At 40.7% G+C, this 144,179-nt stretch overlaps 8 protein-coding genes across 14 annotated transcripts; 6 read left to right on the top strand and 2 right to left on the bottom strand.

Moving 5' to 3' along the window:
• The first annotated feature begins 39,142 nt into the window (after positions 1-39,142).
• soul4 (heme-binding protein soul4) lies at positions 39,143-46,168 on the top strand. The gene is made up of 6 exons (XM_030149197.1): positions 39,143-39,251; positions 42,569-42,749; positions 43,103-43,188; positions 43,478-43,619; positions 43,695-43,878; positions 43,975-46,168. Exons 2-6 carry the CDS (start codon positions 42,590-42,592, stop codon positions 44,147-44,149), a joined length of 747 nt encoding a protein of 248 aa, XP_030005057.1. The 5' UTR covers positions 39,143-39,251; positions 42,569-42,589; the 3' UTR covers positions 44,150-46,168.
• A 14,119-nt stretch (positions 46,169-60,287) lies between these two features.
• Positions 60,288-89,025, top strand: LOC115427147 (son of sevenless homolog 1-like). 2 transcript variants are annotated; one of them, XM_030145613.1, is made up of 23 exons: positions 60,288-61,187; positions 62,897-63,022; positions 64,742-64,873; positions 65,014-65,178; positions 65,299-65,508; positions 66,218-66,361; positions 66,441-66,551; positions 66,966-67,064; positions 67,809-67,936; positions 73,016-73,677; positions 74,616-74,697; positions 75,465-75,581; positions 77,402-77,505; positions 79,162-79,384; positions 79,585-79,704; positions 80,765-80,927; positions 81,843-81,960; positions 83,398-83,570; positions 84,744-84,860; positions 85,132-85,405; positions 86,481-86,525; positions 86,858-86,976; positions 88,113-89,025. In XM_030145613.1, exons 1-23 carry the CDS (start codon positions 61,101-61,103, stop codon positions 88,527-88,529), a joined length of 3,936 nt encoding a protein of 1,311 aa, XP_030001473.1. In that variant the 5' UTR covers positions 60,288-61,100; the 3' UTR covers positions 88,530-89,025. The 2 variants fall into 2 exon arrangements, with proteins under 2 accessions (XP_030001473.1, XP_030001561.1); XM_030145701.1 differs by lacking the exon at positions 86,481-86,525.
• LOC115424551 (son of sevenless homolog 1-like) lies at positions 72,981-88,529 on the top strand. Its single transcript, XM_030141933.1, has 13 exons — positions 72,981-73,677; positions 74,616-74,697; positions 75,465-75,581; positions 77,402-77,505; positions 79,162-79,384; positions 79,585-79,704; positions 80,765-80,927; positions 81,843-81,960; positions 83,398-83,570; positions 84,744-84,860; positions 85,132-85,405; positions 86,858-86,976; positions 88,113-88,529. The coding sequence occupies exons 1-13, from the start codon at positions 72,981-72,983 to the stop codon at positions 88,527-88,529; spliced, it is 2,724 nt and encodes a 907-aa protein (XP_029997793.1).
• An 853-nt stretch (positions 89,026-89,878) lies between the features above and the next one.
• Positions 89,879-91,540, bottom strand: gemin6 (gem (nuclear organelle) associated protein 6). The gene is made up of 2 exons (XM_030149997.1): positions 91,323-91,540; positions 89,879-90,627 (listed from the first exon to the last, which is right to left on the bottom strand). The coding sequence occupies exons 1-2, from the start codon at positions 91,457-91,459 to the stop codon at positions 90,267-90,269; spliced, it is 498 nt and encodes a 165-aa protein (XP_030005857.1). The 5' UTR covers positions 91,460-91,540; the 3' UTR covers positions 89,879-90,266.
• Positions 91,541-92,209: 669 nt separating this feature from the next.
• Positions 92,210-97,994, top strand: srsf7b (serine and arginine rich splicing factor 7b). Of its 4 annotated transcripts, none has more exons than XM_030149737.1 (8): positions 92,210-92,320; positions 93,361-93,541; positions 94,572-94,745; positions 96,342-96,416; positions 96,784-96,819; positions 96,903-96,956; positions 97,033-97,077; positions 97,795-97,994. In XM_030149737.1, exons 1-8 carry the CDS (start codon positions 92,293-92,295, stop codon positions 97,841-97,843), a joined length of 642 nt encoding a protein of 213 aa, XP_030005597.1. In that variant the 5' UTR covers positions 92,210-92,292; the 3' UTR covers positions 97,844-97,994. The 4 variants fall into 4 exon arrangements, with proteins under 4 accessions (XP_030005597.1, XP_030005675.1, XP_030005517.1 ...); XM_030149815.1 differs by having other exon boundaries at positions 96,336-96,416; positions 96,784-96,795; XM_030149657.1 differs by having other exon boundaries at positions 96,336-96,416.
• Positions 96,765-104,508, top strand: LOC115424118 (reticulon-3-B-like). Its single transcript, XM_030141253.1, has 11 exons — positions 96,765-96,819; positions 96,903-96,956; positions 97,033-97,077; positions 98,336-98,560; positions 101,138-101,288; positions 101,391-101,447; positions 102,870-103,008; positions 103,134-103,203; positions 103,320-103,366; positions 104,133-104,191; positions 104,460-104,508. Exons 1-11 carry the CDS (start codon positions 96,765-96,767, stop codon positions 104,506-104,508), a joined length of 951 nt encoding a protein of 316 aa, XP_029997113.1.
• Positions 98,234-104,722, top strand: LOC115429470 (reticulon-3-B-like). 2 transcript variants are annotated; one of them, XM_030148986.1, is made up of 8 exons: positions 98,234-98,560; positions 101,138-101,288; positions 101,391-101,447; positions 102,870-103,008; positions 103,134-103,203; positions 103,320-103,366; positions 104,133-104,191; positions 104,460-104,722. In XM_030148986.1, the coding sequence occupies exons 1-8, from the start codon at positions 98,269-98,271 to the stop codon at positions 104,506-104,508; spliced, it is 864 nt and encodes a 287-aa protein (XP_030004846.1). In that variant the 5' UTR covers positions 98,234-98,268; the 3' UTR covers positions 104,509-104,722. The 2 variants fall into 2 exon arrangements, with proteins under 2 accessions (XP_030004846.1, XP_030004936.1); XM_030149076.1 differs by lacking the exons at positions 104,133-104,191; positions 104,460-104,722 and adding an exon at positions 104,076-104,124 and having other exon boundaries at positions 98,254-98,560; positions 103,320-103,425.
• An 876-nt stretch (positions 104,723-105,598) lies between these two features.
• LOC115430552 (acylphosphatase-2-like) lies at positions 105,599-136,204 on the bottom strand. 2 transcript variants are annotated; one of them, XM_030150746.1, is made up of 5 exons: positions 136,021-136,204; positions 135,926-135,942; positions 134,376-134,485; positions 134,159-134,290; positions 105,599-105,753 (listed from the first exon to the last, which is right to left on the bottom strand). In XM_030150746.1, the coding sequence occupies exons 1-4, from the start codon at positions 136,118-136,120 to the stop codon at positions 134,176-134,178; spliced, it is 342 nt and encodes a 113-aa protein (XP_030006606.1). In that variant the 5' UTR covers positions 136,121-136,204; the 3' UTR covers positions 105,599-105,753; positions 134,159-134,175. The 2 variants fall into 2 exon arrangements, with proteins under 2 accessions (XP_030006606.1, XP_030006526.1); XM_030150666.1 differs by lacking the exon at positions 105,599-105,753 and having other exon boundaries at positions 134,101-134,290.
• Positions 136,205-144,179: the final 7,975 nt, after the last annotated feature.

Below are 144,179 nucleotides of genomic sequence, written 5' to 3'. Positions count from 1 at the left end.
AATAGCGCCAAAAGATAGAGTGAACCCTCCTTAATACAACGATTTCACACCTTTTCCATAACTGTCTTAGTTTCTTTTTTACAAGCCTGCAAAGTTGCGATGTTTGGAACTCATTTTTCACTTTGGAGTTTTTCCCCACATGTGACATATCTACGCGTTCACGGGACTCAGCACAACTCTCACATCCAAAACTTTTTGAGATAGGATGTACGGTTATTGATTTATAACAATTTGTTTCTTTTCATACTTTTTCCTCTTTAGACTGCCATTTGACCCCCTTAACATGCTCCAAAACTCACCAAATTTGCCATGTATGTCATGACTGGTGAACACTTTCATACAATATCAAAATTAACCCCTTGCATGCTAAAATGGACTCTGTAGCGCCACCTATGTACTAAAAAACACACAAAATCGGCCCTAGCGGCCAGTAAGAATGTCACAGAAACATGAAACAAATGCCAAAATGTTGGTCTGATTGAGCCCGACAAATCATACACTGACACTCATGAGCTAACTCCAACAGGAAGTTGGCAGTCTGCCTTTGAAAGTTACTCTACGTTTCTGCAATTACTGCTTATTCATTTCAGATTTTTGAATAAAAAGTTATACCTCATTAAATTCCCACAAGTCTACAGAATCCAAAAGTGAAAGAATTTTTCAGATACGACCTACGGTTATGGAATTATGGCGATTTTTTTGAAGACTAAGTTTAGTTTCACTTTTCCCAATGACAAAATCCCTATTTAAAGCACACTACTGCCATCTGGTGGGTGTCTGACAATATACCAGTGGTTACAGAAGTGTTCTGTTATACAGGAGTCCTGGATTTAAACCCTCGGCAGGGAAATAGCTTTTTTTTTGTTTTGTTTTATTATTCTTCCCTCCATCACATTTTAAAACAGGTTTTGCTGCATAATATTGTGGATATTGGACATTTTGCACGCATTACAGAGTATACACAGTACATTTTTTTCTAAATAAAACCCTTATTAAACATGATACATACTGTCTGTTACATAACTTCTTTTCATTTTTCTGACCAAACGCTCAACTGTTTGTACAATGTTTCTTCATTCAAAAGTACTCTTTCTCACAGACACACATGCTCACACAATAGGGTTTTTCCAAAATAATAGCCTTAAATGTGGTAAATCATCACTTTTATACTCACTTAGTCAGACGATTTCTATTCATTTTTCAAACTGATTCTTTCTCTCACATACAAAACAAATGCACATACACACAGTAGGGTTTCCAAAATCAAAGTCTGATTTAAAGATGATGGTGGTTTCAGCAGAGGGTCGCTGGTGTTCTGTACAGATGTAAGGAGGACAGACACTAAAGGGTGGGAACTGGTATGGGGACGGAGAGGTGTGAGTGGAGCTGAGGTGTCGAAGGTCACGGGAGGCGGATCGCGGGGGAGGCGGAACTCCTGGTGCAAGGTCCCGCTCAATGCTGCTTGTTTTTTTTCTTCTTTTATATTCATAAATAGCAGTTTATTGCATTTTATTGTGGGTATGTGACAATTTGCAGACAGAGAAAAAAGTACATACAGTATGTTTTTTTACTAAATAAAAGCCTATTAAAAAATAATAAATAATGTCTATTAAATAAGTACTTTTTATTTTTCTGACCAAACGCTCAACTGTTTGTACAATGTCTCTACATGAAAAATTATGCAGGTACTTTTTATTCCCTTCCCCCCTGCACATTTTTTAACGGGTTTTGTTGCATGGCATTGTGAGTATTTCACAGTTTACACACATTACAGAGTACACACGCTGTGGTTTTTCAAACAAAGCCTTATTAAAAATACTAAATGAGTATTAATTAACTTCTCTACATTTTTATGACCACACGCTCCACTGTTGGCAATTTGCGTTTCAATTTATTTTAACACTGATGATGGAAGAAAACAACCCAGAGAAAGGAGAAAATTTCCTATACATTTTTTTTTTAACCCAAGTATGTGATATGTGTATGGATAGTGTAGTGGTCTGTGAATGAAATAAGTAAGTAAAGTCTTTTAAGTTCAATTCCCGGAGCAGGCTGATTTTGATCCCTGCTTACCAGTTTCAGAGGTTTTTTTTTTTTTTTTTTCAACTTATTATATACACAACACATGACACTACACTTCCCACACACCTCCTGTCTAAGAATTTTTAAGATTGTATTTATGGTTATTGATTAATTGCAGTTTTTCACAAGTTCATTCTGACACTGTCTCTCCTCTCCACTCCTCTGCTCTGCTCTGCTCTTTCATCCTCCCACAGCACCGCAGCAGCGCAGCTCCGCCTTATTTGGTTAAATGCACAGCCCCTGTGTCCTGATTGGCTCAGAGGTGCATGTTTGAACTGTGTATATAATAGAGAAGGACGCGGTACCTGTAGACTCTTTGTCATTTTGCTTGTGCTGGTTCTGCCTTTACAAGTGCGATACAAAAGCGATATAAATTCATCTGTGGACTTTTCATCTGCTGTTTTTGGACTTCCTTGGAGTTTTGGATTTCCTGACCGGCCAAACGGTGAGTATTATCGACTAAAAACGGACTTTTAAGTGAGTTTCTTGCAAGCAGTAAGTGTGCACGTAGCTTGATCTTAGCTCTTTGTGTACTGATTCTGTACCAAGCTGAAGTGATAAGGGGTTGTATTTAAAGCTTTTTAAAGTTAACATTTAAGAGATTAAATGTGTTTGCGCCTGTGCTGGTTTGTAGCCTTTTGACTTGGTCCTGGTCTTGACTGAAATTTTGCTAAACGTTAGCCTGTTGTTTTAAGTTGGTGGCTTTTCAGTTAATTTGCTGTCTGTTCACTTGACATTTATGCTATATTTTACTTACACTATTATCATTGCTATGTATTATTAAAACCTATGGTGATTAAAAACCAGTATTTAGTATAAAAAAACGGAGTTTTTCCTCTTCAATGTGGTTCATTTTGAAGCAATGGGGTTTTGTTTTTCTCAAGTGTGTGCCTGATAGAGAAGACATTAACATGTAGCTTGATCTCAGCTCTTTGTGTGCTGATTCTGTACCAAGCTGAAGTGATAAGGGGTTGTATTTAAAGCTTTTTAAAGTTAACATTTAAGACATTAAATGTGTTTGTGCCTGTGCTGGTTTGTGGCCTTTTGACTTGGTCCTGGTCTTGACTGAAATTTTGCTAAATGTTAGCCTGTTGTTTTAAGTTGGTGGCTTTTCAGTTAATTTGCTGTCTGTTCACTTGACATTTATGCTATATTTTATTTACACTGTTATCATTGCTATGTATTATTAAAACCTATGGTGATTAAAAACCAGTATTTAGTATAAAAACATTTAAGAGATTAAATGTGTTTGCGCCTGTGCTGGTTTGTGGCCTTTTGACTTTGTCCCGGTCTAAACAATTAAGTAGTTTGAGTGGACAAAATGAACATTCACATTCTTCATATATTTTAACATTTCTTTTAAACATAGTGTTGTACAGTTTTTGAACTTAGGATTTAACTTGTTTGAAACATTTCCTCCAACACACAGACTTCATATTTGTTCTAACCGAAGGTTTATTGAACACATGACGTCCTTTGAAATTAGAAATAATTCCCCATATTTTAATCAAACTCTGAATATGAACAGGCAACAGATTTTTTTTTTTTTTTTAACATAAGTTAGGTTGTTTTTAAGTGGACTAAGTCACTAAACATTACATTTTTACATTTAACCATAAACTGATGTGTGTGTGTGTGTTCCCTATAGGACACTTGATTGATTATCTTTTTTGAATCATGCTGATTGGATTTGTATTAGTTCAGTCAGTATTCCCCCACACCTCCGTGCACTACAACATACAACAACTTCACTTCTGTTGTATAGCTATTACAAGGAATTGGATTACATTGACCCTTTCAGTCTCTGTATTATTTATACTTGGGTAACTGATCGTTCCCCATAGACTATATATGTCATATAAATATGCATACACAGAGTAACATTAAGTTCCTTTAATGAATAAGGATCAATCACAGCATGTAAAACCATCAGCTCCTTTAAAACTGAAGTCACAAAGAGACTGTACAAGATAGAAAGAACAGAACCAAAACATATGATACAACAGAAGAATAAATACACATTCAAAGGTAGAATGCAGCCCACTTGTCTCTGCACTGAAAGAAATATACATGTCTGGACACTGAAAGAAATGCAGGACAAATCCATATGTAACAAATGAATGGATGCCGTAGCCTCCCTGTAACACAGTATGTACAGTATACACACAGTATACAATTTGATTTGAATTTCATTTACATTGCTGATCTAATCTAGCAATTTTCCAGCCTGGGATTGTTAAAGTACATCTTGAGTGCGAGTCTGATTGTAATATTATGCCTCTGTTCTATATTTAATTCCATGCTGGTATGGTCATGGTTTATGCTAGTGTCATTCATTGTTTATGTTTATGCTAGTATTATTACATTAGAGAAGGTGTTAGCCACTTCTGCCTGTTCTGTTTTTCAGCCTATGTGGACACACTGTTTAATGTCATGTTGTCCATTTTCTTCCTAATGTGTAAATACTTAATGAGGATGCTTGTTCACTGGTTAGCCTAGTCTTTTAATGGGAATGGTACTTTTTGTTCATGTCAGTAAAAGTAAAAAAAAAAGACTTATTACAGCTTTACATCAGATTTTCTTTACTATTTCTCCAGTATATGATTTGTTGCACAGATTTTAACAATCATAGATTATGGGTTATTGTTGAAGTAAAATGTATGTGCAGCTAATGTTTAGTAGCAGTGCTCAAGTCATGTCATGCTGATATAAGATGATGTCTCTGAAGTAACTTGCTTGTTAGTAACCTGTGTCACTTATCTAGGAAGGGATTTTTACTTTTTTTTTTTTGCATTGAGTGAATCTGTTTATATTTCCTTCATATTGACAGGTTAGGCTGTCCGTTTTCTATCATTAGTTAACAAATAAGGATTGTAGTTAACTCACTAAAGATTTGTGACTGTTTTCATTGTTTAGCAAAAATATGTATTCTTTAATTCCAGGTTGAAGATTTGCCTCTGACCTGAGATTTTTCGACGCTTGGATTCCTCCACACTAGGATTTGTAAACACATTCACAGAAACAAACATACATATACTTAAGAGACACATAAAACACACCTAGAGACAGACAGACAGACAGACAGACAGACAGACAGACACACACACACACACACACTTGAGTTCATATTCCTGCAAAGGTGAGTTTGAACATTTATTGAAATGCAGAGATCAAAAGCTGGCTATAGCTTTTTTTGTGAGTATGTATGGAACATTTCCTTTAATCTGTGTTTTCCCTGTGATAATTGAATTTTTTTGTCTCCTTTTAGATGCCAAGGGCCACAGGCGGGCCCTGGCCATGAAGAAGAGGAGGGCGGAGCAGCTGGACTGGACCCCCCAGCCACCTGTCCCTGAGTTCGTTCCCCGTATGTGTCAAACAGTTTATTAAATTCCTTATTCGTATTTAAAATGTTAATTTTTAAACATTTTTATTCATACTCATTCTATATAGTTTAAGTACATTTACACTCCAGTCTTTCATGTTAATTATACAGGGCGTGGCACTGGCACCCGCAATTTTGTGAGGAAGTGGCCAATTTCCCACCTGACAGGCCGTCAGGTGAAGTTTGTCCCTCCAGGACACCCGGAGAAGAAGGTATCATGTTTTCTATTTTCTAAAGACAGTGCTTTTTGTTATGAGTCATGGTTGGTGTGTGTGTTCTAAAGTGCCGTGTCTGTTGTTTCAGATCGTGTTCGTTGTTGGAGACTCCCACCTGAGGGCCATGCTTGATGAGGACGTCGCCATCCCGGAGCTGCCTTTTTGTTTTTCTTTTCTGTGTGTTCCAGGTGGAGTAGCAGCTGACCTGAGGATGGAGGTGAGGCACCTGACCGTCCCCTGGACCCCTGACCTCGTCTGTGTTTGCGCGCCAAGCAACAACCTCACAGGGAGTCGTACAATCGGTGAGGCAGCAGTGGACTTCGACGCGCTCCTGAGAACGGTCCGCAGCCGCTGGCCCAAGGTGTGTGTTTTACAAGTTCTCTTATATTTGTTTGAAGCAGTCATTGTGTGCTGTGTGGGTTTTTTTTTTTTTTTTTTAATGCCAAAATGTCTTTCTGTAGGTCTTTGTTCTTGACTTTCCGCCACGCCTGACCATCCCCCTGGACCTGCAGGAGCTGCTGCGGAACGAATACCACCGGGTGGCAGCACGCATGGGTATGTTGAAGCTTTGGCCCCATTCACAGGCATATTTTTTGGAATGTTTAATTCAACATAAATATTTATTGTGTGTAAATAGAAGCACAACTCATGACTTTTTTCTTATGTGTGTTAGGTGTCCCATACGTGGCTGTGGCAGACCACCTGTCGCTCAACCAGCTGAACCTTTGGTGCCCTGATGGCGTGAGTACAGAGTCTCTCTTTATTACACTGATTTGTTTTTTCTGTGGTGTCTCATACTTGTATAGAGTCAGTGTGTGCTGTGTTTGACTGTTTTCCAGGTTCACCTCAGTGACACCGATGGCATGCCCATCCTGGTCGACCTGTTGTGTGATGCTGCCTTCAGTCAGCTTGCACTCCCTCCACCAGAGCCTACCGCCTCTACTCAGATGCCCCCCCGTCCCTGGACGCCACCCAGTCCCCGGGTGGCTCCCAGGGTGGTTGCGACAGGACCAGAGCCCCTTCCTCGTCGGAGGCACCCCCGGGGGTGGACTGTGGTTGGACAGGAGGGAAAGGTAATAATTGCCTCTGAATCACTTCCTGGTTGTCATTTTGAATGTGTAAAATAAAACTCCAGCATATAACTAACTCCTTTTTTTTTTTTTTTTTTTTTTCTGTTGTTTGAAGGCTGGAACACCACTGGTGCGACAGTCTGATCCGATCCCATCCAACGCGGTGTGGTTCAGCAGTGCTATGTTGGATGCCATGGAGGACTTCGCTCCTTCCACTGGGTCTGACAGCATTGCTGTTCCACCATCCGGCCAGGTAACTTAAAAAATTTTTCCCTCTTATTTACTATTATTATTATTATGTGTAAGTATGTGAGTGTTTGTCTCCCCCTGCTAATTTAACTTTTTGCCTCTCACCTTCATGTTTGTAGTCTATAACATACTTTTTTGTGCTATTGGTGCTTTGATTAGGTTTGTATGTTTGAAAAAAGTTAAACAATGCATTGAACTGAGTTATTGTTTGTTTGTGTTATTGAACGTTTTAATATAAAAAACAAGACAGCCACTAGAAATGTCCCTCTTTTATTTCTTTAGGCTTCCCCTGGGAAGCGTCAAGTGAGAGGTGTTGCCACCAACCGCGTAGGACGAAAGCGGCAGGTATATATTTTGATTTTTATGCTGGTGTAGAATTTGTAAAAACAAGTCAAACATGTATTGTATTCATTTGAAAGGATTGTACGAATGCACACCATTGTTAAAATGCAAAATTGCGTGCATTTGTATGTCTATTTTTTTTTTTATATTCCAATAACACAAACTGCAAATAAATGACGCAGTGTTGATTTAACATTGTTCTGTACCTCTATTTTATAGGTGCCGGCAACACCTTCACCTGTCCACGTGGTTGCCACCCAGCCCAGGACAGCGTTGGTCCAGGTGTGTACTTATTGACTATTGGTAGCAGCATTATTTCTTCTCCTGATGACTTAAGTAGGTAAAATGCCATTTCTACATTGTGTCAGGGGGAGGTGGAGATGCCAAAGGTCGGGGTGGTGCCAGAGGCTGTGAGAGACCAGTTCGCTGTCCAGGAGGGTGCTCAGATGCCACAGAAGATCAGCAAAGGTAAGTGTGGTTCTGTTCCTTGTGTTAGTGTTCCTCATCTTAGTGCAGCTCAGTCAGACTGTGATCATGTGGCAGCAACCTGGAGGGATCATGGAGGGATTAGGTTGGTAAAGGTTGTGCGTGGGTCTTTTCACCAGGGAGATCGTAGGTTTTTGTATAGAGGAGTGCAGTGTATGGCCATTGCCTTAGTCAGCTTAGCTAAACACATGGTGAAAAGTGTGTTCTCGTGGGAGAGGCTTGATCTGGATCGCGTGTTGGTTGAAGGAGATAACTTGTATTGCGATTTGCGTACAAAAAAACTCTTTAGCCATGTGTCTGGTTTGTTATCTGTTCCAGATCTTCCCAAGGTTTTTCCAATAGATAGGCCAGAGTTCAGCGTACATTGTGGTGACACATGGTCAGGTGAGGTAGGCGTTACATCAGGTGAATGGATTAACATCGGTGTGTATGTTAGTCTGCAGAATGGTCTGGAGAGGATTTTTAGTCAGTACAGCACTTGTCTGCTGACGCTTTGTGGAAATACATCTGCCATCATCTGTGAGGATGGACAGTTCGCTGTGGTCGACAGTCACTCGCGCAGTAGCTGTGGCCTGGTACATGGTGACGGTACCAGTGTAGTTCTGTATTTTTCATGTCTCTGTGATCTGTATGACTACATCTGTTGTTTGGCTGACAGTCTCACCTCGGGGGAGAAGCCATTTGAGCTGTCTGCCATTAGTATTAGTAGCATTGTGTGTCCAGGGCCGTCTGGTGTTTCTGTAGAGAGTTGTATCTCTGAGATGAGCACTGCTGCAGCACCAGGGTTTAGTGAGGTCTTTGATGATTGTGCAGCCCCCTTTGTGTCTGAGAGTGGGGCTGGTGTAGAGGTGATCCCAGCGCTGCCCACCTTTTCTGGTGAGGTTAGCAGTGGCTCAGAAGCAGAATACAAAGCTACTGTTGGTAGAAAGCGCAAGATTTCTTCGCGCACTTGTCTATCTAAGAAATCAAAGCATTGTGATAGGGCTACAGTCAACTCTGATGTAGAGTTTGTCAATGCAGTTACGAATGAAGAGCTGGTCTTCCGTCCCCTCGGTGTAGATGTGTGTCAGGCTCTGTGTAGCCAGTTGAATATAGAGTTTATGAAAGTCAGTGGTCTGGTGTGTAGAGAGGTCGGGTATTTAGGTGTTCCTTGTAGAAACGAGAAGATAGTTCCAGACGGGAACTGCTTCTTCAGAGCCGTGTCTCAGGCTGTTAGTGGTTCACAGAAGAACCATCGTAGGATTAGGTTGGTCATTTGTAGAGAGTTGGAGTCTAATGCTGATAGATATCAGAGTCTTTTGAGGACGGGTTATTCTTCTGTGTCAGAGTACGTTAAGCAGTCCAGAATGAAGTATGTCAACACTTGGGCCACAGAGGTGGAAATCCAGGCCACTGCAGATTGGTTAGGTGTTAGTGTGTGTACGTTTCTTGATGGACGTTGGATAAAGTACACTTCTAGCAATAAGTGTTTGTCAGCAGACTGCATTTATTTAGAAAATGTCAGTGGGGACCATTTTGAGTGTGTTGTTTGTGTGCGTAACCCTGGACAGCAGTGTTGTTATGGTTACTGTAGTGTTAGTGAGGAGACAGGTTATAATACCAGGTCAACAGTGATAGATGTTGACAGTATATACTCAGATAGAGAAATTGTTGAGGTGATAGAGGGTGTTAGTGTGAGTAATAGTAGTAGTGTGAGGTCTAAGTATTTGAGGCAGAAGAAAAGTTTGCGTGACAAATGTGTTTCACATAGAGAGACACACAAGTTGCAGTGGAGGAAGATGTATAGGGAGAATGTGGTGGTCAGGGAGAGGATTAAATTAAAGACAATCAGGAAATACAGAGATGATGTTCAGCATAGGGACAGGGCAAAAGATGCAAGTCTTAGGAAGTACAGAGATGATGTGCAGCATAGGGACAGGGTAAAAGATGCAAGTGTAAGGAAGTACAGAGATGATGTGCAGCATAGGGACAGGGTAAAAGATGCAAGTGTCAGGAAATACAAAGATGATGTTCAGCATAGGGACAGGGTAAAAGATGCAAGTGTTAGGAAATACATAGATGATGTTAAGCATAGGAACAGGGTTAAAACTGCAAGTGTCAGGAAATTCAGAGATGACCTTCAGCATAGAGATAAGGTTAAGCAAAATGTTAAAAGGCATTATCGCAGTAATTATAAATATAGGGAGCAGGTTATTGCTCGTGTGAGGTTGAGTCGGAAGCAGAGGCTCGAGAGGTCGGTAGATTTTGGTTTGGTTATGGGGCACTTTTTAGACAAGGTCAGGGATGGACCAGATTTTGTGTGCTGTGTTTGTCATAGGCTGATGTTTAAATCTCAGGTGCTGACATGTGACAGGGAAGTTTATGCCGCGAGTGTAGCAACAGCTGGCATTGCAGATAATTGCATTAGTGAGCGTTATTTGCATAGTTGTAATGAGGGTTGTGTTGAGCCCTGTCACTTAGCTGCGTGTAGAGGTCAGCTGTGGATCTGTTATACGTGTCATAATAAGATTAGTAAAGGTGAAGTCCCAGCTGAATCATGGAGAAATAACCTCGATCTAGACCCCATTCCTTCAGAACTGGGATGTCTAAATAGCTTAGAACAGCACCTGATAGCTTTACACATCCCATTTATGAAGATGTTAACGTTGCCTAAAGGTGGTCAGAATGGTGTACATGGGCCTGTAACATGTGTTCCGGCCAACATTGTACAGACCACCAATGTGTTGCCGCGGTCCAGTATGGAGGGGTCTCTGCTTCAGGTTAAGTTGAAACGTAAACTGACCTATAAAGGTCACTACGAGTATCAGTTTGTTGATACAATGCGTGTAAGGCGGGCGCTAGAATATTTGAAGAGGACAAATGTGTTATATAAAGACATTGAGTTCAATGAAGAGTGGATCAATGAGTTTTGTAGGCAGGAAGATGGTGAGCAAGAAGAGCTTGAACCTGAGGACGAGGATGTTCTGGTTCAGTCTTCTCAGGTTGAGCAGGTTGTTGGAGAGGGTGAGGTTAGCCAGGCTGAGGAAGTTGCAGCAAATGTTGATAGTGTAGATGAGGAATCAGCAGACATAGTGCAAGATGAACTGTTACATGATAGACAACAGCACTGCATGTTTCAGGACACTTGCTTATTTCCTGTTGACATCGGGCAAGAAAGTTTAGACCAGTATTTTCAGGACATTGTGAGTATAGCGCCTGCAGAGGGAAACAGTCCAGTTAGGATGCTTTCTGATCATTTGAATGAAGCAAAGTGTTTCCCGGTGTTGTTTCCTCTGAGTACTAAGACCTTCCATGATAGTCGCATGCATCATTTAACATTGTCGCGTTATTTTAATAATAGGATCATGCATGCCGACGGCCGTTTTGCACGGAATGTTGAGTATATTTTTTATAGTCAGTATATGTCTGAAATGGATCAGGTTGTGTCGAGTGTTTCTGTTGCGATGCGTAAAGGTAAAGGAGGTCAGAAGTCTCAGAGGATCAGTATGAGCATGCTTCAAGATGAGAAGTCTTTGAAGCAGTTTTTGGAGTTTGACGACGGTTATTGGTTCCTTCGGCCCATACGCGGGACGCCAGCCTTTTGGTCTTCTGTGCAAAAGGATCTCATTGCGTCCGTGAGACAGTTAGGGATTCCTACGTTTTTTGCGTCGTTTTCGTCTGCAGATTTGCGCTGGCAAAATCTCCTTGCCAGCATCCTGAAACAGGAAGGCAGAAGGCAGACGGTAGAGGATTTAGAGTGGGCCGATAGGTGTGAGTTGTTGCGTCGCAACCCGGTTACAGCTGCGCGGATGTTCGATTACAGATGGCACTGTTTTTTGAATGAAGTTCTCATGTCTCCTGCTCAACCAATTGGCAAGATTGTTGATTACTTTTATAGGATAGAATTCCAGCAGCGGGGGTCTCCCCATGTTCATGCGCTGTTTTGGATCGAGGGAGCTCCCCAAATTTACAAAAACACAGACGAAGAGGTTGCAGAGTTCATTGACCAGTATATCACATGTGAGCTACCCTCAGACGATGACACGCTATTGGACATTGTGTCATCAGTTCAGACACATTCGAAGAGACATTCAAAGTCGTGTAAGAAAAACAAAACGAAATGTCGTTTTAATTTTCCAAAACCAGTTTCTGCACGCACATTTATCTGCAAAATCGAGGAATGCCGTTGTGCACAGAAGGCAAAGGAGACAGGGGAGCCTTCAGATTCAAATGACAAGCCATTGTGCACGTGTCGGGAGGATTTAGATAAGAAAATGCCTAAGGAGCTAGCTCAGTCCATTCTGACTAGAGTTAAAAATGCCATGGAGAGGGATGAGCCTTTTGCTAGTGTAGAACAGTTGTTTGCCAGTGTGGGCATTAACCAGGCAATCTTTGAGATGGCTTATAGGCGGTTGGAGAAAAAGAATAGGGTGGTTTATCGACGAGGGGTAAATGAAACATGGGTTAATCAGTATAACAAGAATTTGCTTAAGTGCTGGAATGCTAACATGGACATTAGCTTTGTCACCGACGCCTATGCAGTCATCATATACATCGTATCGTATATTACGAAAGCAGAGAGAGAAATTGGCCTGTTATTGAGCAATGCCCAAAAAGAAGCATCAAAACAAGGAAATCTCTCTGCTAGAGATGCTATGAAAAGCTCGGCAGTGTATATTTACACAACAGAGATGTCTGTGCTCAGGAGGCGGTGTATAGGCTAACGAACATGCATTTGAAGGAGTGTTCCAGGAAGGTTGTGTTCGTTCCAACAGGGAACAACATTGTGAAAATGAGTTTGCCCCTCGGTGTTTTGTTGCAAAGGGCATCCTCTCATGGTATTGGGTCAGAGGATATGTGGATGACTAGCATCGTAGATAGATACAGGAATAGGCCTGACGGTGATGTGTTTGACGACATGTGCATTTGTACGTTTGTCTCAGAGTATCGTGTTCTCAGCAAGAATGAAAAATCTCCAAACCAAATTCAATTGAAAGGTGGTTTGGGATTCATCTTGAGGAGAACACGAACACAGTTTGCGGTTGTGCGGTACATGCGTTTTGACTTAGAAAAACAGGAGGAAGCCCACTTTCAGAGTCTGTTGCAGTTGTTCCTTCCTTATAGAGCTGATTCAGAGCTCAAGCCTGAAGGCTTTGCGCTCTTCAAACAGTTCTATGAGGAAGGGGAGGTGACGTTGGCTGACGGCTCCGTGCGTTTGGTTCAGGACGTCGTCGATGAGAATAGGGCAAAGTTTGAAGTGGACTGTCCTCATTTAGAGCGCGCTCAGGAAATTGTTGAGAAGTTAAATGGTGTTGATGAAGATGCGTGGGGGGAGCTTTGTCCTGAGCAGGAAGTCGAACGCTTAGAATGTTTAGAGGATAGACAGCAGCAGGCAGAGGTACAGGATGAGCAGTTGGTAGAGTCTGAAGAAAATGTCCCCGATTTGTTTGTTGGTGGTAGACAGGTAGCTCAGTTTGAGAAAAACACCACCATTTTGTCTAGGACTGAGGGTTTAGCCTTGATTCATTCTCTGAATGATACGCAGAAGGCTGTTTTGATAGGATTAGGAAGTGGTGTTTGGATAAGGTGATGGGTAAAAACCCTGAGCCTTTGCATGTGTTCGTGACAGGTGGCGCAGGGACGGGGAAAAGTCATTTAATTAGAGCTATCCAATATGAGGCAGGGAGACTGCTGTCAACACTTTGTGATCGACCAGATGCTATTTCTGTTTTGTTAACTGCTCCCACAGGCGTAGCTGCATATAATTTAAATGCAGTAACAATCCATCACGCATTGAGTATTGGTAAACAGGTTAGCTTACCTTACATTCCTTTGGGTGAAGATAAGTTAAACTCTTTGAGAGCTCAATTGAGTCACCTCCAAATTCTAATCATCGACGAGATCAGCATGGTAGATCACAATCTGTTGGCTTATGTGCATTGCCGGTTGAGGCAGATTAAGCAGTCAGGCGACTTTTCCCCTTTTGGTAAAGTTAGTGTGATAGCTGTGGGGGACTTTTATCAGTTGCCACCCGTTAAAGGGAGGCCTCTGTACACCAGTCAGGTGGGTGTGGACCTGTGGTGTAATTTTACTAAGGTGGAGCTGACAACAGTCGTTAGGCAGAAGGATAGTGTTTTTGCTGAGCTGCTGAATAGATTGAGAGTGCGTTCAAAGAAAACCCCCTTATTGAATAGCGACGTTGTGCTTTTAAAGTCCCGTGAGACAGGGGAAGAGACCTCGGCTTTGCATATCTTTCCAACTAATATGCAAACCAGTGAGCATAATCTGAAACGGTTGTTTGCAATTTGTCCAGATTATACCACTATTGAGGCTCAAGATTTTATGAACAGTAAGAAAACGGGCAAATTAGAGGAGATGGTAGGGCATCACAGCAGAGCATCGTACACGTGTTTACCCGAGAAATTGTGTTTGGCTCGGAATGCACGTGTAATGCTTTGCAGAAACATTGACGTTGTAGACGGTCTGGTCAATGGAGCATGTGGAACCGTTACTCATATTGAGTTCGGAGAGGACAAAAGCTTCCCTCTCACAGTTTATGTTAAATTTGATGATGAAAAAATTGGCTCACAGAGGAGAAAGCAACGTTCACATGCTGCAGTAGAATGCCGTAATTCTACTGCCATTGATCCCGTTCAGGAGTCCGCCACTGCACGGGGTGGTCTGCGTCGTCAGTTTCCTCTTAGGCTAGCGTGGGCGTGTACTGTACATAAAGTGCAGGGATTGACTGTAGATGAGGCCGTTGTTTCGTTTGATAAGGTGTTTGCACCTGGGCAGGCGTATGTAGCACTTAGTCGTGTCAGGGCTTTGTCTGGACTCGTCATCAGGGATTTTAAAGAGAAGGCCATTTACTGCAAGGACACCATAAAGGAGGCCTTGGATAGCATGCCTCCATTTCTGATTGAGCAGCCACAGCCTTCATTAAATACACACAGTTTCTCTGTGTATTTAATGAACGTTCAAAATTTAAGTCGCCACCTGTCCCATTTGGTGTCTTGCACGCAGCATTTACAGCCTAACTGTATTGCTGTGACAGAGACGTGGCTCAGTGCACAATCCTCAACAGACAGTGTTCACATTGACGGTTACATTTTCCACAGTCGTCCTCGAGCCTTGTGTTACAGCAGCAGTAACCCCAAATTGTCTGAGCTTAGGGACCTAGAACATGGTGGAGTAGGCTTGTATACAGCAGGTGATTTGGACTGTGAGATTCTGCAGGTGCCCGATTTGAATCTGGAGTGTTTGGTGTGCCTGTTTAGCAAATTGAACATCTTGATGGCAGTAATTTATCGTCCACCATGTAATCCAAATTCATTATTCAAACAGAATCTGGGGAAGTTACTAGATTGGTTGAATCCAATCAGTAACACAATTGTTATAATGGGGGATTTTAATGAGGACATTTTGAAAAGACCATCAATTTGTAAATTTATGGGTCAAAAAGGATATATTCAGCATGTAACGCAAGAGACAACAGAGAAGGGGACACTGATTGACCATGTTTATGTCAAAACAACACGGTATGATGTGGATTGTACAGTGATGTCTGCGTACTTTAGTGATCACGAAGCCATCTGGTGTGGTTTTCGTGTTAAAGATCAGGATTTATTAGAAGATGTAGATTTGCTGTTTGCAGAGGAGTTTGAAGATTTAGAGGGTTTTTTCGATGACGAGTCCGATGTAGAGTAGATTAGGTTTGATGGTTGTTATGGTTGATGTTTTTACAGTTTGAGTAGGCGTAATTGATTATTTTTACAGGTTGTAAGAGGAAACTGACTTTTAGCATGTGTATATATTTATTTGTTGCATTTTAAATGTGTGTAAATCTGTCCAGCCAGGTTGTGTGGTTTGTGTTTGTGTAGGGACAGTATATTTATTGATGGTTTTTTATATCTGGTATTTATCGGTATTTATTCTGGCAAAGTGTTGCCAATCTCTTGTTAATTAATGAGCTTGATGCAAACAAGAGACATAAAGTTAGATCTGGTTGTTGTTATTGTTGCAGTCGTTTGAGTAGGTGTAGTTGTTTTTTTATATATATATGGTTTTAAGAATAAAATGACTATGTACATATTGCTTTGTTGTTCCTTAAATGTGTAAATCTGTCCAACTAGGTTGTGTAGATGTTTTTGTGGTTTTATTGTATGCGTGCTGGGACAGTATATTTATTGATGGTCATTGATATTGGGTATTTATTGGTATTCATTCTGGCAAAATGTTGCCAGTCTCTTGTTAAATAATGTGCATGATGATTGTTGCAGTCGTTTGAGTAGGTTTAGTTGTTTTTTTTACATGTAGGGTTTTAAGGCACAAATGACTATGTACATATTGCTTTGTTTCTTAAATGTGTAAATCTGTCCAACTAGGTTGTGTAGTTGTTTTTGTGGTTTATTGTATGCGTGTATGGACAGTATATTTATTGATGGTTATTTATGTCAGGTATTTATGTATATTTATTATCTTGTTAAATAGTGTGCATTATGCAGGACATAGATTTAGTCATGGTGCATAGATATGCTTGTATTGATAATCATGTGTCACCACTGTAAGTAGTTGTGTTTTTGGGTTCATCCATATGTGAACGGTTGGTCTGTGCTGTAACTGTTAAGTTTGTATGTATTCTTTGAATGTGTTGTTTGTATGTGTATGTGTTTTTTTTTCTCAGGTTGAAGTTCATTGTTAACGGTGCACTTTCTGATTTAAGATTGATGTGCTGTTCATGAACTAAGAGCAAATCTGTTGTGGCACCAAAAGGTACACACACCTCTCGTTGTGTGTACCAGTGGTGTTGAACAGGACAAAATTGCATTACAAAAACATGTATCTCCTCCTGTGTGCCAGAACTAATTGTTTTTTCTCTCTGAGGTTTGTTCCTGTATATGACGTCTCAACTCTGTGATCCGCAAGTATTTTTGATATGTGTTTTTTATGGTAGTTAAACTAATTAGTACTCCCTGGTAAAATGTCCAAATAAAAGGATACACAAGCAAAGGTGTTAGAAAAATGGGCAATGATGACTGGGAGTACACTTGGTGTCAGCTGCTGCCTTATTGGTACAGACAGCTGCCTGTCAGCCAGCTGAGCCCATAAAGAAGAAAAAAATAATTTATTAATTAATTAGAAATAAATGCTTGTTAACTCTAAAGTGTTGTCTGTGATATGTTTAAAGTGATTTTTTTTTTTTTACTTGATATTTTTTTCTGTGTAATATTATATAGCAGCAGTTAGCAGTAGTTTAGATGAACCCTATTCACAGTAATTTGTGTTCAGAACATTACATGTTTACAGTGAATGTTGGAATTTTTAACCTTCCCTACTGCACAGAAAAGACATTAATTTAATACAAATTTAGCATTTGTAAATGTAGTGTTTGGCGCTTCAACAAAATGCAAAATTCTAAAAGATGTTTTGTCAGGTTTTTTTTTTGTTAAAGTAATACAACTACATATATGTAAAATGATATATATATATGACTTAATTCTGAATAAATTTTTATTAACTATAAAGTGGTGTTTGTGATATTTTGGTTAAGGTGGTACTGTAGTTTGTGTAGTAAGCAAAGATAGTTTACTGGGTAACACTGTGTTGTCTAAAAATGAGGCTATATGTACAAATGTAATACATCCAACATGTCAATCAAACCTTAACCAGGCCACATGCCACACAAATTTTGATCATCACATCCTTCATATACAGGGAGTGCTTATGGGGTTTGATATGTTGCTGAGTGGGGCTTGGCTTGGACTTTAGGGGTCGGCGGAGCTGAGGTGTCGACGGTGAGGGGAGGCGGATCGCCCGGTGCGAGGTCCCGCCCAATGCTGCTTGCAGCTTTAATATTATTAGGGACCGAGCCGAAAGGTAAGGCCCTCTCACACAGTGAGAGGCCTTGCCTGCAAGCAAGGCCCTATTGTTTTTCGTTCGTTTTTATATTATTATTATTATTATTATTCACACACCACTTTGACCTGGATTTTGACCCCCTGAACATGCACGAAAACTCACCAAATTTGGCACACATGTCAGGCCTGGCGAAAAATTTGATAAAATGAAAAAATTAACCCCATAGGTGCCAAAATGGGCTCTCTAGCACCACCTATGTGAAAAAAACGGCAACTGCTCTAGTGGCCAGTAGGAATGTCGTACAGACATGAAACCAGTGCCAAAATTTTTGTTGGATCATGCTCTACAAATCATCCACTGACACTCATGAGCTATCTGCAACAGGAACTTCGCAATATGCCTTTCAAAATAAAATTTCTAAAACTAACTCCGATGACACCGTTTGTGGTATTGACTTCTAAATAGCGCCAAAAGATAGAGTGAACCCTCCTTAATACAACGATTTCACACCTTTTCCATAACTGTCTTAGTTTCTTTTTTACAAGCCTGCAAAGTTGCGATGTTTGGAACTCATTTTTCACTTTGGAGTTTTTCCCCACATGTGACATATCTACGCGTTCACGGGACTCAGCACAACTCTCACATCCAAAAATTTTTGAGATAGGATGTACGGTTATTGATTTATAACAATTTGTTTCTTTTCATACTTTTTCCACTTTAGACTGCCATTTGACCCCCTTAACATGCTCCAAAACTCACCAAATTTGCCATGTATGTCATGACTGGTGAACACTTTCATACAATATCAAAATTAACCCCTTGCATGCTAAAATGGACTCTGTAGCGCCACCTATGTACTAAAAAACACACAAAATCGGCCCTAGCGGCCAGTAGGAATGTCACAGAAACATGAAACAAATGCCAAAATGTTGGTCTGATTGAGCCCGACAAATCATACACTGACACTCATGAGCTAACTCCAACAGGAAGTTGGCAATCTGCCTTTGAAAGTTACTCTACGTTTCTGCAATTAGTACTCAGTCATTCCAGACTTTTGAATAAAAAGTTATACCTCACTCAATTCCCACAAGTCTGCAGAATCCAAAAGTGAAAGAATTTTTCAGATACGACCTACGGTTATGGAATTATAGCGATTTTTTGAAGACTATGTTTACTTTCACTTTTAACAATGACAAAGTCCCTATAAAATTCTTCTTGGTGGGCAGCTGTCTATGGCTGTCCTTAGTGCAGTGGTTCATGTAGCTGCCTATGGAGCAAGAGGACCTGGGTTCAAGTCCCAGACAATCCAATTTTTTTTTTTTTTTTCTCCATCTTAAAACAGGTTTTACTGCATTGTATTTTGGATATTGGAAATTTTGCACACATTCAAAAGTACACTGAGTACATTTTTTCTAAATAAAACTCCAATTACCAATAATACAAAATTTCTATTACATAACTTCTTTTCATTTTTATGACCAAACACTCAACTGTTTGTGCAATGTTTCTTCATTCAAAAGTACTCTTTCTCACAGACACACATGCTCACACAATAGGGTTTTTCCAAAATAAAAGCCTTAAATGTGAGACATCATCACTTTAATGCTCAATTATTTATACAATTTCAATTCATTTTTCAAACTGATTCTTTCTCTCACATACAAAACAAATGCACATGCACACAGTAGGGTTTCCAAAATAAAAGTCTCATTTTAAAGGTGATGGTGGTTTCAGCAGAGGGTCGCTGGTGTTCTGTACAGATGTAAGGAGGACAGACACTAAAGGGTGGGAACTGGTATGGGGACGGAGAGGTGTGAGTGGAGCTGAGGTGTGGACATTCCCGGGACGCAGATCGCGGGGGAGGCGGAACGCCCGGTGCGAGGTCCTGCCCAATGCTGCTTGCAGCTTTAATTAGGGACCGAGCCGAAAGGTAAGGCCCTCTCACACAGTGAGAGGCCTTGCCTGCAAGCAAGGCCCTATTGTTTTTCGTTCGTTTTTATATTATTAGGGACCGAGCCGAAAGGTAAGGCCCTCTCACGCAGTGAGAGGCCTTGCCTGCAAGCAAGGCCCTATTGTTTTTTGTTCGTTTTTATATTATTATTATTCACACACCACTTTGACCTGGATTTTGACCCCCTGAACATGCACGAAAACTCACCAAATTTGGCACACATGTCAGGCCTGGCAAAAAATTTGATAAAATGAAAAAATTAACCCCATAGGTGCCAAAATGGCCTCTCTAGCGCCACCTATGTGAAAAAAATGGGAAAAGCCCTAGTGGCCACTAAGAATGTCGTACAGACATGAAACCAGTGCCAAAATTCTTGTTGGCTGAAGCACTACAAATCATCCACTGACACTTATGACCTAACTCCAACAGGAAGTTCGCAATATGCCTTTCAAAATAAAATTTCTAAAACTAACTCCGATGACACCGTTTGTCATATTGACTTCTAAATAGCATCAAAAGATAGAGTGAAACCTCCTCAAAAAAGTGATCTCTCACTTTTTCCGGAACTGTCTTAGTTTTTTTTTTACAAGCCCGCAAAGTTGTGATGTTTGGAACTCATTTTTCACTTTGCAGTTTTTCCTGACATGTGACATATCTACACGTTCATGGGACTCAGCACAATGCTCACATGAAAAAATTTTTGAGATAGGATGTACGGTTGTTGATTTATAACAATTCTTTTATTTTCATACTTTTTCCACTTTAGACTGCCATTTGATCCCCTTAACATGCTCCAAAACTCACCAAATTTGCCATGTATGTCATGACTGGTGAACACTTTCATACAATATCAAAATTAACCCCTTGCATGCTAAAATGGACTCTGTAGCGCCACCTATGTACTAAAAAACACACAAAATCGGCCCTAGCGGCCAGTAGGAATGTCACAGAAACATGAAACAAATGCCAAAATGTTGGTCTGATTGAGCCCGACAAATCATACACTGACACTCATGAGCTAACTCCAACAGGAAGTTGGCAATCTGCCTTTGAAAGTTACTCTACGTTTCTGCAATTACTGCTGATTCATTTCAGAGTTTTGACATAAAAGTTATACCTCATTGAATTCCCACAAGTCTGCAGAATCCAAAAGTGAAAGAATTTTTCAGATACGACCTACGGTTATGGAATTATAGCGATTTTTTGAAGACTATGTTTAGTTTCACTTTTCCAAATGGCAAAATCCCTATAAAAGTCTTGCTGGTGCACATTTTCACATGTCTCTCTGTAGTGCAGTGGTTCATGTAGCTGCCTATAGAGCCGAAGGACCCTGGTTCAAGTCCCAGGTAATCCAAATTTTTTTTTTTTATTTTATTTTAAAACAGGTTTTACTGCATTGTATTGTGGATATTGGAAATTTTGCACACATTCAAAAGTACACGGAGTACATTTTTTCAAAATAAAACCAAAATTAAGAATAATACAAAATGTCTATTACATAACTTCTTTTCATTTTTATGACCAAACACTCAACTGTTTGTACAATGTTTCTTCATTCAAAAGTACTCTTTCTCACAGACACACATCCTCACACAATAGGGTTTTTCCAAAATAAAAGCCTTAAATGTGGTAAATCATCACTTTTATACTCACTTATTCATACAATTTCAATTAATTTTTCAAACTGATTCTTTCTCTCACATTAAAAACAAATGCACATACACACAGTAGGGTTTCCAAAATAAAAGTCTCATTTTAAAGGTGATGGGGGTTTCAGCAGAGGGTCACTGGTGTTCTGTACAGATGTAAGGAGGATAGACACTAAAGGATGGGAACTGGTATGGGGACGGACAGGTGTGAGTGGAGCTGAGGCGTCGACAGTCACGGGTGGCGGATCGCGGGGGAGGCGGATCGCCCGGTGCGAGGTCCCGCCCAATGCTGCTTGCAGCTTTAATTAGGGACCGAGCCGAAAGGTAAGGCCCTCTCACACAGTGAGAGGCCTTGCCTGCAAGCAAGGCCCTATTGTTATTCGTTCGTTTTTTATTATTATTATACTATCGTCACTTTAAACTGGATTTTGACCCCCTAAACATGCTCCAAAACTCACCAAATTTGGCACACATGTCAGGCCTGGTGAAAAATTTGATAAAATGAAAAAAGAAACCCCATAGGTGCCAAAATGGGCTCTCTAGCGCCACCTATGTGAAAAAAAACGGTAACTGCCCTAGTGGCCAGTAGGAATGTCGTAGAGACATGGAACCAGTGCCAAAATATTTGTTGGATGAAGCACTAAAAATGATATGCTGACAGTGATGACCTAACTCAAACAGGAAGTTCGCAATATGCCTTTCAAAATAAAATTTTCAAAACTAACTCCGATGACACCGTTTGTCCTATTGACTTCTAAATAGCACCAAAAGATAGAGTGAACCCTCTGCACAAAAGTGGTCTCGTAGCTTAGTCTTAACTGTCGTAGTTTTTTTTTACAAGCCTGCAAAGTTGCGATGTTTGGAAGTCATTTTTCACTTTGCAGTTTTTCCCCACATGTGACATATCTACGCATTCATGGGACTCACCACAATGTTCACATGCAAAAATTTTTGAGATAGGATTTACGGTTATTGATTTATAACAATTTGTTTATTTTCATACTTTTTCCTCTTTAGACTGCCATTTGACTCCCTTAACATGCTCCAAAACTCACCAAATTTGCCATGTATGTCATGGCTGGTGAACACTTTCATTCAATATCAAAATTAACCCCTTGGGTACCAAAATGGACTCTGTAGCGCCACCTATGTACTAAAAAACTCACAAAATCTGCCCTAGCGGCCAGTAGGAATGTCACAGAAACATGAAACAAATGGCAAAATGTTGGTCTGATTGAGCCCCACAAATCATACACTGACACTCATGAGCTAACTCCAACAGGAAGTTGGCAAGTTACTCTACGTTTCTGCAATTACTGCTTATTCATTTCAGAGTTTTGACATAAAAATTATACCTCATTGAATTCCCACGAGTCTGCAGAATCCAAAACTGAAAGAATTTTTCAGATACGACCTACGGTTATGGAATTATGGCGATTTTTGGAAGACTATGTGTAGTTTTACTTTTCACAATGGCAAAGTCCCTATTTAAAGCACACTACTGCCATCTTGTGGCTTTCTGACAATTTATCAGGGGTTAGAGCAGTGTTCTGTAATACAGGAGTCCTGGGTTCAAACCCCAGACAGGGAAATAGCTTTTTTTTTTGGGTTTTTTTTTTTTTTTTTTTTGGTTTTCTTTTGTTTTTCTTCCCTTCATCACATTTTAAAACATGTTTTTACTGCATTGTATTGTGGATATTGGACATTTTGCACACATTACAAAGTACACAGTACATTTTTCTCAAAATTAAACCCTTATTAAAAATAATACATACTGTCTGTTAAATAACTTCTTTTCACTTTTATGACCAAACGCTCAACTGTTTGTACAATGTTTCTCCATTCAAAAGTACTCTTTCTCACAGACACACATGCTCTCACAATAGGGTTTTTCCAAAATAAAAGCCTTAAATGTGATAAATCATCACTTTAATGCTCAATTATTCATACAATTTCAATTCATTTTTCAAACTGATTCTTTCTCTCACATTCAAAACAAATGCACATACACACAGTAGGGTTTCCAAAATAAAAGTCTCATTTTAAAGGTGATGGTGGTTTCAGCAGAGGGTCGCTGGTGTTCTGTACAGATGTAAGGAGGACATACACTAAAGGGTGGGAACTGGTATGGGGACGGAGAGGTGTGAGTGGAGCTGAGGTGTGGACGGTCACGGGAGGCGGATCGCGGGGGAGGCAGAACGCCCGGTGCGAGGTCCCGCCCAATGCTGCTTGCAGCTTTAATTATTATTATTATTATTTTTCCGTGACGCTTTAAACTGGAATTTGCCCCCCTAAACATGCTCAAAAACTCACCAAATTTGGCACATGTCAGGCCTGGCGAAAAATTTGATAAAATGTAAAAATCAACCCCATAGGTGCAAATATGGCCTCTCTAGCGCCACCTATGTGAAAAAAATGGGAAAAGCCCTAGTGGCCACTAGGAATGTCGTACAGACATGACACCAGTGCCAAAATTCTTGTTGGATGAAGCACTACAAATCATCCACTGACACTTATGACCTAACTCCAACAAGAAGTTCGCAATATGCCTTTCAAAATAAAATTTCTAAAACTAACTCCGATGACACCGTTTGTCATATTGACTTCTAAATAGCATCAAAAGATAGAGTGATACCTCCTCAAAAAAGTGATCTCTCACTTTTTCCGGAACTGTCTTAGTTTTTTTTTTACAAGCCCGCAAAGTTGTGATGTTTGGAATTCATTTTTCACTTTGCAGTTTTTCCTGACATGTGAACGATCTACACGTTCATGGGACTAAGCACAATGCTCACATGCAAAAATTTTTGAGATAGGATGTACGGTTGTTGATTTATAACAATTCTTTTATTTTCATACTTTTTCAACTTTAGACTGCCATTTGACCACCTTAACATGCTCCAAAACTCACCAAATTTGCCATGTATGTCATGGCTGGTGAACACTTTCATACAATATCAAAACTTAACCCCTTGGGTGCCAAAATGGACTCTGTAGCGCCACCTATGTACTAAAAAACACACAAAATCTGCCCTAGCAGCCAGTAGGAATGTCACAGAAACATGAAACAAATGGCAAAATGTTGGTCTGATTGAGCCCAACAAATCATACACTGACACTCATGAGCTAACTCCAACAGGAAGTTGGCAAGTTACTCTACGTTTCTGCAATTACTGCTTATTCATTTCAGAGTTTTGACATAAAAGTTATACCTCATTGAATTCCCACGAGTCTGCAGAATCCAAAAGTGAAAGAATTTTTCAGATACGACCTACGGTTATGGAATTATGGTGATTTTTTGAAGACTATGTTTAGTTTCACTTTTCCAAATGGCAAAATCCCTATAAAAGTCTTGCTGGTGCATGTTTTCACATGTCTCTCTGTAGTGCAGTGGTTCATGTATCTACCTATGGAGCAGAATGACCCCAGATCAAGTCCCAGGTTTTCCAAAAATGTTTTTTTTTTTGTTTAATTTTTTTTTTTAAAACAGGTTTTACTGCATTGTATTGTGGATATTGGAAATTTTGCACACATTCAAAAGTACACGGAGTACATTTTTTCAAAATAAAACCAAAATTAAGAATAATACAAAATGTCTATTACATAACTTCTTTTCATTTTTATGACCAAACACTCAACTGTTTGTACAATGTTTCTTCATTCAAAAGTACTCTTTCTCACAGACACACATCCTCACACAATAGGGTTTTTCCAAAAAAAAAAGCCTTAAATGTGGTAAATCATCACTTTTATACTCACTTATTCATACAATTTCAATTCATTTTTCAAACTGATTCTTTCTCTCACATGAAAAACAAATGCACATACACACAGTAGGGTTTCCAAAATAAAAGTCTCATTTTAAAGGTGATGGTGGTTTCAGCAGAGGGTCACTGGTGTTCTGTACAGATGTAAGGAGGACAGAGACTAAAGGGTGGGAACTGGTATGGGGACGGAGAGGTGTGAGTGGAGCTGAGGCGTCGAAAGTCATGGGTGGCGGATCGCGGGGGAGGCGGATCGCCCGGTGCGAGGTCCCGCCCAATGCTGCTTGCAGCTTTAATTTTTATTTATTTTTCTTCTCCTGCTCTTTGAGCTCAAATTTGACCCCCTGAACATTTACGAAAACTCACCAAATTTTGCCCAAAATTCAGAAGTGCGAGAAATTGAATTTACATATAGGTTTCGTAGATGTCGGTAAAGAAATGTTGCGGCAGCGCCCCCTTGAAAAGTGGAAATGCATTGCGCAAATGGGAGCGCGTCCAACATAAAGTTCGTCATAGAGCCACAAAAAATGGTACACAGATTCATCATGAGGAGACAAACAAAAAATATTATTATGGCCACGCCCCTAAACCAACCCTTTGTCGGCCATATTGGATTGAAATTTCCAAAATGCTGAGTCAGCGTTTTCGCTGACGTCGTATTTTAACTATGTCCTAATAAACCGTTTGGGTAAATGAGCTCAAAATTGGTGTACAGTATCTAGAGAAGTTGGACATCAAAAGTTAGCCAAATTTTTGGAATCGGTGTCACCGTTTTTTTGCGACGATGTTGCAAACTTTGCGAAGTTTTTTCGAAAATTTGCTATCACAAAAATTGCTTCAGCTCAGACACACAAACACCGATTTAGCTAAAATTTGACTCAGATGTCTATCTCCCAGGCCTACACCCATTTATTAAAATAAATTGACATTTTGCACTATAGCGCCCCCTACAAATGTACATTTAAAAAAATGACATTAGTTCGGACATACGAACACCGATTTGGTTCAAATTTGATTCAGACATCTGTCTCCAAGGCCTACACCTATTTATCAAAAGAAACTGAAATTTTGCACTACAGCGCCCCCTGCAAAATTTTTTAATATTTTTTTAATTAAAATTGCTTCAGTTCGGACATACAAACACCAATTTGGCTCAAATTTGACTCAGACGTCTATCTCCCAGGCCTACACCCATTTATCAGAAAAATTTGAAATTCGGTGCCATAGCGCCCCCTACAATGTTACCTTTACGAAAATTAGTTCATGTTAGACATGCGAACACCAATTTGGCTCAAATTTAAATCAGTAGTCAATCTCCGAGGCCTACACCCATTTATCAAAACAAATTGCCACTTCGCTCAGTAGCGCCCCCTACAAATTCACCTTCACGAAAATTGCATCACCTTGGACATATGAACACCAATTTTGCTCAAATTTGACTCAGTGGTACATCTTGCAGGCCTACACCCATTCAATTGAAGAAATTTTATTTTAGCTGCATAGCGCCCCTACAGATTTACTTATACAAAAATTTCCTTAGTTCGGACATACGAGCAATGATTTCCCTCAAATTTGAATCAGTTGTCAATCTCCCGGGCCTACACCCATTCATTAGAAGAAACTGAAATTTGGTGCTAGAGCGCCACCTGCTGAACGATGTGCATACTTCCACTGGACGTGCCCTTGGCGAGGGCCTTTAGATGCCGCTTGCGGCTTTAAGTCAGTCATGTGTTGTAAGTGCACACACGTTACATCTGACCCAAACAAACTGGGGGTACCTCGAGAACGTTCAAATAAGGCCAAATATGTGGTTGCCATAGAAACAGCTATATTGTTCCTGCTCAGATTATTTTCAGTTATTTATTTAATGTTTATTTTCTTTCTCCTGCGCTTTGAGCTCAATTTTGACCCTCTGAACATTTACGAAAACTCACCAAATTTTGCCTAAAATTCAGAAGTGCGAGAAATTGAATTTACATATAGGTTTCGTAGATGTCGGTAAAGAAATGTTGTGGCAGCGCCCCCTTGAAAAGTGGAAATGCATTGCGCCAATGGGAGCGCGTCCAACATAAAGTTTGTCGTAGAGCCACAAAAATCGGTAGACAGATTTATCATGAGGAGACAAACAAAAAATATTATTATGGCCACACCCCTAAACCAACCCTTAGTTGGCCATATTGGATTGAAATTTCCAAAATGCTGAGTCAGCGTTTTCGCTTAAGTTGTATTTTAACTATCTCCTACTAAGCCGTTTGGCCGAATGAGCTCAAAATCAGTGTACAGTATCTAGAGAAGTGGGGCATCAAAAGTTAGCCGAATTTTTTGAATCGGCATCACCGTTTTTGTGTGACGAGGTTGCAAACTTTGCGAAGTTTTTTCGAAAATTTACCATCACAAAAATTGCTTCAGCTAAGACATACGAACACCGATTTGGCTGAAATTTGACTCAGACGTCCATCTCCCATGCCTACACTCATTTATTAAAAGAAATTGAAATTTCGCACTATAGCGCCCCCTACAAATGTACATTTACAAAAATGACATCAGTTCGGACATACGAACATCGATTTGGCTCAAATTTGACTCAGACATCTGTCTCAAAGGCCTACACCTATTTATCAAAAGAAACTGAAGTTTTGCAATACAGCGCCCCCTGCAAAAAATTTTTAATATTTTTTTATTAAAATTGCTTCAGTTCGGACATACGAACACCAATTTGGCTCAAATTTGACTCAGACATCTATATCCCAGGCCTACACCCATTTATCAGAAAAAATTTAAATTCGGCACCTATAGCGCCCCCTACAATGTTACCTTTAAGAAAATTACTTCACTTCAGACATATGAACACTAATTTGGCTCCAATTTGAATCAGTTGTCAATCTCCCAGGCCTACACCCATTTATCAAAAGAAATTGCCACTTTGCTCAATAGCGCCCCCTACAACTTTACCTTCATGAAAATTGCATCAATTCGGAAATAAGAACACCGATTTGGCTCAAATTTGAATCAGTTGTCAATCTCCCTTTCCTACACCCATTTATCAAAAGAAAATGCAATTTCACACAATAGCGCCCCCTACAAATTTACCTTCACAAAAATTGCATCAGTTCAGACATACGAACACCGATTGGGCTCAAATTTGACTCAGTGGTACATCTCGCAGGCCTACACCCATTCAATGGAACAAATTGAATTTTGGCTCCTACAATTTATTTATTCAAATTTTTTTCAGTTCGGACATACAAACACTGATTTGTCTCAAATTTGAGTCAATTGTCAATGTCCCAGGCCTACACCCATTCATCAGAAGACACAAAATTTGGTGCTAGAGCGCCACCTGCTGAACGATGAGCATACTTCCACTGGACCTGCCCTTGGCGAGGGCCTTTAGATGCCGCTTGCGGCTTTAATTTTTATTTATTTTCTTTCTTTCTCCTGCGCTTTGAGCTCAATTTTGACCCTCTGAACATTTATGAAAACTCACCAAATTTTGCCTAAAATTCAGAAGTGCGAGAAATTGAATTTACATATACGTTTCGTAATTGTCAGTAAAGAAATGTTGCGGCAGCGCCCCCTTGAAAAGTGGAAATGCATTGCACCAATGGGAGCGAATCCAAAATAAAGTTTGTCGTAGAGCCACAAAAATCAGTACACAGATTCATCATGAGGAGACAAACAAAAAATACTATTATGGCCACGCCCCTAACCCAACCCTTAGTCGGCCATATTGGATTGAAATTTCCAAAATGCTGAGTCAGCGTTTTCGCTGACGTTGTATTTTAACTATCTCCTACTAAGCCGTTTGGCCAAATGAGCTCAAAATCAGTGTACAGTATCTAGAGAAGTGGGGCACAAAAACTTAGCCGAATTTTTTGAATCGACATCACCGTTTTCGTGTGACGAGGTTGCAAACTTTGCGAAGTTTGTTCGAAAATTTACCATCACAAAAATTGCTTCAGCTCAGACATACGAACACCGATTGTTCTGAAATTTGACTCAGACGTCTATCTCCAAGGCCTACACCCATTTATTAAAAGAAATTTAAATTTCGCACTATAGCGCCCCCTACAAATGTATATTTAAAAAATGACATTAGTTCGGACATACGAACACTGATTTGGCTCAAATTTGACTCAGACATCTGTCTCTTTGGCCTACACCTTCTTGTCAAAAGAAACTGAAATTTCACTCTGCAGCCCCCTACAAGTTTTTTTAAAAATTTTTTTTATTAAAATTTCTTCAGTTCGGACATACGAACACCAATTTGGCTCAAATTTGACTCAGACGTCTATCTCTCAGGCCTACACCCATTTATCAGAAAAATTTGTAATTTGGACCTATAGCGCCCCCTACAATTTTACCTTTACGAAAATTACTTCACTTCAGATATACGAACACCAATTTGGCTCAAATTTGAATCAGTTGTCAATATCCCAGGCCTACACCCATTTATCAAAAGAAATTGCCATTTCACTCACTAGCGCCCCCTACAAATTCACCTTCACGAAAATTGCATCACCTCGGACATATGAACACCGATTTTGCTCAAATTTGACTCAGTGGTACATCTTGCAGGCCTACACCAATTCAATTGAAGAAATTTTATTTTAGCTGCATAGTGCCCCCTACAGATTTACTTATACAAAAATTTCCTTAGTTCGGACATACGAGCAATGATTTCCCTCAAATTTGAATCAGTTGTCAATCTCCCAGGCCTACACCCATTCATCAGAAGAAACTGAAATTTGGTGCTAGAGCGCCACCTGCTGAACGATGTGCATACTTCCACTGGACGTGCCATTGGCGAGGGCCTTTAGATGCCGCTTGCAGCTTTAATTATTATTTTTATTTTTTATTTTTCTTTCTCCTGCGCTTTAAGCTCAATTTTGACCCCCTGAACATTTACGAAAACTTACCAAATTTTGCCCAAAATTCAGAAATGTGCAAAATTGAATTTACATATAGGTTTCATAGATGTCGGTAAAGAAATGTTGCGGCAGCGCCCCCTTGAAAAGTGGAAATGCATTGCGCCAATGGCAGCACGTCCAACACAAAGTTTGTCGTAGAGCCACAAAAATCGGTACACAGATTCATCATGAGGAGACAAACAAAAAATATTATTATGGCCACGCCCCAAAACCAACCCTTAGTCGGCCATATTGGATTCAAATTTCAAAAATGCTGAGTCAGCGTTTTCGCTGACGTTGTATTTTAACTATCTCCTACTAAGCCGTTTGGCCAAATGAGCTCAAAATCGGTGTACAGTATCTAGAGAAGTAGGGCATCAAAAGTTAGCCGAATTCTTTGAATCAGTGTTACCGTTTTTGTGCGATGACGTTGCAAACTTTGCGAAGTTTTTTCGAAAATTTGCCATGACAAAAATTGCTTCAGCTCAGACATACAAACACCGATTTGGTTGAAATTTGACTCAGACGTCCATCTCCCAGGCCTACACCCATTTATTAAAAGAAATTGAAATTTCACACTATAGCGCCCCCTACAAATGTACATTTACAAAAATGACATCAGTTCGGACATACGAACACCGATTTGGCTCAAATTTGACTCAGACATCTGTCTCCAAGGCCTACACCTATTTATCAAAAGAAACTGAAATTTTGCATTACCCTATTTTGCACTACCCTATTCCCCTACAAAAAATTTTAATATTTTTTTATTAAAATTGCATCAGTTCGGACATACGAACACTGATTTGGCTCAAATTTGACTCAGATGTCTATCTCCCATGCCTACACCTATTTATATGAAAAATTTGAAATTGGGTACCATAGCGCCCCCTACAATTTTATCTTTACGAAAATTACTTCACTTCAGACATACGAACACCAATTTGGCTCAAATTTAAATCAGTTGTCAATCTCCCAGGCCTACACCCATTTATCAGAAGAAATTGCCATGTCGCTCAATAGCGCCCCCTACAATTTTACCTTCACGAAAATTGCATTAATTCAGACATACGAACACCGATTTTGCTCAAATTTGACTCAGTGGTACATCTTGCAGGCATTTAATTTTAGCTGCAGAAATTTAATTTTAGCTGCATAGCGCCCCCTACAGATTTACTTATACAACAATTTCTCTAGTTTGGACATACGGACCAAGATCTGCCTCAAATTTGAATCAGTTGTCAATCTCCCAGGCCTACACCCATTCATTAGAAGACATTGAAATTTGGTGCTAGAGTGCCACCTGCTGAACGATGGAAATACTTCTACTGGACGTGCCCGTGGCGAGGGCCTTTAGATGCCGCTTGCAGCTTTAATTTTTATTTTATTTATTTATTTTTTTTAGGCCCGAGCCGAGTAAAGCCGGCGCAGGGCCTATTGAGTCTGCAGTGGGCGCATGGGGACGAAATCGCCAGTGACGCGGTCGCCTTTCGCCACTGTTGCCACTCTCACACATATTCACATTCACGGCACTGAGACCTTTCCGACGATGTATATGACATGTGCACAAATCGCATATTTACACCTGCTCAGAATGAATGGGAGTCAATGGGACACGCCCACTCGGGGTCAGTCACGTGTGTAAGTGCACGACAGGTGACATCTGACCCCACAGACACGTGGGGGACCTCGAGAACTTTCAAAAAAGGGCAAATACGTGGTTGCCATAGAAACGGCTATATTGTTCTTGTTCAGATTATTATTATTTTTATTATTTTTATTAGGCCCGAGCCGAGTAAAGCCGGCACAGGGCCTATTGAGACTGCAGTGGGCGCATGGGGACGAAATCGCCAGTGACACGGTCGCCTTTCGCCACTGTCGCCACTCTCACACATATTCACATTCACAGCACTGAGACCTTTCCGACGATGTACATGACATGTGCACAAATCGCATATTTACACCTGCTCAGAATGAATGGGTGTCAATGGGACACGCCCAGTCGCGGTCAGTCATGTGGGTGTAAGTGCACGACACGTGACATCTGACCCCACAGACATGTGGGGGACCTCAAGAGCTTTGACATAAGGCCAAATACGTGGTTGCCATAGAAACGGCTATATTGTTCTGGCTCAGATTCTTATTATTTAGGCCCGAGCCGAGAAAAGCCGGCGCAGGGCCTATTGAGTCTGCAGTGGGCGAATGGGGACAAAATCGCCAGTGACGCGGTCGCCTTTCACCACTGTCGCCACTCTCACACATTTTCACATTCACAGCACTGAGACCTTTCCGACGATGTATATGACATGTGCACAAATCACATATTTACACCTGCTCAGAATGAATGGGAGTCAATGGGACACGCCCACTCGGGGTTAGTCATGTGGGTGTAAGTGCACGACACGTGACCTCTGACCCCACAGACAAGTGGGGGACCTCGAGAACTTTCAAAAAAGGGCAAATACGTGGTTGCCATAGAAACGGCTATATTGTTCTTGCTAAGATTATTATTATTTTTATTATTATTTTTTTTTTGTCTTATTTTTCTTTCTCCTGCGCTTTGAGCTCAATTTTGACCCTCTGAACATTTACGAAAACTTACCAAATTTTGCCCAAAATTCAGAAGTGCGAGAAATTGAATTTACATATAGGTTTCGTAGATGTCGGTAAAGAAATGTTGCAGCAGCGCCCCCTTGAAAGGTGGAAATGCATTTTGCCAATGGGAGCGCTGTCCAACATAAAGTTTGTCGTAGAGCCACGAAAATCCGTACACAGATTCATCATGAGGAGACAAACAAAAAATATTATTATGGCCACGCCCCTAAACCAACCCTTTGTCGGCCATATTGGATTGAAACTTCCAAAATGCTGAGTCAGCGTTTTCGCTTAAGTTGTATTTTAACTATCTCCTACTAAGCCGTTTGGCCGAATGAGCTCAAAATCGGTGTACAGTATCTAGAGAAGTGGGGCATCAAAAGTAAGCCGAATTTTTTGAATCGGCATCACCTTTTTTGTGTGACGAGGTTGCAAACTTTGCAAAGTTTTTTCGAAAATTTACCATCATAAAAATTGCTTCAGCTCAGACATACGAACACCGATTTGGCTGAAATTTGACCCAGACATCTATCTCCCAGGCCTACACCCATTTATTAAAAGAATTTGACATTTCGCACTATAGCGCCCCCTACAAATGTACATTTACAAAAATGACATCAGTTCGGACATACGAACACCGATTTGGCTCAAATTTGACTCAGACATCTGTCTCCCAGGCCTACACCTATTTATCAAAAGAAACTGAAATTTTGCACTACAGCGCCCCCTACAAAAATTTTCAATATTTTTTATTAAAATTGCTTCAGTTCGGACATACGAACACCAATTTGGCTCAAATTTGACTCAGACGTCTATATCCCAGGCCTACACCCATTTATCAGAAAAATTTTAAATTCAGCGCCATAGCGCCCCCTACAATGTTACCTTTACGAAAATTACTTCACGTTAGACATGCGAACACCAATTTGGCTCAAATTTGAATCAGTTGTCAATCTCCCAGGCCTACACCCATTTATCAAAAGAAATTGCCACTTCGCTCAGTAGCGCCCCCTACAAATTTACCTTCACGAAAATTGCATCAGTTCAGACATACAAACACCGATTTGGCTCAAATTTGACTCAGTGGTACATCTCACAGGCCTACACCCATTCAATGGAACAAATTGAATTTTGGCTCATAACGCCCCCTACAGATTTATTTATACAAAATTTTGTTCAGTTTGGACATACGAACACTGATTTGTCTCAAATCAATTGTCAATCTCCTAGGCCTACACCCATTTGTCAGAAGACACTGAAAATTCAGACAATAGCGCCCCCTACAAATTTACCTTGACGAAAATTGTAACAGTTCAGACATACGAACACCAATTTGGCTCAAATTTGACTCAGTGGTACATCTCGCAGGCCTACACCCATTCAATGGAACAAATTGAATTTTGGCTCCACAGCGCCCCCTACAGATTTATTTATATAAAAATTTGTTCAGTTCGGACTTATAAACAGTGATTTGTCTCAAATTTGAGTCAATTGTCAATCTCCCAGGCCTAAACCCATTCATTAGAAGACACAAAATTTGGGGCTACAGCGCCACCTTCTGAATGATGAGCATACTTCCACTGGACGTGCCCTTGGCGAGGGCCTTTAGATGCCGCTTGCGGCTTTAATTATTATTATTTTTATTTATTTTTTTTCTTTCTCCTGCACTTTGAGCTCAATTTTGACCCCCTGAACATTTACGAAAACTTACCAAATTTTACCCAAAATTCAGAAATGTGCAAAATTGAATTTACATGTAGGTTTCGCAGATGTCGGTAAAGAAATGTTGCGGCAGCGCCCCCTTGAAAAGTGGAAATGCATTACGTCAATGGGAGCATGTCCAACATAAAGTTTGCTGTAGAGCCATGAAAATCAGTACACAGAGTCATCATGAGGAGAGAAAAAAAATATATTATTGTGGCCACGCCCCTAAACCAACCCGGAAGTCGGCCATATTGGATTGAAATTTCCAAAATGCTGAATCAGCGTTTTCGCTGACATCGTATTTTAACTATCTCCTAATAAGCCATTTGCCCAAATGAGCTCAAAATTGGCATACAGTATCTAGAGAAGTGGGGCATCAAAAGTTAGCCAAATTTTTTGGATTGGTGTCACCATTTTTGTGTGACAACGTCTCAAACTTTTCAAAGTTTCTTCGCAAATTTACCATTACAAAAATTGCTTCAGCTCAGACATATGAACACCGATTTGGCTCAAATTACACTCAGACATCCATCTCCCAGGCCTACACCCATTTATTACAAGAAATTGAAATTTCGCACTATAGCGCCCCCTACAAATATACATTTACAAAAATGAAATCAGTTCGGACATACGAACACCGATTTGGCTCAAATTTGACTCAGACATCTGTCTCCCAGGTCTACACCTATTTATCAAAAGAAACTGAAATTTTGCACTACAGCGCCCCCTACAAAAATTTATATATATATATATATATATATATATATATATATATATATATATATATATATATTTTTTTTTTTTTTATTAAAATTGCTTCAGTTCGGACATACGAACACCGATTAGGCTCAAATTTTACTCAGATGTCTCTCTCCCAGGCCTACACCTATTCATATGAAAAATTTGAAATTTGGTTTCATAGCGCCCCCTACAATTTTACCTTTACGAAAATTACTTCACTTCAGACATACGAACACCAATTTGGCTCAAATTTGAATCAGTTGTCAATCTGCCAGGCCTACACCCATTTATCAGAAGAAATTGCCATGTCGCTCAATAGCGCCCCCTACAAATTCACCTTCACGAAAATTGCATCACCTCGGACAAATGAACACCGATTTGGCTCAAATTTGACTCAGTGGTACATCTTGCAGGCCTACACCCATTCAATGGAAGAAATTTAATTTTAGCTGCATAGCGCCCCATACAGATTTACTTATACAAAAATTTTCTTACTTCGGACATATGAGCAATGATTTCCCTCAAATTTTAATCAGTTGTCAATCTCCCAGGCCCACACACATACATTAGAAGAAACTGAAATTTGGTGCTAGAGCGCCACCTACTGAATGATGGACATACTTCTACTGAATGTGCCCATGGCGAGGGCCTTTAGATGCCGCTTGCGACTTTAATTTTATTTACTTTTTTTCTTTCTCCTGCGCTTTGAGCTCAATTTTGACCCCCTGAACATTCACGAAAACTCACCAAAATTTGCCCAAAATTCAGAAATGTGCAAAATTTAATTTACATATAGGTTTCGTAGATGTCGGTAAAAAAATGTTGCGGCAGCGCTCCCTTGAAAATTGGAAATGCATTACGTCAATTGGAGCATGTCCAACGTAAAATTTATCGTAGAGCCACAAAAATTGGCACACAGATTCATCATGAGGAGACAAAAAAAAATATTATTGTGGCCAAGCCCCTAAACCAACCGGAAGTCGGCCATATTGGATTGAAATTTCCAAAATGCTGAGTCAGCGTTTTCCCTGACGTCGTATTTTAACTATCTCCTCCTTGGCCGTTTGGCCAAATGAATTCAAAATCGGTGTACAGTATCTAGACAAGTGGGGCATCAAAAGTTAGCCGAATTTTTTGGATTGGTGTCACCGTTTTTGTGTGACTATGTCGCAAACTTTGGAAAGTTTCTTCGGGAATTTACCATTACAAAAATTGCTTCAGCTCAGACATACGAACACCAATTTGGCTCAAATTTGACTCAGACGTCCATCTCCCAGGCCTACACCCATTTATTAAAAGAAATTGAAATTTCGCACTATAGCGCCCCCTACAAATGTACATTTACAAAAATGACATCAGTTCGGACATACGAACACCGATTTGGCTCAAATTTGACTCAGACATCTGTCTCCCAGACCAAAACCTATTCATCAAAAAAACTGAAATTTTGCGCTAAAGCGCCCTCTACAAGTTTTTTAAATTTTTTTTATTAAAATTGCTTCAGTTTGGACATATGAACACCAATTTGGCTCAAATTTGACTCAGACGTCTATCTCTCAGGCCTACACCCAGTTATCAGAAAAAAATTGAAATTTGGCGCTATAGCGCCCCCTACAATTTTACCTTTATGAAAATTACCTCACTTCAGTCATACGAACACCAATTTGGGTCAAATTTGACTCAGTTGTCAATCTCCAAGGCCTACACCCATTTATCAAAAGAAGTTGCCATTTCGCTCAATAGCGCCCCCTACAAATTTACCTTCACGAAAATTGCATCAATTCGGACATATGAACACCGATTCGGCTCAAATTTGAATCAGTTGTCAATCTCCTAGGTCTACACCCATTTATCAAAAGAAATTGCCATTTCGCTCAATAGCGCCCCCTACAAATTTACGTTCACGAAAATTGCATCAATTCGGACATATGAACACCGATTCGGCTCAAATTTGAATCAGTTGTCAATCTCCTAGGTCTACACCCATTTATCAAAAGAAATTGCCATTTCGCTCAATAGCGCCCCCTACAAATTTACGTTCACGAAAATTGCATCAGTTTGGACATACGAACACCGATTTGGCTCAAATTTGACTCAGTGGTACATCTCGCAGGCCTACACCCATTCAATGGAACAAATTGAATTTTGGCTCCACAGCACCCCCTACAGATTTATTTATATAAAAATTTGTTCAGTTCGGACTCATAAACAGTGATTTGTCTCAAATTTGAGTCAATTGTCAATCTCCCAGGCCTACACCCATTCATCAGAAGACATTGAAATTTGGTGCTAGAGCGCCACCTACTGAACGATGAGCATAGTTCTACTGGATGTGCCCGTGGCGAGGGCCTTTAGATGCCACTTGCGGCTTTAATTTTTCTTTCTCCTGCGCTTTGAGCTCAAATTTGACCCTCTGAACATTTACGAAAACTGACCAAATTTTGCCCAAAATTCAAAAATTTGCAAAATTGAATTTACATATAGGTTTCGTAGATGTCGGTAAAGACATGTTGCTGCAGCGCTCCTTTGAAAAGTGGAAATGCATTATGTCAATGGGAGCACGTCCAACATAAAGTTTGTCGTAGAGCCACGAAAATCGGTACACAGATTCATCACTAGGAGACAAAAAAAAATATTATTGTGGCCACGCCCCTAAATCAACCGGAAGTCGGCCATATTGGATTGAAATTTCCAAAATGCTGAGTCAGCGTTTTCGCTGACGTTGTATTTTAACTATGTCCTCCTTGGCCGTTTTGCCAAATGAGCTCAAAATCGGTGTACAGTATCCAGAGAAGAGGGGCATCAAAAGTTAGCCGAATTTTTTGATTGTTGTCACCATGTTTGTGTGACAACGTCGCAAAATTTGCAAAGTTTCTTTGTGAATTTACCATTACAAAAATTGCTACAGCTCAGACATGCGAACACCAATTTGGCTCAAATTTCACTCAGACATCTGTGTCCCAGGCCTTCACCTGCTTGTCAAAAGAAACTGAAATTTCGCGCTACAGCGCCCCCTACAAGTTTAAAAAAAATTTTTTTATTAAAATTTCTTCAGTTCGGACATACGAACAGCAATTTTGCTGAAATTTGACTCAGATGTCTTTCTCTCATGCCTACACCCATTTATCAGAAAAAATTGAAATTTGGAGCTATAGCGCCCCCTACAATTTTACCGTTATGAAAATTACTTCACTTCAGACATACGAACACCAATTTGGCTCAAATTTGAATCACTTTTCAATCTCCCAGGCCTATACCCATTTACCAAAAGAAATTGCCATTTCGCTCACTAGCGCCCCCTACAAATTCACCTTCACGAAAATTGCATCACCTCTTACATATGAAAACCGATTTGGCTGAAATTTGACTCAGTGGTACATCTTGCAGGCCTACACCCATTCAATTGAAGAATTTTAATTTTAGCTGCATAGCGCCCCCTACACATTTACTTATACAAAAATTTCCTTAGTTCGGACATACGAGTAATGATTTCCCTCAAATTTGAATCAATTGTCAATCTCCCAGGCCTACACCCATTCATCAGAAGACACTGAAATTTGGTGCTAGAGCGCCACCTGCTGAACGATGGGCATACTTCTACTGGACGTGCCCTTGGCGAGGGCCTTTAGATTCCGCTTGTGGCTTTAATTTGAGTTTAATATCGTTTTGTAGATAGTTAAATCAATCAAACTGTCGGCTAGGTCGGAGTGAAAGGAGCATCTCTTGTTTAAAAAGGCTGAAGTCTTACACCCACAACACAATGGGCCAAGGCAATCTAAGCAGCCCAGCTCTGCTGGACACTGAGAGGACACTGGTCCAGTCCCGGGAAAAGACACCCACCTGGTACGATAAGGTCACTGAGCATTTTTTAAAAAAATTTATTTATTTTTTTATGTAAGCCGACAATGGGCTTCCCCTGTCTGAAGGACGAGCAGCCGCCACACATATATATATATATATATATATATATATATATATATATATATATATATATATATATAATTACCAGTCAAAAGTTTGGATTCACTTGGTTTTTCTTTACTTTTCTAACTATTTACATTGTAGATTCTCACTGAAGGCGTCAAAATGAACATATGGAATTATATAGGCAATATCAAAATGGCTGAGTTGGATGTGAGCGGGGCTTAATGCCCCGCCTTCCCGCATGTCACAGCAATACGTACTTGGAAGAAGCAGCGGAAGGTGTCAGAACCAGAAGAAGAAATCGACGAGGACCTAGAATCTCCTCTTTGTTGTTGTTTGTGGTCCGGATTCAGGTAAGACCAGAATCCCGTCGGACCACCACACATGAACGGGAATAACACGGGTGTAACCGGTCTAACAGCCGTAGGTCGGACTGTCGGGCTTGAATGCGGGATAGCTAGGCTAATCGTGCTAAATCGGGCAAACCGTCGGTGCTAATAGACGCAGTTCGGTTCCTGGCTCTGGTTTGATGTTGACCGGTCCGATTCAGGGGGCTGTGGTATTCTTTACAACGGGACCAGCTCCGGCGGGACTGTCTTCCGGATCTCGGACCAGGACTGACCTACTTTGAACGTTGGAGGCTCGGGGCCTTGTTTGGATGGTCGTCATGTTTACCGAATCCGTGTAGTAGATATACTGGTGATTGTTATTTACTGTCAAAATTATTTACACAAAAAGCATTTAAAACGCTTATGAATTTATGATTGCTGTTTGAATATGGATTTGGTGGTCTGAATTCAACGTCTTACAGTCAAACAGATCCCAGGACAAACCACAGTGTACAGCTCATTATATAGTTAATCATTTTCAGCAATTCTATGAAGCTTCTCAAGTACAGAAGATAATAATTTGTATTTACAGACAAATTATGATGACTGCGCTTTTCAAAATAAAACACTGTAAAAACAGAAGAACGTGGAGTTGAACACTTTAAGATTAAAACACTGATTATGTGTGTCAGTAGGTTCATAGGTCATTTAAGGTCAGTTTCGTACGTTTACATGTAACCGGGGATTTTGAAAACGGAGATTTTTCTCTGCATTTGTGCCTATTGCTTACACAACAATGACGATATTATAAAATAATATATAAATGTATATCTATCTATCTATCTATCTATCTATCTATCTATCTATCTATCTATCTGTCTGTCTGTCTGTCTGTCTGTCTGTCTGTCTGTCACAGTAGAGATTGAAATCCAGTAGGATTCCTAATCCTACTAGGACAGATAGTAATTTTAGTTTGTCCTAGGACAAACTGAAATCCTACAAGAAATTAGGATCTGAAGATTGGAATTCCTATCTGTCCTAAGAGAATTTACAATCCTCCTAGGACAGATTGTAATTCTATTTGGAAGTGGGATCTGAAGATTGGAATTTCAAATCCTAAAAGAAATTAGGATATGAAGATTGGAATTCCAATCTGTCCTAGGAGAATTTACAATCCTACTAGGACAGATTGTAATTCTATTTGGAAGTGGGATCTGAAGATTGAAATTTTGGAATTTCAGTCTGTCCTACGATTTCGCCATCACCATTCCAGCTGAATTATTTTCATATCTTAGATACAGTATATGGCCCTTAGGTCAATACACATTGTAACCAGGATGCCAGCCGTCCTATCTGGTCCAACCTTATTCAATGGCCGTTTGTAACTGTCATTGGTATGTAAATGAGACACATTTGTATTCAGAAATCGGTAGAATTTGAAAAATGTACCTGTAAACAACCCGTTGCCATGGCAACATACAATTTTATTATTATCTAATTGTTGCCAAGCCATTCAGAAAATGTACGATGTTAAAGTTGGCATTGGCATTTTGCTGCCCCCTGGTCTAGATGGTAGGGTTAAAAGTAAAAGAAACAACAATATTCTTACAAACCATGATTTTATTCAGAATTTACACAGGCTTTGAATCTAATATTCTATAGAAACAACAATATTCTTACAAACCATGATTTTATTCAGAATTTACAGACTTTGAATCTAATATTCTATAGCTAAGCTGCAAAGAGTTTTTCTAAGACTTAAATGTGCTGCATACTACTCACTAGTTAAGTGACAATAACCTTAGTCTATAGTACTACCTTCAAAATTTCAAACAAGTAATACTATAGAGGTTTTGTCAGTTGTTTTTTTCTAATACTTAAAGGTGCTACATACTACTCAATAGTGACAATGAACTTAGTCTATACCTAACTTCAAAATTTCTAGTTTAGTTTTAATGCTATAGACTAAGGTTATTGTCCCTTAACTAGTGAGTAGTTGAAGGTAGTTGGACACGTCATAGTGAAGCTTGTTTGACCATTTTCCATATCAAATCATTCACAATGTCACAGTGAGAGAAAACGAGATGTATGGGATGGAGGTGTGCTCGGACCAGGTCTGTGCACTCGGACCGGATGCACGGGAGCCCATTAAAAAATGAGAAAATACAGAAATTTGGTGCTAGTGAGTGTTAGCATTTTAGCTAATTAGTTCCCACTACAGCTGCTAAACAGGATCTTTTTGTATTTACTTGATATAGAATAAGGCTTTCATGAGGTGTTTCCACATCTTCATACTTCGTATTTTGTTTATCAGTCCTTTATCTGTTCTGTCCAGTTCAGTGGAAGGTAAATGAAGTAATGATTTGCGTCCATGCAGAGTTGGCTTTGAAAACTGTCAGTTTTAGTTCTGTTAGTTTTTGTTGTATTTATTCAGTGTAACTGTAAATGTACATGAACGAGGTAGAACCAGGGAATGAAACCGGAGGAAGTTCAGGTTCATCCATGGTTTTTTTACACTTTGATACATGCAGGGACATTTATCTACACATGTATCTCCAAAATTGTTCTGTAAATTCCTCCTAAGTCTTGTTTTGTCAGTTTAATTGTAACGCTTTTGAAATAAATAATCTCAATCCAGAAGAAATCGGAAACAGAAAATGAAGTTCTCTGAACATGGATGAAAAGGAAACAGTAACATTTACATTTACAACCTTGACCAAGCTCTGATGAGAAACATCAGGCTTTTAGATTTCAGAGGACACTAACCCTATCCCTGATACACACAGTCATCATCTTCTTCCACATATTTAAGATGTAATTGGGACTAAATACTGTTATATGTGGATATATTAGACCAGATACATTCTGCATATTAAACAAGCCCTGAAGATTATTTCCACATATGGTGCAATGTTTCTATCACAGACATGTCCTTAAGCCCAATTTAAAGGGGAACTGTTTGTAGCTGGAGTATTAGGTAGAATTTCAGACACAGTCAGTCGCTGCTGAATTGACCCTAAACCTGATGGATTTCAATATTTTTTTTTTTTTGTAGTTTATGGTTCCAGGTGTCACTTCTGTTATTAAAATCTGTATTGCATATAAATGACAGTCTGATGTTTACATGTGATGACGTCAAACCTGTGTTGATTCATGTGGGTCATGACATCCTGTAAATGTGTTATTAAAGGGTTATCCTTGGATTTAACATGTTTGAGTAGAAACAGGATCTTTATTAACCAGACGATGGTTTACAGATACAAATGCCTGTCAACATCACATTCATTTAAAATGAGACATCTACATGAGGTGGTGCTATGGTATTTATTGTCTGTTTGCAGGTCAAAGGTCACTCCTCCAGCATGGCCCTTATCTCTCTGGAAGACCTTGACGGATTAGAAGATGAGCAGCTGGATGATGACATCACAGACAATCCTGAACCGATGGATGAGGAGGACAGAGACCGAATGCTGACGCACTGGAGGAATGTGGCGTCCACGCACCATGTGACTGTTCCTTCAGGTGAGGGGGTGGGGCTACCAAATGTCTATTCAACATTCAGAAGCAGACCAGCAGTTTTGTGTCTCAGGTTTCAGGATGTCAGTGAGGGGCATCGCTCTGTGAAGCAGATGATGATGTTAAGGATGGTTTTGCAGGTGATGGGAGTGAGTAGAAGTTTGGCGTTAGATTACATGGAATGACAAACTACTGTGACTGGTTGTTACTATGTTGAAACAATGGTTTGAGAGAAGGAAACCATTGTTAAATGATATTTAAGTCAAATGATTGTTTTACATATTGATCGGATGATGCAACATGGTGATGTTCAGGTCGTCATGGATACAGTCAATATTAACTGACCTGTGGTTCAACAGAGATGACTGGACCAATACAGGAGATGACACGCAACAGCCACCAGAGGGAGCCACTGCCCTTTGCCCCCATAGCACGCCACGAAAAGGTACAGACCTGAAACACACCTGAATCACATCAGACCAGATCCACAGCATACTAGATTGTAGAGTAGACCAGATCCACATCAAGACATCATCAGACCAGATTCTAGAGTTGACTTGATCCATATCAGGCCAGATCCTAGAGTTGAGATGATCCGCATCAGACCAGATCCTATAGTAGACTTGATCCCCATCAGACCACATTTAGGTGCCAGACCAAGTAGCAGTACTGACTCCAGGTGATGAATGATCAAGATGTATAGTGGTGTCTCACCTGTCATATGTGGGTCTCAGATGGGTGAGGTCCAGTACGAGGAGCGGGTATACCCTGCAGGGTTCTGGGCCTGCGTGACCCGATCAGAGGATCTGTATGAGCAGAGCATCTCCATGGGCTTCATGAAACTGATGCGTTTCATCTGCAAAGAGAACTCTGCAGGTAACACAGCACCTATTTATAAGAGGCTCCACCCACCCTGAGAGCCTGGATATGACATGTCTCTGTCTCTAACAGGACGTTACCTGGGCATGACCATACCTGTGGTCAGTACCATCCACATGATGCAGGACGGGAATATGTTTGACAAAGAGGTGTCGACAGCGTTCTTCTTGCCATCAGAGCATCAAACCAACCCGCCGCAGCCCGGCGACTCTGACATCAGCATAGTACACAGGGAGCCAATCAGAGTCATCGCCAGGTGAGTTGGACTCAGGATAGAAGCCTGCTGTTTGGTCTTTGTCTCTAGTCATCATGCGTCTGGTCTATATTTGACTGTAGCTGTCTTGTCTTTCAGGACATTCTTCGGGACGACCACGGAGGAGACTGTGTCCCATCAGATTGCGTTGCTATGGGAGATCCTTGGTGTGACAGACGACGTTCGAACAGACAACTATATGGTCGCAGTCTACGAAAACCCCAGTGTTCAGCGTCGCCGCAATGAGATCTGGTTCCTCAGACGGGACCTGTAGAACTCCCATCAGCCCCTGCTTCATCCACCTGTCTGTCTGCTGCTCCTCTGATTGGCTTGTTTGCTGTCCGTCCCATCGACCAATGAGACGTCTCTGTCTCTTTGGTCCAATCAGGCTACATCTCCCATTGGTCCAGATCAACCTCTGAGTCTGCTACCAGCAAAACAATAATGTTGCACTACAATTTGTAGAAACAGTCTCAGCCCTCGTCCCCATGGTGATGGCTGCTGAGTTTCATGGGTATTGTACTGTTTAGTATTTGTAGACCTGTAGGAGATGTGTGGCGCTGAGGTGAAGGGTTACAGTTGAAGCATCATATCATCCACCAGCCGCTGTCGGTGCTGTCGTGGTTCTGCTGGTTTTGGATATTTGTGAAATGTCCCAGATTCATTGTCTTTAGTTTCAGATGATGGATTGGAACTGCATGAAATCAATGCTAGTTTTCATTTAGTTTTAATTCACCTCTTAAATTATTAACCTAAGAGACTTTAGATATAGCCTGTTTCATCAAAAGACTTTGGTCAAAACGATGACTTTGTTGAAGGATGTGGAACATCCTGGACAATCAGAAGTGATCAAACATGGAATGTGACAAAATGGATCAATAAGCTTCTGAATGATGGTTCTCCAGACGGACCAGGTCCAGGTGGAACCACCTTAAACCCAACAGGAAGTGCACCATTTGGGTTAATTAAATGAGCAAATCGGTTTTAGGTGATGACCTTTGTGTTGAAAAGGTATAAAACTGAGAAGCCCAGTCATCACTGTCTAGTTATAAGAGACAGACCTACAGCTTCCTTTTTCTTTTTACAACACATGTTTAATGAGTTTAAAATCAGAACAGTATCTGATTCATTTCTACAGATTTCTGACTGCGTACATAGTCACAACTGAACCATTTTACTTTTTGAGTTACACTACATGGATGTGGATATTTATTTCTTTAAATATGCACAGTTCATCTGAAAAACAGGTCAGATTAAGATTAAACAACTGAACATTAATTTATTATTTAAAAGTACTGAAATGTACTTAATCTGATCATGAAACGTAACATTATTTTGGTTAAAACCAGTCACACAGTCACAAAGTCAGAGCAACATTAATGCTGTTGAAAGCAAGTCAGCATAGTTTAGTTTTTATAGTTGGTTTTCTGTTACACAGAGAGATTAACTCAAACCTTCACCAATAGAAGACTCAGATCCAGACGAGGAAGTCTCTTTTTTCATCATTTGTAGTTAGTCCTTGTTTTGGTGAATCAAGGTTCACTGTCACATATTTTGTCTTGATTCATTAAAATGAAGAGTAACTTCCCCACAGGCAATGAGAAGTGGTTCAGTCATTTCTTCAAGGAGCCTGTTAAAGTGTGATACCAGGGATGGCCACTAGATGCTGATCTCATTCTCCCTCTGGACAGTTGAATACGTGTTCTTGTGGTCATTTTCTAAACTGTGACTGTGTTGATCATACTTTACAGAAGCACCTGTTCAGGAACAACACTACACTAATGTCACCGAGCTAGAATTAGCTTTAGTCTGACTGTGAAACTAACCCGTTGCACACGAACCTGATGAACCTGCAGCAAATGTCCAATCAGAGCTTCACTTTCCCCTGTTAGACTTCTGGTATGTTTTCTTTTACTGAAAAGGCTCTTGGTGGAGGTTAGAGGTCACTTGAAACAGTAAATTTAGTACAATATTGTGGGACCACTCTGATGTTAGTTTCTGTTTGAAATGTCTCATGTTCTTAGATTTATCAGCATGTGAAACGCTCTGATACCTGCACATCCTCAAACTGTGGCTGAATATTTGATATGACTGACCAAACTGCTTTGTGAGTTTTGGTGTCGGTTATTAGTTTATTAGTGACACTTATTGCTCATTTTCATTGTAAACAGTTTTTTTAAAATACATTTTTTCCTTCTTTTCCAACTTTTATGTATAAAATCTGTTTGGGAGGTTTCAATCACTATGTAACTTTGACTCATTTCACATTAAACTGTATTCATCCTGAAACTAATATTTATTTTTCAATTTTTGGTTGATTTTGATTGATGTAGATTGCCTTTTTCTCCTGTATCAGAGGCAGCAGATTAATGTTTGAAGAGGTGACATCTGGGTCTGCTCTGGGTTTTCAGTATCATGTTAGAGGTTTACTTCTTACCGGGTAAATCTCCATGGTAACTGACCCTATAAACCCCACCCAGTTCCAGATAGTGGATGAAAACCTCTAGAACAGGAGTGGACAACTTGAGGCTCCAGGGCTACAGTTGGCTCTTGGGCATTTTCAAGTGGCTCCATGTGGCTTTGTCAAAAAATATATGAAAATGAATAACACTGGTTTGTGTTTTTTGTTTGTTTTTGTTTTTTTACACATTTGCCTATGATTGCCACAACCATAAAGTCATTCTAATGTTATGCAGTTGTAAAAAGGTGGACTACTCTTCGATGAATCAAAAAAATAGAAGCTGTAGTAAAAGTTGACTACTTTTTATTTTACAACACTAAAGGTATCCATCTGTTTACTCCATTATAAAGAAAGCCTTCACATACCAGTCGGTTTTTGCTGCAAAACACAATAATGACAATTCTTTTTAGTGTAGTTCTGTAATTTCTTTGTAGGTCTGTAAATGCACTTACACTTCGAATAATTTTCTACATATTCTGTACATACTAATCCTAAAGACCTTCTTAGACAGTCACCACTTTGAGGTAAAACATATGAGGATATCTTTTGGCTCCAGACATCTGTGCTTTTCTATTTCTGTCCTAAACTGGCTCTTTAGATTGTAAAGGTTGCCGACGCATGCTCTGAAACGGGTGTCCAATCCTGGTCCTCGAGGGCTGGTATCCTGCATGTTTTTGTGTGTGTGTGTGTGTGTGTGTGTGTGTGTGTGTGTGTGTGGGGGGGGGGGGGGCTTAATATCAAATGCCACATTAGCCCTGATTTTCTAATGCAACAAGATGTTCTGAGCACTCCTGTGTAATTTTTTTGAAAATTTCATCCAAAACCCCTACCCCGAAAATTAGTTTTTTAACTCTGAAAATCGCAACTTTCACAGCTTCTCCACTCTTTTGTCCACTGCAAGGTATAAATATGTTCATGATGGGCCATTTAATGATCTTGTAAGTGCCATATTGTATGGTAAGAGTACTTTGTACAATGAAAAGGCTAATGTCAAGGTCATGTTGTACGTTAAAGGTCACCAAAATGCCTAGTTTTTTCAAAAATTCATACCATTCCAACATTTATCAAATATGTCCTCAGTTCTCTTCCCTCTGGTTTACTGGTGGGATCGCCCAAGGCCTTTGGCCCTTTCAAAGACACATTACAGACTACATATTGCAACATGTACATTCCATTTGAATTTGCCGCCATTAGTGTGGCGAGACACACTAGCACACATTTTGGCAGGAATCACTAACACTTCTTTCATTTTTTGAACCCGCTTTATCCTCACTAGGTCGTTTGGAGCCTATCCCAGCTACTTACGGGCGAAGGCGGGGTTCACCCTGGACATTTTGCCAGTTCATCTCAGGATTGAACATATAGAGACAAACAATCACTCTCACATTCACACCTACGGGCAATTTAGATTAACCCATTAACCTATCAGTGCATGTGTTTGGATGGTGGGAGGAGCCAGAGTACTGGAGAGAACCCACGCAGACACAAGGAGAACATGCAAACTCCACACAGAAAGGTCCCATCCCCATGGACTGGTGTTGGAATCGAACCCAGGACCTTCTGTCTGTGAGGCACCAGTGCTATCCACTGCACCACTGTGTCGCTCATCACTAACACAACATTACGACCCATTGTCATGGAGCTACAAGTATTGCAACGGGACATTCATTCATTCATTTTCTGAACCCACTTTATCCTCACTAGGGTCACGGGGGTCGCTCGGAGCCTATCCCAGCTACTTACGGGCGAAGGCAGGGTTCACCCTGGACATTTCGCCAGTTCATCACAGGGCTGAACAAATAGAGACAAACAATCACTCTCACATTCACACCTATGGGCAATTTAGAATAACCAGTTGACCTATCAGTGCATGTGTTGGGATGGTGGGAGGAAACCAGACTACCCAGAGAGAACCCACACAGACACGAGGAGAACATGCAAACTCCACACAGAAAGGTCCCACCCCCATAGACTGGTGTTGGAATCGAACCCAGGACCTTCTGTCTGTGAGGCACCAGTGCTATCCACTGCACTGCTGTGTCGCCCACAACAGGATATATATATATATATATATATATATATATATATATATATATATATATATATATATATATATATATATATATATATATATGTAAATTGCAAAGTCACGTGAAACTACCGTTTGTTCTTTTTGACATGTCTATATGGATAATACATTGAGTAAATAGTTCTGTTTAATGTGTCTTATTGAATGGAAGTTGTTTGTGGTCAATAGATGTGTTATGAGGAGAGAACCTGAGCCCAACATTTGGAAGAACCCACATTAACAGCTTAATTCCATGAAATATGCATTTTTGACCATTTGGGTGACCTTTGACTTATAATTTGACCTTGACACTACACCTTTTGTAGTGCAAAGCACTCTTAAAGACATGACATGTCTCACAAAAAAAACATTTAAGGGCCCAGGATGAGCATATTTATACACTGCACTGGACAAAAGAGTGGAGAAGCTGTGAAAGTTGTGATTTTCAGAGTTAAAAAAATAATTTTCAGGGTAGCGGGGGGTTTTTGGATGAAAATTTCCAAAAAAATATTACACAGGGGTGCTTAGAACACCTTGTTCCATCAGAAAATCAGGGCTAAAGTTGAATCTGAAAATTTTCCTGAAATAAGCCCCCCCTCTAGTTTTAGATGTATCTCTCTTCTAACACACCTGATTCAAATGACAAGCCTTTCATCAAGCGCTGCAGAAGCCTCATAATGACCGTCAGGTGTGCTGGAAGAGGGAAATATCTAAAACATGCAGAATACCGGCCCTCGTGGATCAGTATTGGACACCCCTCCTTTAGAAGGTCCATCTACTGACCAGTTCTCTAGAAGACTGCACAGATTCAGTGGATAAAGAAAAATTAAATAAGCTCAGGGTTTGGGTGGATGAGTTCCCAATTATAGTAATCCTTTGAGAGAGATTATTGTAGAATCTGAAAACGGAGATTACAGCACCAACGTGTTTGACTTTAAGATGGTTTACATTCCGGACAAAAAAAAAAAAAAGAGTCAGCCTGTAGCTCTGAATGCATGCATTCACATGTCATCATTTTTATACACTTACACAATATCACATCATTTGTCTCTGTCCATAGTTCATTCAGATGTGTTGATGTAGAGTCAGTGCTCTATAAAGTCTCCATCACATCCAGAGATTGTTTGTGTGGTTCAGGTCTGGACTCTGGTGCCCAATTCATGTGTTAATGATGTCTCTTTGACAATCAGATAGGGATCAATCCTAGTGTTTTCTGTGAATATGAATGAAAACTCGAACAACTGAAGCAACAGGGTTAAATAACTAATCAAACATATTTTGATCAGTGCAGTAACATTCCAGTGGAAAGACCTAAACTATTAGATCTGATTAGATGAGGTCTTTTGGTCAGTTTGTATATTTGGCAACCTTTTTTTGTTCTTCATTTAGTCTCAGACTATTAACATTCTTTTGCAAACCCCAACAATCTAAATGCCACGTGTTATTAGACATGATCATTACATCAAAATGTGTCTTGCAATTCACGTTAATCTTTTTTTTTACACCACAATTAAGAGCAAATTCATGAGTTTTAAAAAGATCCTGAAAGTTGAAACAGATGATCGAATATGTATTCATTATTCTTTTTTTTTTTTTTTTTTCTTTTATGGGCTCAGCTGGCTGACAGGCAGCTGTCTGTACCGATAAGGTAGCAGCCGACACCAACTGTACTCCCAGTCATCATTGCCCATTTTTCTAACACCTTTGCTTGTGTATCCTCTTTTATTTGGACATTTTACCAGGGAGTATCTCACACTACTTTTTTTTTTTTTTTTTTTTTTCCTACTTGTCTTGTCCAGCATTCTAACAGCAGAATGGTAGTCTGGTTCCTTTTGGTGCTAAACAAATTTGCTTTGCCAAGGGTAACTTCAGAAAGTATATGAAGCGCCCTTTGATATTCTACTGTGTTTATTATGAGTTTTGTTGAACCACATTTCGATGCTGGACCTGACATGGGGGGTGGGGGTAGGGGGGTAGAAGAAGGGGAGAGAACAAGAGAGAAGAAGGTGGCGAAGACCCTCACAAGAAAGTATCAACAGTACAAACAGCAACAACCATGGAGACAATTATAATGGTGACAATAACTACAACCAGAACTGAGTAAACTGGGCAGAAGAGAGAGAAAAAAACAAAACAAAACTACAAAAAAAAAACCAAAACAAAACACAACAATGAGATACATAAGACCTATGAAATGAAGAATATAAGAAAGCATGAACAAAATGTCGTATACCACATTCGCACAAATAATACCTATAACAAATCATACCAGAAAAAAATCCACACAACATCAGTTCACATTCATCTGCTGTGACAGAGTGAACCAGGCAAACTGACTGAGGTGAAGAACACAGACATGCAACCGCAACCGCACTCCCCCCAAGGATCAGGGACCGACCAAGAGGGCCCCAAGGCCATCCAGCAGACACCACAGAGAGGAGGGATCCAGCCCGCCCCCCCGAGAGGCAACAGTGTGCCCGCCCCAAAGATGGTCGAGGGAGGCCCCCACCGGAGGCCCCACAGCAGCGGAGCACAGGCCCCAGGAAGCCAGGGATGCAAGCTGCCACCCCCCCGCCGGGGGCCGGCCACCCAGGGGCAGGCAAGGCGCCGGTCCCCGAGCCCCATGAGCCCAGGAGCCACCCATCTCCCTGGCAGGGGTCCCACCCAGCACACCGGGCGGCCAGGCTGGCCCAGACCGCCACCCGCTGCAGGCCAGTGTGCACCCCGATGCCACAGCCAAGCGCCCTGGGGGCCCGGAGGCCCACCTCCCCATCCCACCAAGCCCAACCCCCAAACCCCACACACACCCCAGTCCTCCACTCACCCACACAAGCATATGGACACACACCCACTGACTCCCAGACATACACACCACCCATCCCACATGTTCGACCATTCACACACACACACACACACACACACACACACACACACACACACACACACACCCACAAACACCTCCACCCATGCCCATACACCCACCTACCCACATGCACGCCCACATGTACACATCTACATGTACACAAATACCCACACATGTACCCACACCCATCAACAGCCCCTCCCACCCACCTGCACACACCAGACACGCGTATCCGGAGTGCCGCCCCCCCCAGCAGTGAGCAGCAACGCTGTGAGTCCCCCCAAGGCGCGGCACCCGAGCGCAGCCCCAGCACCAACCGCAGCCCAGGGCGGCAACACCAGCCACCAGGAACCCCACCGTGGTCCACCACCCCGCCAGCAACCGCCACACCCCCGATGCCCGCATACACACATCTTTCCTGGTCCCAACACGACCTGCGGTGGGCAAGAGAGCGGCTAGCCAAGCACCCCCGCTCCCCCGACCACAATCCCCATGCGCGCACATCATTCATCAGAGGGCGGCAACCCCCCAGCAATGCAGCCAGGTGAGCCCCATCATTAGGGACCGAGCCGAAAGGTAAGGCCCTCTCACACAGTGAGAGGCCTTGCCTGCAAGCAAGGCCCTATTGTTTTTCGTTCGTTTTTATTAGGGACCGAGCCGAAAGGTAAGGCCCTCTCACACAGTGAGAGGCCTTGCCTGCAAGCAAGGCCCTATTGTTATTCGTTCGTTTTTAGGGACCGAGCCGAAAGGTAAGGCCCTCTCACACAGTGAGAGGCCTTGCCTGCAAGCAAGGCCCTATTGTTATTCGTTCGTTTTTTATATTATTATTATTCACACACCACTTTGACCTGGATTTTGACCCCCTGAACATGCACGAAAACTCACCAAATTTGGCACACGTATCAGGCCTGGCGAAAAATTTGATAAAATGAAAAAATTAACCCCATAGGTGCCAAAATGGCCTCTCTAGCGCCACCTATGTGAAAAACATGGCAACTGCCCTAGTGGCCAGTAGGAATGTTGTACAGACATGAAACCAGTGCCAAAATTTTTGTTGGATAAAGCGCTACAAATCATGCATGACACTTATGACCTAACTCCAACAGGAAGTTCGCAATATGCCTTTCAAAATAAAATTTCTAAAACTAACTCCGATGACACTATTTGTCGTATTGACTTCTAAATAGCCCCAAAAGATAGAGTGAACCCTCATCAAAAAACTGATCTCACACTTTTTCCAGACCTGTCTTACTTTTTCTTTTACAGGGCCGAAAAGTTGCGATGTTTGGAACTCATTTTTCACTTTGGAGTTTTTCCCCACATGTGACATATCTACGCGTTCACGGTACTCACCACAATACTCACATGCAAAAATTTTTAAGATAGCATGTAGGGTTATTGATTTATAACAATTTTTTTTCTTTTCATTCTTTTTCCACTTTAGACTGCCATTTGACCCCCTTAACATGCTCCAAAACTCACCAAATTTGCCATGTATGTCATGGCTGCTGAACACTTTCATACCATATCAAAATTAACCCCTTGGGTGCCAAAATGGACTCTGTAGCGCCACCTATGTACTAAAAAATACACAAAATCTTCCCTAGCGGCCAGTAGGAATGTCACAGAAACATGAAACAAATGCCAAAATGTTGGTCTGATTGAGCCCGACAAATCATACACTGACACTTATGAGCTAACTCCAACAGGAAGTTGGCAATCTGCCTTTGAAAGTTACTCTACATTTCTGCAATTACTGCTTATTCATTTTAGACTTTTGATACAAAAGTTTTATCTCATTAAATTCCCACAAGTCTGCAGAATCCAAAAGTGAAAGAATTTTTCTGATACGACCTCCGGTTATGGAATAATGGCGATTTTTGGAATAGTATGTGTAGTTTCACTTTTCACAATGACAATATCCCCATATAAAGGACACTGCTGCCATCTGGTGGGTGTCTGATAACAGATCAGTGGTTAGAGCAGTGTTCTGTTATGCAGGAGTCCTGGGTTCAAACCCCAAGAAGGGAAATAGCTTTTTTTTTTTTTTTTCTTCCCTCCATCACATTTTAAAACATGTTTTGGTGTATTTTGTTGTGGATATTGGACATTCTGCACACATTACAAAGTAAACACAGTACATTTTTTTCAAAATAAAACCCTTATTAAAAATAATACATACTGTCTTTTACATGACTTCTTTTCATTTTTATGACCAAACGCTCAACTGTTTGTACAATGTTTCTTCATTCAAAAGTACTCTTTCTCACAGACACACATGCTCACACAATAGGGTTTTTCCAAAATAAAAGCCTTAACTGTGAGAAATCATCACTTTTATACTCACTTATTCATACAACTTCAATTCATTTTTCTAACTGATTCTTTCCCTCACATACTAAACAAATGCACATACACACAGTAGGGTTTCCAAAATAAAAGTCTCATTTAAAGGTGATGGTGGTTTCAGCAGAGGGTCGCTGGTGTTCTGTACAGATGTAAGGAGGACAGACACTAAAGGGTGGGAACTGGTATGGGGACGGAGAGGTGTGAGTGGAGCTGAGGTGTCGACGGTCACGGGAGGCGGATCGCGGGGGAGGCAGAACGCCCGGTGCGAGGTCCCGCCCAATGCTGCTTGAAGCTTTAATTAGGGACCGAGCCGAAAAGTAAGGCCCTCTCACACAGTGAGAGGCCTTGCCTGCAAGCAAGGCCCTATTGTTTTTCGTTCGTTTTTATATTATTATTATTATTATTATTATTATTAGGGACCGAGCCGAAAGGTACGGCCCTCTCACGCAGTGAGAGGCCTTGCCTGCAAGCAAGGCCCTATTGTTTTTCGTTCGTTTTTATTAGGGACCGAGCCGAAAGGCAAGGCCCTCTCACACAGTGAGAGGCCTTGCCTGCAAGCAAGGCCCTATTGTTATTCGTTCGTTTTTTATTATTATTATTAGGGACCGAGCCGAAAGGCAAGGCCCTCTCACACAGTGAGAGGCCTTGCCTGCAAGCAAGGCCCTATTGTTATTCGTTCGTTTTTTATTATTAGAGACCGAGCCGAAAGGTAAGGCCCTCTCACACAGTGAGAGGCCTTGCCTGCAAGCAAGGCCCTATTGTTATTCGTTCGTTTTTTATTATTATTATTAGGGACCGAGCCGAAAGGTAAGGCCCTCTCACACAGTGAGAGGCCTTGCCTGCAAGCAAGGCCCTATTGTTATTCGTTCGTTTTTATATTATTATTATTATTATTATTATACTTCCGTCTCTTTCAACTGGATTTTGACCCCCTAAACATGCTCCAAAACTCACCAAATTTGGCACACATGTCAGGCCTGGCGAAAAATTTGATACAATGAAAAAATTAACCCCATAGGTGCCAAAATGGGCTCGCTAGCGCCACCTATGTAAAAAAAAACCGTTAACGGCCCTAGTGGCCAGTAGGTTTGTCGTACAAACATGGAACCAGTGCCAAAATGTTTGTTGGATGAAGCACTACAAATGATATACTGACACTTATGACCTAACTCCAACAGGAAGTTCACAATATGCCTTTCAAAATAAAATTTCTAAAACTTACTCCGATGACACCGTTTGTCGTATTGACTTCTAAATAGCACCAAAAGATAGACTGAACCCTCCTCACAAAAGTGATCTCGTAGCTTAGTCTTAACTGTCCTAGTTTTTATTTTACAAGCCCGCAAATTTGTGATGTTTGGAAGTCATTTTTCACTTTGCAGTTTTTCCCCACATGTGACATATCTACGCGTTCAGGGAACTCACCACAACGTTCACATGCAAAAAATTTTGAGATAGGATGTACGGTTATTGATTTATGAGAATTTGTTTCTTTTCATACTTTTTCCTCTTTAGACTGCCATTTGACCCCCTTAACATGCGCCAAAACTCACCAAATTTGCCATGTATGTCATGGCTGGTGAACACTTTGATTCAATATCAAAATTAACCCCTTGGGTGCCAAAATGGACTCTGTAGCGCCACCTATGTACTAAAAAACACACAAAATCCGCCGTAGCGGCCAGTAGGAATGTCACAGAAACATGAAACAAATGGCAAAATGTTGGTCTGATTGAGCCCGACAAATCATACACTGACACTCATGAGCTAACTCCAACAGGAAGTTGGCAATCTGCCTTTGAAAGTTACTCTACGTTTCTGCAATTACTGCTTATTCATTTCAGAGTTTTGACATAAAAGTTAGACCTCATTGAATTCCCACAAGTCTGCAGAATCCAAAAGTGAAAGAATTTTTCAGATACAACCTACGGTTATGGAATTATAGCGATTTTTTGAAGACTATGTTTAGTTTCACGTTTCCAAATGGCACAATCCCTATAAAAGTCTTGCTGGTGCACATTTTCACATGTTTCTCTGTAGTGCAGTGGTTCATGTAGCTGCCTGTGGAGCCAAAGGACCCTGGTTCAAGTCAAAGGTAATCCAAAAAAACTTTTTTTTTAAATTTTATTTTAAAACAGGTTTTACTGCATTGTATTGTGGATATTGGAAATTTTGCACACATTCAAAAGTACACGGAGTACATTTTTTCAAAATAAAACCAAAATTAAGAATAATACAAAATGTCTATTACATAACTTCTTTTCATTTTTATGACCAAACACTCAACTGTTTGTACAATGTTTCTTCATTCAAAAGTACTCTTTCTCACAGACACACATCCTCACACAATAGGGTTTTTCCAAAATAAAAGCCTTAAATGTGGTAAATCATCACTTTTATACTCACTTATTCATACAATTTCAATTAATTTTTCAAACTGATTCTTTCTCTCACATTAAAAACAAATGCACATACACACAGTAGGGTTTCCAAAATAAAAGTCTCATTTTAAAGGTGATGGTGGTTTCAGCAGAGGGTCACTGGTGTTCTGTACAGATGTAAGGAGGACAGACACTAAAGGTTGGGAACTGGTATGGGGACGGACAGGTGTGAGTGGAGCTGAGGCGTTGACACTCACGGGTGGCGGATCGCGGGGGAGGCGGATCGCCCGGTGCGAGGTCCCGCCCAATGCTGCTTGCAGCTTTAATTATTATTATTATTATTATACTATCGTCACTTTAGACTGGATTTTGACCCCCTGAACATGCTCAAAAACTCACCAAATTTGGCACACATGTCAGGCCTGGCGAAAAATTTAATAAAATGAAAAAAATAACCCCATAGGTGCCAAAATGGGCTCTCTAGCGCCACCTATGTGAAAAAAATGGCAAATGCGCTAGTGGCCAGTAGGAATGTCGTAGAGACATAGAACCAGTGCCAAAATGTTGGTTGGATAAAGCACTAAAAATCATCCAATGACACTTATGACCTAACTCCAACAGGAAGTTCGCAATATGCCTTTCAAAATAAAATTTTTAAATCTAACTCCGATGACACCGTTTGTCATATTGACTTCTAAATAGCACCAAAAGATAGAGTGAACGCTCTTCACAAAAGTGGTCTCGTAGCTTAGTCTTAACTGTCTTAGTTTTCTATTTACAAGCCCGCAAAGTTGCGACATTTGGAACTCATTTTTCACTTTGCAGTTTTTCCCCACATGTGACATATCTACGCATTCACAGGACTCAGCTCAACACTCACATCCAAAAAATTTTCAGATATGATGTACGGTTATTGATTTATGACAATTTGTTTATTTTCATACTTTTTCCTCTTTAGACTGCCATTTGACCCCCTTAACATGCTCCAAAACTCACCAAATTTGCCATGTATGTCATGGCTGGTGAACACTGTCATTCAATATCAAAATTAACCCCTTGGGTACCAAAATGGACTCTGTAGTGCCACCTATGTACTAAAAAAAACACAAAATCTGCCCTAGCGGCCAGTGGGAATGTCACAGAAACATGAAACAAATGCCAAAATGTTGGTCTGATTGAGCCCGACAAATCATACACTGACACTCATGAGCTAACTCCAACAGGAAGTTGGCAATCTGCCTTTGAAAGTTACTCTACGTTTCTGCAATTACTGCTTATTCATTTCAGACTTTTGAGAAAAAAGTTATACCTCATTGAATTCCCACAAGTCTGCAGAATCCAAAAGTGAAAGAATTTTTCAGATACGACCTACGGTTATGGAATTATGGCGATTTTTTGAAGACTATGTTTAGTTTCACTTTTCACAATGACAAAGTCCCTATAAAAGTCTTCCCGGTGCACACTTGCATATTTCTATCTATAGTGCAGTGGTTCATGTAGCTGCCTATGGAGCAAGAGGACCCTGGTTGAAGTCCAAGGCAATCCAAATTTTTTTTTTTTTTTTTTTTAAACAGGTTTTACTGCATTATATTGTGGATATTGGAAATTTTGCACACATTCAAAAGTACACAGAGTACATTTTTTCAAAATAAAACCCATATTAAGAATAATACAAAATGTCCTATGACATAACTTCTTTTTATTTTCATGACCAAACGCTCAACTGTTTGTACAATGTTTCTTCATTCAAAAGTACTCTTTCTCACAGACACACATGCTCACACAGTAGGGTTTTTCCAAAATAAAAGCCTTAAATGTGATAAATCATCACTTTCATGCTCAATTATTCACACAATTTCAATTAATTTTTCAAACTGGTTCTTTCTCTCACAGACAATCAAATGCACATACACACAGTATGGTTTCCAAAATAAAAGTCTCATTTAAAGGTGATGGTGGTTTCAGCAGCGGGTCACTGGATTTCTGTAGAGATTTAAGGAGGACAAACACTAAAGGGTGGGAACTGGTATGGGGACAGAGAGGTGTGAGTGGAGCTGAGGTGTGGATGGTCATGGGCTGGGGAGGCGGGATGCCCGGTGCGAGGTCCCACCCAATGCTGCTTGAAGCTTTAATTATTCATGTTATTGTTTCAGTTTAACCATTACTGTGTCATGGATCCATGCTCCAAGTGCACCCTGGTTAAATTGACGTAGGAATAATATCCACCTGCTTATATGGAAATCCTGGTTGTGTGTTTATAGGTTACATCTTCAGGTTTGCAAAATACTTTTTTTTTTTTTTTTCATCTTCGAAACCTGAGATATGATAGTTTTAAAATCCTCTAAGGCCTGTTTTCACCAAAGTTTCACTGTGTTTCATTTATATTTTAGTTATTTTCCGCCATAGAGAAAGGATTAAAAAATTTCAGTGCACTGAGAACCTCATCTTTTTGTTTCACAGTCCATTAATGTCCCATGTGATTGACAGCTGGAGTTAAAGCCAATCACAGATCAATACACATATATCTTTGCCTCTTACTGTATGGAATTGGATCAGCCCTTTGTCCATCACCTTGTGCAACATAATGGTCTGAAGCCCTCCTTTGTCAACTATTACCAACCAATAGGCATTCTTGAATCACAAAGGCCCGCCCTATTCCAGTATTTTGTGTAGAGCAGTGGTTCCCAACCTTTTTGGGCTCATGACCCCATTTTAACATCACACATTTCTGGTGACCCAGACATTCAAAAGGGAGACTTTTTTGGGGGGTAAAATTAATTTGTTTTTGATCATGTAATAGTTTGCTATACTATGTTACAAATAAAGGTTAATTTTCAATGACATTTAGTCTATATAATGTATATTATTATTGACGGAGGCAGAAAAGCCAGGTGTAGATTACTGCACAAAGTGAGAATTTTATTTTCCTTGGTCAGGATATGTACAGTCAGTCCATCTTGGATTTACAAGGCTGACAATTAATACTGAATAAACAATAACTCAAAACATGAATTATGAAAGAGCTGCAGCATCTTAAACTGACCGGAATGAACATTTGAAAGATAAACTGTACCACAGAGCTTCAGTTTCAGCTCCAGAGCTTGTCATGCCTTTTATGGATTTAGATTGTCTCTGTCAACTCAACATATATTTTTTATTATTTATTATAAGTTGGTTTTTTTTTTTTTTTTTAATCAATTACTAGAAATTCCAGACGACCCCACATGGGGTCCCCACCCCAATGTTGAAAAACACTGGTGCAGAAGTAGATACAGGATTGTAATAAACCTTTCCAAAATGAGACGTCCCCCTCTGTGTGATAGACAACTGTTTTATTGCACAACATCAAGGGAAAAAAATTAAACACATGATGGAAATATTATTTCCTCAGTAAATATAATATAATATAATATAAAACGGTCATTTGTCTTACACACATCTAATCAATGTTGAGCTGTAATATGAAGTCATATTCAGTCTAAATTATCTCACATTAGAGACAACATTAGTGATAAAAATAAAAAAAAATAGTATTACAAAATGTTATTTTAGACATGTTTTCTACACTTTGTTTTATTCATATATGCTACTACTTTTGTGAAGTTAAGATTTTGTTAAACCTATTTCAACACCAACACTTAACAAGTGAAGGTGGGTTTTCACTTCACCACTGATTTGAACATTTTCACAAATCTGACTTCAAACTTTGACCATTAAGGCTGAATGATCTCTTTCTACAGTGAAGTAGGACTAAAAATGGCCTCAGTTCCATAAATTGAGATTGTCCTGACCATTTGGACATAGAACACTTGGGTTTTATGTTACATGTAAGTACCTTAAAAGGTGAATTTAAGACACTGTAAAACTTGAGAAACTGCCCTTAAGCTCTGAGGGTTAATGTTTCTGTTTCATGTTTGATGTAATTATTTTCTATCTGATCTGATGTCACTCCAGACTTTTTAGTTTCCCAACTGACTCAGGGCTGCTACTAAATGATTGCACTTTATGTTTTTATCATATTTTAATTGTATTATAATTGCATTTTGTTTGTACTGTTTATTTGTACTTTGCACTGTAAAGCACTTTGCGTCTCTTTCTGTGAAAAGTGCTCAATAAATAAAATTTACGGATTTACTTACTTACTTACTCCTCTGTTAGCTTTAGCCGTTAACTGCAGTTCCGCCACGTGCCGCTGGAGCGCGGCAGACGTCACTTGCCATGCGCCGGGTGTAGCGTTCACTCTCACTCAGAGCCCCGCCCATATACGTCAGGGCCTGCCCACTGCGCGTGCTCATCCGCTCCAGAGCGTACGGTACCGCACACCGGGGCCACAACAAGCCGCAACCCCGCGGTTAGCACGGCGGCAGCCCACCCTCAGAACGGGAGGCTCGGCGCAGGTGCACGGAGCTTCCCTCAGACAGTCCGGAGCACCGAGGTGCAAGAGCGGTCAGGCGGCGGAGGCTGTACCGGAGCGGCAGGTGGATGAGCCGCTTGGCGGAGCAGCGGAGAGGCGGCGGAGCGGAGAGGAGAGGCTCGAACAACCCGCTGATTTACATCGGTAAACCGCCTGACCCTAACGGTGTGTCCAGTCTTGGCCCGCTTGTACCAACCGGACTGTGATTTGTCCACCCGGTCTCACCGAGAGAGACCTCCGGTTCGGAGCTCCCTCTGCAGCGGCTAGCACTGCGCTGCTAACGTTAGCTGCACTGGGTAAGAGCTAACAAGCTAACAAACATCAGCAGCTCACCTCGCATCTGTCACCGCGTCCTGGTCCCGTTAACGATCGGCATGCTGTCATCCCGGACCCCGTGAGACCCGGAGAGACCCAGCAGCCGTGGACAGTCAGCGACTAGTCGCGGAGCTAACGGTTAGCAGTGGAACATCTGGCCGCTGCTCGCTGGCCGCGTCACGGCCGATGATGTTCGCAGTGACTGCAGCTGTTGTGGAGGAACGGCCCTTCCCCACCGAGGCTCATCGCTTCCCCCGCCCCACGGCTACCGCACGGCCACTCACCGCGTTCATGTAAACCGCTCCACCGTCCCCGAGCTCCGAGCATCGTGTCGGTCCTCCGCGGAAGCGGCAGGAGTGACAGGAGCGGCAGACATGCAGGCGGCGCCGCTGCAGTACGATTTCTTCAACGAAGAGAATTCACAGAAATGGAGAGGACTATTGGTCCCGTCCCTGGAGAAGGTGAGACAGAGGAGACAAACGGGTTAGTGAGGGAACGGGAGACAAGTATTTGAATGATCCACACTGACAGACCAGTTGAACCCAAATGAAGCCAGGTTAAAGGGCGTCACTGGGGGTTTGTTTATGTGTGTGTTGTGTATATGTATTGTTGATTTCTACATATGTTTTTATTTACTGTTGTTTGTAACATGAGCATTAATCACGTAGTGATTAGTACCAACTAATCACTCCGTGTGACGTAGTCGTCATGTGACAGCAACTAGGCTTGACTTGGTTTTGGACCAGGACGCTGCATTTCTACCAAAGGTGAAGTCAGACAGTAACTAAACATAAACAAATGATCATATCACCTTCAACACTATGGCAGCTACAAGGAGTAAACATAGAACCTACAGTTTAGATTTTGTAAAACAAAACTCTGTAGTTTATTCACCTACGTATCTCTGCTAGTTTGTTCCATATCTTCATGAGGTAAAACACACGCATGGACTGACTCATCTGTGATCTGCAACCCTGGTAAAGGTGATACTAGATATATAATGATATGGATCTGATGGTCCATGCTCTCACATAATGGAGGCACAAACAACTAAGAATTGAGGTTGATACCCTAAGTGGAAAGCCTTCATTACACCCAGAGCACCTGAGGATGCTGGATGTGGACCCAGAGGACCTGAGGATGCTGGATGTGGACCCAGAGGACCTGAGGATGCTGGATGTGGACCCAGAGGACCTGAAAACGCCAGACGTGGACCCAAAGGATGTGGAACTAGAGGACCTGGAGACTCCAGACCTGGACCCAGAGGACCTGGAGATTTACAGTTTAAGAACATATGTGTCAGACTGAAGAGCTATGATATGAAATATTTGGGGACATGGAATTTTTGTTTTTCTGTTGTTTATCTGTTTTGTTTTTGTTTTTTTGCCTCATGTGTGAATACCTTTTTAACTGAATACCTGATTGATGAGGACAGGTGAGTTCAGCATGTTGGTGATTTGGGTCTGACAGACTCATGCAGGTGAGTGTGTTCATTCCAAACTCGTCTGTGCAGGTGTCACATACACACACACTGGGCTGGTGTGTGATGCTATAGGTGTGGTGGATTGTGGGTAAGCTGAGTGTCAGTTCTGTGTATTTTTCCAGGAGACTCGCCTGCAGCAGGTGTGTTTATGACCTGTGTGAGCTCACCTGTAGGACAGTCACAGTGTCAGGTGAAGTGTAACATCTGCTGGGTTCCACTAGGTGGCAGCAGAGAGCTGAGTGTTCACTATAAACATTGCCGTTATTTATCAGACTGTGACGTTCTATAATCTCGGTCTGAGATGTACTCCTTGGTTCTACACCTTGGGCTGTGACGTTCCACACCTCTGTGAGCATTTCAATTATGTTAATGTTTGACTTCCACTTTGACCCACGAACCTCCATCTGGACAAAACCCAGACCTGGACTGAGTCTGAACCTGGTGTCTTCTCTTGGAGTCAGTTTGAGGATTCATTTTTTGATGATACAGACGTTGCCTAATGAAGAGATCGATCGTTAGACCTTATGTTTTTTTCATCCAAACCCCACATGTTGTCCCAACACCCCCCCACACACATACACACAAAGAAACACACACTGAACTGACAACACTCAATTTATAATCAATATGGTTGGTAACTGTGTATTACTTTATGTCACTGTGTTAATGTGTGCGTATTGTATGCAGGTGCTGTTCCAGGTGCATCCTAACCTGGTCTCCCAGCAGGAGGCGCTGCAGTACATTGAGGAGCTGATCCTTCTGCTGCTCAGTATGTTGTGTCAGGCTCAGCCTCGCAGTGTCCAGGATGTCGAGGTAACTCCCATAACTCATTGACACTTCCCAATCGTCACTAATAAAACGTTTCATAATCTGCCGATTGGCTCATTAACTGGAATTAATGATTTAAAAATGATGAATGACTGTGAGAATGACTGAAGGATGTGAGACTGTCTACACAGGCTGATGTTCAGTTCCAGGATAACTGATTAATATCTCTGGAGTTTTGACACTACTAATTAGGTTGGTTTAATATGTAGGTCAAACTTTTGGTCTTGATCACACAAGCTATCTTATGCATAAAAGAATTAACTCGTTCCCAATATCTTGTCTGTATGAGAATTGTTTTTAGTGTTGAACAGATGGACCTGCTACTAGTGCACAAATGGTTGTTCAGACTTTACTTTTGTGTTTCTTTACATGTGTTTAAAGAGAAATGCAGTTTGTGTGGGCAAGGCAAATTTATTTCTATAGCACCATTCATACACAAGGCAATTCAAAGTGCTTTACAATGGCATAGAAACACATAAAATTACATTAAAATCATAGAGAATAAAACATTAATCAAAAGAAAAGTGCAGAAAGGATAAAAATAAAGAAAGAAATTAAAACTAGAATAAGAGACAGTTAAAACAAAAGTTAACAACAGTCTTGATTAAAATCAATGTAAACAGTTAAAATTGTGAGTTGCAGTGCAGGTATTAGAACTAGAACCCCCCCCCCCCAAAAAAAAAAAAAAACAAAAAAAAAAAACAAACTAGTCTAATCAAAGGCAGCTGTAAACAAATGAGTCTTTAACCTTGATTTAAAAGAACTGAGAGTCCCAGCAGACCTGCAGTTTTCTGGCAGTTTGTTGCAGATGTGTGAAGCATAAAAACTAAAAGTTGCCTCTCCCTGTTTGGTTCTGACTCTGGGGACAGAGAGCAAACTTGTGCCAGAGGACCTGAGCAGTCTGGATGGGTCATACGGTTAAAGGAGGTCACTGATGTATTTGGGCCCTGAACCATCCAGAGCTTTATTAACTAACAAAAGTGTTTTAAAGTCTATCTGCTGAGAGACAGGAAGCCAGTGTAAAGACCTCAGAACTGGTGTGATGTGGCCACTTTCTTGGTTCTAGTGAGGACTCGAACAGTAGCATTTGGATCAGCTGCAGCTGTTTGATGGACTTTTTGCTCAGACTTGTAAAGACACTGTTACAGTCATCTAATCGACTGAAGATAAATGCATGAACCAGTTTTTCCAGGTCCTGCTGAGACATAAATCCTTTAATCCTAGTTCATCGTTGTGCATTTGAAATAAAATGATGCACTCCAAGTTTGTCTTTCAATTAATTTAGTTTGTTTGAACATGGTTAAGTGACCGTTAACATCAGCTTCACCTCCAGAGCCATTAGATAAACATCATGTTTCCTCGTGACCCAAAACTGACAAAAACACATGATAAACTGACAGAAGGTCCACATTTCATCAGCTCTTTCACTGTTAAAAATATGTTGAAATAATTGTCTTTGAGGCCTGATACACATTAAATAGACAGAATACAGGAAGTGAAAGAGAAGATTCTGGAGAACCAGGAACATGTGAAGCTCTGGATGTTTGTGGGTTCTCTTTGTTGTAGTCTAACCTCCTGGAAGCTGAAAATCCATCACTGAAAAAAATAAAAACAAACAGAAAGCTCAGGTATCTGGATCACATGGATCCAGTTGTGAGTTTACGTGTTCCAGATGTTCATCATTTTCTCCTCCTCCCTTTGCAGGAACGCGTGCAGAAGAGTTTTCCTCACCCGATCGATAAGTGGGCAATCGCTGATGCTCAGGCCGCCATTGAGAAGAGGAAGAGGAGAAACCCTCTGGCTTTGCCTGTTGACAAGATCCACCCACTGCTCAAGGTCTCCACCACCTTCACCATCACCTAACCTGTGTATCACCTTTTACCATCACTATCTCCATCACAATCGCATCACCATCTCCACTCCATCCTCACACATTAATCTGAATTTCATCTCTTCCATCCTGACTTGTGTTTCAGGAGGTCCTGGGTTATAAAATTGACCACCAAGTGTCAGTCTACATGGTGGCTGTTTTGGAGTACATCTCGGCAGACATCTTGAAGCTTGCAGGAAACTATGTCAGGAACATTCGCCACTATGAGATCTCCCAACAGGACATCACTGTGGCCATGTGTGCCGACAAGGTGAGACGGGTTAGTTAGCCACGTTAGCAGTCTCTCACCTGTCAGTCTTTAACCCTGTGTTGTCTCTGTCTTTAACCCTAACCCTTTGACTGTCTTTAACCTTTCTATCTTCCTGTCCAGGTGCTAATGGATATGTTTCATCAGGACGAGGAGGACATCAGCGGCTTCCCGCTGATGGATGAGGAGCCGTCAACCAATGAGGAGCAGAGTTACTATGAACTGGTTCGGAGCTTCATGTCTGATGGTCGACAGTACCTGAGGCAGCTCAACCTGCTCATCAAGGTGTTCAGAGAGCCCTTCAACTCCAACAACATGCTGTTCTCTCAACATGTATGTATCACCTGGGTCATCTGCAGCTTTATCACTTGGAAACAGGTGTTCTGGAAGTTTGTAAACCCCATGTTTTCTGCCTAGGATCAGGTAAATTCATCTAAGTTTTGTTCTAGTTTTTCAAAGCATCATTCATTTGGATTACTTTGGTCCAGATAAAAACCCTTCCAAATGAGGAGATCTCGATATTAGATCTCTGAATAGGATGATGCATCACAGTGCTGACCACAGTTCTGATCAGAACTGCAGGTAGAACAGCTACAACAGGCCGCATTGGTTTCATTTTGTTAGTGAAATCCAGTTTAGGTCTAGTGATCCCTGAGGATCAGAAAAATCTGGATCAGTGTGTCATATCATGGTGATCCCAGTCCTAAAAGCTAAACCAACAGAAGGTCTGATTACATGTGGATCCCCTGGGTTCAGAGGTAATCTGATTGGACCTCAGCCATCAGAGTGGATCACATATTAGAAATGGATCACTGAAAAGAGAAACGTTCTGAAATGATTCCATCACATTCTCCAGATTCGGATTTGATCATAACTTCAGTATGTAGTGAAGTTTGACAACCTGTGATCCAAAGGTTTGATCGCAGCAGAATACCGGATTCACATCAGTTTTCAGAAATGACATGCCATTTGTTCTGTTTCTTTCTTAACAAATATGCAGTGTGTCTGACTGATTACCTGTATGATCAATGTGATTGATCAGGATGTTGATAGTATCTTCAGTCGAATCGTTGATATCCACGAAGTGACGGTGAAGCTGCTGGGCCTGATCGAAGACACTGTGGAGATGACAGATGAGTGCAGTCCTCACCCACTAGTGGGCAGCTGCTTTGAGGACCTGGCTGAGGTGAGTGTGCTCATCATGGACCGCTTTGATTATTTATTTGATTTGGATTGATCTGGTTATGATCTGATTTATTTGACAGGAGTTGGCCTTTGACCCCTACGAGACATATGCTCAGGACATCCTGCGCTCCGGTTTCCATGAATACTTCTTAAGTCAGGTGTCAAAACCAGGTGCCGCCTTCCACCTTCAGGTGAGCCAGCCCAAACCAATACTTCTGATTGGTTATTGAAACATCTGAAGGTCTATAAAATATACACATTAATGTTGTAAAATGCCCAGTTTTAAAAGGCATAATGGTTGCATGTCAATGCAGTAAAACATAAATGAAGAGCAGTAAAATTTACTGAACAGTCTGAAGATGTGTAAAGTGTACACATTAACGCTGTGAAATCTGAATGTAATGTAGTCAAATTTACTCTCTGAGAATGTGTAAAGTACTTGTAAAGTGTACAAATTAACACGGTACAATATAAACATAATGTAGTAAAATTGATGTGTTTTGAAGTTCAAGCAGATGTTTGAACTTCTCTGTGATGCAGAATATGTATTTGTACACGTCCCCTATAATGCTGACTTGGCCCGATTTGTCTGTGTTTGTCCATAGTCCATCTGTGAAGGGTTTAAGGAGGCTGTTCAGTACGTTCTGCCCAGACTTCTGCTGACTCCGGTCTACCACTGTCTGCACCTGTTCGAGATCCTCAAGGTGAGAATCCTGAATCTAAAACTTCACAGTTTTGTCACTATGATGTAAAGACTTTTTGAAATGTAATATAATCATATTATTATAGCAATTATAATACTAATATAATATATGCAGACCAGTCTGCTCTCAGTGTTAGACTGGAGTATGCTGCTGGTTCCGAGTCAGACCAGTTCTGTGTTGTTCCAGTACTGGGACTTTCCTCAACTGTTCTAAGCTCCTTTGTCCCGGCAGGATAAACCTCTGAAATACTTAGTCATGTTCTGCAGATTATTCTGTGCTGATGGGTGGGGGAACTCTGAAGAAACTGGTTTCTCCTTTATTCTCCAGTTTCTCGTCCTGGTGTTGAGACTGTGCAGTGACTGTTTTGTCCTACCTGTGTTCTCGTCTTTATGTCACTTTTGGATTCTATTTTTGGTCTATGGACACAAGCTTAAGACATTTAAATATTTTGTTCTCAAACAGTTCTAAAATCGTTCAGTACTTGACTTGTGAACTCAAACACCCCAACACAGAAGCTCATCTTGTTGATAGTATTAACTGGTCAAACATCATGAAAGTGGTTCTGATTTGTAAAGATCAACTCGATGAGCCTTGAGCAATGATTGAAAATTCAGTGAAAACCTCACCGGTCTTTGTTGAGGGAACCAGAGTGACACCAATATCAGGGTTAAACCACAAAAATATTTCATCCATACATTGTTAAAGATTCATTCACTGAACCCCACCCCTTGTATGTTTCCATAGCAACTGGAGGAGAAGAGCAAGGAAGAGGAGGATAAGGAGTGTCTGAAGCAGGCCATCACTGCCCTACTGAACCTGCAGAGCAGCATGGAGAGGATCTGCTCCAGGAGTCTGGCCAAGAGGAGGCTCAGGTACACCACAAACCTGCACTGGGTATAAAATATACTTTCACCTGGTATGAAGTACACCTATGCCAGGTACAAAGTGCACCTCCACCAGATAAATACTTATGTAAAATACAGACACCTAAACTGAGTTATCCATTTTCCACTATTCTTTTACTTTTCCCAACATTTTTACATTCTACAATTTTAATAGAAACTCAGTGTTGATTTTTTTGTTAATTTTGCATCTTCACATCTTAACAACATCAAGACTGATTTCAACCCTAATGGATGAAACAATAATTCGTAGAACAGATGGTTATAACAGTGGTCAGCCCTTCAAAGTCCTACTTTTAACTTGTGAATACTTTTTGCTTTATTGCAGTGGAAGATCATCCTTCTAGGCGAGTCTGTTTGAAGAGTAGTATCTAAATGTATACTAGAGTAAACTGGGTTAACCTTAAAACATTAATGAACCTGCTTTTTGTCCCCATACCATTACAAATCCTCATAGGCCTACACAGCAGGACTCCTCCCATCCTCCTGGCTTCCCTCTGGACCAAAATAGCCCAGTGGGTGGAGGTGGGCATGGAGGTGAGGTATTGTTAGCGCTGTAGATTAGTGAGTGTGGGGTCACAGTGGTGTTGTGAGAGGGAAGTTGCGTCAGCAGTTGGGAGGTGCTGCTCGTTGTTGTTGAGTTGGAAAAGAGTTGAGACACAAAGAACAACGCTGCTGAATGTTTACAGATTATTATTAAGACCTGAAGGGGAAGAGGAGGGTTTGGTTTATAAGATAATCTTTAAAAACCCGAGGAAGAAGAGGAGGCTGCCATGGACAGATGACGGGCTGACAGCAGGTGGATATGAGGACGTAGGTGATCTGAGGTTCCTCTTTGTGTTTCAGTTGTCCTCAGCAAAGGAATTTGGTGGAGGCAGACGAGGCCGATGGAGGTCGATCTGGGCCGTAGGTGTGGGGTTAGGGTCATTAGGTTGTAACTTGTTGGCTGTAGGTCATTGTCACTGGTTGTAAGTTGTTGTAAGTAGTTGAATGCAGAGTGATGTTGGTTGTTGAATTTAGTTGTGCTGTTGAATTTCAGAGTGAGTTGTAATTTGTTGTATTTGGGTGTAGGTTGTTGTTAGTTTTTCCATTGTTGCATTGTATTTTGGCGTGGGTTGTTTACTTTTGCATTGTATTTCAGGTTGCAGTCATTTATTGTCTTTCACTCCAAGTTGTTGTGGGTTGTATTTTGGTATGGGTTATAATGGTTTGGTGTATTTCAGCACAGGTTGTATTTCTGTGATGGCTGTTGTATTTTTCTTTGGTGTTGGTTGTTAGTTGTTAGTGGTACTTCTCTGGTTTTGGCCGTTGGTAGTTGTATTTCTACTCTGGTTTTGGCCGTTGGTAGTTGTATTTCTACTCTGGTTTTGATGTTGGTAGTTGTTGAATTTCTGCTCTGGTTTTGGTCGTTGGTAGTTGTATTTCTACTCTGGTTTTGTTGTTGGTAGTTGTATTTCTATTCTGGCTTTGTCACTGGTAGTTGTATTTCTGCTCTGGTTTTGTTGTTTGTAATTGTATTTCTAATCTGGTTTTATCATTGGTACTTGTATCTCTACTCTGGTTTTGTTGTTGGCAGTTGTAATTCTACTCTGGTTTTATCATTGGTAGTTGTATTTCTACTCTGGCTTTATTGTTGGTAGTTGTATTTCTACTCTTGCTTTATCGTTGGTAGTTGTATTTCTAATCTGGTTTTATCGTTGGTACTTGTATCTCTACTCTGGTTTTGTCGTTGGTAGTTGTATTTCTGCTCTGGTTTTAGTTATTGGTAGTTGTATTTCTGCTCTGCTTTTGGCCATTGGTAGTTGTATTTCTGCTCTGCTTTTGGTGGTTGGTAGTTGTATTTCTGCTCTGGTTTTGGTTGTTGGTAGTTGTATTTCTGCTCTGGTTTTGGTCGTTGGTAGTTGTATTTCTGCTCTGGTTTTGGTTGTAGGTAGTTGTATTTCTGCTCTGGTTTTGGTCATTGGCAGTTGTTGTATTTCTGCTCTGGTATTTGTCTTTGGTAGCTGTCTTATTTCTGCTCTGGTTTTGGTTGTTGTATTTCTTCTCCGGTCGTTTTTGCTGGTGAATGTTGTGAAAGCCTCAGTGTGTTGGCATACCGCAGGGGTTTATGTCGTAAACTGATTAGTAGCTGAATCAGTGACTGTTCTGAACTGGACACTTTAAAGGAGTTCAATGCTCATTTTCAGTGCTGTACTTTTCCATCAAAATGAATACACTGCAGCCTCTTCTTGACACTTGTTTTGTGATATACATGTTCCAGTTAAACCTGTTAAGCCACATGGTCAGATGACCGCATACATGGTAGGTTATCTAGACTATCATGGTCATTCACCATTAGTATATGCACTCCATGTGCATACATCTGCTGCTGAAAGTAGTTCTGACATGTTCCCTCCTGTTTGTGTTAAAACACAGCTGCTGTGTATTATCTCTGAAGCCTTTACTAAACCTTTCGTGAACTGTTTAATGTCTGTAAGTCAGAAGGAAACTACAACAGACAACTACTTTATTATTTGTTATGTTCAGGAGGATCCAGTGAGAGGTGACACACAAATCAGTATTCAGGAAAATCTCAGAGATTGACAATGCATCTTATTTCATCAACCTGGTGCAGTGAAACTAACATGTTCACCAAGACTACATCTGCAACCGTGAAGATTAGTATGTATCACCAGTACTGAAATCATCTTGACCCGGTGGGTGTTGGTCAGTCACATTGATGGATCACTTTCAGAGTGATTTAATTTGTCTGATTTTTCTCTGATCACCTGTTCTGTTCTGCATAGTAAGAGGATTTGCTGTTTTTTTTATCAACAGTCAAGTGAGCAAAAAAGGAGAATATGTGAAAGCTCAGATTCAGACCTTAGACCAACATTATCGTTTATTGTATTTGTTAAAGATCTAATGTCTAGATTATTTACTTTATAGATTTAGGATGTGAAGCACCATGATCGAACGTTTGTACCTTAAATGCATGCTGGGAATTGTAGTCTAACATGGGTCACACTTGATGTAAGCCATGATGTCACATTCACCTGTGTCTCTGCACCAGTCAGAACTGAGGGCCAAGGTCTTCCTATTGGACCGTGCAGGTTTGTACAGACCTGGAATATGTCGTCCTCCAAGAACTTGCTGGTAGAATAACCAACCCAATGATGAGCAAAAGGAGCAGTTCACCCACAGCGCCCCCTATCTGTGAAAGAAACCTCTTTTCCACTGAAGCAGTTCCTGGACTCATTGAGGCCTGGTGCTTAATTTGGAACTGACTGTTTTCAACAACCAGGTTTCAAATGGGCTAAAACCAAGTGGTAATAAGTCAGAGGCTGGAGGCAGGAACACTGACAGCAAAAGACCAATTAAAACTTGATTACTGTCATATTTAAAAAGCACACCTGGAGTATTGTCTGTTCTGTGTAGTTTAGCTGAACAAGAAGAAAATGACAGCTTCAGTTTAGGTATGATGTCAAAGCGGTAGATGTCTTTGCAGAAAAGTCACATGTTTCAGAAGAATCTGTCAACCAGTGCTCCACTTACCACACCGACAATATTATCTGAGATTTCCTTCTGGAAATGAACTGTTTTCAGTGGTTAAACGTGAGCTATGATTAATAATAATGTCTGCCTACATCAGGATGTTTGATAATGCTTCAGCTGAAACGATGCTTTATTTGTTAACTTGACAGTTTATTTCAGTTGTCAGATAAAACTAATCCCGTTACATTACGTATAGCTTTTAACATCTTCGAGAGGTGTTTGTTTTGGTTCCAGCTGTTGTTCGTGTTGATTTATTTTCATTAGTGTGGATCACTAAGGTTTAAGGTCCAATCTGTCCTCATGCAAAGAATAAATATTACAACTCTAAATCACAATTTTCTAAATATTACTGTTATTGGATCAGTGCAGAGAACATCCAGCATGGTCTTTTCAGAAGCTCTTGCCAAAATAAGGCAGTTGTCAGCATGGTAAAACTGGCTCTGACCGCCCAGCTTAGCTGATCGCCGCTTATTGAATCCTAGCATCTATCTTATTGAGTCAACCATATTTAAACACATACATGGACGCCTGAAATTGGGCTAGAACCAGTGCTGGGCTAGTACTGCCCTTGGGCTAGAACCAGTGCTGGGCTAGCACCACGCCTGGGCTAGCAACGGAGCTGGGCTAGCTCCAGAACTGCTTCAGTAGAAAACAGGAAATTATGAACATTTAATCTGACACAAATCATCTGTAAATGAAGCTTCACTAACACACTAAGACACGGTTTAACAGCAGATCAATAAAGCCATCATGGTTCCAAATCTGATCATCCATTTGATCAATGTATCTTTAACCCTAATCAGTCTGAAAATCTGACAGCTTTTTGATTTGTGCTGAGTTGTGCCTGTAGGCTGCATTAAGATGTCCCTTGGATAAATATAGAAATACATATAATTGATGTGTATCAGCTTAAGTGGAATAAGATAAATCTACATTTTATTAATCTGATGTTATTTTCTGCATCACTAAAGATGATGTTTAAAGTCTAAAATTTAGTACCTCCTGATGCTGACCAATTTGCTTGGATGCAAGTCAACACATATCAGATGCTCTGAATATCTGACTCAGCTGTCAGTCACACTTGTCAATCAAGGATCCAGTTGAAGAAAATTATACCAGACTCAGATGATGCATAGATGGTGGTCATGAAAATGTGTCTTTAAGGCCTGGAAAAGTCATGGATATTGGTAAAGATGAACCCTGGAGACAAGTCAAACCAAGTGTGATGGCTGTTCAAGCAACTGATTGGTATTATTGATAAAAGTGGTGAACTGTTCCTTTAAACAGGTCTGTTGAGATTTAATCATAGAACTGACACTGACAGTAGAACGTCTAAAATTAATCTGATTGCAGTGCTGACCATGTCTTTTGTCTTTTCTTCTTTTCTCCAAATGCTCCTTCTGTTCTGTCGTTCCTTTTGTCTTGTCCTGTTTCTTCTCTGTCCTGTCATTCTTTTGTTCTGTCTCTTTTTTCTTGTGTCATGTCTTCTTCTGTACCACCTTCTTTGGTGGACAGTGAGTCAGCGTGCCGGTTCTACAGCCATCAGATGAAGGGGAAGCACCTCGCCATCAAAAAGATGAATGAGATTCAAAAGAACATTGACGGCTGGGAGGGGAAGGATATTGGACAGTGCTGTAACGAGTTCATTATGGAGGGAACTCTCACACGTGTTGGTGCTAAACATGAACGGCACATCTTCCTCTTTGATGGCCTGATGATCTGCTGTAAATCCAACCATGGCCCGCCACGACTCCCTGGCGCCAGCTCCACTGCTGAGTATCGCCTGAAGGAGAAGTTCTTTATGCGCAAAGTTCAGATCAACGACAAGGATGATAAGGAAGGCGAATACCGCCACGCCTTTGAAATCATCCTGAAGGATGGGAACAGCGTGGTGTTTGCTGCCAAGTCGGCAGAAGAGAAGAACGGCTGGATGGCGGCGCTGATCTCATTGCAGTATCGCAGCACGCTGGAGCGCATGCTGGACTCAGCTCTACTACAGGAGGAGAAGGAAGAACAGATGAGACTGCCGGGCCCCGAGTTATACCGCTTTGCTGAACCAGACTCTGAAGAGAATGTGGTGTTCGAGGAGAACGTCCAGTCCAAGTCCGGGATCCCCATCATCAAAGCTGGGACAGTCCTGAAGCTGATCGAGAGGCTCACCTTCCACATGTATGCAGGTGGGTTTTCAGCTTTTAATGGGTGTGATGCTTTTCATAGGTTTATGATTTAGTTTTTCTTTTAGATTGACTAATTTTAGTTGAGTTTCTAATTTTTCACGTATTATAAGGATTAATTCATAAGATATGGAACAAGAGAATGTACAACATCAAATATGAAGGACGAAGCCATTGTTTATTGAAGGTTCCGTCATTTATTCTTGTATGTGAGCAGCCGTTAATGCTGAAGCAATTGTTTGTCCTGTTAGGGTCTGATTTTACACGACCGGTCTGATTGAAAAAGTGAAGGAATATAGAAAACTGATCACGGGACTTAACAGATCCATCAACAATCACCAACAGGAGAGTCTTAAAAAGAAAGTTTGAATTATCTGCAATGTTGTTGTATCAGGTTAGTGTTGGAATACAGACATGCGTAAGAGAACTGACGGGAACCAAAGCACTGGACTGCTGTGGACCAGATCAGCTGCAAAAACACGCCATAAAAAAAATCACTATTATTTGACGTGTGTGGTGGATATTTTGCCATCAGACAGCCACTTCTGATTCAGGCCAGATGATCTGCAGTAACACACAATGTACAAAAGACATTAGTGTTCTACAGACGATGCAACAAACAACCTGCCGTCTGTCCAGGGAAACCACTGAAACTACTTTTAATACAACAAACACTTAAACTATGAGTTTGTGAGAAGGTGCTACTTTAACAGGGCATTTTTGCATCTTTCCTCATGAAGACCTGTGCAAAGCTTCGCTGTGTTTGTCTGTAAACGGCTCAGCAGATGAAACACTATGGATATGACTTTTGACATCCAAACTATCACCTCTAACCTGAGGTGACAGCTGTATTCTCAAGAATGTCCAACTAAAGGAGTGAGCGTGGCCAATCAGGCAACAGTTGTGTGGTCATGTGATCATGTCTCTGTTTTCTCTCTCAGATCCAAACTTTGTCCGCACATTTCTGACCACGTACAGATCCTTCTGTAAACCTCAGGAGCTGCTGGACCTGCTGATGGAACGGTGAGTGGTGTTTCATCTACAGACAGTAATAATATAATTAGGAATAACTGACTATAAAGAAAAATAACTTCACTGTACAACAGCTTAGTTTTATTGATTGTGTTTCAATGTATTAAATTCACAAATAACGCTATAAACATGCCACATCAGTAGACATTTTTAAAAACAGATTAAAAATGTATCTTTTTTTGACAGCATTCTGTTGAGCTGTGTGTGCATGTGAGTTTAAGTGTGTGCACATACGATTGTTTACTTGCACTTGCACTTTTTTTTTTTAATGAATGTTTTTTACTGTAGCTATATTATATACCTGTTGTGAAGCACATTGAGTCTGCCTTGTGCGTGAAATGCGCTTTATAAATAAAGTTGAATTGAATTGAAACTAAAAGATTAGAGGAATATAAAACAGTGTAAAAATCAACACATTTCTAATGTATTCAGTGTTGGATTTGTCCAATATACAAACATACTGTTACATTAAGATCTTTTTTCTACACTATATAATGTTCCATATTGAAGATAGTTAAAAATCCTGCATTTTGTTTTGGTTTTCATTATCTGAGAAGTTCAACAGAACCATAATTGTTAATGTATGAATTTCTTGTTTTATTACTGACATTATCTGTAGTGATCAACATGTCAGACAGTGTACTACATACCGGTGTGTTTCTACAGGTAGTGTTCATAGTGTCAGGACATGTTTAGGTTCAATCTTTGAAACCGTTGGCTGATCTCAGGTCTGCTGTTCTGATTCTGTTCTGGTTCAGGTTTGAGATCCCGGAGCCTCGGCTGTCAGAGGTGGATCAGATGGAGGGTGGAGAGCAGCTGCTGAGCGCTGAACTTAAACGCTTTCGTAAGGAGTTTGTTCAGCCAGTTCAGCTCAGGTAATGCTGCCCCCTGCTGAACAGACATTCAAAGTGCAGCCATGTTTTTGCATTCGCTAGTGTCTTAATCTTTAACACGTTGACATCTCAGTATCTGGCTTCACCGTGTTTTATTTTTCTGTCCCACTGATTAAGATTAAAGTCCCAGTCCATTCAGTCTGTTACCATCTATTCTAAATTATTCATATTTATGTTTCTATGTGTACGTATACAGTACAAATCTGCGAGACATCAGTATTATTTATTAAAACTGAAAACCAGGTTGAAATCTAGTCAACTGTGTTTCAACGCCTTAGTCAAAACTGTGCAAATATTATTTTGGATTTTGTAAAAGGTGAATGTTTCCTCTGAAAGATCAACAGATTTATGTTTGTACTTGTCATGCAGCAACTTCATACCAGTTTTCAGATCAGGATTTACATTTTTTACTCACTGAAAACAGCAGTGCGAATCTAAATCTGGGTTTCAATTTGAGAATATTTTTTATTTTGTTTTGTTTTCAAATATGTCTTAGCAAACTTAATTCACTGAAATTTATTGCACAGGCAGCTTCGGGTGACACATGTTTTTGTCTTTTTCCATCTTTTTAGGGCTGAACGTCTAAGAATTTGTGTATTTGTGATTGGAAGTTGTTCAAATGCTAAGAAATGTCTGGCAGTGTTGCCAATGTCTGTGTGTTTACCCTGAAACCAAGTTTGACCTACATGTACCAAACTTGCATAAAACAAACTCTTTTATTTTCCATAAATCTGATGGGAATGTTGTTATTTTGAAAACCATGCATCATACTGTTAGAAACAACTCTAACTTTATGGAGGTTTGTCACAGCACCACCTACTGGTAACAGGAAGTCATACTTATGGAACAACCATTAAGGTGCATAAAGTCCCCTAAAAATAAAGATGTCCTCATTCTCATTCATCCTCATGAAGGGACAAACATCATCTGACTGAGTAGAGGTTTACATGACATTTTCTACGGATGACGTACAGAGACATGATATATTCTGTAGCACCACATAGGGGACACAGTAAGTGTCAGTGAAGGCCTAGATCTAGACCAGGACTAAGGTCATTTACATGTATGTAATAAAAACCCCATGGATTGTGGACAGCTCCAGCTTTATTTCCATCTTATTTTGTAGTTTTGATCTTGATGTGCCTCATTCAGTGTTAGGCTGACAATAAATCTGTCTGTTAAACTACAGAACATGTGGAGTGGAATATTCTACACAACAGAGGTCTGTCCCATATCTTCTTTACATCCTTCTCTAAATTAGATAGATAGATATTTTATTCATCCCATAGGGAAATTTACAAATTAGCCCATATTTACAGCCTACAATTTTTTTTCAAGCAGTCTTCAGGATTTTGCAACTTCTTTTGACATTTTTGGGATTTCTCTGAATATAATAATATACTTGTTTTATAATAGTTTCTATCAATGTAATCCAAAAAACATCCAGTACTACGACCTTATTTTTATTTAATTTCTACATTGTTCATATTTGATGGTTGTTCCTGACCTCATTTTGAGTGTATTAACTCACTGATCATTCCTTTTTCATATCGGAGCTGTTCATTTTCTTATCATAGAACTTACAGTATAGACGTTGAATCACATCTACTGCACGAGGAACTTCCAAACGACTGATGAAAGATGCAAGAATCCACAATTTACAACTATGTTTGTTTAGTTGAACGACATCTGCAGTATCTGATTGTGTTGTACTTTATGAATTTGTTGGGTTTTTCCTCTGCATTGTGATAAGGTCTTTGCTGTGTTAAGTGTCTAGACATCATATTTGTTGTGATTTTCAGAGTGTTGAATGTTTGTCGCCACTGGGTTGAACATCACTTCTATGATTTTGAGAGAGATGCTCACCTGCTGAGACGACTGGAGGAATTCATTGCTTCAGTCAGAGGTAAAACACAGTTTACATCCATTTTATTTGCCATTTAAAGGGTATTTTACAGGGATTGATACATCTATAGTTAGAGTCTTGAGGTTAGAGTTAGAGATTGTCAGTCTAATAAAGGTAAATCTGTTTACAGTCATTCATAAAGTCTGTGAGAAGTAAAAAGGTGCAGTTTAACAGCAGGAGTTTGAAGAACAGTTAATGTCATAGGCCCAGACCCAGTCCATCCCTTGGCCCTTGCACTTGGCACTACCCCTTGCAACTGGTAGGGGTTGAAACATTCCCCTATGAAATGAGACAACCCTTTTAGACCTGTTACGTCATCAGCAGTCATCGATGCCTCTATAAACAGATGCAGCAACTTCGTTTCTGAAATAATTCACCATGCTGTCAGCAGCTGTAATTGTCTCTGTTGCATGGGCTTTGGGCATCTTTTTGCAGCTATAAACCACAGAAATGCAGTCTATAATACATTGAATTGGCATTAAACGGTCGATCAAATGATTAAGTTGTTTATGAAGAAAATAATACATTTGTGTGTTTCTTTCATCACACTGCTGCACTTTTTTTGCTGTTTAGCTCTATCTGACCAATGATTCAAACAGAATTATGGGAAATTTCTCATACCCCTCCATTTGTAGTGTGGTCCCGAAAAATCTCTGTTTCGAGAGCCAAACAGTCCTCCCCCTTAGCCCTTCCCCTCAGAGTCATGGCGAATCAATACATCCCTACCCCTTCATGTGAACACACAAAAGGGAGGGGTAAGAGGTGAATTGGGATTGGGCCATGCTGTCAACCTTCAAAGACTGAGTTCAGATCACATAGGGGTGATACTGACTGCAGATGTGTGGGATCATCAGTCTCAGTGGAGGTGAACACCAGCTGGACTCATCAATCCTGAGTTAGCGTTGACTGGATGTGGACAAATTGATGCTCAAAGACAGAGACATTCAGATTTTCTGTCAAGTTTAAATCTCACCATCTACATTTTGTTTTGTTATGAGAATGTGATGGGTCGTCGTTGCCCACATCAATGGTAGTAAACACCAGATACTGAAATATATTGGAATAATATTGGAAGCGGGTTCAAATCGACCATGTCACAAAGGGTTAAAAATAGGACCAATGGCACTGTAGTTTACCGGCCAAATTAAAAACTTTGGGAAATGTATCCAGATGCCATTTATTATCACCCAGTTATGTGTATTCATTATATTACAGAAATAGCCCATGTTTTGGTCATATTCCAATCAGATCTGTAAAAAATTCAAATTCCAACTTGATATCATTGATATTTACTGAGTTATTGCATCAATCCACTTCCTATCTCTTTTAATGGGGAAATTTTTCAAAGTCACACCAAATCCAGAATCAGATCCGGATCCAAATAATTTCACTAACTTTTGTTGACATCATCATAAAGAAGCTATATACCAAGTTTGAAGTCAATTGGAATTGTAGTTTCGGAGAAGAAGGCGATTGAAATTTTTGTAACGGACGACAGACGCCGACGGACACCGCATGACAATAGCTTACGGCCTGTCAGCCGGTATGCTAAAAAGTCTTTATGTCATCAGATTTAATACTATGAAATAGCACAAATGTGGAAAACAGTAGGAAGTCTGTATAACACCTAGTAACTACAGTCTCTACCTGTTTCAGGTAAAGCGATGAGGAAGTGGGTGGAGTCTATCACTAAGATCATCCAGAGGAAGAAGCAGGTGCAGGTGAGTGTTCCCAGTCACAGCATCACCTTCCAGAACTCTCCTCCACCCATCGAGTGGCACATCTGTAAACCTGGAAACAGCGAACAGTTTGACCTCATGACGCTCCACCCCATCGAGATCGCACGGCAGCTCACCTTGCTGGAGTCTGACTTCTACAGGTAATACTGGTCAGGGGTCGGAGGTCACACATGTTCTGATTGAAGGACAGACTCTGATCTTCTGTGTTTATCCTCTCTGTTGGGAGTTGGTTTAAAGACAGTATGTAATGGTTTTTAACACAGACCTTATTTACCCAATGAGATCAAAGACTAAATGATAGTGTCCTGACCTGTTGACCTCTGACCCTGGATTTCTGCAGGGCAGTACAGCCGTCTGAACTGGTGGGCAGTGTTTGGACCAAAGAGGACAAAGAGATCCATTCCCCAAACCTGCTGAGGATGATTCGCCACACCACCAACCTGACGCTGTGGTTTGAGAAGTAAGGCTTCATCAATCCTTCACAGTTTGTTAAACATTGGTTTTCTGAATCATGATGCTAAATGAATCAGGTGGCTGTAAACAGATTGAGTAATATCCTCCTGAGACCCAGGAAAGTAAAAATTTTGGCTTTTTTACATTAAATAAATGCCTTGATTGGAAACGGCAAAATGCAACAGTTTTTTCAGGTACTTTTTTAGGTTTTTTTTAATGGAATGTCCTTTGCAGTGAACAGCGTTTTTATTTATTTATTTATTTATAAGTAAAACTGAAACTCTGCAAAGGACAAAAAGGCATTGCTGGCTCTCAGCAGGATATGACTTTACTGAATTAATACAGAAAATGAATGTAAATGACAGGTAAAGATAAAAGACTCCACCACATATGATGAAACATGTGAGACAACGGCTTTGACAAACTGTGGAGGAGTTTGAAGTTTCAGATGTTCACCAGCAGATCAGAGACAAACATGAGACTGACTCAGGTTTTGGGACTACGTGAATCAGATTCTGGATCAAATATGTGGTTCTGTCAACATACCCTGAAGAAGAACCAGTTGAAACTACATTTGGATTTTCTTTAGCTGACTCTCAGAAATTTCTTTTAACATTTGGATGTAAATTCCCATTTACTGACTATCTGTTGTCTGCTTTACATTCTTATCTAATCCTTCCTGAAGTAAAAACTCCCTCCTGGACTCCACAGGATGGACACGGACAGTAAAAACATCAGAGTCCTTTGATAGAATTAGTGTGTGTTCTGTTGGTTCTACTCTTTTAGGCCCACTTCAATCCTTATCGTTAGTTTCTGTTCTGATATGTCTGACCTCAAGCTCCAAGTGTCTGGTCACAAAACTTCAGAAAACTTTAGTCCTCTGTCATCAGTCAGACTGAATCTGAAGTGTTTCCTCTGTTTATTTAATCCACAGGCAGTCGCTCTTCAGATGAGATGTTTTTTTGTTCATTAGATAATATTTAAGGTGTGCTGGATGATTGACAGCCATCTCATAGGGTATTTATAAGGTGGAGGTGTGTATACTGATGTTGCTCTGCCCCCTACAGGTGTATTGTGGAGACGGAGAATCTAGAGGAGCGTGTAGCTGTTGTGTCCCGGATCATTGAGATCCTGCAGGTTTTTCAGGATCTGAACAACTTTAATGGAGTCCTGGAGGTGGTCAGCGCTATGAACTCGTCCCCGGTCTACAGGCTGGATCACACCTTTGAGGTAACACACTTGACAAAGGCCTGGTAGGTGGAGCTTAACGTCTACTCTGAGCTTTTGTTTTTGTTTGTTCTGGTCTGGTTTAGTTCAGTTCAGTTCTAATAGGAGTCCAGGTTTGTAGTATATGGTCTTAATATGGACACTGGATATACATAATGCTGCTGCCATCTGCTGCTTTTTCTGTTGTTTTGTTTGTTTTTTTAAAGGTTATTGTAATTAGATTAGTAAATGGCAATTGTTAGTGATGTTTTTTTGTAAAGCTGTTTTTTTTTTTATCTGTATCTCAGTTCATCAAATCAACCCATTGACAAACACAATGTTTTTTTTTCTGAAGTTATGGATGAGGTTTGATTTCTTCAGGGTTAGGGTTAACCCTCCTATGATGCAACAGGACACTGAGTGTGAAGGTAACATAAAATACAGCCTCATCTCCTCTAACAGCTGATGTTGTAACTGCAGTTTGGAACAAGAAACAGCTGTTGAATAGGCCTTATCGTTCCTTAAATGTTCTGAGATTATAAACACATTATGATGTATGTCTGACATTAACGCTTTCACTTATCCTTAAACAATTAACTGTTAAACTGTACAGTTTCAAAATAAAGTAATGAATGATGAATAAAGATATTCGAGTCACTGACAGTCTAAGTAATTAAATGTTTAACTGAATGTCATTTATACATCTGAATGGGAACCATTTTATTCTTTGGAGTTATTTTACCCGAAAGACAGTTTTTGCAGTTTTAACTTGTATTGTTTCAAACATTGGTGTGTGATTCACATGATGAGTAGTGCTGTCAGACAGTGACTACAAAGTGGAGTGAGATGAGACTGTGTTCCACCTTCTTAATTGGATTATGTTGAACCTTACAGTTCATATCACTGAACTCTAAATATGATCATCTTTTTGTGTTTTAGCAAATTCCAGGCCGTCAGAGGAAAATCCTGGAAGAGGCTCATGAGCTGAGTGAAGACCACTACAAGAAGTATTTAGCCAAACTGCGTTCCATCAACCCCCCCTGTGTGCCCTTCTTTGGTATGATCCAGCATTACGTCTGGTAGACGAAAACTAACTAACCTTAACCAGGATGTATTTCAGCATCAAGTCACACTGTTTAAGATGAAAATGGTTTAAAGATGCAACAAGACATAAACAATGTATAGAGGGAATGCACATATGTCACTTCCCCCCTGGGCCACACCCCTCTAAGTAAGACTGAGTGGCAAAAACAAACCGGCTCAACATGGCGGAGCATAGCAGTAATTACAGCGAGACCTGGAAAAATGTGGAATATAACATGAAATTAAAGACATTTGGACTCGACACAGATCCATACAACTACCAAACAACAAGTGGTCTACGAACATTGATATGTGGCCGGAAATCACCTATCCTGACATTTATATGTACCTGATTTCAACGCCAGGAAAATACACAATGCAAAGCCTGAAAGCATACAAAAGCCAAAGAGTTGTTGACATCCTCGTCATTAATTAGAGGATTACAGCTGGTGAGCACCTTCAATTCAACATACTATTGTTTTTGAAGTTTTATGTCAGTGAAGACGAATTTTCTTGGCAGTGATTGCCAAGGTAAAGGCCTAGCAGTAGTGCTCACAGTTCACTACTGATTTACTGTAGTTGAACCCTTAGTAATGACCCAAGTGAGTGTATGATCTACTTGTACTTTGGATATTTAAGTACAGTTAACATCAAATACTTGATACAACACAGCTACAACAGCTTTGTGCTTATTTGAAAAACTAGGTTAGCCTCAGTTTAAGCTAGGTCACAAATCATGTAGAGCACAAGGTTCATAATCATCACACAATTGAAGACAAAAACGTTTCAGTTATGAAACAAAAAAACTAAATGACAGATGCTAACATTAAGAGCTTTACTAAGAAGTAACGTTAGCCAAAACGATATGTAATTTAAGGTACGATTTTACGCAAGCATACAGCATAAATTAATGTTACCTGACACGAAATGACAACCACAAATCCAGGTTTCATTGCCTGGATTCCAGTTATTTCTATGAATAGCAGCGATCCATCTGCTTCTTCTGTCTTTGGGTTTAAGTTGCCGGTAAAACGATAGCTCCGAGTGCTTTTTAAACCTATTTGTGCAATCAATGGCACAACAGCTCTTCCCGATTTTTTTAGATCGTTCTAAAGTTTTCACAGTATTCAAGCCAAAGCCGCTACTCATCTCCTTCTTTCTGCCACTCAGTGGACGTAACCACGGTGACTTCCGCTAGCGGTGATGGCATGTGCATACCCTCTAGAGTGACAAAAACAACAAAAGATGCACTGAAATGGAAACAATGTCACAATATTAAGTGTGACATCACCGGACAACGAGGAGCCGCTGTTGCCATGGGGGAGTGGAACCTAGAGATGATCATGTGTTATGGTCAACTTGAATTTAATGGGTCACTAGGCCAAAGGTAACATATCCATGTGTTCCTCAGGGATCTACCTGACCAACATCCTGAAGACGGAGGAGGGAAACCCCGACTTCCTACGGAGACACGGAAAAGACCTGATTAACTTCAGCAAGAGGAGGAAGGTGGCCGAGATCACTGGGGAGATCCAGCAGTATCAGAACCAGCCCTACTGTCTGAGGGTGGAGAATGACATCCGGGTCAGTCTAGTAGACTATAGACTCAGTACATTCTAGTGCCAGACCAGAGGGACCAGGGAATAGGGGAAGACCCATGGATGCACAGCAAACTGAACTATAACTGTTAAAAACTAGAACTGCTGTTACTGTACAGAAGAGGAGGAGAGGGAAAGTCAGACAGGAGGAGGAACAGAGGAGCTCAGTGCATCGTGAGTCTCCCAGTCTAAGCCTATATCAGCATAACTAAGAGCAGCTTGAGCCACCCTAATTATAACCTTTATTAAAATGCAAATTTTTCTTCACCCGCTTAAATGTAGGCCCAATCCCAATTCTCATTTTCACCCCCCTTGGCCCTTGCACTTGGCACTACCCCTTGAAATGGGGTAAGGGTTGAATTATTCCCCTATGAATTGAGACAACCCTTCCAGACCTGTTACATCATCAGCAGTCATTGATGGTGCTATAAAAAGATGTGAAAGCTTTGTTTGCAAAAGAATTCACCATTCCATCAGCAGCAGTATCTGTTTCCATTGTATGGTCTTTAGGCATCTTTTTGCTGTTATCAACCGCAAAAAGCAGAAATACTCAAAAGAGAAGATGCATTCAGCTTTTTGCTACATTTGTCATAAACAAGCGGTCTATAATATATTGAAACGGCATTAAAAGGATGATCAGATGATTAAGTTATTTACGATTAATATTTAATGGCTAATTTTTTCTACAACATTCTACGTTAGAATATGCCTTATTTAACAATATTTCACAGATGAAAAGAGGCAGTCCTAGAAATCTGTTTTACGTGTGAGTTAAATGATAAATCTCTAGAATAGCTCACTGACTAAGTGGTGTAGTGAGGAGATTCATTATTGATATTAACAAAATTAAAACAATCTGTTAGGTAGGATTTAAACCACTTTAATAGGAGGTTTGATTACAGCCACATTTAAAGGACCGTGTTGCATAGCCTGTTGATAGTGAAAGACTGATGATATCAAAGAGGTGGTGCTAAGTAGTGGTTGAGCATCTTTAATCAGCCTTGTTGGAACTGGGTCTAAGAGAAGAAGTAGATGGTTTGGATGAAGAGATTGACAAAATTAGCTGCTTAACCTCTGTGGGAGAAAATGGGTCAACAGTCAACTCTGTAATTGATGAACGATGTCACTTCCTGTTTGATGATTGTGTTTTCTGGAGCAGAAGTTCTTTGAGAACCTGAACCCAATGGAGGACCAGTCGGAGAAGGATTTTACTGATTATCTGTTCAACAAATCTCTGGAGATCGAACCTCGAAATGCCCGTTCCTTACCACGATTTGTAAGTGTCACCATGGCAACCACACACCTGTCTGAATGTATATTTGTTGTTAGTTTTATTTTATTTTAATTTAATTTTAACGTTTAAGTGCATTAACGTTTAAGTGCATTATTATTAGTTTTATTTTCTGTAACTTATTACTTCTAGTTTGATAGTTGTTTCAGTTATATGATGAAGAAGCCTCCCCACTGATTGGATGATTCCATAATGGAATGTATCAGTATTGTAGGTGAGTCTTTAACCTGCTGTCCCTGCCCCCTTCTCTTTTCAGGGGAAGCGGTACACCTGTCCTCTGAAGTCTCCGGGGATCCGCCCCACCTCAGCACGACCAGGTACCATGCGCCACCCGACGCCACTGCAAAATGAACCGAGGAAGATCAGCTACAGCCGCATCCCTGACAGTGAGGCGGAGGGCGGAGCCGTGTCCGCACCCAATTCCCCCCGCACGCCACTAACTCCACCCCCTGCCTCCGCCGCCTCGAGCACCACAGATGTGGGCAGCGTATTTGATTCACCTCAAGGTCCCAGCAGCCCCTTCCATTCAAGTAAGCCCCCCTGCCATTAGCCTGACCCCACTGGGGTATTCATGTCCAGTGTCCAAATGGTTCTTTGATGATCAGTGTGTTCCAGATGACCTTGGGAAAGCTAGAGCCATAATGTTTTGTGTGACCTAAACAGACTAACCCATACTAACCTCCATCCGTCTGCACTTCTGGATCCATCAGTGTCTTGAATAAACTGTCGGTCCTGGTCACAGCAGGTGGTTGTTAGGATGTTGTATCACACCGATTATCCTCAGGGTGACTTCAGAGGTGGACATAATGCTGCCAACTGACCAGTCAAAGCTCTGAGATGATCCTAAGGACTTTTTCTTTTTTTAGAAAGGAGAAAGAAATCTCACTCAGGATTATGATTTAGAAAGTGAGAGGGTCTGAGGAACGACCATTTAAACCCTGTGTCTTCTCTGTGCGATATGGACTAATATATAACCTGGGTGAGAACGGTGTAGGATTTTATTAGTGAATAATAATAGATTTGACAGTGACTGTTTTTCTATTTGTTCATATTCTCAAACATAAACGTCATCAGGACTGAATTGAGACTCAAGGTTATAGTATCTCATATGAATCCAACAGAATAAACCGTTTTCATTGTAGTCAGATTTTGGAAACTCATTTTATTATCACTGTAGGGAAATTGAGGATAATGATGATGAGACCGACTCCTTTTTATTTGAGCTTTTTGTCCCAGTGTGGTCCATGTTTAGGGTTAGACTAACCCCAGAACTGATGTGATACGGGTTAGAGTATCAACATTCACACATGGACAGTTTCTTTCCTTCCTGTGTTGGTTTTAGTCTGGTTTATACATTCCTCTTGTCTGTTTACAGACACCATTGTTGTGATAAAAATGCAGCTGACCTTGACATTTAAATGTGATTGGTCACTTGGTGTCAACTCCGCTTCTTTGACATGAATTTGCTCATAACTAGAGTCAGAACCCTGTTGGCAAAGGGAAAACCACTTGGTGATATTAGCAGAGCTGAGTAACAGACAGGTCATGGATGTACTGGACCTTCTTGGTGATTCATGTTGACCTGTTTCCTCCTCTTCTGTGCAGCTTCTGACAGTATCTTTGCTGTGGTCGCTCTTCCTCATGGCCCACGTTAGTATGACCCTCCTGAGCCTCCATCACCTCCACACACTCACTTGTCTGACACTGAGTCACCTATACACTGCATTTAGTCACTGTCGCCATAGTAATGGCCCATCTCCATAGAAGCCATAGCCAACAGATCATGTTATGTTCTGCTGATGTTCCACCAGGTTTAGGTTCATGTTCTGTTGATACATCATTATGTTCTTTTTAATGCTCTCAGTCTTGTTTTTACATTTTTTTGTGCTCTCCGTGTTCCCTGCTCTCACAACACTCTGTTTTCAGTGTCCCATGTTGTTTCAGTGTTTTATCAGCATGCTCACAGTGCTCTGTTTTCTCAGGGTCATCATCTGTCTCATCCATGGTCAGTTTCAGTCGGGGGGATGATGTTCCGGTTCCTCCTCCTGTTCCTCCTCGCAGACGCCCAGAATCAGCGCCGGCAGAGTCATCCCCTTCCAAAGTAAGTCAACCTGATCAATTGCCTGTTAGAAGAGATCAGTGATCTATAAACAGTGTCCGATGAGGTAGATCTACTACTGACACCACAGCTCCAGGGAATGTTCAGGTGCTCAAATCCTTCCACCTGGTCATGGTCTGCTGACTTCAACAGGACATTGTTAGACAGTGAATACTTCCAGGGCTTAAGTCCCACTGTCAGGGCTTGTGTTGTAGAACCAGAACCTGGGTCCTCAAAGAAGGACTTTGAGCACTAGGGCTCAGGTCTCTGAGGTAGTTGGGAAGCCCTTGGGGGTGAATTAGACCAGACCAAAGTTCCTGAGGGCACTGGATGTTGTGGGTCAGTCCTTGCTGACAGACCTCTTCAACATCCTATGGGATACTGGTTTGGATCGGGTGGTGGTTGTTTTTACTGGACCAGCTCTTTACTCTCAGCAGGGGCTAGGGGTTCATGGAGGTTATTCAGTTGGTCCACCTGTGTTTTGTGGAGGCATTACCATTTCCTTTGTGGTATACTGTCTTTATGAGTGTGAGGTCTGTATCTTTAACTGAAGTCAGTGTTGTCCACAAACTCCTACTCCTCTTTCCAGGTGCCGAGGGATGCAGGAAGTGTGGTTTGTCCATGGTCACATCTATGTTTCTTGTATATGATGCAATCATAGGTTTAAGTACTTTAGTCTTGCTCACAAATGGTCTGATGTTCTTATTTCCTTTTTGATCTACGTTCCTATCCTCACCGATGGTCATGTGCTGAGGATCATGAACTAAAGACTGAGATCACAGATACAAGTAGTGCAGATGGGTGCAGGGAATTAGGTCAGGAGTTCATCTTCAGGAGGAGAACAGAGTAGAGCTTGTGTTCCTCCAGTTCCAGCAGTCAGTTGAAGTGGTTCCTCTAGTCAGTTGCTTCCTGGATGCCTCCCTGCTCAGAGGTTTCATGTCCTAGGAGCTCATGGTTTGGACCCAGGATGTGGTCTGAGCTTTTCTTTTCTCACTGCTGAACCTGAGACCAAGGTAATCATGGATGCGGAGCAGTAGGTCTAGGCTCATCATCTGGTCTTATTTCTTCATGACCCCTATACAACCTAGTATCATAATGTATTAGTTATATTATATCTCATACGCTTGTCTCCCCTACAGATGATGTCACAGATGATTGACAGCCCCCCAGCTGTTCCTCCTCGTCAGCCTACCTGTAAGCTCCTCCCCCCACGTTATTCATCATCGCTGTCATCCTCATCGCCCCCAGACTCACCACCCTCCCTCCCCCCTCGGGAACCTCTTAGTTCCCCCTCGCCCCTCCACCTGCTGCCCCCTCCTCAGGGCCGTCCTCAGGCCTTCTTCCCCCCCTCCTCAGGCCCTACCCCCTCTGCCACCCCTGCCCCCTCCACCTCATCACCCCTTCCCCTTCCATCCCCACCACTACCCCTCCTCCCGTTGGACGGCCCCCCTGTCCCTCCTCGACACGGCCCCCCAGTCCCAAAACTGCCTCCAAAGACCTATAAGAGGGAGGCGCTGAGCCACACCCCCCTGCTGGACACGCCTCCTGCACTCTGATTGGACAGTGGGGGTGGGTTTTCCTCTGATTGGACAACAACACTACAGCTGATTGGATCAGAACAAACTGAAAGTTCAAAAGAAGAAACTGAACTAAGAAAACAAACATCTTGTGCCCTTATCACAAACAGATACACACAATCACACAAACATTCAAATACACAGATAGACAAACATATAAACTGAATGTGTCATCAGCTAAATGCTGATATAATGTTCAATGTTGTTGGTTCTGATCTGGTTGTCATCAGATCACACCTAACTGGACTTGAGAGGATCCTTACAGGATAATGTGGGTAATGTAGTGCTCCACAGACTGAGGCTGAGCCTTAAGGTACCAGAACCAAAGAGGTACTCTGTTTAGACAGGGTTCTGGAGGATGAGATGGTTCTGCTGTGATTTTTCTTGTTCGTCAATGAAGATGGAAAAAAAGATGAAGATGGACTTCTTTAAACAAGGGAATAAATGTGTTTATACACTGATGTGATGGAGACCAGCCCAAGTCCTGTCTGCGATTTGTTCATCATATTGACCCCTTCAATTCAGTTCATTATGAATTCTATCCTCTGATTCAACATTTGTGGGTGTTTGGAGAAAGCAGACAAGTTGATAAAACAGGTGGGAGCAACCTTTAAAACACTTAAAGCTGTGGAACTCAGCCATATGGGAAAAAAATATAATATAGACCCCCCCCCCATATTATAGATGATTAACAAATTTAATCAATCATTTGTGGCTCCATGAACTGAAGACAAAGCTTGTTTAAAGAGTAAATTTCGAAAACTCCAGGACATTAATGAGCTAAGAACTCATTCACATTTAATGTTACTCTGTTTCCCTACTCTGGAGGTGTTTGTCATAATTATCAGAAATCAAACTGGTGGAAAGTCTGAACCACATTTCTACGTTAAAGGATGAAGTAACAAAGCTCCACCGAGGGCCAGCGTCATTACAACGATGTGCATTAGGATCCTGGTTATCGTCAGGTCTTAACAGTATTTGGTCTTTGTAGCCTCTGTATCAGCGATTGAGGTTAGTCAGCTGTCTTCTGGTTCATTTCTGGATTTTCAGGATCACAAAGGTAGTTTAGTTCTTACCAGGTGAGTCACCATGGACACTGACAAGGTGATGTTTAGGACTGAAACACTAGGTTGACTTGATGCAGGGTTTTTAAAGTGAGTTTTAACAGAATCTTCATGGATCAGACCTTATCTGGTTTTGAAAAACCTGACTCTTCTAATAGAACCCAGGATAGGCCTGCTGCTGGTATTTAATGGTGTCAAGTTGCTATAAACCAAAGTGAGTTACACCAGATTCATTGGCAGCATCTCAAATAACACTACAACATGTTTCAGCTTCTGAACCTTTTATTTGTTTGGGTCAAAAATGCTTTGTTGTTTTTAGCTTCGACTCAAACTGAAAAAACCCACAGGTGAATGTTTTTTTATTTGCATTATGTACAAGATAAAGTTCCAGACTTTCATGTCCTTCTGGGTTTTAACTGAACTGTTGGTTCAGACGTTTTCATCTGTAGCTTCAGCTTCTACCTTCAGACTTTGCTGCTTCCTGTGTTGAGTCCATGATGTTTAAATCCAGTTTGTCAGAAACAGGAGCTTCAGACCTGATTCTGAAGGATGAGACCTCAAACATCTCATTATGTCTTACATGATTTCTTTTCGTATTTCCATTTGATCTCATCTTTGGGGTGGTTTTGTCGACCTGCATCTTCAGACGCTTTTAGTATTCTGGTTTAATCCGGATCAGTCTCTGGATCCGGTCCAAGATGATCTGGTTGCAGCTCCTGCAGTCTTCCGGCCTGTAAGGTGCAGAGATTGTGAGCACACCTGCCACCTTTAGCTCCGCCCCCTCTTCCTCCACAGGTATCAGGTTCTTCTGGAGCCACAGCTGTACGGTGTCCTTCCGCAACTGCAGCTGCTCCGGGTCCAGATCTGAGCTCTGGGTCTGGATCAGGATGGCTTGGAGCCGGTCCACCATCTCCTGATCTCCCTCCTGCAGAACCTCCACCTTCTCCACTACGTGACCCATCACCACCCGCACAGAAGCTCTGCCCACCTCACCAAAGTTCACCAGGACCAGACTGCAAAGGTCAAATGTAACACAGGATCAATGGTATTTAGGCATTCTGAAGGTTCTGGTACACCATCTGAACAAACATAATGTGAAGCTATGTAACATTTACAGTAAAGACTCATATCAAACACTTTGGCTTTTATTAAAACGCCAACATGAAACTATGACAAACTGTAAACATGTTCTACAGGACAAAACCACTGGGAAGATGTTGGAACCAGAAGAAAACTTCAACACTAGAAGCACTCGGAGAGCGCAGACCTCCGTCAAGGCAGATCAGTGACCCCCCCCCCCCCCCCCCCGCATCACTACCAAAATTTAATCATTTGTTCCTTGTGCCAGTATCAGCATTGCCTGAAATTTTCATCCAAATCCGTCCATAACTTTGAGTTATCTTGCAAACGGACAGACAAACAAACCAACGCCGGCAAAAACATAACCTCCTTGGTGGAGATAATAAAGACACAAGGACAGCAGATCCTGGTCCCGGTGTCCCCCTTCAGACTGGTTCAGTCTACATTTGATGCAAAACGTCCACAATAAACGAAAGGACAAACTAACGACAGAAGGTCCATGAGGGCTTGGAGATGTTCTGACGTTTTCTTTGAGTTTAAATGAATTCACTGACTCGTTTCTCCTAAAAACCAACTGAACTTACTTTTCTGCAAGTGAAAGTTGTGCGTGGTCACGTGACGCCGTTACCTTGCGGACACCGGATCCACCGTCAACAGCCACCCGCAGTGCTCACGCTCCTCGCTCGTTCCCGCCTTCACCTCCACATATTTGTTGATGTATCGCATCCAGTCTAACGGACCTGACAGAGACCAGGTGCGCTGCATCACGGGAATTGTCAGCAATCTCAGAATAATCAGTCACATACACGAGCAGCTCGGCGAGCATCTGAGTTGGGTGCACAAGCTTCTAATTCTCCGACAGAAACATGAACCCTGACCAAAGGTTCCACCTTTTATAGAACAAATATAATGCGTATCTAATCCAACAAAGTGGAAGTGCTGCTTGGTCTTCTTCTTGGTGATTATCCACAGGTGCTCTTTGGAAACTTGTGGCGTGTCTGGTTATTTAGAGTCAAAAAAAAAAAAAAAAAAAATCCGCATTAGTATGCTAGATTTCAAAAAATATATCCAAGGCACACTGTAGGATTTGTGTAAAAATAAAATGCCTTTATTAAATCATGGCATTCTTTAAAATACAGCCAACGCATTGCGACCTGTGGTCTTCATCAGGGCTTTTTTCACTAGTTTCTACTTTGCCCTGGAGGACAGAGCAAAACAATATAATATAAATACAGCCTTCTAGAGGATATAATGCGGAACAACAACTTCATGTTTGGTAATAATAATAAATACAGTCACAATCCTAAAACAAAATCTACGTCCCAGAGGATGGAGTAGCTCTGTTACGATAGTAACAATGCTTTTTATCCATACAAACATTTCAGTTCATTGCCAACAAAATCATGTATTGAACTTCTGTTCTGTTTCGGATGTTTTTTTTCCTCATTTGTGTCTCCTACTTCACGTTCTGTTTAAGTATGCGTTACGTTTGTCCGCACGACAGGGTTTTATTTTGAAACTCTAACAGAGAGTTTTCCTTATTTCCAACGTCGTCTGACTTCCGGCAAACGGCTAACGGTACCGGAGGGGCGGTGAGGATGTCCCGACACGGCCAGTATGGAGGAGGTAACCGTGGGTTCAGTGTGCAGCTCATGTGTCGGTGCAGCACTGAATGGTCCGGTCCGGTCCGGTCCGGTACAAGAGCGGCCATTTGATCCGGTTTGAACAGTGACGGCTCAGTTAGCGTTAGCATCAGCATCAGAGTAGCATTAAACTCATTCACATAAACAAGTCAAACAAACACGTTCATAAGTCATTAGATTCTGTTACCAATTCAATAATAATAACTAAAAAAAATTACGCTCTGTGCCAAACAAATAATGGGTTCATTTATGAGTTTAATTACATTAGTTCTGTGAAATATTTTTTTTTTTTTATATATATATTTTTTTAGTTGTGTTTATTAATCAAACGAACTATAAAAACAAAATTATTTTAATATTGGGGAGGGTCGCAGGGGTGTTGGAGTCTATCCCAGACACCATCGGGTGAACGTGGGGTTCACCGTGGACATGTCCCCAGTTCATAACAGGCTGACACACGCACACACTCACATTCACACCTATGAGTAGTTTAGATTAACCACCTAACCTATCAAGGGCATGAGAGAGAGAGAGAGCCTAACACGCAAACTCCACACAGAAAGGAGGAAAAACATTCATAAGTAAAACATTAAATCATCATGAAACCTCATATTTGAGCCTAGTTTTAATAATGTTAAACTGTGGATGAGATCAGGTTTTCTTTTACAGATCTGTTTGAATTTCACCATCGTTTTTAATAGCATCACTGCATGTGTGTCATGGACTGACACACATGCAGTTTGTGCAGTTTGACTGTTTGGGAAGATGGATATGTGGTCTGAGAGTTGACTTGATGTTTCTTGAAAGGTTATCTTTTAACTTGACAAACATGTAATGATGGCATTGCTCTAATGGCCGTTGACCACCATTCTTATTTTACCTGAAATAATGTCCCATGATGTATAGTGGCCAGGGCAGGGCTTCATCTCCTTATGGGGGGAAACACTAATCAATGTGTATTGACATGTGATCAGTGTGTTGGTTTGTCGTGATATGTGATCAGTGTGTCTATCGCTGGTCTAGAGACGAAGGTCTACGTGGGTAACCTGGGCACAGGGGCGGGCAAAAGTGAGCTGGAGCGGACCTTCGGACATTATGGACCCCTCAGAACCGTCTGGATCGCCAGGAATCCTCCAGGATTTGCATTTGTGGAGTTTGAAGACTCCCGAGATGCTAAAGACGCTGTCCGCGGTTTGGATGGCAAGTCAGTACCAGCTCTGAAATGATCCAGAGTTCTTATTTTTATTCATTTTGGTCTTTGTCATAAGACTGCATAAACTGTTGAAGTTGAGCCTTTCTTTCTTTCTTTCTTTCTTTCTTTCTTTCTTTCTTTCTTTCTTTCTTTCTTTCTTTCTTCCTTCCTTTCTTTCTTTCTTTCTTTCTTTCTTTCTTTCTTTCTTTCGTCTGTCCATCCCTCCATCTGTCCATTTGTCTTTCAGGTTTTCTAATGAAACTCTTGTTTGATAGAAGATTAAGAAACTCCAGATAGAACGATGAACATCATTTAATTTTGTTCAACATAAGCCATTAAGATTGAGTATTCTGTTTCAGGTTAGGTTTGTGAAATGAGACAGCAATAGAAGAGGGAGACCTCCATAGAGTAATTTCCACTGCCACAATTTTCAGAACATTCTTTATTTTACTTACCTGACATACTTTAACTCCTCCACTTAAAGCAGCATCAGATCTTCAACTGGCAGCAGCACTTCACCCCTGTTAATGGAAAACCATGGATTTGATCCTGAAGCCACTGAACCGGAAACTCGTCACACTTTACTTTCATCTCGAAATTCTGTCCGTGTCTGTCTACAGTCCATGGTCCATCTTTACATTTGTCCAAAACATGTATGGAGAGTCATTGGTTGAGTAAAGATGTTGGTACCAGAAGCTTTGTTTATTGAGTGAGACTATATCCAGTAGGTATCTTTCAGTTAGTTTAGAATTATTTCCATCAAAGTTTCAAGTGAATTTCAGCCACCAGGGATCGGATGACTGGCGTCTTCATTGACTGTCGTATCCATGTAACACCAGACTCCTCCCTGATTCCCCAGGATGGTGGTCTCACGTGGCTTTATCAGATTGGTCCCAGTTGATGCCCGTGTCTCAATGGGTCACCTGACACTAATCCAGACTTCTCCCGACAGTACATCTCCCATGATGCTCCAGGCTCTTTGCAGTAGCAGGTGATCTGTGGTCATTCTCAACTTGTTTGTTATTTGTTTGTTTGTTTACAGAGTGATCTGTGGGTGTCATGTTCGGGTTGAACTTTCCACTGGAACGCCTCGTCGCTCTCGGTTTGACCGACTGCCGACCCGTCGACCATTTGACCCCAATGATAAGTGTTATGAGTGTGGAGAGAAAGGTCACTATGCATATGACTGTCACCGCTACAGCCGCCACCACAGCAGGTAACCATGATGACTGCACATGCTCAGAACACACAGTCTGACAATTGCTCTGATGGATATTATTGATCTGTGATAATCTGATCCAGGGCTGGGTATCAAGAACTGGTCCAAGTCCAAACTAGAACCCATCCAAAGTTGAAACTGTACATAGTAGGGCTGGACCCAGATGTTCCACGATTCAAGTATAATAACATCATCATATGGAATCCATCCCTAGACAATTTTACAGGTTTTCAGTTGAACCAGAAGTGGTGCATGTTGTCGTATACAAGATGTCTTTGTCAAGATGGATGGTGGTCTTCACCAAGTGACCCATTCACTCACCATCCCTTCATTGATGTGTGATGGTTTGTAGCAGTACCATGACTAGGGTCAGTGCTATAATTGTGTGGTTTGTTCACTTTAACCTGCAGAACTTTGTGTAAAGCATTTTGCTGATTAATTGACCAAACCTGATTGACAACACTCAGATCCAGGTCATTTAGATCCATGGGTTCATTTTCGAGACACCATCCTGACTCTACCAACCAATGACGGAAGAGTTAATTTCCTGCCTCCCTTATATACCTGTGGTCTGTTAGTCCCCCAGTGACAAAAGAGACATCAGTAAAACTGTTGACAGGATGTTTACGACTCCACAACAGCCCAGTTACTGTGTTTTTATCATGGAATTTTCTAAGTACAGTTTACCATTGAGGGACTTGAAATTTGACCGCTTGACCCGCCTGAGTAATTTAAAAAATAAACAACAACCTTAGACTGACATAAAAACACAGGGTAGCGCTAACCCTATTCTGAAGGAATCAATGGGTCACATGACTGTGATGCCCGGCCCTGGGTTAAGTTCTGTTTGAAATAAAGTTTTGAGCTGTTTGACCTGAGTCCAATAGGAACCTTGATATGTTTGTTGTAGAACGTTGAGGGGAGGGGTCATTCTGTCACCTGATTGGCTGAGTTGAATTTAGCATGGCCCCCGTTGGCCTCAGGTCACAGTGGTTTGATGATGCTGCTGTTTCTGTATCTGACTGATGATATTTCACGTTGTGGTTTTGACTTGTCAGATATTTTTTGGTCGAAACATTTCAGGTGTCATCATTTGATTCGGACTCTCGATCCTAAAAGATTTCACAGATTTCATCTTGACTTGAAAAGTTTTTCTGCTCTTGAGCTGAGGCGGATATGAAGTCCTTAGAGGTTTGTAGAGGCTCGCAGACAGACCAGTGCAGACATCCTGTCCAGTTAATTTGGCCTCTGGACCACAGTCCCTTCTAGAAAAATCGCCTCACTTCTATCAAGCGATTTGGCTGTCAGTACGATCATCGTTAGAAACCCACGATACTCCTAGATCATCCAGATCTGCTAGACTCTGGTCCAAAGAGGGTCGACCTGCAGACCTGAAGGTTTATCTCATTACCCATTAATGTTTTTCTACATTAGTCCAGTGTTCTGTGTTCTTTCTGTCTGTTAAACACCTGCAGGCTCTTAAATCTACCTGTGCATGATTCATGTTCATCTACAATCGGCTGTAGTTTAGACAGCTCTTTGTTGTGCTGGCTCGTGGCGCTCCACCTTTGACTGGTTCCGGTTTGGGTCCAGGTCCAGATCTCGATCTCGGCCCCGAGGAAGGCACTACTCACGCAGCAGGAGTCACAGCAGGAGTCAAGGGAGGAGGTGAGCTCTGTCACCATACTGCGGTGGTTGAGAGTCTGGGTTGGAGCAGAGCAGATCTGATGAGATGTAGGTCTGATTGATTCAGTGACTGATTCGTAGATCTGATGGGAGGGTTTCGGATTCAGTTGAGATCAGTTTATTAATATGTATATGTTAATAATCCAGTTTTGTATGAGTTTCCTGTGTCTGTAAATCAGTGGTTTGTATCATGTAGAATGATCATCTCCAGTCTGATGATGAACACATTGGTGACTCCATGAGCTATCAGTTGAAATACTTTATACTGAACACAGCAGATCTATAGCTTCTCTGCAGTTGATTGATTCTCATCAGTTGTCAGTATTGATTATGGGTGTGGTCTCTGCAGGACCAGGTCCAGGTCTGGTTCTTCCAGGAGGTCCAGGTAAGACTGACAATGTCATCATTGTCATAATAATATAATCACTAGTGTCATGGTAACAGGTTCTGTGCTCTCCTTTGGTTCAGGTCCAGGTCCAGGTCTAGGTCCAGTTCCAGGTCTGAGTCTCGAGGTCGGAGCAGGTGGGTGATTCTGGACTTTGAGTAATTATCAGTGACTATCAGTGGTGACCAGTGAATTCATCATGTGTGTCCACAGATCTGGATCCATGGGACAGTCCAGATCTGGATCTGGTGCCAGAAGGTAAGTCTGAAGTCAAAGGTCTGACTACTGATATTGTAGATGTTGTGTGCTGTTGGTTCCAGATGGGTTAAATGTTAGAGTTCAGAGATACGAACACGAAGCATCACTTAAGACCTTCTGTTGTCAAAAAAAATGTACAGTTAGATTAATTATTCGTCACAACATCTGTGTCCATCATGTTACGGACACATAAAACCTGACCAACTGGACCTACCCCAGATCACAACTCTGGAAGTACTAGGCATGATTGGGTAATTACTTCCTCCTGCTCTTCTAATCCTGATGGATCATCACAGTAGAACAGGGTCAATCTGGAGTCATCAGACTACATGACCTTTGTCCATTGAAACTCAGTCCAATCTTTATGAACAAACTGGTGGTGAAGGAATGAGAAGCCCCCCATGCATCAGTTAAATGGTAAAAAATTTGATCAGACTTATTGATCAGTGCGTCAGTTAAAGGGTTAAAGAACTGATATTTCATTATCAAATGCTGGATCTGGACCATGGCATCAGTTGGATCCAGGTGAATCTGGACCTGGTTTTGTCCAGTCTGAACATGTGACTGTCGTCTCTCATACAGTAAAGGGTTAATTCAGTCTGTATCTGATCTGTTTGGTCACTTGATGTAAACTTGCAGATTGGTTTGAAGGTTTTATTGTCTGTAAGTCTTAGTTTTGTTCTTTTATATTAACATTTGTTTGTCTTGTCTTCGTAGTCGTCCACCATCTCCTCATCACAGAGAGACTCAACACAGGCTCGACTGATCAGCAAATGATGTTTCTGATCACATTTATTTGTTGATGTGCTTTAAGATTTATATGGCCGTTTTTCTTCTGTAAGAATGCTATCCTTGTTGTTGATTGATTGATTGATTGTCAAAGCAGCTGTTGAATTAAAGAGTTGACTGTGTCTCCAGCAGGGGTCAATATCTGGTCAATAATTAACATTAAAGTAATAATTAATATTAGAGTACTGCACTGATAGATATCAATAATGTTTGTAACAAGAACATTATAGATGTGTTTTAATATTTTTTGTACAATGAACCACACATTCATAACGGATGTATTCATTTTATCTGTAGATGTTTGGTAATTAGAAACTATTGTGAGTTTTACATTTATTAGTTGTATCTCTTCCTCAGATCAGGTTAATGAGCTATAAAAACTAATCAGTGAAGTTTAATCACATGTTAGGACAGAGTTTTGTTGATCTAAATAAAATCTACTGTGACCACCTTGAGGATCACGATCCAGTGTTTGGGAACAACGTCAAACAAGAGCTGTCTCGTGATTGGGCAAGAACCTCAATAAGCCCCTCCTCCTGCCCTGAAGTCCCTGGAGAGTCGAGCAGCAGATCAGACTTTAAATCCGCTCCTGAACTTCACAAACTCAAGAATAAGAACATGGCCTCCTCAACGCCGGACTCTTCATCTTCCAGGAACTCCTCCTCTTCCTCACTACAGGACCTCACGCACTTGGGTAACAGCTGATCAATTCAACTGATTGATTAATACAACAGATAAGTTCTTCACATTTTAAATCAGTAAATTCTGATCAACTTAAAACAATTCATGTCTGTTTTTTCACATTTAAATTTTTGTAATTTTTACTTTGATTTTTAATTCATATGCTTTTTATGTTTATCAGACTTTTTGAAAAACTTACGTTTCTGAAATTTTTTCCATTGTTTAATATTTGCGGTATTTGCCTTATTCTTTGTTTTTGTTCCATATGTTTAGATTCATTTAGATAGTTTTAGTGTTTCTTTTGTTATGTGTCAATGAATTGTTTTTATGATATGACAAAAACCTTGATTTGCTAAACCATTGATTATTCAAGATTATTATCTGAAAGAAAAACCTGAATAAAATCTTATTATTGTTATCAGTAGTATTATATTGTTGTTTGGATTCTCTTTTTGTACTCATAAATAAGAGTTTGAACTCAGACAAGCTGATGTTGGTTAAACTGTTAGGGTTAGGGTTAACCTGGTGATTAGTGGGAGAAACAATGCTGCTTTGTGCTGAACGTTACCTAACGATCAGCTGACAGCAGTGGATTATGAACCTTTGTGTTTCTGTCAAAGCTCCTTAAAGCTGCAGAAGAATGAACTTTCGCTTCATAAATGTGACAGGATCATAATCAATCGCTCAATCGATCACAAAAGCCAGTCTGAGACAAAATGGGCTTCAGAAAAATATTTAGATGAAAAGAAAAGACATGGAAAGAAGTGATTCATCCATCCATCCATTCATTCATTCATTCATTCATTCACAAAAGACCTTAACCAAGTGGTACCCAACTTTTTTTGGCTCGTGACCCTGTTTTAACATCACAAATTTCTGGCCCCAGACATTCAAAATAGATTTTTTTTTTTTTTTTTTTGCTAAAATTAAATTATTTTTGATCATGTAATAGTTTGCTATACTATGTTGCAAATAAAGGTTAATTTTAGATGACATTTAGGCTGTATAATGTATATTATTATGGACGGAGGCAGAAAAGCCAGGTGTAGATTACTGCACAAAGTGAGAATTTTATTTTCCTTGGTCAGGATATGTACAGTCAGTCCAGCTCGGATTTACAAGGCTGACAATAAATACTGAACAAACAATAACCATGAATTATGAAAGAGCTGCAGCATCAGAAACCAACCACAAAGAACATTTGAAAGATAAACAGTACCACAGTGCTTCAGTTTCAGCTTCAGAGTTTGTCATGTCTTCTATGTATGTATGTATGTCTCAACTCACCATATATTTTGTATTAGTAAGTTTTTTTGTTTGTTTGTTTGTTTGTTTTTATCAATTACTAGAAATTTCAGGTGACCCCATTTGAATTCGAGGTGACCCCACGTGGGGTCCTGACCCCAAGGTTGAGAAATACTGCCTTAACTCATGAAGACCCAAACGGCAATTGGCAACCAAATGATCTACTGATCTAAAATGTTTAATAACTTCTGAACCACTAAACCTATCAACACGTTGAAATAACTGGTGTAAAATACAGTTTTTCATCTTTTCATGGTCATCAGATACAGTATGACCCATTTGGACGTTCAGAGGCTCTGTAGTGAATGTGGAAACACCATTATCTTCTACAACATTGATTCACCAGTAAAACCCATGGATTTTGATCAATGACAGTGGATGGAGACACTTGGTTTATGTTCAGTTAATAGTCTATTTCACTAAAAAAATCATTTTTCTTCAGTTTTCTGTTTCTGATATAATAACCCCAATAATAATAATACATTTAAAGTAATCTAAAGTAAATAAAGTAATCTGAGCTTTTATGAACATCTACATGATCTGTGAAGTAAATATAGGAAAATACATGATTTACACTGAAAAATTAAAAATACAGAGGATAATATTGCAATAAATGGTGATAAATCCCTTAAGAAAGATTAAATATAGAGATATTATATCTGGGAACTGCCACAAAAGTAGCACTGGGTCTGTATGGGTGAATCTGATTCACACGATAAAAGATCTGAACTAAAGCCAAACCCAGTGGATCTGAATTTACCTCATTTAACACATTAAATACGACAAACTGGATTCTCACATGTTCTCTGTGTATGTATGCATGTATGCTCTTCACATGTTCTCCACACATTCTCCACATGTTTTCTCTGTTCTCCACAGGACCTCTGTACGTTCTCTGAATCGTCTCCACATATTCTTTGTATGTTTTTCTCAGAATCTCTGAATTTCCTCTGCATGCTCTCTGTAGGTTCTCTACATTCTCTGATGTTCTTTATATGTTCTCTGAATGCACATTTTTTCTGTATGTACTCCACATTCTCTGTATGTTCTACAGTTTACTTGTAAAGACATACTGGATTCTCACTGTTCTTCACACAATCTCTTGCATGTTCTCGGATGTTCCTCACATATTCTGTGGTCTTCACAGAATCTCTGCATGTCTGTACGTCTCTACATGTTCTCTGCAAGTTCCCTGTATCTGTGTTCTCCATATGTTCTTCCTGTGTTCCCTGTATATTCTGTGTATGTTCATATGTTCTCTGCATGTTCTCCACATGTCTGGCAGCGCTGCAACTTATTCACTGGAAGGAACCAAAGAAGTCAGCATTGGCATTTGGCCTGTCACTGCTGGTTCTTATCTCCATGGCAACACTGTCCGTCATCAGCGTGGTGTCCTACCTGCTGCTCACCTGCCTCTGCATCACCATCACCTTCAGGTTGGGACGGGCTCATCTGCTCACCTGACTACAGTATGAGCAGCCAATGGAGAACAGGTTCTGCTCTTCTTCAAGTACCTAACGCTGTGTTTGTGTCTGCAGGGTTTATAAATCTGTGATCCAGGCCGTTCAGAAGTCCAACGAGGGACATCCATTCAAGTACAAAAACACACAAACACCTGTCCAACCGGTCTAACTGGGTTAACTGGAACTGCTGGACAACACAGTCCAACTGGGTTCAACTAGGTTAACTGGAACCACCGTGGAATACACGGGTGAAACTAGTGTGCAAGTCATCAGTATTGAGTTAATATTTGGTACAGGTGTGCAGATTAACCACAGAACCTGAACTACATTGTTCTGATGGTCTACAGTGTATGTGAGGTTCTTTCAGTTCTACTGAATGAATGATAACATTCGGACAGTTCTGTGGTGAAAGATGTCCTGTATAAAGGTGTAATTTCTGCTTCTGCTGAGTAAATGTTCTGTCCTGGTTTTGTGGATTGTAACATTCTGGTCTGGTTCTCAGATCCTGGTTCTCAGATCTCTGTTGACTGATGTTCTGTTCTGGTTCTCAGATCCTGGTTCTCAGGTCTCTGTTGAGTCAATCAATCAATCAATCAATCAATCAAATTTTATTTATATAGCGCCAAATCATAACAAAAGTTATCTCATGACACTTTACATATAGAGTTGGTCAAAACCAGACTCTAAGCCAATTTACAGAAACCCAACAGAATCCTCCAGGAGCAAACACTTGTGACTGATGACAGTGGCGAGGAAAAACTTCCCTTTAACAGGCAGAAACCTCGAGCAGACTCAGACTCCTGAAGGATGGCTGTCTGCCTTGACCAGTTGGGGTTAAAGAAAGAGAGTAAAGGAGGAGAAAAGAAAGAGCGATAGAGATAGAGAGAGACTGGGGGAGAGGGGGAGAAGGGGGGAGGTAGGGGGAGACACATGGATGCAGTTGAGGCACAGATAGCTGAACTAGAACATCTATGGAACTATATAATAAACACTATCATAACTACATGCATAAGTGAGTGATGTTCTGATTCTCAAATCCTGGTTCTCCGGTCTCTGTTGAATGATGTTCTGGTTCCCAGGTCTTTGTTGACTGATGTTCTATTCTGGTTCTCAGATACTGGTTCTCAGGTCTCTGTTAAGTAAGGTTTTTGTTCTCAGGTCTTTGTTGATTGATGTTCTGGTTCTTAGATTCTGGTTCTCTGGTCTCTGTTGAGTGATGTTCTGTTCTAGTTCTAAGATCCTGGTTCTCAGGTCTCTGTTGAGTGATTTTCTGTTCTGATTCCCAGATACTGGTTCTCACATCTCTGTTGAATGATGTTCCGGTTCTCAGATCCTGGTTCTCGGGTCTCTGTTGAGTGATATTGTGGTTCTTAGATCCTGAGTCTCCGGTCTCTGTTGAGTGATGCTCTGTTTTAGTTCTTAGACCCTGGTTCTAAGGTCTCTGTTGAGTGATGTTGTAGTTCTCAGATCCTGGTTCTCAGGTCTCTGTTGAATGATGATCTGTTGCAGTTCTCAGATCCTGGTCCTCAGGTCTCTGTGTGTCCTGGTTCTCAGGTCTCTTCTGGATCGGGATATCTCCCTGTCAGCAGATGCAGTGCGACAGATCGCGGATCAGGTTATAGTCCATCTGAATCAGTTCTCCTTCCAGACCAGGAGGCTGCTGCTGGTGGAGGATCTGGTCGACTCTCTGAAGGTCCGACAGAAAACATTGCAGTCTGGCTGATACTGTTAACATCAGGGTTTTCATCTGTTTTTTTGTCATTTATTTGTTCTTCTGTTTTTGTTTTGTTTGTTTGTTTGTTTGTTTGTTTGTTCCAGCTGGCAGCAGTCATGTGGGTGATGACACATGTGGGAGCGGTCTTCAATGGACTCACCATCCTCATCCTCGGTACTGCTTCACTCTGATCCACTTCCTGTTTGTTTCTACTGCATCACACTAATGTTCTTTGTCCATTTTTTTGTTTGTGTGTTTATTTGTCTGTGTGTTTGTTTGTCCGTCTTCAGCTGACATCATCTTCTTCACCTCTCCCCTCATCTATCAGAAGAAAAAGGTGAGTATGATGTGGGGTCATGTGACCACCAACAGATCGAATGTGGTCATCTTAAAGGTGTGGGAGACTTTCGTGACCAATTTTTCATCAAATCTGTAAAACCTCAGTGATGGCCTAAGTATTGTGAATCTCTAAGTCTTTCTGTGATTACTCACCTGAATCTCTTGCATTACAGCGAACAATTTCGAAGTGCCATCTACCATAAACAAAACGTGTGTTTACAAACAGAGCTGGGAGGTAACTCAGGCATCTTCGGAATTTTGTCGCAACGTGCATTGTGGGATAGGGGGGTACGCATAGCCACCTGCAGCGGCAGTGGCAGCACGACCATATGATATTATATGGATAAAACAAACGCGGAAACGGCTGAAATGCAGAAACAGCTGGAGGAATATGCATAGAGGGAAGGGAGCTCCTGCTGTTTCCGCTTCGTGTCTGTAGCAACTGCCACTGTCTGGCAGCAGCATGAACCAGCGTTTCCCACAATGCACGTCGCAACAAAATTCCGAAGATGCCTGAGTTACCTCCCGGCTCTGGATGTAAACATAAGGTTTGTTCATGGTGGATGGCATTTCGAAATTGTTCACCATAATGCAAGAGATTCAGGTGAGTAATCACAGAAAGACTTACAGATTCGTGATACTTAGGCTATGACTGAGGTTTTACAGATCTGATGAAAATTGATCACAAAAATCTCCCGCACCTTTAGTGTTGTCATAGCGATGCTGATCAATACTTATTAAAAACCTGCTGTGCGTTTTTACAGACGCAGATCGACCAGTACCTGAACCTGGTTCAATCCAAGATGGAGGAGACACTGCTGAGGTGAGTTCACATCAACCGAATCTGGTTCTGTATCAGAATCAGATCCAACAGAACCAGGATCTCAGACCCAATACCTGACCTGGGAATGGACCTGACCTGATACCCAACGTGGGATCAGACCTGACCTTACACCTTCAACTCATTGATCTCCTCAGATCTGATGTGGTTTAATCTGGGTGGTTCATCTGATCTGCACGTATTCACGTCGCTGCTCACTTCAGGTCTAAGATGCTCATTTTCTGGTGATAATGTCTCATCTTTTTTATAGGCTGCAGGACAGGTTACCTGGAGCCGTCAAAAAGATCAAACCTCAGTGAAGAGATGACCTGTAACCTCTGTGTGTGGCTCCAGCCCCTCCTGTGAGTGGTCTGTTGGTTGATGAGCTGATCTGTTCTGACTGTTTTAATAAATAAATTAATTAAAACTTCACAGCAGTTCATCAGTGACTTTGTGGATTTTCCATGTTCTTGGTGTCTGTTTCCAAAATGTCTCCATCATGAACATCTGAGAATAAATTCCTCCTTAAAAACACAAATATTCACTTTGTACTTCTGTCGGAAGGAAACATTACATGACTCATCACATTTAACAGAAATGTCTGCTGATGGTCTGGGATCGAACAAACAAAACAATCTAAATGAAAAATGAAAAAACCTCAATTATGTCAGTAATAAATACCCCAAATGCCACAAATCATGACACATAAGCCACTTTTACACAGAGATCCTAGAAAAAAGGTGAGATAGTGATCCTACCTTTTTTACACCAATGACCTATTTCCACAGCCAAGCCAAAGAAGTACCAGAGTTAGGACAGGCTGGACTTTTACACAGCGGACCTGCGTTCTGGAATCAAAGGGGCAGTGAGACAGCGCAGCGCATAGTGTGACGCATAGCTTGCACGTCGGTCAGTCTTTCACCATTCCACAAATGTTAGCATGGATAGAGTCCTCCCCCAAAGTGACAGCAGCTCGTGGATCTTGGCGTCTCCCAAGTTTGACATCTTTCTAGTTGCGTTGACATGTTTGTTTACTGTACACGGCCCACCATTTTTAAACCCCCCTGGCGCGGGGTTGCATATGCAATACGTCATCAAAACTATGCCTTGGTTGCGTAACAAAAGGTGTTCCTTTTACATGCGGCTCTGGAATCATGATTCCACCTTTGTCATGGTTCTATTATTAGCTCCAGAGGCATTACAGAGCCATGACAGATGTGCGACCAAATGAGCCACCATTTCATTTACACAGACGTTGTTCTGGAATAAAGGCGAAATATTCCCAAAACAGAATTGTGCTGTGTTAAAGGGTCATCCACAAAAACAGAATTTTAGAAACATCAGACCTGACAGAGCAGTTTGTCCAGCAGATGGTGACAAACAGTAGAAAGGAAACATTTATGCCATATGATAGTGTTTAATTATGATGTGAGCTCCTATTTCAATAATATAAACTGGTTTTTGTGGGTTTATTGGATGCATTTCTATTTGAAGTTTATGCTTGTTTTCCTTCTTTCATTTATAAAAGTTAATTGGGTTACTTTCACTTTCAGTTATGGCTTGGTCTGAGCGGCAGGGCCGTGCAGAGAGCTATAAAGGGGCAGGGGCTCAAACTTCCAAAAGGGCACATGAAAACGAATAACCACCAATTACATATGATTTGAAATGTTTAATAAATTACACAAAGTATACATTTTTACATTAGTTTGGCAGACAGCTACAATAACAATATGTAATAACTTACGAAGTCGAATAAAGTGATAAAAATTAGGTTTGAAATTCTTTCTTGTTGTAGCCTCCTTGCAGGCCAGGTGAAGATCACTCTGAAAAGGATGGTCTCACTAGTCTTGAATAATCCCCATCCCAAATGTGGCAAGTTCTGAAACTGCAGACATTTACAGGAAGATAATTAATGTGTGTGAATGGTGTGCCTAATGCCCATGAATAGTATGTAATGTTCTTCCTTATATTGTGCTTACCTGTAGTACTTTTTTTCACCCAGTTGGTAAGGGATCCGCTACTTTTAGCAGCTTCAAGTAGCTCCTTTCTTTTTTGTTTATTGTAAGTAAGTAAGTAAGTAAGTAAGTAAATTTTATTTATAGAGCACTTTTCACAGACAGAGTCACAAAGTGCTTTATCAATTCAAATCAGAATCAAATTAAGTTTACAGAGACCCAACAGAATCCTTCAGGAGCAAACACTTGTGATTGGTGACAGTGGCGAGGAAAAACTTCCCTTTAACGGGCAGAAACCTCGAGCAGACCCAGACTCCTGAAGGATGGCTGTCTGCCTTGACCAGTTGGGGTTAAAGAGAGAGAGAGAGAGTAAAGGAGGAGAAAAGAGAGAGCGATAGAGATATAGAGAGACTGGGGGGGGATGACACATGGAGTACGTTATGATGAATAGAGTGTAATCAGTTTGTGGTGGCCCTGGGTCAGGTGGGAGACTAAAAAGCCTTTTTGAACAGGAGGGTTTTGAGGTGTTTCTTAAAGCTCTCTACAGAGTCCATGGTGTGTGTACGTGTAGAGGCAGGTCATTCCATAGATGTGGTGCCACAGCTTTAAAAGACCTGTCACCGCGTGTGCTAAAACAGGTGCGTGGAACCATCAGCAGGTGCTGTCCTGAAGACCTCAAGCTACGAGTCGAGCTGTAGGGCTGGATCAGGGAAGCAATGTATGCAGGGGCCTGGCCATGTAGAGCCCGGAAAGTTAGCACAAGAATTTTGAAATGCAGACGATATAGAACAGGGAGCCAGTGGAGAGATTTAAGGATGGGAGTGATGTGGGTGATGTGATCCTGTTTGTGCAGGTCAGAAGCCTGGCAGCAGAGTTCTGGACAAACTGTAGACGGGCCAGCTCCTTCTTGTTTAAGCATGTAAACAGGCTGTTGCAGTAGTCTAAGCAAGAAGACACAAAAGCGTGAACGATCATCTCGAGCTCATTTATGGACACCATAGATCTGAGTTTGGAGATGTTGCGTAGTTGGAAGAAACAGTTTTTGACTAGGTGTTTGGAGTAGAATTCTAAAGACATGTCCTGGTCAAAGATGACACCCAGATTCCCCAGTTTGGTCTTTACCGAGGAACTCAGGTCTCCAAGGTGATGTTTGATCCCTGGGATTGCACTATCCGGGGCAATGATGAGGGTCTCTGTTTTGCTGGAGTTCAGCTGGAGGCTGTTATCATTTAGCCAATGTGTCTTTGTTTGCAAGGCATCTTCAAACTAAATAACAAAAATATAAAATATATAAGAAATATAACAAATACACCCACATACACACCATGCATGTCAAGTTATTTTATTATTCATGAGGGAATGTAAGGGGTGAGTGAGCGGCTGGTGGTGGGCAGATGTGGCTACAACAGTAGTTTGCCACCAGTGTGTATGGGATGAATACAAAATCCAATGAAAAGTGTCACTGAGTTTCCAAAAAAGATATATAATACTAATGCTACATCTTCATCATCACCATCATCCTTATTATTACTATATTTATTATTATCATTCAGTATTATTGTAGCGACCAAGCCCAAACTGAAAGCCACCGAGGGGCAGCGTAGACGGGAAACATTCTTGACGCGCTAACCGGACTTCTGCATTCGTGAAATAAAAACCTTCCAAACGACTTCTTCTTTGCATTATTTATTGCTCATCCTTTCTTCAACGTGCTCATGCAGAGTTATTGTCATCAAAATCCAAAAGTCCCACAAATACACAACACATCACCCGGCGTGGCACTGAGTGCTGGCGTGCGGTCAAAAAACTATTGGTGCTCTCCCGTCTAGCAACACCTGACCTCAGAAGAAACGTTCCTACCTAAATAGGCATGTGTTCAAAGGTGACACCTGGTGGAAAACATGGCATCCCACACATTTTCTTCAGTTGGCCCTTACAATTATCATTATTAGGCCCGAGCCGAGTAAAGCCGGCGCAGGACCTATTGAGTCTACAGTGGGCGCATGGGGACAAAATCGCCAGTGACGCGGTCGCCTTTTGCCACTGTCGCCACTCTCACACATATTCACATTCACGGCACTGAGACCTTTCCAAAGATGTATATGACATGTGCACAAATCGCATATTTACACCTGCTCAGAATGAATGGGAGTCAATGGGCCACGCCCACTCGGGGTCAGTCACGTGTGTGTAAGTGCACGACACGTGACATCTGACCCCACAGACATGTGGGGGAGCTCAAGAGCTTTCAAATAAGGCCAAATATGTGGTTGCCATGGAAACGGCTATATTGTTCTTGTTGCTCAGATTATTATTATTTTTATTTTTAGGCCCGAGCCGAGTAAAGCCAGCGCAGGGCCTATTGAGTCTCCAGTGGGCACATGGGGACGAAATCGCCAGTGACGCGGTCGCCTTTCGCCACTGTCGCCACTCTCACACATATTAACATTCACGGCAGTGAGACCTTTCCGACGATGTACACGACATGTGCACAAATCGCATATTTACACCTGCTCAGAATGAATGGGAGTCAATGGGCCACGCCCACTCGGGGTCAGTCACATGGGTGTAAGTGCACGACACGTGACATCTGACCCCACAGACATGTGGGGGACCTCGAGAGCTTTCAAATAAGGCCAAATATGTAGTTGCCATGGAAACGGCTATATTGTTCTTGCTCAGATTATTATTATAATTTTTTTTATTTTATTAGGCCCGAGCTGAGTAAAGCCGGCGCAGGGCCTATTGAGTCTGCAGTGGGCACATGGGGACGAAATCGCCAGTGACGCGGTCGCCTTTCACCACTGTCGCCACTCTCACACATATTCACATTCATGGCACTGAGACCTTTCCGAAGATGTACATGACATGTGCACAAATCGCATATTTACACCTGCTCACAATGAATGGGAGTCAATGGGACACGCCAAGTCGGGGTCAGTCACGTGGATGAAAGTGCACGACACGTGACATCTGACCCCACAGACATGAGGGGGACCTCGAGAGCTTTCACATAAGGCCAAATACGTGGTTACCATGGAAACGGCTATATTGTTCTTGCTCAGATTATTATTATTAGGCCCGAGCCGAGTAAAGCCGGTGCAGGGCCTATTGAGTCTGCAGTGGGTGCATGGGGACGAAATTGCCAGTGACGCGGCCGTCTTTCGCCACTGTCGCCACTCTCACACACATTCATATTCACGGCACTGAGACCTTTCCGAAGATGTACATGACATGTGCACAAATCGCATATTTACACCTGCTCAGAATGAATGGGAGTCAATGGGACACGCCCAGTCGGGGTCAGTCACGTGGGTGTAAGTGCACGACATGTGACATCTAACCCCACAGACATGTGGGGGAGCTCGAGAACTTTCAAATAAGGCCAAATACGTGGTTGCTACAAAAACGGGTATATTGTTCTTGCTCAGAATATTATTAGGCCCGAGCCCAGACATACATGTCGGCGACGGCCTATTAAAATCGTATGGTTCCGTTTTTATTAGGCCCGAGCCCAGACATACACATGTCGGCGAGGGCCTATTAAAACTGCATGGTTCCGTTATTATTAGGCCCGAGCCCAGACATACATGTCGGCGAGGGCCTATTAAAATCGTATGGTTCCGTTATAAGGCCTGAGCCCAGACATACATGTCGGCGAGGGCCTATTAAAACCGCATGGTTCCGTTATTAGGCCCGAGCCCAGACATAATTGTCGGCGAGGGCCTATTAAAATCGCATGGTTCCGTTATTAGGCCCGAGCCCAGACATACATATGTCGGCGAGGGCCTATTAAAATCGCATGGTTCCGTTATTTTTATTATTAGGGGGCAAAGCCCGCGGGGACTGGGGGACGCGTATGCCAGCATACGCGTTCCACAGTTCCAGCGGTGCTGTGGAACCCTATTGTTTTTGTACGGATTTTTATTCTTCATCATCAATATTATTAGGGGGCCAAGCCCGCGGGGACTGGGGGACACGTATGCCAGCATACGCGTTCCACAGTTCCAGCGGTGCTGTGGAACCCTATTGTTTTTGTACGGATTTTTATTAGGGGCCAAGCCCGCGGGGACTGGGGGACGCGTATGCCAGCATACACGTTCCACAGTTCCAGCGGTGCTGTGGAACCCTATTGTTTTTGTACGGATTTTTATTCTTCATCATCAATATTATTATTATTAGGGGGCCAAGCCCGCGGGGACTGGGGGACGCGTATGCCAGCATACGCGTTCCACAGTTCCCGCGGTGCTGTGGAACCCTATTGTTTTTGTACGGATTTTTATTCATCAATATTATAAGGGGGCCAAGCCCGCGGGGACTGGGGGACGCGTATGCCAGCATACGCGTTCCACAGTTCCAGCGGTGCTGTGGAACCCTATTGTTTTTGTACGGATTTTTATTCATCAATATTATTATTAGGGGGCCAAGCCCGCGGGGACTGGGGGACGCGTATGCCAGCATACGCGTTCCACAGTTCCAGCGGTGCTGTGGAACCCTATTGTTTTTGTACGGATTTTTATTCTTCAATATTATTATTATTAGGGGGCCAAGCCCGCGGGGACTGGGGGATGCGTATGCCAGCATACGCGTTCCACAGTTCCAGCGGTGCTGTGGAACCCTATTGTTTTTGTACGGATTTTTATTATTATTAGGGGGACAAGCCCGCGGGGACTGGGGGACGCGTATGCCAGCATACGCGTTCCACAGTTCCAGCGGTGCTGTGGAACCCTATTGTTTTTGTACAGATTTTTATTCATCATCAATATTATTAGGGGGCCAAGCCCGCGGGGACTGGGGGACGCGTATGCCAGCATACGCGTTCCACAGTTCCAGCGGTGCTGTGGAACCCTATTGTTTTTGTACGGATTTTTTATTATTATTAGGGGGCCAAGCCCGCGGGGACTGGGGGACGCGTATGCCAGCATACGCGTTCCACAGTTCCAGCGGTGCTGTGGAACCCTATTGTTTTTATACGGATTTTTATTCATCAATATTATTATTAGGGGGCCAAGCCCGCGGGGACTGGGGGACGCGTATGCCAGCATACGCGTTCCACAGTTCCAGCGGTGCTGTGGAACCCTATTGTTTTTGTACGGATTTTTATTCATCAATATTATTATTTTTATTCTTCCGTAGATAAAACTGTTACTGCAGCCTAAACCGTACATGGTATGGTGGTGCAATTTGGAGGGTTGGTCCAGACCCCGGCAGGGACCTCAGACGCAAAAATGCGCATACATTCACCAGTAGGGGGCGCTATAATCAAAGATAACGCGTTTTGGTCTATAACTCCCACACCGTATGTCACACATTCAAAAACCATATGTCCTCAGATTCCCTGAATAGTACTGAAACACGTGAGCTAGGCCACGCCCATTTCCGCCATGACTTTTTTCCCCTTAAAATCGCGAAAACTGGAAAACCTACTTTTTCGAACTCCGACTTGGTACTTTGTCCGATCTGCGTCAATTTTGGCACATACACTCTTCTTATGGACCTGATCCAGAATTATTACAAGAATTTTTTTTGGTTGAAAAATACGCAAATAATTAATAAACAAATTTCTGTAGCTAGCTAAAAAAATGCTAACTCTTACATATCTCGGTCCAAGTAAAAGCTATCAACACCAGATCTTAGATCCTTGGTTCCCATGTGACTCTGAGGGTATAAGCTTAATTTGGTGAATGTTGGCCACTAGGGGGCGCTGCAAATATAAAAAATTTATATCTCCTAAACGGCTTGACCGATTTCTACAAAATTTGGTGGGTATGATGGAGGGCCCATCCTGAGGCCATATCTTAAAGGTGGGTGTGTCTGAACAATGTGGGCGTGGCTTATTTCAACTTAAACAACAAACATTTCCTACAGCTGAACTATTCTGCTGAGGGCTGTGAAATTTCTATGGACCCTATAGAATAGGACACAGATCTACCAGAGCAAAAACTGTGGATGTGCTCCACTAGGTGGCGCTATAACGGACAAATACGCGTTTTTGCCTCTAACTTCCACATTTTGAATGACACGTTCATAAACTTTACATCTTTGTATTCCTTGGATAGAGATGAGTCTTTTGACATAGGCCACGCCCACTTCCACTGCACATTTTTCTTTCTAAGTTGCTAGATATTGAAAACATACTTTTTCGAACTCCTACTAGGGTTTAAGCCCCATTGGCTTCAAACTTTGCACAGACAATCTTCAGAGGCTTCTGATCTAAAGTTATCACAATCAGCTTGCTGCTGTAAAAAATGTGCTAGTTATAAACGAACAAATTTTTTGCTAGCTAAAAAACACATATTGTTGCATATCTTTCTAAAAAAAATGCTATCCACATCAAACTTTAGTTACTTGTTTTAAAGATCAACCAGAGGCTCTGTGCCAAATTTGGTACAAATCGGAAAATAGGGGGCGCTATAAACAGAGAAATATCAAGTCACAAAAAAGTTGGTCCGATTCATACAAAATTTGGTGAGTATGATGTGGGGTCACTCCTGAGACCAGCTGTAAAGTTTGGTAATGATTGGTCAACGTGGGTGTAATTTATTACAACAAATCCCAGTCCCACACATTCCTCCTTTTGCATTCCTAATGCATTGGTCCCATTCCAGTGAATGCAGGGAATCCGGCTCCAACTGTTCCTGCAGCCTAAAGCGTACATGGTAGAGCGCTGACATTTGGAGGGTTGGTCCAGACCCCTGCACGGAACTGAGACGCAAACAATTATATATGTCCACCAACAGGGGGCAATAGAACCAAAGACAATGCATTTTGGTCTATAACTCCCACACTGTATGTCACATATTAAAAAACCTCATATCCTCAGATTTCCTGAATAGGGTTGAATCATGTAGGTGTGGTTAGGCAGATTTGGGGGATGACTTTTTGTCCGGCAAAACTGCGAAAACTGGAAAACCTACTTTTTAAACTCCTATTTGGGATTTTATCTGATCTGTGTGAATCTTGGCATTTACGCTCTTCTCATAGACATGATACTAAGTTATCAAAAGAATTTCATTCAGTTGAAACATGCCACAATTATAAATGAATACATTTCTTTAGGTAGCTAAAAAAATGTTAACTATTATATATCTCGGTCAAAATAAATGCTATCAACACCAGATCTTAGATCTTTGGTTCTCATCTGTCTTTGAGGGTATGAGCAGAATTTTGTGAATGTTGGCCTCTAGTGAGTGCTGCAAACATGAGAAATTTATATTTCTTAAACGGCTAAACCGGTTTTCTAATGAATTATGTAAGTATGATGTGGGGTGACTCCTGAGACCAGTAGATACTTGGTTGACATGTCACTGTGAGGGTATGAGCTGAATTTGATGAATGTTAGCCTCTAATGGGCGCTGCAAATATGTGATTTTTTTTTTCTCTTAAACTCCTTTACAGATTTCTATGTAATTTGGTGAGTATGATGTGGGGTCACTCCTGAGACTAGCTGTAAAGTTTAGTAATGATTGGTCAACGTGAGTGTAATCTATTCCAACTAATCCCAGTCCCACACATTCCTCCTTCCACTCTACTGGTGCATTTGTCCCATTCCAGTGAATACAGCGGCTCAGACGGTGGAATACTAACTCCAACTGTAAACCCTTATGAACGGGGCCCAGCCTCCACCAGCTCAGCCCCAGACCCACGTCCTTCGGGGACGACTTCCGTGGGCTCTGTGGGGCCTGGGGTCCGAATGGGCCGGGAGGCTTGGCCCCCGTTCATAACTGCTCGCAGTTCTAGTTATTATTATTATTATTAGGGGGCCAAGCCCGCGGGGACTGGGGGACGCATATGCCAGCATACGCGTTCCACAGTTCCAGCGGTGCTGTGGAACCCTATTGTTTTTGTACGGATTTTTATTCTTCTTCAATATTATTATTATTATTCTTCTTTTTATTTTTCCGCCGATAAAACTGTTACTGCAGCCAAAACCGTACATGGTACGGCGGTGCAGTTTGGAGGGTTGGTCCAGACCCCTGCAGGGACCTCAGACGCAAAAATGCACATATATACACCAGTAGGGGGCGCTATAATCAAAGAAAACGCGTTTTGGTCTATAACTCCCACACCGTATGTTGCACATTCAAAAACCTTATATCCTCGGATTCCCTGAATAGTACTGAATCACGTGAGCAAGGCCACGCCCATTACCGCCATGACTTTTTTCCCCTTAAAATCTCGAAAATTGGAAAACCTACTTTTTCGAACTCCGACTTGGGACTTTGTCCGATCTGCGTGAATTTTGGCACATACACTCTTCTCATGGACCTGATCCAAAGATATTACAATAATTTTGTTTGGTTGAAAAATACGCAAATAATTAACGAACAAATTTCTTTAGCTAGCTAAAAAAATGCTAACTCTTACATATCTCAATCAAAGTAAATGCTATCAACACCAGATCTTAGATTCTTGGTTGTCATCTGACTGTGAGGGTATGAGCCGAATTTGGTGAATGTTGGCCACTAGGGGGCGCTGAAAATATGGAAAATTTATATCTCCTAAACGGCAACACCGATTACTATAAAATTTGGTGGGTATGATGAAGGGCCCCTCCTGAGGCCATATCTGGAAGGTCAGCATGGCTGAAAAATGTGGGCATGGCTTATTACAAGTTAAACAACAAACATTTCCTACAGCTGAACTGTTCTGCTGAGGGCTGTGAAATTTCTATGGACCCTATAGAATAGGACACAGATCTACCAGGGCAAAAACTGTGGATGTACTCCACTAGGTGGCGCTATAACGGAAAAATACGCGTTTTTGCCTATAACTTCCACATTTTGAATGACACATTCATAAACTTTACATCTTTGTATTCCTTGGATAGAGATGAGTCGTTTGACATAGGCCACGCCCACTTCCACTGCATATTTTTCTTTCTAAGTTGCTAGATATCGAAAACATACTTTTTCGAACTCCTACTAGGGTTTAAGCCCCATTGGCTTCAAACTTTGCACAGACAATCTTCAGAGGCTTCTGATCTAAAGTTATCACAATCAGTTTGCTGCTGTAAAAAATGTGCTAATTATAAACGAACAAATTTTTTTGCTAGCTAAAAAAAACATATTGTCGCATATCTTTGTCAAAGTACATGCTATCAACATCAAACTTAAAATATTATTTTTAGAGGTCAACCAGATGCTCTGTACAAAATTTGGTGCAAATCGGACAATAGGGGGCACTGTAAAAAGAGAAAAACCAAGTCAAAAAAAAAGTTGGTCCGATTCACAAAAAATTTGGTGAGCATGATGGGGGTTCAATCCTGAGACCAGCTGTAAAGTTTGGTAATGATTGGTCAACGTGGGTGTAATTTATTACAACAAATCCCAGTCCCACACATTCCTCCTTTTGCATTCCTCATGCATTGGTCCCATTCCAGTGAATGCAGGGAATCCGGCTCCAACTGTTCCTGCAGCCTTAAGCGTACATGGTAGAGCGCTGACATTTGGAGGGTTGGTCCAGACCCCTGCACGGAACTGAGACGCAAACAATTATATATGTCCACCAGCAGGGGGCCATAGAACCAAGGCATATGCATTTTGGTCTATAACTCCCACACTGTATGTCGCACATTAAAAAACCTCATATCCTCAGATTTCCTGAATAGGGTTGAATCATGTAGGCGTGGGTTAGGCAGATTTGTGGGATGACTTTTTTTCCGGCAAAACTGCGAAAACTGGAAAACCTATTTTTTAAACTCCTACTTGGGATTTTATCTAATCTGTGTGAATCTCGGCATTTACGCTCTTGTCATAGACATGTTACGAAGTTATCAAAAGAATTTCGTTCAGTCGAAACATGCGACAATTATAAATGAATACATTTCTTTAGCTAAGCTAAAAAAAATGTTTACTATTACATATCTCGGTCAAAATAAATGCTATCAACACCAGATCTTAGATCTTTGGTTCTCATCTGTCTTTGAGGGTATGAGCCGAATTTTGTGAATGTTGGCCTGTAGTGAGTGCTGCAAACATGAGAAATTTATATTTCTTAAACGGCTAAACCGGTTTTCTAATGAATTATGTAAGTATGATGTGGGGTGACTCCTGAGACCAGTAGATACTTGGTTGACATGTCACTGTGAGGGTATGAGCTGAATTTGATGAATGTTAGCCTCTAATGGACGCTTCAAATATGTGATTTTTTTTTTATCTCTGAAACTCCTTTACAGATTTCTATGTAATTTGGTGAGTATGATGTAGGGTCACTCCTGAGACCAGCTGTTAAGTTTATTTAATGATTGGTCAACGTGAGTGTAATCTATTCCAACTAATCCCAGTCCCACACATTCCTCCTTCCACTCTACTGGTGCATTTGTCCCATTCCAGTGAATACAGCGGCTCAGACGGTGGAATACTAACACCAACTGTAAACCCTTATGAACGGGGCCCAGCCTCCACCAGCTCGGCCCCAGACCCGCGTCCTTCGGGGACGACTTCCGTGGGCTCTGTGGGGCCTAGGGTCCGAGTGGGCGGGGAGGCTTGGCCCCCGTTCATAACTGCTCGCAGTTCTAGTTATTATTATTCTTCATCATCAATATTATTATTCTTTTTATTTTTCCGTTTATAAAACTGTTACTGCAGCCTAAACCATACATGGTACGGCAATGCAATTTGGAGGGTTGGTCCAGACCCCTGCAGGGACCTCAGACGCAAAAATGCACATATATTCACTAGTAGGGGGCGCTATAATCAACGATAACGCGTTTTGGTCTATAACTCCCACACCGTATGTCGCACATTCAAAAACCTTATATCCTCGGATTCCCTGAATAGTAATAAATCACGTGAGCTAGGCCACGCCCATTTCCGCCAGACTGTTTTCCCCGTAAAATCGCGAAAACTGGAAAACCTTCTTTTTCGAACTCCGACTTGGGACTTTGTCCGATCTGCGTGAATTTTGGCACATACACTCTTCTCATGGACCTGATTCAAAGTTATTACAATGATTTTGTTTGGTTGAAAAATACGCAAATAATTAACGAACAAATTTCTGTAGCTAGCTAAAAAAATGCTAACTCTTACATATCTCGGTCCAAGTAAAAGCTATCAACACCAGATCTTAGATCCTTGGTTCTCATGTGACTCTGAGGGTATAAGCTGAATTTGGTGAATGTTGGCCACTAGGGGGCGCTGCAAATATAAAAAATTTATATCTCCTAAACGGCTTGACCGATTTCTACAAAATTTGGTGGGTATGATGGAGGTCCCGTCCTGAGGCCATATCTTGAAGGTGGGTGTTTCTGAACAATGTGGGCGTGGCTTATTTCAAGTTAAACAACAAACATTTCCTACAGCTGAACTGTTCTGCTGAGGGCTGTGAAATTTCTATGGACCCTATAGAATAGGACACAGATCTACCAGAGCAAAAACTGTGGATGTGCTCCACTAGGTGGCACTATAACGGACAAATACGCGTTTTTGCCTATAACTTCCACATTTTGAATGACACATTCATAAACTTTACATCTTTGTATTCCTTGGATGGAGATGAGTCGTTTGACATAGGCCACGCCCACTTCCACTGCATATTTTTCTTTCTAAGTTGCTAGATATCGAAAACATACTTTTTCGAACTCCTACTAGGGTTTAAGCCCCATTGGCTTCAAACTTTGCACAGACAATCTTCAGAGGCTTCTGATCTAAAGTTATCACAATCAGTTTGCTGCTGTAAAAAAATGTGCTAAATATAAATGAACAAATTTTTTTGCTAGCTAAAAAAAACATATTGTCGCATATCTTTGTCAAAGTATAGGCTATCAACATCAAACTTAAAATATTTATTTTAGAGGTCAACCAGATGCTATGTACAAAATTTGGTGCAAATCGGACAATAGGGGGCGCTGTAAAAAGAGAAAAACCAAGTCACAAAAAAGTTGGTCCGATTCACAAAAAATTTGGTGAGCATGATGGGGGGTCACTCCTGAGACCAGCTGTAAAGTTTGGTAATGATTGGTCAACGTGGGTGTAATTTATTACAACAAATCCCAGTCCCACACATTCCTCCTTTTGCATTCCTAATGCATTGGTCCCATTCCAGTGAATGCAGGGAATCCGGCTCCAACTGTTCCTGCAGCCTAAAGCGTACATGGTAGAGCGCTGACATTTGGAGGGTTGGTCCAGACCCCTGCACGGAACTGAGACGCAAACAATTATATATGTCCACCAGCAGGGGGCCATAGAACCAAGGCATATGCATTTTGGTCTATAACTCCCACACTGTATGTCACATATGAAAAAACCTCATATCCTCAGATTTCCTGAATAGGGTTGAATCATGTAGGCATGGTCAGGCAGATTTGTGGGATGACTTTTTTTCCGGCAAAACTGCAAAAACTGGAAAACCTATTTTTGAAACTCCTACTTGGGATTTTATCTAATCTGTGTGAATCTCGGCATTTACGCTCTTTTTCATAGACATGTTACGAAATTTTCAAAAGAATTTCGTTCAGTCAAAAGATGCGACAATTATAAATAAATACATTTCTTTAGCTAACTAAAAAAAAAGTTAACTATTACATATCTCGGTCAAAATAAATGCTATCAACACCAGTTCTTAGATCTTTGGTTCTCATCTGTCTTTGAGGGTATGAGCCGAATTTTGTGAATGTTGGCCTGTAGTGAGTGCTGCAAACATGAGAAATTTTTATTTCTTAAACGGCTAAACCGGTTTTCTAATGAATTATGTAAGTATGATGTGGGTGACTCCTGAGACCAGTAGATACTTGGTTGATATGTCACTGTGAGGGTATGAGCTGAATTTGATGAATGTTAGCCTCTAATGGGCGCTGCAAATATGTGATTTTTTTTTTATCTCTGAAACTCCTTTACAGATTTCTATGTAATTTGGTGAGTATGATGTAGGGTCACTCCTGAGACCAGCTGTAAAGTTTAGTAATGATTGGTCAACGTGAGTGTAATCTATTCCAACTAATCCCAGTCCCACACATTCCTCCTTCCACTCTACTGGTGCATTTGTCCCATTCCAGTGAATACAGCGGCTCAGACGGTGGAATACTAACTCCAACTGTAAACCCTTATGAACGGGGCCAAGCCTCCACCAGCTCAGCCCCAGACCCACGTCCTTCGGGGATGACTTCCGTGGGCTCTGTGGGGCCTGGGGTCCGAGTGGGCGGGGAGGCTTGGCCCCCGTTCATAACTGCTCGCAGTTCTAGTTATTCTTTTTATTTTTCCGCCGATAAAACTGTTACTGCAGCCTAAACCTTACATGGTACGGCAATGCAATTTGGAGGGTTGGTCCTTACCCCTGCAGGGACCTCAGACGCAAAAATGCGCATATATTCACCAGTAGAGGGCGCTATAATCAAAGATAACGCGTTTTGGGCTTTAACTCCCACACCGTATGTCGCACATTCAAAAACCTTATATCGCCGGATTCCCTGAATAGTACTAAATCACGTGAGCAAGGCCACGCCCATTTCCGCCATGACTTTTTTCCCCGTAAAATCGCGAAAACTGGAAAACCTTCTTTTTCGAACTCCGACTTGGGACTTTGTCCGATCTGCGTGAATTTTGGCACATACGCTCTTCTCATGGACCTGATCCAAAGATATTACAATAATTTTGTTTGGTTGAAAAATACGCAAATAATTAACGAACAAATTTCTTTAGCTAGCTAAAAAAATGCTAACTCTTACATATCTCAATCAAAGTAAATGCTATCAACACCAGATCTTAGATTCTTGGTTGTCATCTGACTGTGAGGGTATGAGCCGAATTTGGTGAATGTTGGCCACTAGGGGGCGCTGAAAATATGGAAAATTTATATCTCCTAAACGGCAACACCGATTACTATAAAATTTGGTGGGTATGATGAAGGGCCCCTCCTGAGGCCATATCTGGAAGGTCAGCATGGCTGAAAAATGTGGGCGTGGCTTATTACAAGTTAAACAACAAACATTTCCTACAGCTGAACTGTTCTGCTGAGGGCTGTGAAATTTCTATGGACCCTATAGAATAAGACACAGATCTACCAGATCAAAAACTGTGGATGTGCTCCACTAGGTGGCGCTATAAATGACAAATACGCATTTTTGCCTACAACTTCCAAATTTTAAGTGACACATTCATAAACTTTATATCTTTGTATTCCTTGGATAGAGATGAGTCTTTTGACATAGGCCCCGCCCACTTCCTCTTCATATTTTTTTTTCTAAGTTACTACATATTGAAAACATACTTTTTCGAACTCCTACTAGGGTTTAAGCCCCATTGGCTTCAAACTTTGCACAGACAATCTCCATAGGCTTTTTATGTAAAGTTATTACAATCAGGTTGCTGCTGTAAAAAATGCGCTAGTTATAAATGAGTAAAATTTTTTGCTAGCTAAAAAACACATATTGATCCATATCTTTGTCAAAATAAATGCTATCCAAATCAAAGTTAATATTCTTGTTTTAGAAGTAGACCAGAGGCTCTGTGCTAAATTTGGCACAAATCGGATTATAGGTGGCGCTATAAGCAGAGAAAAACCAAGTCACAAAAAAGTTGGTCCGATTCACACAAAATTCGGTGAGCATGATGTGGGGTCACTCCTGAGACCAGCTGTAAAGTTTGGTAATGATTGGTCAATGTGGGTGTAATTTATTACAACAAATCCCAGTCACACACATTCCTCCTTTTGCATTCCTAATGCATTGGTCCCATTCCAGTGAATGCAGGGAATCCGGCTCCAACTGTTCCTGCAGCCTAAAGCGTACATGGTAGAGCGTTGACATTTGGAGGGTTGGTCCAGACCACTGCACGGAACTGAGACGCAAACAATTATATATGTCCACCAGCAGGGGGCCATAGAATCAAGGCATATGCATTTTGGTCTATAACTTACACACCGTATGTCGCACATTAAAATACCTCATATCCTCAGATTTCCTGAATAGGGTTGAATCATGTAGGCATGGTTAGGCAGATTTGGGGGATGACTTTTTTTCCGGCAAAACTGCGAAAACTGGAAAACCCACTTTTTCAAACTCCGACTTGAGATTTTTCCGATCGGTGTGAATCTTGGCATGTACGCTCTTCTCATAGACATGATACTAAGTTATCAAAAGGATTTTGGTCCGTCAAAAAATTTGAAAATTATTGAAGAATAAATTTCTGTAGCTAGCTAAAAAATTGTTAACTATTACATATCTCGGACAAATTAAATGCTTTCAAAACTATATATAAGATACTTGGTTGACATGTCACTGTGAGGGTATGAGCCAAATTTGATGAATGTTAGCCTCTATTGGGCGCTGCTAATATGTGATTTTTTTTTCTGTGAAACGCCTTTACAGATTTCTATGAAATTTAGTGAGTATGATGTGGGGTCACTCCTGAGACCCGCTGTAAAGTTTAGTAATGATTGGTCTACGTGACTGTAATCTATTCCAACTAATCCCAGTCCCACACATTCCTCCTTCCACTCTACTGGTGCATTTGTCCCATTCCAGTGAATACAGCGGCTCAGACGGTGGAATACTAACTCCAACTGTAAACCCTTATGAACGGGGCCCAGCCTCCACCAGCTCAGCCCAGGACCCACGTCCTTCGGGGACAACTTCCGTGGGCTCTGTGGGGCCTGGGGTCCGAGTGGGCGGGGAGGCTTGGCCCCCGTTCATAACTGCTTGCAGTTCTAGTTTTTATTAAAATTGCTTCAGTTCGGACATACGAACACCAATTTGGCTCAAATTTCGACTCAGACGTCTATCTCTCTGGCCTACACCCATTTATCAGAAAAATTTGAAATTTGGAGCTGTAGCGCCCCCTTCAATTTTACCTTTATGAAAATTACTTCAATTCAGACATACGAACAACAGTTTGGCTCAAATTTGAATCAGTTGTAAAATCTCCCAGGCCTACACCCATTTATCAAAAGAAATTGCCATTTCGCTCATTAGCGCCCCCTACAAATTCACCTTCACGAAAATTGCATCACCTCGGACATATGAACACCGATTTGGCTCAAATTTGACTCAGTGGTACATCTTTGAGGCCTACACCCATTCAATTGAAGAAATTTAATTTTAGCTGCATAGCGCACCCTACAGATTTACTTATAGAAAAATGTCATTAGTTCGGACATACAAGCAATGATTTCCCTCAAATTTGAATCAGTTTTCAGTCTCCCAGGCTTACACCCATTCATCAGAAGACACTGAAATTCTGTGCTAGAGCGCCACCTGCTCAATGATGTGCATACTTCCAATGGACATGCCCTTGGCGAGGGCCTTTAGATGCCGCTTGCGGCTTTAATTTTTATTTATTTATTTATTTATTTATTTTTTAGGCCCGAGCCAAGTGAAGCCGGCGCAGGGCCTATTGAGTCTGCAGTGGGCGCATGGGGACGAAATCGCCAGTGACGCGGTCGCCTTTTGCCACTGTCGCCACTCTCACACATATTCACATTCACGGTACTGAGACCTTTCCGACGATGTACATGACATGTGCACACATCGCATATTTACACCTGCTCAGAATGAATGGGAGTCAATGGGACACGCCCAGTCGCGGTCAGTCATGTGGGTGTAAGTGCACGACACGTGACATCTGACCCCACAGACATGTGGGGGACTTCGATAGCTTTGACATAAGGCCAAATACGTGGTTGCCATAGAAACGGCTATATTGTTCTTGCTCAGATTCTTATTATTTTTCTTTCTTTATTTAATTATTATTTTTTTTAAATTTATTTTTCTTCTCCTGCTCTTTGAGCTCAATTTTGACCCCCTGAACATTTATGAAAACTCACCAAATTTTGCCGAAAATTCAGGAGTGCGAGAAATTGAATGTACATATAGGTTTCGTAGATGTCGTTAAAGAAATGTTGCTGCAGCGCCCCCTTGAAAAGTGAAAATGCATTGCGCCAATGGGAGCACGTCCAACATAAAGTTTGTCATAGAGAAACGAAAATCGGTACACAGATTCATCATGAGGAGACAAACAAAAAATATTATTATGGCCACACCCCTAAACCCACCCTTAGTCGGCCATATTGGATTGAAATTTCCAAAATGCTGAGTCAGCGTTTTCGCTGACGTTGTATTTTAACTATCTCCTACTAAGCCGTTTGGCCAAATGAGCTCAAAATCGGTGTGCAGTATCTAGACAAGTGGGGCATCAAAAGTTAGCCAAATTTTTTGAATCAGTGTCACCATTTTTGTGCGACGAGGTTGCAAACTTTGCGAAGTTTTTTCGAAAATTTACCATCACAAAAATTGCTTCAGCTCAGACATACAAACACCGATTTGGCTGAAATTTGACTCAGACGTCCATCTCCCAGGCCTACACCCATTTATTAAAAGAAATTGAAATTTCGCACTATAGTGCCCCCTACAAATGTACATTTACAAAAATGACATCAGTTCGGACATACGAACACTGATTTGGCTGAAATTTGACTCAGACATCTGTCTCCGAGGCCTACACCTATTTGTCAAAAGAAACTGAAATTTTGCACTACAGCGCCCCCTACAAAATTTTTTTACATTTTTTTATTAAAATTGCTTCAGTTCGGACATACGAACACCGATTTGGCTCAGAATTTACTCAGATGTCTATTTCCCAGGCCTAAACCCAATTATCAGAAAAATTTGAAATTTGGTGCCATAGCGCCCCCTACAAATTTACCTTTACGAAAATTAATTCACTTCAGATATACGAACACCAATTTGGCTCAAATTTGAATCAGTTTTCAATCTCCCAGGCCTAAACCCATTTATCAGAAGAAATTGCCATATCGCTCAGTAGCATCCCCTACAAATTTACCTTCACGAAAATATCATTAATTCAGACATATGAACACCGATTTGGCTCAAATTCGAATCAATTGTAAATCTCCCAGGCCTACGCCCATTCATCAGAATCAGTATCTAGAGAAGTGGGGCATCAAAAGTTATTTTTTGGATTGGTGTCACCGTTTTTGTGTGACGACGTCGCAAACTTTGCAAAGTTTCTTCGCGAATTTAACATTACAAAAATTGCTTCAGCTCAGACATACAAACACCGATTTGGCCCAAATTTGACTCAGACGTCCATCTCCCAGGCCTACACCCATTTTATAAAAAAAATTGAAATTTCGCACTATAGCGCCTCCTACAAGTGTACATTTAAATAAATGACATCAGTTCGGAGATACGAACACCAATTTGGCTCACATTTGACTCAGACATCTTTCTCCCAGGCCTACACCTATTTGTCAAAAGAAACTGAAATTTAGCAATACAGTGCCCCCTACAAGTTTTTTTAATTTTTTTTTTAGTAACATTGCTTCAGTTTGGACATACGAACACCAATTTGGCTCAAATTTGACTCAGATGTCGATCTCTCAGGCCTACATCCATATATCAGAAAAAAATTGCCATTTAGCGCTATAGCGCCCCCTACAATTTTACCTTTACGAAAATTACTTTACTTCAAACATACAAACACATATTTGGCTCAAATTTGACTCAGTGGTACATCTTACAGGCCTACACCCATTTAATGGAACAAATTGAATTTTGGCTCTATAACGCCTCCTACAGATGTATTTATACAAAAATGTGTTCAGTTCGGACATACTAACACTGATTTGTCTCAAATTTGAGTCAATTGTAAATCTCCCAGGCCTACACACATTCATCAGAAGACATTGAAATTTGGTGCTAGAGCGCCACCTGCTGAACGATGGCCATACTTCTACTGGACGTGCCCTTGGTGAGGGCCTTTAGATGCCACTTGCGGCTTCAATTTTTTTTTTTTTTTTTTTTTTTCTTCTCCTGCTCTTTGAGCTCAATTTTGACCCCCTGAACATATATGAAAACTCACCAAATTTTGCCGAAAATTCAGGAGTGCAAGAAATTGAATTTACATATAGGTTTCGTAGATGTCGGTAAAGAAATGTTGCTGCAGCGCCGCCTTGAAAAGTGAAAATGCATTGCGCCAATGGAAGCACGTCCAACATAAAGTTTGTCATAGAGCCATGAAAATCGGTACACAGATTCATCATGAGGAGACAAACAAAAAATATTATCATAGCCACGCCCCTAAACCTACCCTTAGTCGGCCATATTGGATTGAAATTTCCAAAATGCTGAGTCAGCGTTTTCGCTGATGTTATATTTTAACTATCTCCTACTAAGCCGTTTGGCCAAATGAGCTCAAAATTGGTGTGCAGTATCTAGACAAGTGGGGCATCAAAAGTTAGCTGAATTTTTTGAATCGGTGTCACCGTTTTTGTGCAGCAAGGTTGCAAACTTTGCGAAGTTTTTTCGAAAATTTACCATCACAAAAATTGCTTCAGCTCAGACATACAAACACCGATTTGGCTGAAATTTGACTCAGACGTCCATCTCCCAGGCCTACACCCATTTATTAAAAGAAATTGAAATTTCGTACTATAGCGCCCCCTACAAATGTACATTTACAAAAATGTCATCAGTTCGGACATACGAACACTGATTTGGCTGAAATTTGACTCAGACATCTGTCTCCCAGGCCTACACCTACTTGTCAAAAGAAACTGAAATTTTGCACTACAGCGCCCCCTACAAACTTTTTTATATTTTTTTATTAAAATTGCTTCAGTTCGGACATACAAACACCGATTTGGCTCAGATTTGACTCAGATGTCTATCTCCCAGGCCTACACCCATTTATCAGAAAAAATTTAAATTTGGTGCCATAGCGCCCCCTACAAATTTACCTTTACGAAAATTACTTCACTTCAGATATACGAAGACCAATTTGGCTCAAATTTGAATCAGTTGTCAATCTCCCAGGCCTAAACCCATTTATCAGAAGAAATTGCCATGTCGCTCAGTAACGCCCCCTACAAATTTACCTTCACGCAAATTTCATTAATTCAGACATATGAACACCGATTTGGCTCAAATTTGACTCAGTGGTACATCTCGCAGGCCTACAACCATTCAACGGAAGAAATTTAATTTTAGCTGCATAGCGCCCCCTACAGATTTACTTATACAACAATTTCTCTAGTTTGGACATACGAACACTGATTTGTCTCAAATTTGAATCAATTGTCAATCTCCCAGGCCTACACCCATTCATCAGAATCATTATCTAGAGAAGTGGGGCATCAAAAGTTATTTTTTGGATTGGTGTCACCGTTTTTGTGTGACGACGTCGCAAACTGCAAAGTTTCTTCGCGAATATACCATTACAAAAATTGCTTCAGCTCAGACATACAAACACCGATTTGGCTCAAATTTGACTGAGACGTCCATCTCCAAGGCCTACACCCATTTTATAAAAAAAATTGAAATTTCGCACTATAGCGCCTCCTACAAGTGTACATTTAAAAAAATGACATCAGCTCGGAGATACGAACACCAATTTGGCTCACATTTGACTCAGACATCTGTCTCCCAGGCCTACACCTATTTGTCAAAAGAAACTGAAATTTCGCAATACAGCGCCCCCTACAAGTTTTTTTTATTTTTTTTTTTAGTAACATTGCTTCAGTTTGGACATACGAACACCAATTTGGCTCAAATTTGACTCAGATGTCGATCTCTCAGGCCTACACCTATATATCAGAAAAAATTGTAATTTGGCGCTATAGCGCCCCCTACAATTTTACCTTTACGAAAATTACTTTACTTCAGACATACAATTACCAATTTGGCTCAAATTTGACTCAGTGGTACATCTCGCAGGCCTACACCCATTCAATGGAACAAATTGAATTTTGGCTCCATAACGCCCCCTACAGATTTATTTATACAAAAATTTGTTCAGTTCGGACATACGAACAGAGATTTGTCTCAAATTTTTAGTCAATTGTCAATCTCCCAGGCCTAAAGCCATTCATCAGAAGACGTTGAAATTTGGTGCTAGAGCGCCACCTGCTGAACGATGGCCATACTTCTACTGGACGTGCCCATGGCAAGGGCCTTTAGATGCCGCTTGCGGCTTTAATATTTATTCATTATTTATTTATTTTTTTTCTTTCTCCTGCGCTTTTAGCTCAATTTTTACCCCCTAAACATTTATGAAAACTCACCAAAGTTTTCCCAAAATTTAGAAATCTGCAAAACTGAATTTACTTATACGTGTTGTAGATGTCGGTAAAGAAATGTTGCGGCAGCGCCCCCTTGAAAAGTGGAAATGCATTACGCCAATGGGAGCACGTCCAACATAAAGTTTGTCGTATAGCCATTAAAATCGGTACACAGATTCATCATGAGGAGACAAACAAAAAATATTATTGTGGCCAAGCCACTAAACTAACCCGAAGTCGGCCATATTGGATTGAAATTTCCAAAATGCTGAGTCAGCGTTTTCACTGATGTCGTATTTTTACTATCTCCTACTAAGCCGTTTGGCCAAATGAGCTCAAAATCGGTGTACAGTATCTAGAGAAGTGGGACATCAAAAGATAGCCGAAGTTTTGTAATCAGTGTCACCATTTTTTTGCGACGAGGCTGCAAACTTTGCAAAGTTTTTTTGAAAATTTACCATCACAAAAATTGCTATAGCTTAGACATACAAACACCGATTTGCCTGAAATTTGACTCAGATGTACATCTCCCAGGCCTACACCAATTTATTGAAAGAAATTGAAATTTCGCATTATAGCGCCCCCTTCAAATGTACATTTACAAAAATGACATCAGGTCAGACATACGAACACCGATTTGGCTCTAATTTGACTCAGACATCTGTCTCCCAGGCCTACACCTATTTATCAAAAGAATCTGAAATTTTGTACTACAGCACTCCCTGCAAAAATTTTTTATATTTTTTTTTTATTAAAATGGCTTCAGTTCAGACATACGAACATGGATTTGGCTCAAATTTGACTCAGACGTGTATTTTCCAGGCCTACGTCCATTTATCAGAAAAAAATTAAATTTGGTGCCATAGCGCCCCCTACAATTTTACCTTTACGAAAATTACTTCACGTTAGACATACAAACACCAATTTGGCTCAAATTTGAATCAGTTGTCAATCTCCCAGGCCTGCACCCATTTATCAAAAGAAATTGCCACTTCGCTCAGAAGCTCCCTCTACAAATTTACCTTCACGAAAATTGCATCAATTCGGACATACGAACACCGATTTGGCTCAAATTGGACTCAGTGGTACATCTCGCAGGCCTACACCCATTCAACGGAAGAAATTTAATTTTAGCTGCATAGCACCCCCTACAGATTTACTTATATAAAACTTTCTTTAGTTCGAACATACGAACAAAGATCTGCCTCAAATTTGAATCAGTTGTCAATCTCCCAGGCCACACCCATTCATCAGAAGACATTGAAATTTGGTGCAAGAGCGCCACCTGCTGAATGATGGACATACTTCTCCTGAACGTGGCCGTGGCGAGGGCCTTTAGATGCCGCTTGCGGCTTCAATTTGTCTTTCTCCTGTGATTTGAGCTCAATTTTGACCCCCTTAACATTTACGAAAACTCACCAAATTTTGCCCAAAATTCAGAAATGTGCAAAATTTAATTTACATATAGGTTTCATAGATGTTGGTAAAGAAATGTTGCTGCAGCACCCCCGTGAAAAGTGGAATGGCATTGCGTCAAAGGGAGCACGTCCAAAATAAAGTTTTTTCGTAGAGCCACGAAAATCGGTACACAGATTTATCATGAGGAGACAAACAAAAAATATCATTGTGGCCATGCCACTAAACTAACTCGAAGTCGGCCATATTGGATTGAAATTTCCAAAATGCAGAGTCAGCGTTTTCATTGACGTCGTATTTTAACTATCTCCTACTAAGCCGTTTGGCCAAATGAGCTCAAAATCGGTGTACAGTATCTAGAGAAGTGGGGCATCAAAAGATAGCCGAAGTTTTGTAATCAGTGTCACCATTTTTTTGCGACGAGGCTGCAAACTTTGCAAAGTTTTTTTGAAAATTTACCATCACAAAAATTGCTATAGCTTAGACATACAAACACCGATTTGCCTGAAATTTGACTCAGTCGTACATCTCCCAGGCCTACACCAATTTATTGAAAGAAATTGAAATTTCGCACTATAGCGCCCCCTTCAAATGTACATTTACAAAAATGACATCAGGTCAGACATACGAACACCGATTTGGCTCTAATTTGACTCAGACATCTGTCTCCCAGGCCTACACCTATTTATCAAAAGAATCTGAAATTTTGTACTACAGCACTCCCTGCAAAAATTTTTTATATTTTTTTTTATTAAAATGGCTTCAGTTCAGACATACGAACATGGATTTGGCTCATATTTGACTCAGACGTGTATTTTCCAGGCCTACGCCCATTTATCAGAAAAAATTTAAATTTGGTGCCATAGCGCCCCCTACAATTTTACCTTTACGAAAATTACTTCACGTTAGACATACAAACATCAATTTGGCTCAAATTTGAATCAGTTGTCAATCTCCCAGGCCTGCACCCATTTATCAAAAGAAATTGCCATTTCGCTCATTAGCGCCCCCTACAAATTCACCTTCACGAAAATTGCATCACCTCAGACATATGAACACCGATTTGGCTCAAATTTGACTCAGTGGTACATCTTTGAGGCCTACACCCATTCAATTGAAGAAATTTAATTTTAGCTGCATAGCACCCCCTACAGATTTACTTATATAAAACTTTCTTTAGTTCGAACATACGAACAAAGATCTGCCTCAAATTTGAATCAGTTGTCAATCTCCCAGGCCACACCCATTCATCAGAAGACATTGAAATTTGGTGCAAGAGCGCCACCTGCTGAATGATGGACATACTTCTCCTGAACGTGCCCGTGGCGAGGGCCTTTAGATGCCGCTTGCGGCTTCAATTTGTCTTTCTCCTGTGATTTGAGCTCAATTTTGACCCCCTTAACATTTACGAAAACTCACCAAATTTTGCCCAAAATTCAGAAATGTGCAAAATTTAATTTACATATAGGTTTCATAGATGTTGGTAAAGAAATGTTGCTGCAGCACCCCCGTGAAAAGTGGAATGGCATTGCGTCAAAGGGAGCACGTCCAAAATAAAGTTTTTTCGTAGAGCCACGAAAATCGGTACACAGATTTATCATGAGGAGACAAACAAAAAATATTATTGTGGCCATGCCACTAAACTAACTCGAAGTCGGCCATATTGGATTGAAACTTCCAAAATGCAGAGTCAGCGTTTTCACTGACGTCGTATTTTAACTATCTCCTACTAAGCCGTTTGGCCAAATGAGCTCAAAATCGGTGTACAGTATCTAGAGAAGTGGGGCATCAAAAGTTAGCCGAATTTTTTGAATCGGTGTCACCATTTTTTTGCAACGAGGCTGCAAACATTGCAAAGTTTTTTCTAAAATTTACCATCACAAAAATTGCTATAGCTTAGACATACAAACACCGATTTGGCTGAAATTTGACTCAGACGTCCATCTCCAAGGCCTACACCCATTTATTGAAAGAAATTTAAATTTCGCACTATAGCGCCCCCTACAAATGTACATTTACAAAAATGACATCAGTTCGGACATACGAACACCGATTTGGCTGAAATTTGGCTCAGACATCTGTCTCCTAGGCCTACACCTATTTATCAAAAGAAACTGAAATTTTGTACTACAGCACTCCCTGCAAAATGTTTAATATTTGTAGGCCTGAGCCGAATAAAGCAGGCGCAGGGCCTATTGAGTCTGCAGTGGGTGCATGGGGACGAAATCGCCAGTGACGCGGTCGCCTTTCGCCACTGTCGCCACTCTCACACACATTCACATTCACGGCACTGAGACCTTTCCGAAGATGTATATGACATGTGCACAAATCGCATATTTACACCTGCTCAGAATGAATGGGAGTCAATGGGCCACGCCCACTTGGGGACAGTCACATGGGTGTAAGTGCACGACACGTGACATCTGACTCCACAGACATGGGGGGGAGCTCGAGAGCTGTCAAATAAAGCCAAATACGTGGTTGCCACGGAAATGGCTATATTCTTGCTCAGATTTTTTTTTTTTTTTTTTTTTTTTTTTTTCTTTCTCCTGCGCTTTGAGCTCAATTTTGACTCCCTAAACATTTATGAAAACTCACCAAAGTTTGCCCAAAATTCAGAAATGTGCAAAATTTAATTTACATATACGTTTCGTAGATGTCAGTAAAGAAATGTTGCGGCAGCGCCCTCTTGAAACGTGGAAATGCATTACGCCAATGGGAGCACGTCCAACATAAAGTTTGTCGTATAGCCACAAAAATCGGTACACAGATTCATCATGAGGAGACAAACAAAAAATATTATTTTGGCCACGCCCCTAAACCAACCCTGAGTCGGCCATATCGAATTGAAATTTCCAAAATGCTGAGTCAGCGTTTTCGCTGACGTCGTATTTCAACTATCTCCTCCTTGGCCGTTTGGCCGAATGAGCTCAAAATCGGTGTACATTATCTAGAGAAGTGGGGTATCCAAAGTTAGCCAAATTCTTAGGATCGGTGTCACCGTTTTTTTTGTGATGACATCGCAAACTTTGCAAAGTTTCTTCGCGAATTTACCATTACAAAAATTGCTTCAGCTCAGACATACGAACACCAATTTTGCTCAAATTTCACTGAGACATCCATTTCCCAGGCCTACACCCATTTATTAAAAGAAATTGAAATTTCACACTATAGCGCCCCCTACAAATGTACATTTACAAAAATGACATCAGTTTGGACATACGAACACTTATGTGGCTCAAGTTTGACTCAGACATCTGTCTCCCATGCCTACACCTACTTGTCAAAAGAAACTGAAATTTCGCACTACAGCGCCCCCTACAAGTTTGTTTTTTTTAAATTTTATTCAAATTTCTTCAGTTCGGACATACAAACACCAATTTGGCTCAAATTTGACTCAGACGTCTATCTCTCAGGCCTTCACCCATTTGTCAGAAAAATTTGAAATTTGGAACTATAGCGCCCCCTACAATTTTTCTTTTACAAAAATTACCTCATTTCAGACATATGAACACCAATTTGGCTCAAATTTGAATCAGTTTTCAATCTCCCAGGCCTACACCCATTTATCAAAAGAAATTGCCATTTCACTCAATAGCGCCCCCTACAAATTTACCTTCACGAAAATTGCATCAATTTGGACATAAGAACTCCGATTTGGCTCAAATTTGAATCAGTTGTCAATCTCCCAGGCCTACACCCATTTATAAAAAAAGAAAATGCCATTTCACACAATAGCGCCCCCAACAAATTTACCCTCACGAAAATTGCATCAGTTCAGACATACGAACACCAATTTGGCTCAAATATTTACTCAGTGGTACATCTCGCAGGCCTACACCCATTCAATGGAACAAATTGAATTTTGGCTCATAGCGCCCCCTACAGATTTATTTATCCAAATTTTTTTTCAGGTCGGACATACGAACACTGATTTGTCTCAAATTTGAGTCAATTGTCAATTTCCCAGGCCTACACCCATTCATCAGAAGACACAAAATTTGGTGCTAGAGCGCCACCTGCTGAACGATGAGCATACTTCCACTGGATGTGGCCTTGGCGAGGGCCTTTAGATGCTGCTTGCGGCTTTAATTTTTTTATTAAAATTGCTTCAGTATGGACATATGAACACCGATTTGGCTCAAATTTGACTCAGACTTGTATCTCCCAGGCCTACACCCATTTATCAGAAAAATTTTAAATTTTGTGCCATAGCGCCCCCTACAATTTTGCCTTTACGAAAATTACTTCACGTTAGACATACGAACACCAATTTGGCTCAAATTTGAATCAGTTGTCAATCTCCCAGGCCTACACCCATTTATCAAAAGAAATTTCCACTTCGCTCTGTAGCGCCCCCTACAAATTTATCTTCACGAAAATTGCATCAATTTGGACATAGGAACACCGATTTGGCTCAAATTTGACCCAGTGGTAAATCTCACAGGCCTACACCCATTCAATGGAAGAAATTTAATTTTAGCTGCATAGCGCCCCCTACAGATTTACTTATACACAAATTTCTTTAGTTTGAACATACAAACAAAGATTTGCCTCAAATTTGAATCAGTTGTCAATCTCCCAGGCTACACCCATTCATCAGAAGACACTGAAATTTGGTGCAAGAACGCCACTTTCTGAATGATGGACATACTTTTACTGGACGTGCTCGTGGCGAGGGCCTTTAGATGCCGCTTGCGGCTTTAATTAGTATCATTATCAGTATTATTATCATTCAGTATTATCATTATTTCCCAGACTCCACATTCCAAGCAAGTCCTTGGAAATACCTTGTAAAAATTATTTGAAAACTGTGGGCTGGCTGTTGCTTATTTTCATTCAATAAATTTATATGACTAATTAGACTAGACTCAGACTGCACCTATTCTGTGTATAGTAGGCTGCATTAGGCTACTGCAAAAGATGTGCATTTTCTACAATGTAAAATATATATCTCTCAGTCTCAAAAGTGAGGACTATTACCATGTGTTACAATTTTGCAGCTAAAACTCAACAGTTTATGGAAATAAAACATAAGCAAATCTGTGTGAGCGCTTCAGCAGGACTCAGACTCAGGTGGGCGCCCAGCTGTTAGAGTGTGCTAGTCTGTGAGCTAATGCCATGACGTGACATGATACTGAATTATTTACTCACGATTGGTTTTTGGCCCCAAAACTATAATTGTTGAAGAATAGGACCAGGGCGACAAGTGAATGTTTTGGTCCAATAGCGGGGTGGACTCTCACGTACCTGGAATCGCGGAGCTTCCCTCCTCCTCGTTCATTGTCCAGACCAGGACATGTGCGCGTGCGTGCGTGTGTGTGTTGCAAGCAAGGTTGCACAGCAGGAAGGGGCGGGGCGTGACAGAGATGAAAGGGCACCATGACCAGGTCCAGTGACAGCCAAATTAAACCACTTGTAACATTTATTATCATTGATCCAAATTTTAGTCACGAAAATTTTAATCATGTAGTTTTTTGTGCAAAAAAAAAAAAAAAAAAAAAAAAAAAAACAAGTAAAAAGGGCACTTGTTGGCAGAGGATCAAAGCGGCAGGGGCTCAAGCCCCCGCGGCCCCCTGCTTTGCACGTGCCAGCTGAGCGGGTTCAGTAGCGGGTGTTGAAACCATGGATCTCCAATTTGCTGATGTGTCTCTGGTTGGAGAAGACTGCGCGGTCAATGCGACTGCTCGGACTACCGACATTCTGCAGCCAGTATTTCCTGAAACCACAGAACAAGAAATACAGACATCAGATGATCGGCTGAGATAAACTAACCTGAAAGTGACTGGACAGCGAAAACTCACATTTTGTCAACTTTGTCCACCGGTCCCTGAACCTGACCAATCACAGTGCCCGTCCTGGTGTTCTTCACCCAGCCACTGAGTCCTAGACTCTGCCCATGATCTTCTGTGTACTGACAAGTCATGAGGTCAAAAAAAGATTATAAACTTATCCAACAAACCACAATACCATAAAAAATGTCATAATATAAACACCACTAGACAAAACAAAAACAACTTTTAATTAATAGAGTAAAATTTTTATTGTCATTGTACAAATGTTTGATGGCAAAATTATGTTTCCTTTAAGGTGCATTTCAATTCAAAACTTAATTGTAAATCAAATTAAAAAAGGCTAAAAAATAAAAAACATAAGAAAGTACAAAGTAAAGGAACATTAAAGAAAATCACATAAAACAAATTTATATCCCATATCTGTTGATCTTTAACCCTTTCATGCATAGTGGTCACTACAGTGGACAGCTATTCTACAGCTGGTCTTCTGTATATTAATAGATTTTGTTGTTCTTTTTTTTTTTTTTTTTTTGTTTTTTTGTTTTACACATATCTTTATTAAAGTTATAAGACACTACATATTTTTTCTGACATGAATTGGTAACATTATGTAGATCTCTCCTGAGCATAACCCCCCAGAATCACAAGCCCTCCCCATAGTTTTCACACAATTTATCAGTAAATACATGTTTCTGTGCGTCAAAAATTAAACATGTGGTGTCCAGCTGAGTGGACATTTTTTGCAACTTCATGAAAAATTGGTTAATAAGAATTTTTTTTTTCATTATTTTTTTTTTTTAATTTTTAAAATTATTTCTTTTTTTTAAATATTTATTTATTTTTCAGAAGAAAATTTTCAGTCACATTGTTTTTTTTCATGCCTAAAGAGGAATAAAAACACTCAGAAAAAAATTTTGATTAAGGTTCTCATAATTTGTGCATGAAAGGGTTAAAATGGTAATGTTTGCAACTCAGAGATGGTCACGTTATTTTCAGAACACTGGACAATGTACAATTAAACACTCTGAAGTCCACAGTAGTACTAGAAGTACTAGTAGGCTACCACTAGTAGTGGGCGAGTAGTACTTCATGATGTTTCACTCCTTAAAATCAAAAATTACATAAGTGCACTTCTAAAAAAAACACACTGAGGTTAAAAGAAAACAACTCTGAAGAGTAAAATCCCAGGTTTGTGTTGTGTTTGTGTCACATACTACGTCTATAGTTAATTCATGGAGGTATATTGAGAACAGATTTGATTAATTCATTGTTGTAACCAGGGCTGTTTTCATAGTTGCTTATTTTGTATTTAAAGGAGGGAGAGTGACGTTTTATACAGTGAATAAAGATTAGTTCTGTCAAGTCCTGGATTTTACAGGATCTTTATTAATGAACTTTATTAATGCTGAATAAAGTGTTTTCCCAACAACGACGTAAAAGACAAGGTAAGATCACACCAATCACCATCACACACTATCATCTGTTAATTAGTGTCTTTTGGAAAACCCATAGAAAGTATGTGTACCCAGGTCATTTATGTCCATCTGTGTCAAACTCACCATCCTGAAACAAACACCTGCAACAGAAACAATAAAACCAGTCAATAAAGACAAAGTACACGTGACAGCATGCCGACCTTTGACCTCTGACCTACCCTGAACGTTCCCAAAAATCTCAAAGTCGACTGAAGCCAGCTTTTCAGACATGACGACATTAAGCAGACAAAATAAAAGCAGCCGAGCAGAAGGAAACATGTCTGTCCACTTAAATTTCACCCTGCAGCCACTCAGTTATTTTTATCTGAGCTATTTTAAACAGTAGGAGCTTCCTGACAGGATTTTCAGAATAAAACATTTATTCTTATCCTGAACAGACCAACAGCAGCGCTTGAATTCTGAAGGCAAATATTAACCTATGAAGACCCAATCATCCACTGGTGACCAAAAGCATCTACTGATATAAAATGTTTAATACCAGTTGATCCAAAATCCTATCAATGCATGCAAATAATTGGTGTAAAATACAATTATTCATCTTTTCATGTTCATCAGATATGACCCATTTGGACGTTAGAGGCTCCATAGTGAAGGTGGAAACACCGTCATCTGCTACAACACATTATTTCACATTGATTGCACATGAACATGAGTCATGGAAATGAACCAAACACCATGGGTTTTAGTCAGTGGCTGCATGTTCTTGACATGATTAATAACGTCCTGTCAGGTTCATGCAGTGAAGTTTTCAGAACTTTATGGATATTTACAAGGAAACAAAGTGGAGTACAAATAAATATACTATTTTCTTTTGTTCAGACAAGGTATAGTTATTAGATGTTACCTGCTTGACAGTTTCTACTGTGACTCCAGTCTTCCTCAGAAGTGCTTCTGGACGCTTCTGAGGAAGACTGGAGTCACAGTCGAAATTGTCAAGCAGGTAACATCTAAAAACTATACCTTGTCTGAACAAAAGAAAATAGTATATTTACATAAACAGAAGACAAAATGAACGTCTTTAGCCTCAAAGTGGAGTACGTTCACAGAGCCTGTGGAAGGACCAGATAAGTGGTAGTTTTTATTTCTACACCAGGGCGATTCTAGGATCAGAGGTTTAGGGGTGCTGAGCACCCAGAGTGCTGGCTGGCCAGGCAAGAGAAATTTCACTGTTTTGTACATTTTAACGCAATTTCGGACCATTGTACCTACATTTGTGAAAGAAAAGCATAGATTTTTTGGGTATGAGAAACTCTGTGACTAAACCATCAAATCTCATAAAAGTGTTTTAAATTCTGAGCCACAGTACAAGAGGAATGGATTGGAATCATAGAAGAAATAAACCCTAACTCTAATTGCTGGTGGAAGACAATCCTCCATTCTGATACAGGAGCTCCTCAACTTATATATGTATATATATATATACAAGAGAATGGGTTTAACTTAGGGTGACCAGGTGTCCCACTTTGTGTGGGACTGCACAGCATTATGACCATTTTTTCCACATCCCACAAATTGAGACATTTGATTGGCTGTGTCTGTCCAAAGTGCAAGACAGTCGCCTTCCTCCAAACATGACTTTCATTTTATAGCGGTAACAGCTCTATCACCATTGGCTGTATCCGCTGTCAATCAACCAACATACATGTGGGGTCAGGAGTCCATCAACCTGTCATTGGTGCCCTCCTGAGCTCTGCCCACTGACACACAGAAAACAAAGGGAAAAGACTCAGAAAATGACAGGTAAATATTAGAGGAAATCATGGAAACTCCGTCCAAAAAAAGAAGATACAACTACAGAAAAGAATGGGAAAATGTTTATACATGGGTGAAAGCGGTGGGGGGTGATTCACAGAGGGTATTCTGCGAACTATGTCAAACTTATTTCTCCATGGAGGCGAGTATGACTTGAAGCGACACACTGTATGTATGTGATGTTTGGTCAGATTTGATCCATATTCCCATTTGCCTATTTTTAAGTTTTGGAGTTTGAACTGAGAGACTTGAGGTTGAGACTTGCTTTTGTTAAGTATGTGAATATATATATTTTTTTAATTTCACAGGATATTTACTTTATTTTATTCTGTTTTTATGACTGTGTTAGAATGCTAAATGTTTGACTGTTCTGTGTTTGGATGCACAAAGGTTTTTGGTCCAAGTAATTTCCGATTGTCTGAAAGTGGATGCAGCTGTTAAAATGTCGGTTATGCCTTTTTGGTTTATTGCACATAGATTAGCTGATTTTCTAAAAGTATTTAATTGCAATATTTGAAACTTGAGGTTTCTTTTTTGAGTTTTTACAAGTAGATTTTTTGTTTTGTTTTTACAAGCAAAAAAATTGTTGAAATCTGTGGAAAAAGAGCGAAACATAAATGCCCAGTGCAAAAATATGCATACCGTGTGCAGCCAAATCAAATTGTTGTTATTCATATTTATAAGCTCGACAATAAGATGCACATTGTTTAAAAATATAGAATTTGTTCCAGCATTACAGTTACATGTCCCAAATTGTCCCACACAAACACACTCCTTGTCCCACATGTGGCTCATAAGCACCTGGTCACCCTAGTTTAACTCCAGAGGAATTTTAGTGTCAGAGCCACCAGATCTACTTCAAAATACAGTCTGCACATGACAATACATTCACTTTACAGGTTCTATCAGTGGAACATTTATAAATCTGTTTATAAATGGACAGAAACCAACATGTATTTGGAAGAACACACCATCATATACCATCAAAACATCAGCAAACCAGTTTTGATCATTTGTCTTCCAATAAATCTGATTAAAATGCGTAACATTTAGCACATTTAATCTCTGAGGAAGACAATTTCTAAAAAAAAAAAAAAAATTTGTAGACCAGTGTATATGTTAAGTGTCTCTCTGCTCCCCTCTCTCTCTTTGTGCTTTAACCAAAAGGCAAATAACCAAACAATGTGTCTAATAATCTAATAAGAGATATAAACTGGTACATTTATTCAACTGACAACATCATTGTAATAGAATATTTGGTTGCTGTGGAAAATGAGGTTACACGAGTTGATCTTAGAATCTTACCTGAATCTGCACTAACAACACTTATACCATTGATTTCCCAACCGTTATACCACCAGCGTGATTGCAATCGAGTACACATAAATTTTAACAATGCACTGAAACAAACGCGCCAGACGCTGATCGCGACAAGCTACGAGTAGGTCTACGGAACGGCCACCGTTAATTTATCGCAGAACACTCAGTAGGTCAGGATGTCGGGAAGAGGACGTGGGATTAAGCCAAAGCCTCAAGATGATGGGGTGTCATTTCCCGACACGGTATAATAATGCTTAAAATGTTTCCCCACTTTAAATGATCCCTTACAACATAACAGAATCAAGATTTATTTAGAAACGCAATTAGAACGGGTTAACGGAGGCAGCATAGACATCATATAGTAAAGACATGCACATTATGGACGCAACCCGTTGTAACGCCATTTTCGCTATACTGCCAATTTGGCCGTGAACAGAAGTTGGCGGTATAACGAGAGTAGAGTGTAATATATATTTTCATCTATTTTATATGAATTATTTTATTCACATTTAAAGGTTTTTGCTCAAAATTTTTCAGGTCATGTGACCTCTGGACCCAAAAGCATCATAATTAGTAGTACTGGACAGGACACACAAGACACACTTCTTATATTTCAATTATAGCTTTTCCTTTATTTTATATGATTTTTTAAAATTCAAATTTAAAGGTTTTTGCTCAATAGCTTCCAGGTCATGGGACCTCTGGATCCCAAATGCATCATAATTTGTAGTACTGGTCAAGACACACAAGGCACACCTCTTACTTTTCAATTATAGCTTTTCATTTATTTTATATGAATTTTTTAAATTCAAATTATAAGGTTTTTGCTCAATAGCGTCCAGGTCATGTAACCTCTGGACCCCAAAAGCATCCTAATTTGTAGTACTGGTCAGGACACACAAGACACACCTCTTATATTTCAATCATAACTTTTCCTTCATTTTATATGAATTTTTGTATTCAAATTTAAAGGTTTTTGCTTAATAGCATCCAGGTCATGTGACTTCTGGACCCCAAAAGCATCCTAATCTGTAGGACTGGAAAGGACACACAAGGCACACCTCTTACATTTCAATTATAGCTTTTCCTTCATTTTATATGATTTTTTTTATTCACATTTAAAGGTTTAGGCTCAATAGCTTCCAGGTCATGTGACCTCTGGACCCCAAAAGCATCCTAATTTGTAGTACTGGATAGGGCACACAAGGCACACCTCTTACCGTTCAATTATATGGTTTCCTTCATTTTACATGAAGTTTTGTATTCAAATTTAAATGTTTTTGCTCAATAGCTTCCAGGTCATGTGACTTCTGGACCCCAAAAGCATCCTAATTTGTAGTACTGGTCAGGACACAAAAGGCACACCTCTTACCTTTCAATTATATGTTTTCATTCATTTTATATGAATATTTCTATTAAAAATGTTCAGGTTTTTGCTCAATAGCTTCCAGGTCATGTGACCTCTGGACTCCAAAAGTATCCTAATTTGTAGTACTGGTCAGGACACACAAGGCATACCTCTTGCATTCCAATTATATACTTTCATTTATTTTGTATGATTTTTTTTATTCAAATTTAAAGGTTGCTGCTCAATAGCTTCCAGGTCATGTGACTTCTGGACCCCAAATGCATCATAATTTTTAGTACTGGATAGGGCACACAAGGCACACTTCTTTCATTTCAATTATATAGTTTCCTTCATTTTACATGATTTTGGCATTCAAATTTTAAGGTTTTTGCTCAATAGCTGCCAGGTCATGTGACCTCTGGACCCCAAAAGCATCCTAATCTGTAGGACTGGAAAGGACACACAAGGCACACCTCTTACATTTCAGTTATACACTTTCATTTATCTTGTATGATTTTTTATTCAAGTTTAAAGGTTTATGCTCAATAATGTCCAGGTCATGTGACCTCTGGACCCCAAAAGCATCCTAACTTGGTCAAAAAAATTCATATAAAATGAAGGAAAACCTATAATTGAAATATAAGAGGTGTGTCTTGTGTGTCCTGACCGGTACTAAAAATTATGATACTTTTGGGGTCCAGAAGTCCCATGACCTGGAAGCTATTGAGCCAAAACCTTTTAAATGAGATTAAAAAAAAAACATATAAAATAAAGGAAAAGCTATAATTGAAATGTAAGAGGTGTGCCTTTTGTGTCCTGACCAGTACTACAGATTAGGATGCTTTTGGGGGTCCAGAGGTCCCATGACCTGGAAACTATTGAGCCAAAACCTTTAAATTTTAAATAAAAAAAATCATATAAAAAGAAGGAAAGTATATAATTGAAATATAAGAGGTGGGCCTTGTGTGTCCTGACCAGTACTACAAATTAGAATGCTTTTGGGGTCCAGAAGTCACATGACCTGGAAACTATTGAGCAAAAGCCTTTAAATTTGAATTTAAAAAAATCATACAAAATAAATTAAAGTATATAATTGAAATATAAGAGGTGTGCCTTGTGTGTCCTGACCAGTAATACAAATTATGATGCATTTGGGGTCCAGAGGTCACATGACCTGGAAGCCATTGAGCAAAAACCTTAAAATTTGATTTCAAAAATTCATATAAAATAAATGAAAAGGTATAATTGAAATGTAAGAGGTTTGCCTTGTGTGTCCTGACCAGTACTACAAATTAGGATGCTTTTGGGGTTCAGAGGTCACATGACCTGGAAGCTATTGAGCAAAAAACCTTTGCATTTGAATTTAAAAAATCATATAAAATAAAGGAAAAGCTATAATTGAAATATAAGAGGTGTGTATTTTGTGTCTTTACCAGTACTACAAAGTATGATTATTTTGGGGTCCAGAGGTCACATGACCTTGAAATTATTGAGCAAAAACCTTTAAATTTGAATAAAAAACTGTATATAAAATGAAGGAAAAGGTATAATTGAAATATAAGAGGTGTACCTTGTGTGTCTGACCAGTACTAAAAATTATGATGCTTTTGGGGTCCAGAAGTCACATTACCTGGAAGCTATTGAGGCAACACCCTTTAAATGTGATTTTAAAAAAATCATATAAATTAAAGGAAAAGCTATAATTGAAATGTAAGAGGTGCGCCTTGTGTGTCCAGACCAGCACAACAGATTAGGATACGTTTTGGGTCCAGAGGTCACATGACCTTGAAACTATTGAGCAAAAACTTTAAAATTTGAATTTAAAAAATCATACAAAATAAATGAAAAGGTATAATCGAAATGTAAGAGGTGTGCCTTGTGTGTCCTGACCAGTACTACAAATTAAGATGCTTTCGGAGTTCAGAGGTCACATGACCTGAAAGCTATTGAGCAAAAACCTTTAAAATTGAAATAAATAATTCATATAAAATGAAGGAAAAAGTATAATTGAAATATAAGAGGTGTGCCTTGTGTGTCCTGACCAGTACTTAAAATTAGGATGCTTTTGGGGTCCAGAGGTCACATTACCTGGACACTATTAAGCAAACACCTTTAAATTTGAATTAAAAAATTCATATAAAATGAAGGAAAAGCTATAATTGAAATATAAGAGGTGTGTCTTGTGTGTCCTGACCAGTACTACAAATTAGGATGCTTTTGGGGTTCAGAGGTCACATGACATGGAAGCTATTGAGCAAAAACCTTTAAATTTGAATAAAAAATTCATATAAAATAGATGAAAAGCTATGATTGAAATGTAAGAGGTGTGCCTTGTGTGTCCTGGCCAGTACTAAAAAATATTATGTATTTGGAGTCCAGAAATCACATGACCTGGAAACTATTTCGCAAAAATTGTTAAATTTGAAAAAAAAAAAAAAAAAAAAAATCAGACAAAATAAATCAAAGTATATAATTGAAATTAAAGAGGTGTACCTTGTGTGTCCTGACCAGTACTGAAAATTAGGATGGATTTGGGGTCCAGAGGTCACATGACCTGGACGCTATTGAGCGAAAACCTTTAATTTTGAATTAAAAAAAAAATTGTTATCAAAATAAAATCCCAGAAGGGCCATATTTGATTTTTTTTTAGACATGTGTCTCATGGTTCTATAGTAGCCCTACAAATTTTAACAAATTTTGAGTGTACAGTTTACTTGACATAAAGGGTAATGGGAAAAAAAAAAATCCTATTTAGTTTTTGGAAACAATGAGAAAGGTTTTTTTGTTTGTTTGTTTGGTTTTTTTTCTTTTTCGTAGGGGTCGATTATTGAGTGACGGTCCCTAAAATGACAAGGAAGTGAGTGTGCGATCCCCAGGCCGCTGGAGCTGAGTTAAGCCTGAGCGGACAGTCACGGCTGCTGCCTGTGGAGAGGGGAGATCGCTGTTCAAACTGACTTCAGGTGGTTTGAAAGACCGGTAGTTCAGATTGAATGTAGCCGACAATGGACGCTTCTCTCTATGGGGCGCCGAATGTAAAAATTCAGTCACTGTTTAAAGGTAACATTTTGTGAACATTTAGCACACTTTTCTCACATTTAGCTCATCTTTCTTTAATTCGAGACACAAATTTGTGTAAAACTGCATGTTCTTTAGATTTGTTAAAAATGTGTACAAATGAAAAATAAATCCTAAATCTAAATGTTAAATCTAAATGTAAATGTTAACTCTAAATCTAAATGTTAAATCTAAATCCTAAATCTAAATGTTAAATCTAAATCCTAAATCTAAATCCTAAATCTAAATGTTAAATCTAAATCCTAAATCTAAATGTTAAATCTAAATCCTAAATCTAAATGTTAAATCTAAATCTAAATCCTAAATCTAAATCTAAATGTTAAATCTAAATCTAAATGTTAAATCTAAATCTAAATCCTAAATCTAAATCTAAATCTAAATGTTTAATCTAAATCTAAATCCTAAATCTAAATGTAAATGTTTTGAAAATATGCAAATTAGGCAGGTTGGCCCACACCCTTTGCCTCAGCCCCTCCCACATCACCGACAGCAGAAAGAAGAGATATGGCAGGCTCCCTCCCATCTTCCGAAATCGAGAGGGCAGTTATAGCTGGCGTACGGGCTGCCCTTCAGGGCATTGCTCCACCGGTGCAGTCCACACCACAAACGGTAAGTCAAGTGGTTGAATTTCAACTTTTTAGCTCTTCATGAACAGAGTTGCCGCTAACTTGAAGCGTGAAGTTGGTTCCGTAAACGGAACCAGTTCTGAGTTCCGAAAACGGAACTGCTCCGTTTACGGAACCAGTTCCGTTTTTGGAACTCGCAACCAGTTCCGTTTAAGGGTCCAGTCCCGTTTAAGTGTCATGGAAGTAAGCCGTGCTC

This window comes from Sphaeramia orbicularis, chromosome 1, assembly GCF_902148855.1.
Source record: "Sphaeramia orbicularis chromosome 1, fSphaOr1.1, whole genome shotgun sequence".
In the NCBI taxonomy this organism is placed as follows: domain Eukaryota; kingdom Metazoa; phylum Chordata; class Actinopteri; order Kurtiformes; family Apogonidae; genus Sphaeramia; species Sphaeramia orbicularis.
This window is presented reverse-complemented; position numbering and strand designations above follow the sequence as displayed.

Excerpts from the sequence above, each read along its gene's own strand:
- LOC115430552 (XM_030150746.1), bottom strand. The coding sequence starts at position 136,120 with ATGTTTCCTTCTGCTCGGCTGCTTTTATTTTGTCTGCTTAATGTCGTC. Across the intron at positions 134,291-134,375 it reads GTGGACAAAGTTGACAAAAT|GAAATACTGGCTGCAGAATG; the intron begins GTGAGTTTTCGC and ends CTGTGGTTTCAG.
- LOC115427147 (XM_030145613.1), top strand. The coding sequence starts at position 61,101 with ATGCAGGCGGCGCCGCTGCAGTACGATTTCTTCAACGAAGAGAATTCA. Across the intron at positions 73,678-74,615 it reads CACCTTCCACATGTATGCAG|ATCCAAACTTTGTCCGCACA; the intron begins GTGGGTTTTCAG and ends TTTCTCTCTCAG. Across the intron at positions 80,928-81,842 it reads GGCTGGATCACACCTTTGAG|CAAATTCCAGGCCGTCAGAG; the intron begins GTAACACACTTG and ends TTTGTGTTTTAG.
- gemin6 (XM_030149997.1), bottom strand. The coding sequence starts at position 91,459 with ATGCAGCGCACCTGGTCTCTGTCAGGTCCGTTAGACTGGATGCGATAC. Across the intron at positions 90,628-91,322 it reads GTGGATCCGGTGTCCGCAAG|TCTGGTCCTGGTGAACTTTG; the intron begins GTAACGGCGTCA and ends TGACCTTTGCAG.
- LOC115424118 (XM_030141253.1), top strand. The coding sequence starts at position 96,765 with ATGGGTGTGGTCTCTGCAGGACCAGGTCCAGGTCTGGTTCTTCCAGGA. Across the intron at positions 103,009-103,133 it reads ATCTGGTCGACTCTCTGAAG|CTGGCAGCAGTCATGTGGGT; the intron begins GTCCGACAGAAA and ends TGTTTGTTCCAG. Across the intron at positions 103,204-103,319 it reads ACTCACCATCCTCATCCTCG|CTGACATCATCTTCTTCACC; the intron begins GTACTGCTTCAC and ends GTCCGTCTTCAG.
- LOC115424551 (XM_030141933.1), top strand. The coding sequence starts at position 72,981 with ATGTCTTCTTCTGTACCACCTTCTTTGGTGGACAGTGAGTCAGCGTGC. Across the intron at positions 77,506-79,161 it reads ATTCATTGCTTCAGTCAGAG|GTAAAGCGATGAGGAAGTGG; the intron begins GTAAAACACAGT and ends TACCTGTTTCAG. Across the intron at positions 79,385-79,584 it reads CTGGAGTCTGACTTCTACAG|GGCAGTACAGCCGTCTGAAC; the intron begins GTAATACTGGTC and ends GGATTTCTGCAG.
- srsf7b (XM_030149657.1), top strand. The coding sequence starts at position 92,293 with ATGTCCCGACACGGCCAGTATGGAGGAG. Across the intron at positions 94,746-96,335 it reads TACAGCCGCCACCACAGCAG|GTCCAGGTCCAGATCTCGAT; the intron begins GTAACCATGATG and ends GTTCCGGTTTGG. Across the intron at positions 96,820-96,902 it reads GGTTCTTCCAGGAGGTCCAG|GTCCAGGTCCAGGTCTAGGT; the intron begins GTAAGACTGACA and ends CCTTTGGTTCAG.
- soul4 (XM_030149197.1), top strand. The coding sequence starts at position 42,590 with ATGGCCCTTATCTCTCTGGAAGACCTTGACGGATTAGAAGATGAGCAG. Across the intron at positions 42,750-43,102 it reads CCATGTGACTGTTCCTTCAG|AGATGACTGGACCAATACAG; the intron begins GTGAGGGGGTGG and ends GTGGTTCAACAG. Across the intron at positions 43,879-43,974 it reads CCAATCAGAGTCATCGCCAG|GACATTCTTCGGGACGACCA; the intron begins GTGAGTTGGACT and ends CTTGTCTTTCAG.
- LOC115429470 (XM_030148986.1), top strand. The coding sequence starts at position 98,269 with ATGTTAGGACAGAGTTTTGTTGATCTAAATAAAATCTACTGTGACCAC. Across the intron at positions 101,448-102,869 it reads AACGAGGGACATCCATTCAA|GTCTCTTCTGGATCGGGATA; the intron begins GTACAAAAACAC and ends CCTGGTTCTCAG. Across the intron at positions 103,009-103,133 it reads ATCTGGTCGACTCTCTGAAG|CTGGCAGCAGTCATGTGGGT; the intron begins GTCCGACAGAAA and ends TGTTTGTTCCAG.